This window comes from Tasmannia lanceolata, unplaced genomic scaffold, assembly GCF_043159265.1.
Source record: "Tasmannia lanceolata isolate RefF3 unplaced genomic scaffold, GAP_Taslan_0.1 ptg000003l, whole genome shotgun sequence".
Lineage (NCBI taxonomy): Eukaryota > Viridiplantae > Streptophyta > Magnoliopsida > Canellales > Winteraceae > Tasmannia > Tasmannia lanceolata.
In genome coordinates this window covers 58,656,157-58,800,335 of record NW_027518680.1, presented here as the reverse complement: position 1 = coordinate 58,800,335, position 144,179 = coordinate 58,656,157, and the positions used below count along the sequence as shown (strand labels likewise).

General features: G+C 37.6%; 7 protein-coding genes and 1 non-coding gene across 12 annotated transcripts in view; 5 read left to right on the top strand and 3 right to left on the bottom strand.

The window, feature by feature from the left end:
• The window catches only part of LOC143856974 (uncharacterized), a 12,461-nt gene extending 11,355 nt beyond the window's left edge, over positions 1–1,106 (top strand). For both annotated transcript variants that reach the window (XM_077367259.1, XM_077367263.1), the window contains exons 5-7: positions 324–391; positions 471–507; positions 596–1,106. In XM_077367259.1, the coding sequence (XP_077223374.1) occupies positions 324–391; positions 471–507; positions 596–706 (216 nt within the window). In that variant the 3' untranslated portion in view covers positions 707–1,106. The remainder of the gene's footprint in view (positions 1–323; positions 392–470; positions 508–595) is intronic.
• Positions 1,107–17,070: 15,964 nt separating this feature from the next.
• On the top strand, positions 17,071–26,165 carry LOC143856967 (ruBisCO large subunit-binding protein subunit beta, chloroplastic). Its single transcript, XM_077367249.1, has 15 exons — positions 17,071–17,094; positions 19,845–20,080; positions 20,168–20,293; positions 20,728–20,865; positions 20,988–21,083; positions 22,416–22,658; positions 23,138–23,372; positions 23,524–23,693; positions 24,163–24,240; positions 24,334–24,405; positions 24,598–24,702; positions 24,796–24,888; positions 25,000–25,092; positions 25,699–25,822; positions 25,923–26,165. Exons 2-15 carry the CDS (start codon positions 19,856–19,858, stop codon positions 25,934–25,936), a joined length of 1,812 nt encoding a protein of 603 aa, XP_077223364.1. The 5' UTR covers positions 17,071–17,094; positions 19,845–19,855; the 3' UTR covers positions 25,937–26,165.
• Positions 26,166–34,390: 8,225 nt separating this feature from the next.
• Positions 34,391–36,413, bottom strand: LOC143856960 (calmodulin-binding protein-like protein). Its single transcript, XM_077367244.1, has 2 exons — positions 35,658–36,413; positions 34,391–35,133 (listed from the first exon to the last, which is right to left on the bottom strand). The coding sequence occupies exons 1-2, from the start codon at positions 36,243–36,245 to the stop codon at positions 34,657–34,659; spliced, it is 1,065 nt and encodes a 354-aa protein (XP_077223359.1). The 5' UTR covers positions 36,246–36,413; the 3' UTR covers positions 34,391–34,656.
• A 2,581-nt stretch (positions 36,414–38,994) lies between these two features.
• Positions 38,995–44,893, bottom strand: LOC143863681 (putative SNAP25 homologous protein SNAP30). The gene is made up of 6 exons (XM_077374433.1): positions 44,690–44,893; positions 43,467–44,036; positions 41,282–41,375; positions 41,067–41,200; positions 40,840–40,937; positions 38,995–39,263 (listed from the first exon to the last, which is right to left on the bottom strand). The coding sequence occupies exons 2-6, from the start codon at positions 43,950–43,952 to the stop codon at positions 39,164–39,166; spliced, it is 912 nt and encodes a 303-aa protein (XP_077230548.1). The 5' UTR covers positions 43,953–44,036; positions 44,690–44,893; the 3' UTR covers positions 38,995–39,163.
• Positions 44,894–47,487: 2,594 nt separating this feature from the next.
• LOC143856970 (Glycosyl transferase, family 35) lies at positions 47,488–66,909 on the top strand. The gene is made up of 15 exons (XM_077367252.1): positions 47,488–47,820; positions 56,514–56,752; positions 56,872–56,973; positions 57,456–57,632; positions 57,837–58,112; positions 58,588–58,859; positions 59,560–59,677; positions 59,793–60,305; positions 60,482–60,634; positions 61,764–61,892; positions 61,979–62,215; positions 64,510–64,586; positions 65,125–65,311; positions 65,814–66,014; positions 66,598–66,909. The coding sequence occupies exons 1-15, from the start codon at positions 47,610–47,612 to the stop codon at positions 66,712–66,714; spliced, it is 3,009 nt and encodes a 1,002-aa protein (XP_077223367.1). The 5' UTR covers positions 47,488–47,609; the 3' UTR covers positions 66,715–66,909.
• Positions 66,910–69,750: 2,841 nt separating this feature from the next.
• On the bottom strand, positions 69,751–85,129 carry LOC143856940 (uncharacterized). 4 transcript variants are annotated; one of them, XM_077367227.1, is made up of 9 exons: positions 84,932–85,129; positions 84,596–84,770; positions 83,418–83,498; positions 78,794–78,896; positions 78,004–78,598; positions 73,381–73,516; positions 72,481–72,648; positions 72,252–72,365; positions 69,751–70,283 (listed from the first exon to the last, which is right to left on the bottom strand). In XM_077367227.1, the coding sequence occupies exons 3-9, from the start codon at positions 83,496–83,498 to the stop codon at positions 70,065–70,067; spliced, it is 1,416 nt and encodes a 471-aa protein (XP_077223342.1). In that variant the 5' UTR covers positions 84,596–84,770; positions 84,932–85,129; the 3' UTR covers positions 69,751–70,064. The 4 variants fall into 4 exon arrangements, with proteins under 4 accessions (XP_077223342.1, XP_077223351.1, XP_077223337.1 ...); XM_077367236.1 differs by having other exon boundaries at positions 84,689–84,770; XM_077367222.1 differs by having other exon boundaries at positions 84,596–84,738.
• Positions 80,601–80,719, top strand: LOC143873962 (5S ribosomal RNA). The gene has a single exon (XR_013248655.1). It is a non-coding gene; the product is annotated as a 5S ribosomal RNA (ribosomal RNA).
• Positions 85,130–101,187: 16,058 nt separating the features above from the next.
• On the top strand, positions 101,188–109,584 carry LOC143856933 (putative WRKY transcription factor 57). Its single transcript, XM_077367218.1, has 4 exons — positions 101,188–101,946; positions 103,459–103,602; positions 105,467–105,844; positions 109,211–109,584. The coding sequence occupies exons 1-3, from the start codon at positions 101,573–101,575 to the stop codon at positions 105,828–105,830; spliced, it is 882 nt and encodes a 293-aa protein (XP_077223333.1). The 5' UTR covers positions 101,188–101,572; the 3' UTR covers positions 105,831–105,844; positions 109,211–109,584.
• Positions 109,585–144,179: the final 34,595 nt, after the last annotated feature.

Below are 144,179 nucleotides of genomic sequence, written 5' to 3'. Positions count from 1 at the left end.
GGCTAATGATCCTGACCCCTCCTTACTTGAACATAAACCAAAGAACTTTTATTTATTTAGATCAAGGTCACCGAAAACTCCCTCGGTAGGTGGGAAGCATACTTTCGGGGAATCTTGTTTTGGAAGCGGTAAATGCAGCGCTTCCCAAAGACGGGTGAAGAGCGTTTCCCATTTTTGGCAAGCGCTTTTCCAATTCATGGGAAATGGGTTTCTCAGTTTTGGGAAGCGCGTCTAAATATGCTTTTATTGAGAATATACATGGATGAAATCTCCCATCTGCCAAATCTTGGTTTCCAATGAAGTTATGTGTGTTCTTGATGCAGGAGCTTCATTTTAAGTTGTTGCAACTCGAGTTGCAACCTCAGATTGAGAAATTCGAAAGTGAAGTGAGGTAAGAAATTAGAAGCCATAACTCCTATGTGTTGATTACAAAAATTCTAATTTGATAAAACCTTTGTTTTCTTACACAGGAATGAGTTAGAAAAACATACTGCTGGACATATAAAGGTGAGGGTTATGGTAGATGAAAATTGCTTGTAATTGTGTAAATTGGATATCTTCATCTAATTTGGGTGTTAATGAATCTAATCCACAGGAAATCGAGTCGTTGAAAGCCGAGCGTGCTGTAACACATAACATGATAAAATTCTGCGCAGGGACTATCTCATTTTTTGTTAGTTTTACAACAATCCTCATCCTTACGTAGAAACATTCTTCAACTCAGAGATTAGAGTTGACACAACCAAAAGAAATTGCAAACATGGTTTTACTGCAATCCTCATCCTTCGAAACATTCTTCAACTCAGGGATTAGAGGTGACACAACCAAAAGAAATTACACACATGTTTTTTTTTTTTTTTTGCCTCATGCACTGGAAGCTGAGGTTGGTGATAGATGAATTTTCTGGCACAGTTTCTGTACATATGATCATAAAAATATATATATTATGCAATGAGAACTCCATTTCCATTTTATTAGACTGCCCATCAAAACAAAAATTGTTCGCTTAGATGATTCTAACATGAGACTTGATGGAATTTCAGGACATCAATCATTCAGCTGAGTATAATTTGAATTGTGAGCATCATATTGTGATGTGAATCATCTGCACTCTTTTATTTTAAATTAAGAGATCTTTTTTTTGGTGGTATAATGTAATGACTTGAGCATAGCCTGCTGGAGTCTGCAGTAGAAAGCACATAAATGAGTGCAGATACTACTAGATGCCAATACAAAGATAAGGATTATGCTTCAAACTTCCATTGGGGATGGTATGGTCTGCAATCTATTTGGAACTATCCATTTATATTGCAGAGCAAACCAGTTTTCCAATACATAGCTCTGTTTGTCTTACTAATTTATGGATAAAAATATAAAACTTATCCAATAAGACTTCTTTCCTTGTGTTTCCCCCATGCTCAGTTTAAAAGGTGGAGAATGACAAGAGTTGAAGAACACACCCTTAAATTGTGTTAATTTATGGAGCTTTCAATCCATTTCACCACCATTTCTCAATTCTATCCCTCACAGACTACTGGATTTTATCCCAATTTGAACTTGTTCTTTGATTTCTTTCCTTACTCTATCAAACTAGTTGCAGAATTATTAGAGACAGAGACAAAGAAGGGTATAGAAAATTCCAGAATAATCTGACAATAACACGGAAAACCTAATTCCATCATAAATAAATCGTAACATAAAAAAAAACCATAACCCTAAATCCAATGGAGAGAACAATAACAAAAATATGACACTGTTAACAATATAATCTAAACCCTAAAATTATGAAAAATGAAGACATAAACAAATAACCCAAATTCTTACTGAAATGCAGAACACAAAGCAACAACAACAAAGATATAAATATAGAAGAAAATGAAAAAAAAATCAAAATACAAAAGAAAATGAAAGGCTATGTTCATCCCCTACCTCTAATTTTAGCGTAAGAACAGCTAAATGAGAAGAGAGCAGCTGTGTGAATTTAGGAAGGCAAAGAGACATTGAGATTTGGGATTTAGGGAGGAGTAGATGGTGCGAAGTCCCACGTGAAATAGGAATATGAAAATGTAGTAAGATATATGTATTGGGTTCAACCGCTCAGCATATCAACATGGAAGTCGCAGTAGTAACAGAAGTTCATTAAGCCAAATAAAGCGAGGAAGAAACAATTCACAAAATCTAAATGGAATCCACCCAATTAAAAATGAAAGAATTTTCACTTCTCTCTTCTCTCTTCTCAACAGATCCATTGATTTAACCAACCTCTCACTCCCTCTATATAACTTCATAATGGCATTGGAATTTTATCACCTGATCTGTACTCTTTACATGATCGTCTTTAATCCCTTTTACCCATTTAACACCCTTTCTCTTACTTACAAGGCACCAAGTTTCCTCCCTTGAAATGTTCTTTTGACTTTGTTAATCTCCCAACCAAGGTATTAGCCACAAATTACTGTTAAAAAGCCTGGCCTTTTCCTGTTTTGTGCTTGGATTTCAAATTTTGGCAATAAAAAAGGTCTACTTATCCTTGGATAGCTAGGAACATAACAAAGAACTTGACTTTGGATAGATTAGAATGGAAGAAAATGATCCACATAGAAGAACCCAACTAGAGCCGGGATTAGAGCCGGACAGATTCTTTTCACCTTCTTCTTGAAATTTTTCTAAAGGATTCATTTAGCCGACCCCAACTAGTTTGGGACAAAGGCTTTGTTGAGCTGAGAAAGGTCAACTTATCCTATAAATTAGATGAAATGAAGAGATATGGAAGCATAACATCTCAGTTCAATTGCCACATATTTAATTTGTGGGTACAACCTATTTACGGGCCCATCAAATGGACGCCCCACACCATAGGATGATCCTAACCCTCCCATCTATAGAAGTTTCCATAATGGGCAGTCTCTCAATAGATACGAGGGTTAGGAATTAGGATCATCCTATGAAAATGATTTGTGGGGCACAAACTATTTTCATCTTTCCTTATAAATTCGCACTCCCTCTAGGATAATTCGCACCACTTTGAAGGTGAATTGTGGGTGTGGCAGACTTTAACGCCTTTTCGTTTAACAATGGTGCGAATTATCCAACAACAGGTGCGAATTTATCATCTCCGAAATGGAGAAATTTTTACGGCACGGGAATATATCTAGAACAGTTTAGAAACAAAATTATACACTCAGGAATGTTCTTACAATAATACCCTCAAATATGCATTGAGAATTTGAGATATAAGAGGGGTATTTCTGGAAATATAGAGCAAAAATTGATTTCTTCTTCCACAAGTCACAAGTTTTCTGGTTTAACCCCCTTTTCACTATACACATCTCATCTTCTTCCCGCTAACCCTAACCCTAAAGAGAAAAACACACAGTGCGTATTCTTTTCAGTTCATTAGGGTTGATTTGGGTTTTTTTCTGTGATTTCAGCATACGGGTTTTCTATTCTCTATTTTAGGGTCCCTGTGGTTTTCATATGAGTTTTGTATTGGGAAATGTTATCAGCACAAGCTTACTTTGATATTTGCACAAACCCATCTGTCTTTTCTTCTTTAATTGGCTTGTTTACTTTGATATTTGCACAAACCCATCTGTCTTTTCTTCTTTAATTGGCTTGTGAGAGCTTTTTGGGAAAAATGTAATAATAACCTTTTGACATCTCTTTAAACACTAAAAGTTAGCGAAAATATCAAAATATATGGTTGTGCTGATATCATTTCCCCCTCTTCTTCTTTTTTTTTCTATATTTTATGCTAATACTTCTGAAATAATGTGTTTTAAACACTAAAAGACAAGATGAGTTGGCTAGTATTAAAGCTACCAATAATAGAATAAACTTAACTCTTCAGCTTGAGTGACACAACCAATAATAGAAGGTTTTAAAATGTTAAACCAGAGAAGTAGCAGCCAAAATATCATTGTTTTTGGCATAGACCTTGGTGTTGCTAGCTAAATTTTGGTTATAAATATTTTTTTTTGTTCTATGTTGTGATTAACTAAGAGGGTGAGCCTTGGCCCAACAGTAAGGTTGCTCCATTGTGACCTGGTGGTCACAGGTTTGAGTCACGGAAACAGCCTCTCTGCAAAGCAGGAGTAAGGCTGCATACATCTAACCCTCCCTAGACCCCGCAATGGTGGGAGCCTCGTGCACTGGGCCGCCCTTTTTTTATGTTGTCATTAACTACACTGTATTCTTGTATGTAATTTATATTAGTTTTATTGCTTACAAGTGTTAGTTTACTTATTTAGAAGTTTAGATTATTTATAGATACATGATTAATTTATTTGAATAAAATGCATAGAGATATAGTATTAGTGGCCTGAACATTCTAACTTCTTTTTAAAATTTTAATTGTGTATGATGTTTAGTAGGACCTACTAGGACACTCCGATGGACGGTCCGATTTTGAAATGGATTGTGACTGTGACATTGGAAGTAGGATCCGAAGAACAATCCGAATCCGATCCAGACGATAAGGAATTTAAATGGATCGTGGCTGGGTCGTCATGTTTGTATTTGGCTTACCTTTTTTTTCTTTTTAAATTCTTGATTATTTGTAGTGGTTTCCTATGTAAAAAACTTGTGGACTTATTCACTTCTAGGTAACAAGATTAGAGGCAAATGATGTTCCCACAAAACAAGCGGAAGCAATAATTGGAGCCATCAGTGACAGCTTACAAAATGTTGCTCAATCTTTTGTTTCGAAAGAAGATATGAGGACGGTATTATTCTCTTTGGTTTTCCAAGTAAATATTTGTTTGTAATGCCTATTATTCTTAGATAGCTTAGAATGTAAATGCTTATAGAAACATTTCATACTATATGATTGTACTATATGGAGCTCAGGCCATTCTAAAGTGCAAAGAAAAGAAAAGAAATGGCTCCATAAATATGCGAGGCCTATCTTATTAAGGAGAGCGATCTATCTTCAATTTTCATTGTCTTTCCTAGATCACAAGGAATATGTAGAGAATAGAGTCCTCCACATACCTTTCATGTGTTTAGAGGCTCCTGAGTCAATAACCCGGGATCGAACAAAGGGAGAATAATGAAAAACATGATGGGTTAAAGCTGATGCACCTTCAATTTGAGAAAGTGACGAAGACCTTCCATTTATGTTGAGCTCTATTTTCACCTAACAATGTCACATCGTCTCTCTTATGTGATGACTTTTCCCCCACAGTTGTCACATTTCAACTCGTCTTTGTCATTCCGAGCTCCATTGTTTCGATTTCCTCTCTTATTTCTATTTGGAAACATAGTGCAGGAAGCGAGAATAGCATGCTCTGACAAAGGGATGAGTTTATGTGGCAACATGCTCTTCCCACTGACTTCACTCTAAGCAAATGAATAAGCCATATCTAGGTTTGGAACTTCTCTTACCAATGTTTGTAGATGAGTGGTCTCATATTTAACATTTAGCCCAGCTCAAAAATCAAATATCCTATTTTTCTCAACCTTTCAATTTTTTTCTCTGTCGGCTGGAGTATACCAATCCAACAACTGATAGTGGTTTAACTCTTTCTACAATCCTTAAAAAATAATAACTGGCAAATATCTTCTCTCCTTGTTGAGTAGTTGCAATCTCTTGCCTAAGCTGATACATGCAATATTTTCCTATGTAAATAGATTCAAGTTGCCTTATCCCAAACATTCTTGTTTGATATGAGGCTACATTGATTGCAAGTGCAACAACCAAGACATCAATATTAAATTTTCACATTCCCATTTATCATACGTTGGACCATCCTCCGTCACTGCATTTCTTCCTCGAATAACAACCTATCCCAATTTATCTCAGCCGTCGATCTACATATTAACGGACTGAGACCACTTGAAATAATTTGACATCCCATCCCTTTAAATACTACATGACAGACAAGTGGAGCGCATGTTTATCAAAACACTGGAGCGCAGAAATCATTTCCCATTTGAAAAACCAGATTTATCCAAATCTGATCATCATCATCAGGGCATGCCACCTGGTCATTTATTCTAGATCTGAACTACAAACCACCTGATTTGAGCAGAAAAAAATTTCAAGCTTAATAAACAACTCTAGATCTGATTGGAGAAGATGTAAATCTTAACAAATAATTCCATATCTGATATTCACACCCTTTTCACAGTCTTCAAAGGGCCATCAACCTGAGAAAAGAACCGCGGCGATCTTAAAAGGAATTTTTAACATACATTTGGAAGGAAGATAGAAACAAGGTTTTAAATTTTAGTTTCAGTTTTGGTCATCAACAAAAACAGAAACATTTTGGTTTCGGTATGAAATTTCGGATGAAATATTGTAACATTATGGAAACATTTCAGTACAAAATTTGTATTTAAATGTGCTTTTATTGAGAATATACATGGATGAAATCTCCCGTCCGCCGAATATTGGTTTCCAATGAACTTATGTCGCCTTGTGCACTGGACCCTGAGATTGCTCATGGATGAAAATTTTGGCACAGCTTTTGTACAGATGGTCACAAAAATAGCTCCATTTCCATTTTAGTCTGGATTAATTTTGTCTAAATCATTGTCTAAATCATTGGCAAGAAGAATAATGACACACCCTTAATTATGTTTATTTATGGAGCTCACTACCCATTTCACCACTATTTCTCAATTCTCACCCTCACATACTACTGGATTTTTTTCCCTTCTGTTTGGACTTTTTCTTTGATTTCTTTCATTGCTCTATCAAATTATAGACTACAAATTACTGTAATTATTACATGATCCTCTCTATCCCTTTTACCCGTTTAACACCCTTCTTCTTCCTTACAAGGCAGCAAGTTTCTTCCCTTGAAATGTTCTCTGAACTCTGTTTATCTCTCTGCCAAGTTATTAGCTACAAATTACTGTTAGATAGCTTGGTATTCCTTTTTCCTTCTCTAGAAAAGCTCTCCTTGATTTCTGCTTTTATTCAGCCTCTGATATTAAAAGATGTTGGAAAGAGATTTGTAACAGGAGAGAAAGCGATGTGGTGATTGCCCCTATATGGTCTCCCCAGACAATGTGATGCAGGTGCATCTATGCGGTTCGAAGGCCGAAAATTACAAATCCATGATCGAGCCATTTTGGACCATCGGATTACAAACTTGATAACATGCATCGACGATCGGGATCGAGATTAAGCGAGATGATATTCTTTGAAGGCCAATCAAGTTGAAATTGCCACGAGAACGGGATGGCATAAAGATCAACGGCTCACGTTTATCCCATAGGATTCAGAGTTTTACTTTTATAGAATTCTAGTTTAATTAAGATTTATTAGTTAGGACGATTTTACTAGAAAGTGGCCATCCAAAATCTCAGAAGTTTTAGGAATTTGAGTGTTTTTAGAACTTTTTAGAGATATTGTAGGAAAAGATATTTTAGGAGTTTATCATATCTTTTGTTTCCTAATTTGTCTTTTATCTATCTAATCTGTTTTATGCAGGTTTTAAACTTGTTTTTATGCAAGTTTCCATCCCCATTGATGCAGCCGTTCCTGCTTCAAATTGCAGCCATCGATCCACTATCCCTACCCTTGTTTATCTCAGCCCCAAACAAGGCCTGAGAAAGAGTTTCTTTCTCAGCCTATAGCCACCATCTTGCTGTTATCTTATTAACCCATTTGTTTCAAGTAAACCCACATATAGAACCGGACACCCCTTATTGTCTCTTCTAACCATTCAACACCTCATATCAAATCAGCCGAGAACATCTTTTTTTCCCTTACTTCCGTTTCTTGTTTCTTTACCAAAATCAGTTTCTTCTTTGAACTCTTACAGCCTAAGAACCATTATACCCTTAGCCTTTAAAGAACTACCAAAAAGGATTTCTATTAGTTTTCGTGCCTTTCCACTATCCGCCCCTGCGTCACAATGGGTGGTTAAAGTTAAACTTTGACGCATCTAGCGTGGGAAACCCGGGGCCTTTAGACATAGGTCTTTTAAGAGATGAGAACAATATCACCAAGTGGGCTTTCTCAGGGCCTATAGGGATCAAAGACTTCGATGAGTCGGAAGTGAGGTCCATCATTCCCCACACCCGTGGAGATTTTCTGAACTCTTTGATGAGATTTATGATAGGGTTGATGGTCATACGGTGCGTTTTAATCATGTAAGGAGGTCGGCGAATGTAGAGGTGGATAGCCTTGCTCACTATGGTGTGGATAGATCCGAGTTGGAATTTTTTTACTTTCATCCTCTTCTGAGGAATTCATGTTTCTATAATCATACAACCTGTTGTATCTCTGGTTCTGTTTTTTATTTTGGGGGTCATGACTGCCTTGGTCATGATTGCCTTTTAGTAATAAAGATTCACCACTGAAAAAAAAAAAAAAAAAGTAGCCTGGTTTTTCCTATTTTGAGTGTGAATTTCTAATTTTGGCAATCAGAAAAGTCTACTTATCATATAAATTATATGAAATGAAGAGATATAGAAGCAGAACAACGCAGTTCAATTGCCACAGATTCAAACCTTGAATATTTTTTCCCACTAAAAAGGATTAAATTTCTTGGATTGCAGGAATTTTATGAAAAAAGATCACTTGAACCAATCCTAATGAATTTTTACTTAGGAGCAAGGTTTAAAATTTCGGTTTCAGTACCGGTTTCGGTACTTGAAATTTCGGTTGAAATTTGGTACAAAACACGAAATGAATATTTTATTTAATATTAAATTTTGGTAAAATATTAAATTAATATTAAAAAAACAGTTTTTTAGGGTAAAATTTTGGAAAAACCAAAATTTCGACCGAAATTTTGGCCGAAATAAATGACCGTTTCGGTTTTGGTCAACTTCGGTGTCCTTCGCCGAAATTTCGGATTTCCGTCGAAATTTTAAACCATGCTTAGGAGCACCTTTAATTTATGATAACATCTCTCTAAATTAACCATAATCACATCATTTCCCTATAAATTGTGAAGATAAAAAATTTTCCATCGAAAATGTTTTTCTTGCAATCCAAACAGACATGGAGCAGTTTGTTTTGAACTTTTTATAGCAGAACACTACTTACAAAGCTTCCAGAAATTAGTTGGCGTTCTTTTCTTTAGCATGGCCACGTCAGCCAGCACTCTTCTCTAGAATGGCCATGTCATTTCCAAGATTCCAAGATCCCCAGTTCATGGATTTGCATGGTTCAGTCAAAGATTAAAAATTTTGAAAAAAGAAAACCCATTTCAAGAACAAAAGGAGAGAGAGAGAGAGAGAGAGAGAGAGAGAGAGAGAGAGAGAGAGAGAGAGAGAGAGAGAGCATGTCATTTCCAAATTTCTGATACCCCACAATCAATCAATCTATGTTATACTAGTCAAAGATCAAGAAATTTGAGATACCCAATTCATGAATAACAAGAAGTAAGAAAGAACAATAATCAATCAGGCAGAAAAATGAAGAAAAGAGGAAGATAGAGAAAAAAAATTGGTTTAAGCATTTACAAATAATAAATCCCAAGTTCAAATATAGAACAGTCCATCAATGAAAAGGGTATAAAAAGACAAGAAAAGAGAAAAGAAGCCCAGAATCATTAAACAAGACAAGTATATTTATCCGTATTCATAAATACATACACAAGAATATCCACATGAATATAATGAAAGCAGATTATCATGGCATCAGCAAAAAAGACTGGGTTGCCCCACCAAAAAGCTGACGCATTGAGTGCCCTTAACATCTAGCTTCCAATTAATTAACTCATGGGCTTCCCTTGAACTCCAAAAAAAAACAAAAAAGGAGAAATTAAAGTGAGAAAAGAACACATAAAAATTCACTATTTGAGTGAATTGAAATCCACCATTCAAGTACTTCCCTTCCACAAGTAGCAAGAGAGCCTTCTAAATAAGATCTTCCAATTAATAAACTAACGGGCTTCCCTTAAACTCCAAACCCAAAAAGAAAAACCCAAATAAACAAAAAGGAGAGATTAAAATTAACAAAAAAAAGAGAGAAAATTCACTTGAGATCCTTCATTTCACGTTCTTCCCTTCCACAAGCATATGCAAAGCCCTCTAAATAAGATCTTCCAACCCTTCTTGGACAAACAAGAATGAACCCATATAGTCCCAAGAAACATAGCAAGAAAGATAGAAAAGTACTAGCCAAGTTTAGAGGAGGAGGACAAGATTTAGAGGTGCAAAGCTCATGGGAAGATGATACATAAAATGATACATCTGGATGGTTCTTTTTCAATTGTGGAGAGGATTGGGTCCAGTTGGGACTAGCCGCTTTTCGACGCCATATCTTGGGTCTATTTCATCCATAGATGGTGGTGGTGGTGGTGGGTGAAGGTGAGGGTGGTTTCTTTGGAATTGAAGGCATAGAGAATTAGTACAAGAGTGGTGGTGGTGGTGGTGATGGTGGGTTAGAGAGGTATGGTGCAAAGATGCATGAGAGAGTTGGATTTGTGAGGCTATGGTGAGGAGGAGAAGGGTCGATATGGAAAGAATCCATGGGGTAGTGAAGAGAGATCTCTTCATGGTTTTGGGTTTCGCGAGAGAACAGAGGGGAGATGAGGAATTGAAGTGAGAGAATAGGGGGTTAGATTGAGAAAGAGAGATGGAGGGGGAGAAGATACAGGTGGTTTTAATCGTTAGGCAAGAGACCCATGAACAAGTACTTATTGTCGACACATAAACTCTCTCTCTCTCTCTCAATTTATGTGCGTGTATGCACATAATTGACATATGGTGTAGGCAAAATACTTGTAGTAAAAGTACATGTGTATTATGCCAAAGGTTTAGTTACCAACCCTACTTTTACTGCTCTTATTTGTCTGTGGAAAAATAGGGCTAGATAGCATTAAGGTTGCAACTTGGGTAGGGTTTTCTAGAACCCTGCCCTACCAGACTGGTCCGGTCAAGTTTTTTATGGGAAAACTTGTGATTCATAAATCCGACCCTATCCGAGATAGTTTCTTGGACCACGGTAGGATTTTTAATGTTTCGCTAAGGATACTGACTAATTTTAAAGATTGTAGAAAATAACAAATCTTCATACTAAAAATCTCTAAACTAAAGTCAACAGATATACTAATTGAAGAAGGAAATTATTTTCACATCAGAAACTTGATAACCTCAATGAAAATAATTATACTTATATACTAATTTAACAAGTTAAGAGACATTTGAGAAAGTTATAGTACATCCTATAAGAGTCCGGCCAGTTGGTTTCCAGTTTTTTTTCTCCCTCTAGACCCAACCCGACCCAAAAAGGGTAGGGTTTTTCAACTTAAAACCCGACCCAACTACATGTTTGCACAATTTTGAGAGTCTGAGTTGGTTTCAAGTTTTATGATCCAACAGCAGCTCACTTTTTGAGAAGCTGCTGTTGGATCAAATATCAAAGGCAAGTAATTTTTTAAAAGGTATAGTAGGGCCTATATTATTTGAGGATCCAAACTATTATTGGGCCTGTCTTAAATAGTCCATGACCCAAAAATGCAAGCAAGAGGGGGTGGAAATGCTCTAAAATGAGGTAGAAATATCATTTCAAATAAGTTTTTACAAGGTGTCCACACATACTTGCATCTATTTTTCAAAAAATGCAGTGAGGCCCACATGGTTGGATGATCCAAACCATTCATTTATTCGGCCCCAACAGAACGATCCTAGCCCTTCAATCCGTTAAGGGATGACACATTACTAAAATCTCTTTAGATCGGTGGCTAAGATCATCCTATATAGACGATTTTATAGGATGATCCAACTATGTGGGTCCCACAGCACTTTTAAAAATTATATGGCTAAGGATACTACTAACTCTTTTACATCATTCCACCCCCTATTTTGTCTTTTTTTTACTTAAATTTACTGCATCCCCATGGCTTTTGTTTTTTCTTTCCATAAATGAACTCACTTTCAGGAAAAGACAAACAGAAGGGGTGCAAATATAAATTTCCCTATACCATAGAGGGTCTTGTGCAATTTGAGAGAGTGAAACAATGAAATTCATTGGACATTTTAGCAAAATGGAAACCCCGTGATTTCCAAAAGAGGATGTCAGATTCAAATAGAAGAGGGACCGGAGACAGTGAATGCCAGAAAGACTAAGAAACAAAGTCATAACGGTGCTTCAAATTATTTTGGAGGAATGCTAGGCCCACTCTAGGGACCAAGATGTTCATCTGCTCAAGAACCCTTCCAGATGCTTAGCATATGCATTCTGATTGACCATTGGCATTGTTATAAACTGTGACCATACCTTATATGTAAGATGGGTCCGGGGTCCCTTGCCAGACGAAGATCGTGCGGGCCATAGCATTGCTTACAATATCAACGGCCAAAATTCGTTGGAAGAAAAGGGTGTCCTTTACCCGGATGTACATTTATCTATGTATATTCATGAGGAGTATTTTCATACCACTCCCCCCCCGCATTACGCATGCGCCCCCCTTATGACGTGATTTGACGTCAAATCACGTCATAAGGGGGCTCATGCGTAATGCAAGGGGTGAAAATATCAAATCACGTCATAAGGGGGGTGCATGCGTAATGCAAGGGGGTGAAAATATCATTGCCCAAATTTAAAATATACTAGCAAACAACATCTCATCTTTTAGCTTTTCATTCCTATGATGATTCTACTCTCTCTGTAGTTTCTTTTCTCTTCTTCCCTCCCTTAACAAGAAGCTTTAATTGTGTACAACGTAAGTCGTAGGGCACTTTGATGGACCATTAGATTGGAAAAGGGTCTTGACTCATATTCATAAAGTAGGCTTCTAAAAAGTACTTTGAAAAGCTCATAAAGTAGGCTTCTAAAATGTACTTTGAAAAGGATTTGATTGATAAGTGTAACACTAGATGCTCCTGATTTGGCTATGGGATCAACCAACTCATGAGCTCTTCTACGCATGAGAGAAAATTAGAATATATGAGGCAGACATAGATCTTTAATCTCATCCATGAGATTGTCATGCCTCCATGACACATTGCTTTCCACTTCTAAGCTGCCCTCTGTGTCATGAATCTCATGACAATGATCAGTCTTCGGTGAAGAGCACGGGCCTGGGCTTCTGTGGAATCAGTGATGCCGATTGGGCCACAAAAGAGTAGACAACTACCTACTATCACTTCCGAATAAAACACAAGTTCTTGCTACCATTCAAAACCAGACAGAAGAATAGAGGGGAGCTCCCTGTCAACCCAAAACCTAGCTTCCCCATGAAAATGAATGAAGAAGAATTGGTTTAAAAGGTGCATGTAATCCGTAATTCCTCGAAACATGAGCCCTCATTCCGTACTTTTCTCAAAGAAAAGAATCCTACCCTCTGTGCAGCCTTAGGTTGTAGGCAATATATTATGACTAGAGAAAGCATAGGATGGATATGGCTTCAGATATTTCTAAATTTCACTGTCTCTCGGTCACTATGATGTAGGCCTAGGCTAGAAACATCTTATCACTGCATGGTCCATTTGGCTTGCAATAGACTTAGGCTTCTTCCATGAGTTTCTCTTCAACTCTAGTCAGCACTTTTGTTTTTTGGGGTCATTTTCACTTTATTTCCATTTCCAGCAAACACAGGTTCTCTAATTCAAGCATTTTTATTTTTTGCATGCACAAATATGTGTTTTTTGTATAAGATAAGGGCCATTTTGCCAGGAATTTTTTTCCTTGATAAAGTCATGAAACAAGAGGGTGAGCCTTGGCACAACGGTAAGGTTGCTCATTGTGACACGGTGGTCATGGGTTCGAATAATGGAAACAGCCTCTCTGCAAAGCAAGGATAAGGCTGTGTACATCTAGCCCTCCCCAGACCCCGCAATAGCGGGAGCCTTGTGCACTGGACTGCCCTTTTTTTTTATTAAAGTCACGAAACAAAAAATTCTACTCAAAATATGTTGAGGCTGAGAAGTGGCCAAAGGGAAACCGCCTCCAAGGAGAAAACCTTGAGTGAAGCAGCAACTTCCCCTACAAAACCGGTCTCCATTAAAAGAAACTTACATGTTCAGGGAAATAAGATATCTATCAAAATAGATATAAAGTTATCTCCTGGGGAAGTCGACCTACGAGGCAAGACTCCTAAAACAGTATGCTTCCTCCTAAGTTGTGGACTCCTTTCTCTATAAAAAGAGGCCCTCACACTCATAGCAGGGGAGACACACTGGTTGGTAATACTTCTAAGTCTCATCTTTTTCCTTTAGTTTTCCTGTTATACCGATTTTTGACTTGAGTGTCGAAGTGGCCGTCCGGAGCCACAACTCTGGGCCCACTAACACACTTTCTGTGAGTGCATATCGCTTGCAGGTTCCCCTCTATCACCGCTAGATCGGACCGAGCAAATTTCGGCATCATCAAACCCCACACCATCAAAACCTTGCATAGAAGAAGCCCCCCCCCCGCGACTTGCTTTTAGATCCCATCTCTCCCATAAATCCTAAGGGATTTACTAGAGTCCACCGTAGAAGACATTTCACGAACGAGCTGTTGCATGTGAGAGCAGCCACATAGGCTCATTTTTCAGCAGATTTTGTCTTCATTCACGAGGGCTTCTCTCACATGCAACAGCCCATCCACGAAATGCCTTATGTGATGGACGCTAGCAAATACCAAATCCTAATCATCCCCTTTATCTCGTCCCCTAGGAAAATTTTACACTCATATCAAGAGTTTCTCATATGTTGATTATGACTACAAATACCCAAACAAAGAGCATCACTTTCCATGCTTTACTAAAACATGGATTCCCTCTAGTGAGTCCTTGTGTGGTATACTCTTTATGAATATGTTAAGTAATGCCATTCTAGTTCACTTTATTTTGTTCTCATGGACACCTTGGTTCGCATCATATCCTAAAGAAGGGTTTTTTTTTTTTTTTTTTTTTTTTTTCCGCATGTTAGCGCCTCTCTCTAGTGTCCATTGAAAAAGGTCTTAAGCTTCATTTAATGAATATTAGAGGGTTCCTAGGAAAACAGGATCTCGTCCTAAAAAAAAAAAAAGCACGGGCTCTTCTATCACGACACATGTGCATAAAACAGAAAAAAGTGGGGCGTTTATCTCTAAGGATTGCTAAATCGACGGCCACACTTACCAATCTTTATTTTCTAGAAGTGTTTTCCATAATATTATGAGGGTTACTTAGAAAACAGGAATCCGTGTTGAGAAAAAGGTACAATCGAAACTATATATTTATCTAAGCTTGTCATGGATAGTTTCTGTATCAACATTTACTCCCATATACAGACAAGAGAGTTCAACACTTATGTGGATAAAATTTCTGCTCAAAGAAATATTATGAAAAATTTATATTCTATTTTACGCCTAATTTTAGGATGCTCAAAAGAAACACCTACAAATAATTTTAGGGCATATTTGGCAACCATGAAAATTATTTCGTGAAATATTTGTTAGCCAAATTGTAAAGGGGGTGCTGAGGAGGAGAGAGGAGAGACTTGAGACACGAGTAGAGAGAGCATGAGATATAGTGCTACGTTTGGTTGCTTGGAGTGGCTCGGAGAGTAGTGGAATAGGAAGTCAAAGAGAGGAGACAAGCATTTTTTATTTTCCTAGAATTACCTCGGAAAATTGTGTAGTAGTGTTTGGTTGCGCAGCAAATACTCGGAGAGTAGGAGAAAAAGTAGGGGGTGTCATTGCGAATATAGGGAGAGAGGAGAGAGAGAGGGAAGAGACAGCATCATTCCCTAGAAAATTCAACCATAATTCTTTACTTTTGGAAGAAGGGGACAAGAAAGAGATAAGCAATTATTACATGAGAGAAATCCGAGGGAATCAATGGGACGCCAATGCATTTGAGCAACCAAACGTGGAATGGCATGCAAATCCAAACCAAATTCCGACGGCTCCCAAGCTTTTGTGCAACCAAACGAAGCAAAATAAAAAGTATAGAAAATGCTACTTCTAAATTGGCTTTTTTCTTCTTTTTTCAAGGGCTTTTCATGCTCCCCTCATTCCCACCCTCAAGTCTCCTTTGCCACCCATCTTTCACAACAGTCCTACTAATATTCCAGGCAATATTTTTTCATGGTTGCCAAATAGGCCATAAAATTTATAAAATTTACAACGAAGGTATGATTTTCCGGAGTAATTTTTTATATCCACTATGTATAAGAAGAAACCAAGCCTTATGAACTAAGGCCCTGGAATTTTCTGGAAAAGGTTTGTAAAGGGAAATTATTTTAAAATTTCCTACTTTTTTACACACAAAAAGATAACTTAAATCAACCCAATTCAATTTTTTACTTGCTGAGGACCTTCAATCGATATGCTAATATCATTCTAACCATAATCATACTATTTCCCTCTACATTACAGAAAGATTGAGTCAAACTTTTCTAAACATAGATGATGATAGCTTTCTAAGAATTTGCCCCAAGATGGAGATTTTTTACACCTCTGCGTAGCCTTTCACTCTGGGGTACAACTTGCTTTGGTTGGATTCAACCCGATCCAACCTAAGATAGGATTCCCTCAACCCTAACCCAACCCAACCTAAGCGACAGGTTGAGGATGGTCAACTCTAACATCACCTGCCTCTAAAATTCTCAACCCTACCATAACTTAACCCATCTAACCTTTTTTTTCCAATATCAGGTCGGGTTGAGTCGGGTTGGGTTTGGGTTCACCTAAGGCCAAAACAGAAAAATACAAGAAAAAAACTTAACCCCTCAAAAATAAAGATAAAATTAGAGAATGGAAGCCAGGCTCGGGTTCAAGTGTGGTTGCCAAGGCATCAACCCTAACCCAATCCGAAATTAAATCAGGGTGGCTTTTCCCAACCCTAACCCAATCCAACACGAGGAAATCCCAACCCAACCCAACCCTTTGGGTTCAGGTTGAGCCCGACCCAAGTTGCACCCTGCTTTCACTGAAGGGTTGAGATAAAAAAAAAAAAAAACGTGTTTTCTCAGTGACACTGATCTCAGCCCTTCAAAAGGATCTGAAAGGCTGATTTTTATGCAAAGCACTTAATTGAGACTCCCAACGTAGGTGAAACAGCCCCCACAAGATCAGTCCTAAATAAATTACGATGCAACTCGGGTCGGGTCGGGTCGGGTCCGAATTCCAAAAAATGGGCCCGAGTTTCACCACTGAAAACATATAAATTCTCCCCTCACGAACCCTAGCACTAGAATACCATCTTTTATCATCAGGTACGCAATTTTTCAATCATCTTATCTAGGGTTAGGGTTTGCTCCTTTTTCTATTTGGTTCCATCCATACGGATTGATTTTATTTCCCTAATTTCATTGTTTTTTCATACCCAAATTCCTGAAAGCTTACTGGTTCTGTTTTGCTTTTCCATTTTCTTCTACTAAGTTAGGGTTTAAGATCTTTGAAAGTTCTATAATTTCTAGTTACCAATTTGCATTTTTCTTTATCTTATTGCTGATTAAGAGTATAATTTTGGAATTAGTGTAAATCTGAGAGGAATAGATTTCTATTTTGAAAGTCATTAAAGAATAATTTTAGCTTTGATTTGCTTGGAAGTTACTAAAATAGATGATACATGTTGCAGCTCTGTTTGGATGGCAAGAAAATTTTGGAAAAGTTTGGAAAGGAAAAATATTTCTTAAATTCGTAATTTTTCTTACACATGAAGATAAATGGAACCAATTATATTGAAATTTTATTTATAGGGACTCATAATTTATGATAATATCCATCTAAATCGTCGAAAGAAAAAAAAATTCCCAAGAATTTTTTTTCCCATAAGAAATGTTTTTCTTGCCATCCAAACAGGGCCTAATTTACTCATCCAACCTATTTTCAATTTATAGTAATTCCTCCTTTTCGGGTGATAGAAGTTCAGGCAAAATAGATGAAAAAGATGCAAAAGATAAGTTCCTTTTTTTCTTTTTATGGGTGGCGTGGGGTGGGGGGTCGGGACAGAGTGTTTTTGTTTCACTTGTGTTTATGTTTATTTTCTTCAATACATATATACACCTGTATTGTGATAGTATCCCTATTCAGGGAGTTTATATAATATTCTTTAAAGATTTGAAAGTAAGGTTTGAATAATTGTAGGAGTTGTTGATTATTCGTTACAGTGCATCAGTGAATTCTGTGCTGTCTGTCATGAGACAGCCACATGAATCGAGGGGCTTTTTGCCTGCTCATTTTCCCCTTTTGTTGAGAGGAAAAATGAGCAGAGTTAAGTTCATGTCACGTTCAGTGGGAATGCTGGAAAAGTCTATTTCCCTTTAGTTGAGAGGAAAAATGAGCAGAGTTAAGTTCATGTCACATTCAGTGGGAATGTTGGAAAAGTCTATTTAAATTGTAAGGAGATAGAATGTACAACGAATGCAACGAATTAATTTAGTGTGTGTGTGAAATATTGGCATGATTTTGACAATCTCACAAAAAAAATCTCAATTTTTTTGATTTATCAATAAAAATTCATTTAAAACCCAATTAAAACAACAAATAGCTAAGATAAAGAAACTGCAAATTCATCACGACTTTATCTCATCTCGCTTTATAAACTAAAACCTAAACCAGAAACCCCTTCCAAAGTGTGATCAGAGAAGGGGAACAGAGAAAATCCGAGTACCCCTTCATTCGTGAGTGCAATTAATTGTAGCAGCTTCCATGACCCAAGACAAAGGGTCCGCATAAACCCCCAAAACTTCAAGAACTTGCTTTTCTAAAACATTCAAAAACAGAAAAAACGAAACCCAGCATATAAAAGCAAAGAACAATAGCAAAATAAATCACATTAAAAGAGAAACATAACAAAAGGCCCAAAAAAGAAGGGGAAAAAAAGAAAAGAAAACCTAAGATTGAAAAATGGAAAGCATTGTGACTAGTATCCTAAGACTGAAGAAATTTTTCTAAACAAGTGGGAGAAAATGAATATCTCATGCATGGTTTTGAGTTTGCACTTGCACAACGATTTTATGATCCTCGGTACCTTGCTATACTAATACCAAAGGCATAGTTAGGTGAGCCGAATCAAGATAATGAAGTGATTTTGGGTGTTATGTAAGCTTTTGCCAAGATAACAGAAAGTGTGGAAGATGCAAAATTGTAACGTGAACTATTTGTTGTCTCTCATATGCGAAAGGATCTTTATGTCGGTTGCTCAAACTGATGTTGTAACCATGAATGCAATTGATTGACGGGCAACATGCGGAACAGAATCTCCGGAGTTAGTTGAGTTAGCTAATAAGGTATTGTCCCAATTAATTACTAGCTCATCAGTTGAACGAAGTTGGAGTAGTTATTCTTTTGTTTATAGTGTAAATATAAATAAGTTGAACACCTCGCATGCTGATAAATTGGTTTTCATCCATTCAAATTGTCATCTCTAATCATTCTTCACAGAAACTTATAAGGATGGACCTTTTAAGAAGTGGGACCCTGATCCAGGACATACTAATGTAGGTGATTCCATTGTTTGACCTGAGGAATTGTGATAGAGATCACTTGATGATGACTACATCGATGGTTTATACGATTTTACAAAAAGATGATGAAATACCTTCCTCGCGCTTCGATGTCGGCTTCTACCACGAGACCCATTCGATGTCGGCTTCTACCACGAGACCCATTCTCCAAGTTCAAGCAAGCCATTCGTCGTCTTGGACTGCAAGAGACTTGCATATCCAGTTTTGCAAGAGAGAACACTTCGGTGGACTAGGAATAGAGAGCTACACACTAGCTTATAGTTTGAACTTTCATCATTTATCATGTTTTGATGTTTTTATTTCAGAACTGGGTAGTTTTTCCTGTTTGCTTCTTTAAGATTGAGTATGCAACATATGCTGTACTTTGTTTAAGGATATTTTGATATCTTCAAATTGAAGAATGCTAGATTCACAGGCACCCTTGTAAAAATGGGGGCAAACTAATTTGTGTCATATGTGTGCATAACTAATTTTTTTTCTTGTAAAACTTTCAGGTCTTTAGGGCATGGCTTCTACAGTTGGCTCTTTGGCGGCTCCTAGTAGCCTTGCTATGGACAAGAAATTTTCACTTTCTTCGGACAAATTCTCTTCTCTTGCTTCTATATCTTCAAGTTCTCTTGGTCGCAGGAGGCAGCAATTGCGTCTGCAGAAAAGATGTTCTTCCAGAATAAATGCAATGGCCAAGGAGTTATATTTCAACAAGGATGGGTCGGCTATTAAGAAGCTTCAAGTGAGTGTGTGATCCGTTAATGTTGAATCTGATCCCATCTTTGAAGTGAGAAGTTTTTTCTAAGCCTTCTCATTTCCACCATTTCAGACTGGTGTTAACAAGCTTGCGGACCTTGTTGGGGTAACTCTCGGGCCAAAGGGCAGGAATGTTGTTCTGGAGAGCAAGTATGGCTCCCCAAGAATTGTTAACGACGGTGTCACTGTGGCCAAGGAGGTATGTTTTATTTGTTTTGTTCAAATGTTAAAAAATTGAAGCTGTATTCTGTAGCAAGGTTTTAAATGTCGGTTTCGCTATCAGTTTTGGCCACAACCGAAACCAAAATTTCAGAAAATAATTTTGGTATTTTTCAGGGGAAATTTCGGCCGATATTTCTGTAATTTCTGCAATTTTGGTGGAAATTTTTAAAATTTCTGTCGAAATCTTGGAAATTTCAGAAATGTCTAATTTCGGATTCAGGTACTTTCGGTGTCGGTTTCGGATTTCGGCCGAAATTTCAAACCATGATCTGTAGCTGCTCTCTGTCTAACATAAATTCTTGTATAGTAATGAATGCCTGAATGCTACAATCTACTATTTCATTTCTCCAATTGACATAGGGGTGCGGGAGAAGTAGGGAATGTACTTAAAATTTTGATTTGCTTTCGTAGGTCGAGTTGGAGGACCCTGTTGAGAATATTGGTGCTAAATTGGTGCGACAAGCTGCGGCAAAGACCAATGACTTGGCTGGGGATGGCACTACAACCTCTGTTGTTCTTGCACAAGGTCTGATTGCTGAAGGTGTTAAGGTTTGTGACATATTTCTCTTGCTTGATTTTTGTGTGGATCATGGGTCTTCATTGGCAATTTTCTTTGAGAACTAAGAATTATATCACTGTTTATATCACTAATTAGGAGGTGATTTATTCAGGTGGTTGCAGCTGGTGCCAATCCTGTTCAAATCACTCGAGGTATTGAGAAGACCACCAAAGCTCTAGTTGCTGAGCTTAAGTTAATTTCAAAAGAGGTAGGTTAGATGCACATTGGAGATTGTTCACAGATGTTGGTATTATCGGCGTTGATTATTTATAACTTGTATTGCTACATAGTTGTTCTAAAGATGAATTGTAACCAACTGCTTTTGTTTTTTGATGCATTGTATATGTTCTTCTGTTGAGAAAATCCACCAAGAAAATCCTATCTCATCGTGCACAAATTAACATAAAAGTAAAATAAACACAAGCCACAAGATGAACACCAAGATTTACGTGTTTCGGCCACGCCTACATTCACGGGCGAGAAACACGATCTTCCACTATAACAAAACAAATATACAAGGATTACAATGGATTTAACCAAAAACCCACAAACCCGCAACCCTTTCCTTTTTTCTCTCACCCAAGACTATACACCAAGAGTAACCCGAGAGGATTACCAAGAGACAACCTGAGAAGAAACCCAAAGAGGAACCCAAGAGGAAACCCAATGAAGAAATTTTGCTTCTCTCTCTCTCTCTTTCTCTCTCCCACTTTTTCTTTCTCCATTCTCTCTCTCTCTCTCTCTCTCTCTCTCTCTCTCTCTCTCTCTCCTTGAAGTAGTCGACACACCCAGGACTCCCTCTTGCCGCGTCCCTTTCACACAATTGAAAAATACACTTTTATACTTCGGTTTTCTAAAACCTAAAACAAGATATTTCTATTTTTGAAACCTAAAACAAGATATTTCTATTTTTAAAACCTAAAACAAGATATGTCTCTCTCTCTCTCTCTCTCTCTCTCTCTCTCTCTCTCTCTCTCTCTCTCTCTCCTTAAAGTAGTCGACACACCCAAGACTCCCTCTTGCCGCATCCCTCTCACACAATAGAAAATACCAAGGAAGCAGGATTCTTCCCTGGGAGCCTTCGATTCCCGCTTCGATTCCCGTTTTGATTCCTGCTCTGGCAACCTTGAGTAGGATTCTTCCCTGGGAGCCTTCGATCCCGCTTTCGATTCCCGTTTCGATTCCCGCTTTCGATTCCCGCTCTGGCAACCCTGGAAAATACACTTTTATACTTCGATTTTCTAAAACCTAAAACAAGATATTTCTATTTTTGCCTTCTTGCTTTCCCACGCAAGCAACCCATGGTGGGTGGGAAATAAGGCAACTTTCCCAACATTTTCTTTTTTCTTAATATCCAAGTGGATGCTTGGGGGACTAGGAGGCTCTAAGGTTGTATAGGGTCACAAACCATTTCATTATATTTACTGACGTCCTTGATGGCATCTCTGCAATTCTCTTCATTTTTGTCTAGGATCTCCAATTTTAATTTTAAAGTTAAAAAAACATGTTTATTCACTCTACATATAATTTAATGTTCCAGGTTGAAGATAGTGAACTGGCAGATGTTGCTGCAGTTAGTGCTGGAAATAACTATGAAATCGGGAACATGATAGCTGAAGCCATGAGTAAAGTTGGTAGGAAGGGTGTAGTGACATTGGAAGAAGGGAAAAGCGCCGAGAACAGCCTCTATGTTGTTGAGGGGATGCAATTTGATCGTGGTTATATCTCTCCTTACTTTGTAACAGATAGTGAGAAAATGACAGTGGAATTTGAGAATTGCAAGGTTTGTGATTGTCCTAGGAGTTCCTCTTAGCTTTTTTCTTAAGACTAGTGAGTGTCCTGCTCCTTTGCAAGACAGGTCAACCTGCTTATCATATATTGAGATTCTTGTTCCTTATGATCATAGTTTTAAATTTCGGCCGGAATATTTCGGTTTTGGTCTGGATCGAAACTCAAAGTACTTTGAATCAGATTTTTATAGGATTTCCCTGAAATTTCAGAAATTCCGAAATTTCGCCAATTGAAATTTCGTTTTTCACCCTTATTTACAAAATTTCTACTGAAATATTAAAGATTTCCGCCGAAATTTTAAAAAAATTCACTGAAATTAAAAGATTTCCACCGAAATTGCTGAAATTTTGTACATTTTGGTCGAAAAACTAAAAAAAAAAAACCTGAGATTTTTGTCAAAGTTTTACATGATTTAGGCCGGCCGAAACCGACATTAACCTTGCTTATGATGGTTGTGTGTTGTCTGTGCAGTTACTTCTTGTTGACAAGAAGATTACAAATGCGAGAGATCTGATCAACGTTTTGGAGGAGGCGATAAGGGGAGGATATCCTATCGTGATTGTTGCTGAAGACATTGAACAGGAAGCTCTTGCAACCCTTGTTGTGAATAAGCTCAGAGGGGCTTTGAAAATTGCTGCTTTGAAAGCTCCTGGATTTGGAGATCGAAAAAGTCAATACCTTGATGACATTGCCATTCTTACTGGAGGTTGGGTTCTTATCTGTTGAATGTTCCCGTTGTGGTCTCATTGAAATTTTAGAATTTGGTTGCACTATCTTGTAGGCTGGGCCTTGTCCATTAATTATGGTACGGGCTTCCTTTTTTTTTTTCGGTTTCTGAATGGTGATTTTATGGGCAGCAACTGTAATTAGAGAGGAGGTTGGACTATCCCTAGATAAGGCTGGGAATGAGGTCCTCGGCCATGCTGCCAAGGTTGTACTCACCAAGGATGCTACAACCATTGTTGGTGATGGTAGCACGCAAGAAGCTGTCAACAAGCGAGTTGCACAAATACGAAATCTGATTGAGGTGTGATTTTAACTCCAAGTAATGTTATCTATGTTGCATGAGCACGGAAAGAAGTCTCTAAATCAGACACGGGTATCAAATGTCAGATTCGACTAACCTCGGGAAAAAAGATTCGTGGATTCGGCTAATTTTAATCCTTTAACATGATAATATGGGTATATATTTAGAATTTTGGTTGGTTGAGTAAATATAATTTTTATTATATAAAAACATACTATTAGGATAGATGAAATTCAAAACTTGTGATTATTTCAAATCTCTTTTTGTATTTATATATAAAAAAAGATTAAAGAGATCTATAAGCGTCTCAGTAAATCCTCAAGTATTGCAATCTGACACATGTCCGACATGGCTATTTTACTGATTCAGAAGAATCCATGTAGCAAGCATGTTATCCTCTTCATGATGATGGTTTTCTATCATCCTTGAGTTTTCATGAGATATTGATTGTTTATGTATGGCTTCACAGGCTGCGGAGCAGGATTATGAAAGGGAGAAGCTTAATGAAAGAATAGCAAAACTCTCTGGTGGTGTTGCTGTCCTTCAGGTACTCCTTGAGAGGGCATCTTATGAAGGGTTATGGTGTATATGATGGATAAATTTGTTCCATTTTCCAACATTCTTTATAATTCGTGGACAGGTCGGAGCGCAAACAGAAACAGAGCTGAAAGAAAAGAAACTGAGAGTAGAAGATGCTCTTAATGCTACAAAGGTATTTATTATTATTATTATTATTCACCCCTTTTTCCTTGGGACATCCCCCTCCAGTGTATTTAAGACTACTCTTTCACATTAGAAAGGGCTGTCCCAAGTAAAAAAGGGGTGAATATATCATTTCCCTGTTATTATATTTTGAACCTGTTCATCTAAATTGCAACTAAACCTTGAATTTCATGGTTTTCAGGCAGCTGTTGAGGAGGGTATTGTTGTTGGGGGTGGTTGTACTCTATTAAGACTTGCATCAAAGGTTGATGCGATAAAGGATACCCTTGAGAATGATGAGCAAAAGGTCGGTTCAGAATGTTTCGATGCTTATGTTGGTGGACTCTAATGCTTATCAGTTTATTGCCTTCTAAAATTTGTTTCCGTGAATGATTTGCAGGTTGGTGCAGATATTGTTAAAAGGGCTCTGAGTTATCCACTAAAATTGATTGCTAAAAATGCTGGTGTCAATGGAAGTGTCGTCACTGAGAAGGTATTTTTTAAGGCTAGCAAAGTTTTTGGATGTTCAATTTGTTTTTGTTAATACCATTCAAAACAAAAATAAAATAGTTTTGTTAATCAACTGAGAGATACCGTATTTCAGGTCCTCTCCAGCGACAACCCGAAATATGGTTACAATGCTGCTACTGGGAAATATGAGGATTTGATGGCTGCTGGAATAATTGATCCTACTAAGGTGAGTTGTGGTTAGGGGTGCGACTCTGGTCGATTTTGGGAATTTGGGTTGGGCTTTTACCATAAAATTGGGTTGGGTTCGGGTTCACTCCAATTCATTTTTTAGCAAAAGCTCAACCCGGCCCAACCCAAATTATACAGCCCTAGTTATTGTTGCATTGGGCGGGAATATATTTCTAGAACACCAACATCTACAATAAAAATTCCTTTGGTCAAATCTAATCCTTTAAGCTTATTTGTTTGTAAGCTGTTCTTTTCCTTTTCTTATCATTATCCCCCATTGATATAAACGGACGGATTCATCAGCCTGAATCATTACATATCCATATCAAGGTTTGATTGATCCAATTGCAGACAAATTTTGCCAGCTGTGGAATTGGTAGAACATAGTTTTTTTTGTTCACAATAGAACACCCACTTTCAATTTTAAAGTGAGTTTGAAAACATATTTATTCCGACTCAGAGGGAGAAATGAGTATGAAATATGTATGAGCGAAGGAATAAAGAGAATTTTCTACTCGAATTTGAATTTGCGACAGATTCAAATGGAAACGGATTAATAAAATATTCCTGGAAACTTGTTTTCATGTTTGGTCTTTCAAACCAGGTTGTGCGGTGTTGCTTGGAGCATGCCGCCTCTGTGGCAAGAACTTTCCTTACATGCGATGTTGTGGTTGTCGACATCAAAGAGCCCGAATCCGCTCCTGCCGGAAACCCCATGGACGGATCAGGTTGGCCATTGAAGCTATAGATTCATCTGCTACTTTTTTCCCTTTGCTATTCTCAGGTGCACGCGGTAACTAACCATTTGCTGTTTGTTGTTATGATTAGGGTACGGTTACTAAGCCGACACAGAATATGGAGAAAGGTGGGAATAACTTCCTCCTCCAAGCTGATAACAATGTTGGGGTCTTTCTTTTTGTAAATTGATTTTGTTTGACACTGTTAGTAGGAATATATATAGTTCCAGTGAGGTTGGCTAAGTTGAATTCGGCATGAATTTAATGCAGGAAAGTGCTATTTATTAACATGTTTGAAATTTCTGCTGAGTAAGAAGAAACTTATTCTGCTAAATCTTCACGTCTTTTATTCAGTATTGAAGTTCAAAAGATTTTTACACTGTTGCTGCTTGTTTTATTCTGTTTATAAAGTCTCTGGGTCACTTAAATCAGCCATTCAACTTTTGGGATAGCTCAGATTATTGATAAAAGACGGATGTAACTTCAGTCAGTTAAGTTACCACATTAATTGATTGGAAAATGGGCTGACAAATGAAAAGAATCTTGTATTTCCTGAAAAAATCCCGAAGATTATTAGGTAGAGAGAAATAATTTGAACAAAGTGTGGGAATAATTAAAACAGGCTAATTGATAATTAAATGCAAATGTGCGTTTTTAGTACTCTGAATCTTATTATTAATTGAAATAGTAAATTGCGCATTGATTGGAAATAGGCGGTTCACACGCATTAATTGGAAAAATAGCACCACGATTAGCATTTATTGAGATTTTATTACTTAATTTATGGAGAAAAATCCGGAAAAGATAAGATGGAGAAAAATATAGAAAATCAGAATGCAGAGGAGGCGCCATGTGGCAACACCCCCCAACTTAGAGGATTCTGCTTTATATATAATCTTACAATTAAAACGGGCTAATTGATAATTAAACACAAATGTGCATTTTTAGTAATCTTAATCTTATTATTAATTGAAATAGTCAATTGCGCATTGATTGGAAATTGGCGATACACACGCATTAATTGGAAAAACAGCACCACAATAAGTATTTATTAAGATTTTATTACTTAATTTATGGAGAAAAATCGAAAAAAGATAAGATGGAAAAAAATGTAGAAAATCGGAATGCAGAGGGAGCACCACGTGGCAGCACCCGAGCTTAGAGGATTCTGCTTTATATATAATCTTACAATTAAAACGGGCTAATTGATAATTAAATGCAAATGAGCGTTTTTAGTAATCTTAATCTTCTTATTAATTGAAATAGTAAATTGCGCATTGATCAGAAGTAGGCAATACACACGCATTAATTGGAAAAATAGCACCACAATTAGCATTTATTGAGATTATATTACTTAATATATGGAGAAAATCGGAAAAAGATAAGATGGAGAAAAATGTAGAAAATCGGAATGCAGAGGGGGCGCCACATGGCAGCACCCCAGCTTAGAGGATTCTGCTTTATATATAATCTTACAATTAAAACGGGCTAATTGATAATTAAATGCAAATGAGCGTTTTTAGTAATCTTAATCTTCTTATTAATTGAAATAGTAAATTGCGCATTGATTGGAAATATGCGATACACACGCATTAATTGGAAAAACAGCACCCCAATTAGCATTTATTGAGATTTTTATTACTTAATTTATGGAGAAAAATTGGAAAAACATAAGATGGAGAAAAATGTAGAAAATCGGAATGCAGAGGGGGCGCCACGTGGCAGCACCCCAGCTTAGAGGATTCTGCTTTATATATAATCTTACAATTAAAACGGGCTAATTGATAATTAAATGCAAATGGGCGTTTTTAGTAATCTTAATCTTATTATTAATTGAAATAGTAAATTGTGCATTGATTGGAAATATGCGATACACACGCATTAATTGGAAAAACAACACCACAATTAGCATTTATTGAGATTTTATTACTTAATTTATGGAGAAAATGGGAAAAGATAAGTTGGAGAAAAATGTAGAAAATCGAAATGCAGAGGGGGCGCCACGTGGTAGCACCCCAACTTAGAGGATTCTGCTTTATATATAATCTTACAATTAAAACGGGCTAATTAATAATTAAATGCAAATTGGCATTTTTAGTAATCTTAATCTTATTATTAATTGAAATAGTAAATTGCGTATTGATTGGAAATAGGCGATACACACACATTAATTGGAAAAACAGTACCACAATTAGCATTTATTGAGATTTTATTACTTAATTTATGGAGAAAATCGGAGAAAGATAAGATGGAGAAAAATATATAAAATCGGAATGCAGAGGGGACGCCACGTGGCAGCACCCCAGCTTAGAGGATTCTGCTTTATATGTAATCTAACAATTAAAACGGCTAATTGATAATTAAATGCAATGGGTGTTTTTAGTAATCTTAATCTTATTATTAATTGAAATAGTAAATTGCGCATTGATTGGAAATAGGCGATACACATGCATTAATTGGAAAAACAGCACCACAATTAGCATTTATTGAGATGTTATTACTTAATTTATGGAGAAAATCGGGAAAATATAAGATGGAGAAAAATGTAGAAAATCGAAATGCAGAGGTGGCGCCACGTGGCAGCACCCCCCAGCTTAGAGGATTCTGCTATATATATATATATATATATATATATATATATATATATATATATATATATATATATATATATATATATATAGAAGAAAGTGAAGCTACACCGCTGGTGTAGCTAACTTAGCTACACCGCCCGCTTAAAATACAATGGGCCCACATTGTTTTGGTGATCCAAACCATTCATTTGATTGGCCCTCACATAGATAGGGTGTCTACCGCCCTCACATAGATAGGGTGTCTACCAAAAATCAGCTCCATAGGATCATCCCAACCCTTCAAACTGTGGAGGCAAAAATGGACAAATTTGTGAAGGTTTTTACACGTTCATTTTTTCCTCCACAAATCGTAGGGTTGGGATGATCCTATGGAGCTGATTTTTGGTGGACACCCTATCTATGTGAGGGCCAATCAAATGAATGGTTTGGATCACCAAAACAATGTGGGCCCATTGTATTTTAAGCCGGCGGTGTAGGTTACTTTCCTCATATATATATATATATATATATATATATATATATATATATAGAGAGAGAGAGAGAGAGAGAGAGAGAGAGAGAGAAGTGCAGCTACACATACTTGTAGCTAACTTAGATACACCGACGGCTTAAAATACAGTGGGCCCCACATTGTTTGGGTGATGCAAACCATTCATTTGATGGGCCCTCACATAGATAGGGTGTGGCCAAAAAATCAGCTCCATAGGATCATCCCAACCCTACGATTTTAGAGGCAAAAATGGACATGTAAAAACCTTCACAAATCTGTTCATTTTTGCCTCCACAGTTTGAAGGGTTGAGATCATCCAATGGAGCTGATTTTTTGGGCCCACTGTATTTTAAGCCGTCGGTGTAGCTAAGTTAGCTACACGTATGTGTAGCTTCACTTGACTCATATATATATATATATATATATATATATATATATATATATATATATATATAGAGAGAGAGAGAGAGAGAGAGAGAGAGAGAGAGAGAGAGAACGGTTCCTACACACATGTGTAGATAAGTTATCTACACACTAGCTTAAAATACAGTGGGGGCCACATTATTTGGGTGATCCAAACTATTCATTTTTAAGGCCCTCTCATAGATAGGGTGTCCACAAAAAATCAGATCCATAGGATCATCCTAACCATTCGAGTTTTGGAGGCAAAAAATGAACTAATTTGTGAAGGTTTAAAGACATCCATTTTACCTCCACAAATCGTAGGGTTGGGATGATCTTATGGATCTGATTTTTTGTAGACACCCATCTATGTGAGGGCCTTTAAAATGGATGGCTTGGATCACCCAAACAATGTGGGCCCCCACTGTATTTTAAGCTAGTGTGTAGAGAACTCTCTACACATATGTGTAGGAACCGTTCTCTCTCTCTCTCTCTATATATATATATATATATATATATATATATATATATATATATATATATATATAAGATGTAATCAAACTTCGGGCTACACAGATGAGATACATTGACTACCCTTCTACGCCTTGTTGATCACATTGGTCAATGAGTGAATCTATTCATCAATCTAGACCGTTGATCTAAGATCAATGATTGCCCACATAAGAGATCTTACACCCCAGAGGTTACTTGATGGATAAAGGGGTAGGATAAAGAGGCAGGATCACTCGATATACATGACCGACCCCAAAAGTGGATGTTAGGAACGAATTTAACAACCCCTTTTTCTTTTTAGCACATTTCGTACAATTTCAGCTTCTGCATCTAAGTGTAATAGGATGGATTCTTTCGTTACATAATGAGATTAAGTACATCTATTTGGGAGATGGGTCTGCCCATCCAGAATTTGTTTGCCTAGAAAAGAAAAAGGAAAAAAACAAGACACAGAAAGAGGAGAAAAATGGAGGAAAGTACGAACTGTGGGCTCATGTTTTGAGAAATTATGAATTTTGAGTACCTTTTAAATTGGTGCGCTTCACGAGGCTCCTTTTGGTTCGTTTAAATGTGTATTTGAACCGATAAAACCTTGGGTTCGTTTCTATCTTGGCCGTCGGAGATAACTAGAGACGGATGGATGCTTGACACGTGTTGGAAAACTTTTTGGAACGCTGACGTTATTGAATACTCTTTCAAACGTTGACATTATCTTTTCTCACTTCTCTTTTGGCTTAGAACGGTAACGTTATTGAACACGTCTCTTTTGGATTTGAATCTTTTCCCTTCTTTTTTGGTCATTATTATTTACGCTGGTGTACGCAATTTTATTTCTGCCAACGTAACCTATTATTTACGCCAGCGTACCCATGAATTCCGCCGGCATACACCCCATTTCCGCCGGCGTACCCCTTTATTTCGGCTGGCGTACCCATTATTTCCATCGGCGTATACCTTATTTCCGCTTACACCCTATTTCCGCCGGTGTACCCCATAATATTCCGACGGCGTACTCTAGAATCTGTCGGCGTTCTCACCAAAAGAGACTTGAGAAATAATAAAATATTCAATAACGTCGTCGTTCTAAGCCAAAAGTGTCTGTATTCAATAACGTTACCGTTATAAGCCAAAAGAGAACTGATGATCAAAAGATAAGTGAAAAGATTCGAAGTCAAAAGAGACGTATTCAATAACGTTACTGTTCTGAGCTAAAAGAGAAGTGAGAAAAGATAATGATCGAGTTTGAGTTGTCAGCGTTCCAAAAAGTTTTCCAACATGTGTCAACTATCCATCCATCTCTAGTTATTTCCGACGGCTAAGATAGAAACAAACACAAGGTTCTGTCGATTCAAATACACATTCAAACGAACCAAAAGAAGCCTCGTGAAGCATGCCAATTTAAGAGGCAATAATGAAAAAGGAGGACTTATCTGGGTCTTTTAACCACCCGAGTTTGAAGATTACTCGTGTTTCATTCTTGTTTTAAAAGGTGCCCGTAATCCGTAATTCCTCAAAACATGGGCCCTCATTCTGTACTTTTCTCAAAGAAAAGAATCCTACCCTCTATGCAGCCTTAGGTTGTAGGCAATATATTATGACCAGAGAAAGCATAGGATGGATATGGCTTCAGATATTTCTAAATTTCACGTCTCTCAGTCACTATGATGTAGGCCTAGAAACATCTTATCACTGCATGATCCATTTGGCTTGCAATAGACTTAGGCTTCTTCCATGAGTTTCTCTTCAACTCTAGTCAGCACCTTTTTTTTTGGGGTCATTTTCACTTTATTTCCATTTCAAGCAAACACAAGTTCTCCAATTCAAGCATTTTTATTTTTTGGATGCACAAATATGTGTTTTTTTGTACAAGATAAGGGCCTGTTTGCGAGGAATTTTTTTTCCTTGATAAAGTCATGAACCAAGAGGGCGAGCCTTGGCACAACGGTAAGGTTGCTCATTGTGACATGGTGGTCATGGGTTCGAGTAACGAAAACAGCCTCTCTGCAAAGCAGGGATAAAGCTGTGTACATCTAGTCCTCTCCAGACCTCGCAATAGCAGGAGCCTTGTGCACTAGACCGCCCTTTTTTTTAATGAAGTCACGAAACAAAAAATTCTACTCAAAATATGTTGAGGCTGAGAAGTGGCTAAAAGTCGTGAAAAAAAAAAACTATACTCAAAATATGATGGGACTTTTCCTGATTTTTAACCAGTTCTCATCCTCATCTCAATCATGTCCTCTCAAATCTCTCCTCTCCCACCCGCCCTACCCCTCCTTAGCACTTGGAGGCACTAATTTATGATGAAAAAACATCCCGGCTGCCTGGCATGGCCTAAGAGTATTTTCTTTTTTTGGAATAGAAAATAAAAAGTATGATTAGGTTTTGTTTCTCTATTTTTGCAGTAAATTTTAACCTAGGAAAAAAATCTCTTGTAAATGAGTGAGCAAAGGGCAAAACTTGTTTTCCAGTGGAAGTTCTTTTTTGTTCAAGAAAATAGAACCTATACATCCAAACATGTCTTTAGGGACTGCTTGAAAACATGGGATTTTTTTCATGGAAAATAAAATTTCCAGCGTTTGGTAAACTCATTTTCCCTGTGTTTTTTTTTAAATTTTTTTTAGAAAAACTGCAAGCCTAATGGACATTGGAATTTTATTTTTCATGGAACCTCTCCCTCCATGTTCGCCCCTTCTTTGTCAAGCTTGTCGGCTTCCTCATTGGCTGATCTTCTCATATGACTGAGACATGACTTGATGACAACAACTAAGTATCTTATTTTTGTTATTATATCTGGTAGCTTCCAGGGCCATGCAATTTACTAGCAGCCCAAGTGATGGCATATGAGTCCCCTTCAATAATAATTGGATCCGATATGGATTTTGAATACCCATTTCAGCCCCCATAGCAATGATCGTCAATGCGGAATCAAGACAACTAGGCTTGTCAATGAATCCACTTCTCGGTTAGGATATACCTATGCCTGGTTCAGGATCCATATAGAATCACTGTCCCATTGTAGTATCTTGGGTCCTCCTTAGGTTGGACACAGTCAGTCATTGAGGTTAGGGAAGAGGGAAGAACATGAGGGAGACTTGAATCAAGATAGGAACTAAAGGCAGGTAAATTAAATGTTGTTTGTGGCTTTGAGTAGGATTTTAAATTTTTTTGTAAATACCATCATGAATAGACAAAAATGAATGAGAATATGATGGATATTTTAGCATATCGGCACCCTCTATTCGGATCTAGGACGCTCCATGGGATTTTCTGGCTATGTCTGGATCACAATCGGAAATAATATTGGACCTTAGGATATGGATCCAATAGACACGGTCGGATCTAACTATTGTGCCCAAATCCTGTTCATTAACATTCAGAAGCAAAGGATCCATGGGACCTTCTGGGTCCATTGACACCCCTCCATTGACACCCCCAAAGACAACCACCTTCTTGTAGGTTAGAGAGAAAACTAAAATTAGTAACACAGCCCAATTTGTGGGTCAATGTAAAACCAAAAATAATGAAATTTGCACAACTTCAACAGGGAAGATTAGAAGTACAACAGTCTCTCCAAACTCAAAACTTAAGCAGAGAGAAGTGGCTAAGGCAATCCTTTCTTCCTTGTTGGGTCTAATTCAGAACAAACACAGCTATCATCTTGTGGGCTAGAGAGAATAAAAATTAGTAACAAGCCCAAAGCTAGCAATTTGTGGGTCAATGTACAACCAAAAATAATGAAATTTGCACACCTTCGACACGGAAGATTAGAAGTACAACAGTCTCTACAAACTCAAAACGTAAGCAGGCAGAAGTGGCTAAGTAAATCTTTTCCCTCTTGTTGGGTCTAATTCAGAACCAAGAAAGCTACCTTCTTGTGGGTTAGAGAGAAAACAAACACCCCAAAGCTAGCAATTTGTGGGTCAATGTAAAACCAAAAATAATGAAACTTGCACCCATTCAATAAGGTTTGAAGTACAGCCCCAAATTAAAACTTAAGCGGGCAGGAGTGGATAAGGCAATCTTTTCTTCCTTGTTGGGTCTAATTCAGAACCAAGACAACCACCTTCTTGTGGGTTAGAGAGGAAATAAAAATTAGTAACACGCCCAAAGCTAGCAATTTGTGGGGCAATGTACAACCAAGAATAATGAAATTTGCACACCTTCAATACGGAAGATTAGAAGTACAACAGTCTCTACAAACTGAAAACTAAAGCAGGCAGAACAGGCTAAGGAAATCTTTTCCCTCTTCTTGGGTCTAATTCAGAACCAAGAAAGCTACGTTCATGTGGGTTAGAGAGAAAACTAAAATTAGTAACACACCCCAAAGCTTGCAGTTTGTGGGTCAATGTAAAACCAAAAATAATGAAACTTGCACACATTCAATAAGATTTGAAGTACAGCTCCATATTAAAACTTAAGCAGGCAGGAGTGGATAAGGCAATCTTTTCTTCCTTGTTGGGTCAAATTCAGAACCAAGACAACAACTTCTTGTGGGCTAGAGAGGAAACAAAAATTAGCAACACACCAAAGCTAGCCAATTGTGGGTCAATGTACAACCAAAAATAATGAAATTTGCACACCTTCAATAAGGAAGATTAGAAGTACAACAGTCCCTCCAAATCAAACTTAAAGCATACAGCAGTGGTTAAAGCATTCACCTTCTTGTTGGTTAGAGAGAGAGAGAGAGCTAAAACTAGTAACACAGACAACCTACAAACACACCCAAAGCTAGCAATTTCATGGGCAGATCAAACAGTGGATAAAAACATCAAACTACAATCAGAGGACAACAATCTACCCACAACCAGAGAAAAAAATTACAAAAAAACCTAAGACCTCACAACTCTAACAATCTTCTTCTTATCAGTTCTAGGCTCCATTTGCACAGGCATAGGAGCAAACAGGCCCAAATTCCCATTTTCACTGTGGAAAAGCTCAGCCTTAATATTCTTTCCAATGTTTCTTTCATCATCACTACTGATCTGATGAAATCCTTCTAATTCCACATGTGTTTCCTCATCAGTCTCAAACCCCCCAGACAAACTCTCAATTCTCTCAATCTCACTGCTCAATTTCTCCACAAAAGCGCTCTGATCATCATCATAAACCTCACAATAATCTGGAAATTGTTCTTGGGAACCTACATAAACCCTAGATTCCTTCCCATTTTCTGCAAATCTCACCTTTTTCAACGATTTTGAAGAAAGTTCAATCCTTTTCACCAAAACCCCATTGAGAAATTCTAAGAACTTGACCAGCTCAGTACTAATAGACTTTTTCCCTTCACGAATCATAGAATCCCGGCTCTGAAAAACAAAACCCAAATCAGATCTTCAGTCCCCACATCGAATTAGGGCAAACGCTAAAAACATACTAAGACCCTGTTTGGATTGCAAGAATTTTCTGGAAAAGAATGGAAAGGAAAATATTTGATTTTTTTAGCATGCGAAATAAGATAACTTGAACCAAACCTATTCAATTGTTTTGCAGATAGACCTTGGATAAATGGATTTTCTAATCCAGGTTTGTAAAATCATGGAGTTTACAAGCTAAAACTTGGATTTTATAAGCTAAAATCTTTATTTTACAAGCCTGGATTATAAAATCCAGGTTTTAGCTAATAAAATCCAGGTTTTAACTTCTAAAATCCATGATTGATTTTAAAATTCATGTATCCAAACAGCCACTCAATGTATGATGGCGTCCCTCTAAATTAACCATAATCATTTCATTTCCTTCTAAATTGTGTTAAGAAAAAAAAATCCAATGAAAAATTTTCTGTCAGAAATGTTTTTCTTGCAGCATAAACAAGGGTTTGATCGGATTTTACCTGAATGGAGTCAAGTCTGTGCACCAGATCCGCGGCTTTCTGCGAGAGAGATCCAGATTTGAGGTGGGTTTGATCTGAAAGAGATGATTTGAGGGTACTAAGACCGGATTTGATGGAAGCTAGGGTTCTAAGATCACGTAGGGTTTGGGATCGGCGGGCAAGGAAAGATCTGAAGTGGGTTTGGATGGTTTTAGCGGCGAGATCTCGAAGAGATAGAGAAGGGGTAGAAGAAGGAGAAGAAGAAGAGAGATGGAGAAGAGAGGATTCGAGAGCGGTGACACGGCGTAGGAGGGAGTGGGTTAGGGTTAGGGTTTGTTGAGTTTGTTGTTTTGGGGGATTAGGGTTAGGGTTTTGTTGGGGTTTGAGGGGGTGGGGGTGGGAATAATGTTGAGGGGGTTTGGGAGATTGGAGGTAGATATGGGAGGGGGGAGTTTGGATTTGGAGGAGATGGGTTGCTAGGGCTTGGAGGAGTGGGTCCGTTGTGGGAGGAGGAGGGGAGGGATGGGAAGAACAACAACAGCAACAACAGTAACAAGGAGGGGAGGGATGGTGGTTATGGTTATGTTGATGGTGGTGATGAGATGCCATGGGAAAATAACTAGGGTTGGGAATTGATGGAGAGGTATTTAGGGTAAGGGTTTAGTGCTCTCTCTCTCTCTCTCTCTCTTGTGATGGTTTTATGTGTAGATTTGATTTCTGCCCTGGAGCTCCTCACTCTTTCTCTGATTTGATTCCTGACACATAAGGGCAAGGGTTTTGGGTGGGCAAATCTCTAATGTTTTGTTTTCAGGACCAATTACCAATGGGCGACAAACATTAGGCAGAATTATCAACTGGACCAGGCTTTTCAGAAATTACCAATGGAGGACAAAATCTGTCTCAGTACAAGCTGAACGAAAATACCCTTTGGCATATAAAACACGTTTTGACTTTGGAAGGGGGTTTTCAAGTCTCTACGATTGGGGTTATTAGGTATCAAAATGGGGTTACCAATTTCAGAATGGGCTTATCAAGTCCCTTGAAAACCCCTTTCCAAAACTCTAGTGCCCTCTGCCAATTTTTAGGGACTTGATATGCCCATTCGGAAATTGGTAACCCCATTTTCATACTTGATAACCCCAATCCTAGAGATTTGAAGACCCCATTCCAAAACTCCAGTACCCTTGGCCAATTTTCAAGGACTTGATAAGCCCATTCAGAAATTGGTAACCCCATTTTTATACTAGATAATCCCAATCCCAGAGACTTGAAAACCCCCTTCCAAAACTCTAGTATCCTTGGCCAATTTTCAAGGACTTGATCACCCCATTCGGAAATTAGTAACCCCATTTTTTATACTAGATAACTCCATTCCTAAAGACTTGAAAACCCTCTTCCAAAACTCCAGAACTCTCGGCCAATTTTCAGGGACTTGATAAGCCCATTCTGATTTATTTGTTCATTTGGTGTAAGGTTTCCTGAGCAAATGTTACTCTTCTTTGGAACAGTACGCTGATTTGTTGGTTGCTGTTAGTTAACGAACTTCAAATTTGTTTTCTCATGATCTAATTATGCTGCCTTCAAAAAGGATAGCCTGATGAAGCACACCTTATATGACTTAGAGACTATAAACGTTCCACGCGTGTTGCTTCTGTCAATTTTGTAAATGTAAGTATTTCTTATTTTTCTTTATTCATGCAGAAGTTCTACTACCTCTTTATGTTATTTTGTCACGGAAATTGCGATTTGTACACAAAATGAAGTCCAAATGGACGTTGAAGAGATCTCAATAGATGTTTATGAGATTGAAAAAATCTTGATATTTCCCGGGCTTTTTTTTCAGATGGAACAATTATTTTTCATTTTTTTTATTATTAAAAATCATATTTAAAAATTTCCAATCTTCTGAAGAAAAAAAATCTGGGACAACATGGTACCTACTGTACAAAATATATTGATGCTTATATGTTTCTCTTGGAATGACAGATATGAGTTAATAATTGTATGCTCTCTTTATTAATGTTCTCTAATATGGACTATGGCTTTTCAAGGTGAAAGATTTATGTATGACACAATGAAATAAAAGTTATGCTGAAGATGTGAAAACATTTGGAGCAGATGCCGCAATCTTTCCCATCCCCCCTTGGTGTTTCTGAAAGCCATGAAGCTTGAGCCAAGTCTTTCTAAATGGAAAGAAGAGGCAATAATGGACCTTGTAGTTGGTACTGAGAACACGATTGCTTATCACGTTGACAAGTTTTTTTCCTTTTTACTTTTCTTATTTTTGTGAGTACAAATACTGTGTTTTGGCGTAGTTGCAGCCACATCTGTTGAATGCGGTTATCTCCTTCAATGTTTATTTTTGCACTTATGTGTCGTCAAAAAAATAGGGTCAGGTTTAGGAATCTTGGGTATTTAAAAAAAAAAAAAAAAACCAACCCGACCCGAGATAGCTTGTTGGGTAGGATAGGGTTATGGAAGACCCGAGTTGCAACCCTAATTTTGATATTGCCCATCCAGTGGCATTTGCATGGAAAAAATGGAAGTCTAGTTATATTGGAGGAGGGAAAATTGAGTATGTTTCCTTGGACGTTCGTTTGGATGTACCTTGTATAGAAGGAAAGGAAAATAGTAGAAAGTAAGGGGCCGTTTGGATATGCGGATTTTAGAATCCGGGTTTTTAGTTTGAAAACAGTGTAAAAGAGCATTCATGATCAAGCAGCTGTATGCTGTCCTAACAGCGTTTCTTGGATTTAAGTGAGAAATTCAGGTTTTAAAAATCTCTCTTGCATCCTGAGATTCTAAAACCTTAAAATATGGGAGGATCTGCTACTCTCTTACTTACGGAAAGAAGGGCGAGAGGTCAAAAATGAGTAAAAAACGACAGCTGGTCTGCTGCTTCTCTTGTCTCTTAGCTACAATTTTAAAGAAATCCCAGATTCTAAAATCTGCGTATCACCAACACCAGCGCGACATCCGCCCAGTATTTGATCCAAAAGCGGCCTCTTAAAAAGTTGAAAAAGCGGGCTGATGTTGGATCATTTGACATTTCCCTTCTTTAATTTCCTTTTTCTCTTGATTTGAGGAAAGTCAACCAGTAAAAAAACGCTTGCATTTTGAATTTTTGTAGACCACAAGGACTGTCCCATGAATGGTAAATAGCAACCAAATAACACTGGGAAAAGGAAAATATGCCCTGTTACTTTGATAAAAAAAAAAACCCGATTTCTGGTGTATCCAACTGATCCCGGATGAAAAGCTCCTGTTCTCCTTCCGGAGGGAGTTCCAGTCATGGCTGGCTTGGGTTGCAGAAAAATCCTTAGAGAGAGAGAGAGAGAGAGAGATTTGGTTTACTGTATGCCACAAAAAGGGAAGAACCTTGTAAATATCATGAGACCCATCTAAAATGGCAACGTATCAATATTCTATACAATGCAATACAACAATGTAAAGGCAGCATAAAAAAGAAACAAATAATGATCAGTAAAAAGTAACTGAAAACCAACTGCTGCTCTTCAATCAATGGTCTATTTCCCAAGCAGACCACGCACACGTCGGTTGGCGCCTTCCACTCTAGAGGCCAGTTCATCCTCATCATCATATAAATGATCCAGAGCTTTATTATGCCTGCAATTATCAAAACAAGACTACTTAGAAAAAGGATCAGAATGCCTCAAATGAATAAAGCAGTGGCTGAATATAAATTAGAAGACAAAGATATAACATAAACCAGAGCTCATCCAAAACAAGCTCTTATTGCTCCCTAGAGTGTACTACATATTATGCTAAGTTAAGGTTTGTGCCATTTTTCTGAAAAAAGAAAATAATGATCTAAAATGGGACTCAGAAAACACGCTCTTTCTTGTTTTTTGGGTTTTGAGGCAATGCGGCATGGCCTTCTCTTGTATCTTTTGCTTAATATCGATAAAATTTAAGGTGCCGGCCTGGGTTCCTAGATAAATTCCAGGTAAAAAAAAAGGACACAGAAATCTGAAACTGGAGAAACTGGAGAAAAACAAAGATTTTAATTGAACTTTTATGAAATCCTCTCACTTGATGGTATTACTTCTGACTTTGTTTTCTGTAGATTAACATAAAAAAATCAATAGAAAATGTAACCCCAGGTACATAATAAAGGTTTAATGAGAACATCCAATGTCTTTTCAAATTCATGATCACAAAGAAAAAGGAAAAACAAAAAACTAAATTAGAATGGCTGATATAAACACACTATTTATGATAGCCAGATCAAGGATAATCTGAGGATTTTAGGGTGATATTTGAGGGCAATAGCTTCTCACAACAAATGATTCAATATTTTGAGTTATGAAAATAGTAGCAGTAAGGCAAGAGCTTCTCACAAATGATGATTCTGTATTTTGGATTATGATAATTAGCAGTGCTGGTCACAAAATCTCAACTACAACAGTATTTATTGTGTTGTTTTTGTTACTTTTCAAAGGGTTATTTTTTGTTTCTTTCTTCCCTTCCAATCCAAGTAGTATTGGTACCTTTGGGGATTGATTGCATGAAAAAAGTTCATTTGATTTGGAATTGGATCAGAAAGGAATATTGGTTATTAAATGGATTAATGGAAAGGGATATTGTGATTTCTGAAACACATAATTTTTTTAAAATTTTCTTTGATTTAGATAATTTAGATCTATTGATCTAATCTCAAATCTTAAAGCTCATGGTTTCTATGGATTTTTAGATACTAAAATTATAAAGAAACTGTTTTAGTGTTACTATAAAGAAACAGTTTCCTATAGAATTATCAATCTATCCTTTCAACAGAAACTAATTAAATGTGGGCCTATTGGACCTTATCCCTTGGCCCATGAAATTGCATACATGGTTCCATTAGTTAATTGGACTCCTAAAATTCCTTTGAAAATTTTTACTTTTAAAATAAGATATTTATTATATAAATATTATTTTGATAAAATAATAGATAAAATATTTTTTACCATTAAAAAAAAATTGAAAAAATATTTTTTTTCAAATCTCACAGTCCCCAGATTTATTGAGTGAAACACATGGAAAAATTCATCAGAATTATTCTCTCCTATTGGAGTTGTGGATTATTGAGCACCGAGTATATAGCCACAATAATAAAATTTCATATATCCCATATCAAAACTGAAATTGGATTATGAAGGCATATAACACTAACAATTTCAAGTCATACAAAGGGACTGACCTTCTTATCTCAAGTCCCATGTCAACAGCCATATCCTTCAGCTGACCCACCACATCACTTAAATCTGAAAGAGCATCATCTTGCTTTGCCTTCTCCATCTGTTATTAGGAAAATAATAATAATTAAGAAACAAACAAGAGAAACAGTGCTGTCATGTATGGTCCTCCAATGTATAATTAGATAGTGATATAAATTTGATAATTTAGTCAATAAATATCAAAACAGACCTCAACTTTCTCTAGAGCATTTGATGGTTCAGAAGTATATTGTCGAGGATTTGATCGTCCCTTGGGAGGACTCCGTCCAATTCCCAACCTTTCCTTCTGCTCCAAGTGATTGCCTTTTCTTTTGATTGGATCATCTGCAAATCAAACGACAAAATCAAATACAAACATTGATAGAATAAAGAAAATTCAACAACCACTTGTTCTAATAAACTTACCTCGTGTGATCACAGGCCCAGAAATTTTACGACTTTTCTTGGGCTTCCATTTCCTAGAGAAAATGCCCCCAAGACTTCCCAAAAGCTTCTCTCCCTGAAACAACATACAAAATAGTCAGGAATGTGTTCCATGCTATGAATGAGAGCATACTAGGTTTACATAGGTAGATGTTGGGTATTGAAATTGGAAAGGTAGATTTGAAACCTTAACCAATTGTTCAAGAATTCAACCCATCTCAAAAAACATATCGAGTTGACCCAATTAATAAAAGATAGCAGAGCAGCAATAATTTGGTGTTTTCTAACACTGACTCAAGCCAATTGTTTGCAAACTCAGTCTGGGGACTCTGGACTCCGTATTTGAACTCGACCGGTTTCCAAGTCAATCAGCAACATTCTGGACATATTTCTTCAGCCTCCACATTCACAAAAAAGGAAGTGTAGAAAAATAAATTACTAGTGTCTGGATTTGAGAGTTCCGAGAGTAAAGTGAGGGATGGGATAACAAGTTCTTGATGCAAAAGTTTTATCTGCAAACGCATGCATACTAGCAGGGGCATGCATGGAATTTCTTGAAATACGTTTTCTGAGGTAGGCTGCTATACCATACTAAACAAGCACATTCATGAATGTGCAACGGCCTATCCAATAAAACTTCGTAAATGTCACATAATATTTAAATATGGATTCAACCTAGGAATCTAATTCACACATCTTTCATCTGAGATATTGAACTACAGAGGTTCTCCTTCTCAGTTTTTTGGATGGTAAAGAAAGGAAGATCATGGAAGTTCAGGAAACATATTGAGTTTCAACAAGCCGTTTGTTCATAAGTAAACATTCAAATAACAAGTTTGTGACCGTGTGAGCATAAAAAATTCATCACTTGCCAGAATCAACTAATACCCTGAAAACAACATCATGTTATATAATGTTGTTAAAAAGAAAGTACAACATGTTTGAGTTTCAGAAAGATGGTTTCCATATCTTTTCTAATAGTGAGGTGGTTCCCTTTTTTAACTTTTTCTTTTTTTTTTGATATATTGTGGTGTTCCCAAGTGAAAAGAAAGAAGGAAATTTCAACTTTCAAGGAAGAAATTGTTCAATGATTTTGCAGGATAGGGAGTTAGAGAATTGATTGGGTTAGAAGCTGTGGTTTCTGGCTCTAAAAAACAATAGAAAGGAGAGAGATACACCTAAATTGGGGCTACACAGATCAATTGACATTGTGGATAAAAAAGGCACAAGCATAGATTGCAACTACAAATAAGGTAGGACGTAATCGTGACAGCCTGATGTATAAACATGATTTTTTTGGGTTAAAAAACTTGTACTCAAAGTCACAAATCACAATGAACCCCAACATTTAGCAACAGGAACCTATCCAGTGGAATTCCTTAAGCTATTGACGAGCGGTGCACAATTAGTAGTCCACTCAGGTGAGGGTGATTGTAATTTGAAACAACTCCCAAATCCCATATCAAACTGGAAGAAAACTGTTCTCAGTTTAAATGAAAAGCAAGTGAAAGAATAACAAAATACATCATGGTGACAACAATAACAAAATGACAACAAAGGAAAAGAACAAATAAACAGAAAAACATAGTAACCAAAAGTACTCCCATTATTGGTCCACACCCACACATGGACAACAGATGTCAGACACAGCAACCACACAAACCAGACTCAGCCATATGAGGTGTATATGGGAAGAGATAATTATATCAAATATTATATAAATAAGAAGTGTGGATAAGTGCATCCGGATCAATAGAGATACAATACAACTACATAAACAATACCAATCTTTCAAAGTATGGAATTCCCATGTTGTTGAAGTATAAATGATTAAATAACACCATCTCTATTAGCTTAAGCTTTTGGAGTAATTGGTTGTTTCACATGGTATCAGAGCCATTGCCTCATGGCAGGTCCTGGGTTCAAAACCCAACAACTCCTTGATATTAAAAATGCATGTGCACGGCTAATCCAAATAAAGAGGTGCCACACGTGAGGGGGAGTGTTGAAGTGTAAATGATTAAATAACACCATCTCTAACAGCTTAAGCTTTTGGAGTAATCGGTCGTTTCACACATGTCACACACATTCAAATTGTTGCATAGTTTATTGTTCAATATGCGATAGATATATAACACGAGACTGAATGAAGGAAAGAGGGAATTACCCTACTGAGGTCATGATCCATGTCGGCAGCAACCATATGAGTTCGAGTAATTTGCTCGCCTTGTTGATGCAAGGTGATCAGAGTATTTGTAGCATCTTCTCTAATATTTTCAGCAATCTTTAGGCAATTGTTGACTTCCTTTGTAGTCTCTTCGGCCTTATAAACTGCATAACCCTCTAGTTGTTGCACATTTTGATTCTCTAACCCACCCGAGTCTTGAAAACCATTCTTGTATTGGTTTTTTGCAGCCAAAGAATCTGAATAAGAAGAAGCAATTCTTTCTTCTTCATCATTGTAACTGAAAAGAGTGGTTCTGAGATCTTTAATGGGAACAGGATCAGACGATGCCCTTACTGGTTTAGATGTTTGGTTCAGATTAGACTCAGATTCATAATCAAAAGGGTTAGAACCAGGTGATGCTTGATCCTTGGACCGTTGTTTTGTGGTTTTATTCATAGGTGTTCTCAATATTCCAGTTTTAAACATGGTTTATGAAGAAGAGGTTGTACAAATCAAATGGGAGACCCGCAATTAAGAAACTGGAAACAATGCAGTGATCTTCAAGGGTACCTAAGAACACCAATGAGATGAATTAAACAACAGACAAATAAGAAGATAAAAGAGTGCAGAATCAACCAGAAAGAAAATAAAGAGACAATAAAAAGAAAAAAGAAACAGGGAGTATATAAACTATAAAAGTAGAAAACCCAATCTGAAATCTCAAAAGGCCCTGTTTGGATTGCAAGAAAAACATTCTAACTGAATTTTTTTTTCTTAGGAAAATTTATTCCTTCCACAATTTAGAGGAACATAATATACTTATGGTTAATTAAGAGGGGTGTTATCCTAAATTAAAAAATAAAATTGCAGAAATCAAAATAAGAGAAGATCATAATCAAATTCAAAACAAGGCCTAAGACCAATGGGAATGGAAACAATTAAAAAATAAAATTGCAGAAATCAAAATAAGAGAAGATCATAATCAAATTCAAAACCCAGAAAGAGGAAAATTTGAAATTAATTTAGAGATTAGAAAAGGATTAAAAACAAAGGAAATTGAGAGAAAAATAGGAAGCAGGGATTAAAAACTCTGAGAGTTCTCAAATCAAAGGGATGGAAACACAAACCAATAACAAGACAAAAAACCAACATAAAAGGCAATAAGAATGAAAACCCAGAAGAAGAAAAAACTGGAATGAGAGGATTGGTTTAGAAAAGGGTACCTGAAATTGCCTACAGGATAGGATTGTAAGTACAGAAAACAATGGGAGAGATGAGAAAGGATAAAAGGGTAAGGGGGTTTCTCCTATTTGAAGGTAGAATTCAAAGATAAAGACGCGGAAATCTGGTCAAATGGGTGTGTTTGGAAGGCGTTGAGAAAGAGAGGAAGATGAAATTTTTTCTTCGTTTCGTCACTTTTAGAACAAGTCTCTGTTAGAACAAATCAAACAGAAGGGGGGAAGAAAGTGATCAATAGTTTTTTAGAAGTTGTCACGTGCGATGCACACGAGGGTCAGGATTAGAAGTTTAGAACAAAGGATGTTTGAAATTAGGGAAATGATTTCAACACAAACATTTTTGATAGAACACGCTCATGTTTCTTGTCTTTTAGTATTTAAAGAGCTGTAAAAGTATAAAAGGGTTTTAAGGTTCCCAAAAAGTACTTAAGGTTTTAAATTTCGGTTTCGGCACCTATTTCGGAGATTTCGGTCCGAAATTTGGTATTAAGCTTTGAAATTTTGGCCAAAATTTTGCAACATTTTTTTTTTTTAAATGCCATTTTCTCGAAATTACCGAAATTCCGAGGTATTTCACGAAATATCAAATTTCGGGAAATTTCGGTTTCGGTCCCCACCAAAATCCAAAATTTCGGATTTTGGTCGAAATTTAAAACATGCTTACATGACAATTAAATACTAAAGGACAAGAAACAAGAGCATCGTGTATCAAAACATAGTTGTGCTTATATCATTTCCTTTGAAATTAATGGGGTGAATGATATCAACACTTTTTTTTTATAATGGCACTCTGCACTTCATTAACCATTTTTCTCAGTAAAAATGTTATCAGCACTTTCAGATTTTGATGATCGCACTCCTTACTTTATTAAAGTACGGTATGGCCCGCCACGATAGGTTGTGCCCCAAAAATCATTTCCATAGGTTGATCATAACCCTCCGATCTATCTATGGAAATGATTTTTAGGGCACAACCTATTTAGGCTATGGCCCATCTAATGGACGGTTTGGATCGCAGGCCATACAATACTTTTAAATAAAGCGAGGAGTGTGATCATCAAAATACGGTAGTGATGATATCATTTCCCCTTTTTAATTGGTTATTGAGATTAGGGATTTCCTTGGCAATTTTACCGAAAGCCATTTCGCGGCTGGCTTTTGCATGAGAGAACAGCCAACTCGAATCAATTAAGTGAATAACACAAAATCTGCTGAAAGGAAGCCTGTGTGGATGTTCTCTCATGCAAAGGTCGGTCGCAAAATCGCTTTCCGCGAAATTGCCTACCAAATCCTTTTTTTTAATTTAGTACACGTGGCAAATATACCTCTTGTGTTTTTAAGGAATCGAAGATCAAAGGTTAACACTTTCCAAGGATAAAAGGGCCGAAGCTTTTCCACTTTGCACACTTTGATCACTTTACATGCAGTAATAAAGAGAACCTGAAAGGTCGAGTAAAAGTGAAAACACACACCAAGCTAACAAAATTACCCGTATTCCATCCAAAATTACGTAAATGCCATGAGCTCTATAAGAAAGAAAAAACCAATTACAACACATCATTCTTTGGGATACGAAGGATAATTTTGGAAATAATTGCCATGAAAATAATAGGTTTGTAATTTTATTTTTTTTGAAAATAGGGAGTTTTTTGAATTTTTAAAATAGAGGGATTCTAAACTCACCGGCGCACTTGCAAATTTGAGCTGAAAGGGCACTTCTATTGGGTGAAAATCATGAATCCCACATATATTACCTCACAATCTTTCTCTGCGGGTCGTACCGTCATAGCCGACACCGATAGCGGTGCAATTCGGGTCGGGTTCAACATGAAAAAAAGTGTCAGGCCAGCTTCGGGTTGAGTTCAGATCAGGTTCGAGTTGAGGGTTTGGGCAACCCGACATTTTTTTTATGAAATTTGTTTTTTTTTTTGTAAGCTTAAAAACTCGGGTTGGTCCGGGTTCAAATTGGAGAAAAAGGCTCCTTGGGTCGGGTTGGCCTCAACCCGACCCAACCGGGCCCAAGTTGCACCCGTAACACCGACAAGGTTAGATAGGGTTAGCCTTAAGCAAATGTTATTAGGCCATTTTGCTTTGGATTTTATTTCTAGAACGAAGCTCCGTTTTGGCAGGGATTTCAAGAAACTGCGGATAGCTCCTCCCCTCTGCAAGAAAAAGAAGGTCACAGATATTCACATTTATCATCTTTTGATAATTGCAGTAAGTCACCTTGTCTTTTATTATTTAAGAAGGATTCAAAGGTAATTACACTTCCCAAAAAGCTCTCATAAGCCAATTAAAAGAAAAGACAAGGTGAGTTCGCGCAATTATAAAAAATGGCAGTGCCAGAAATGATCAGCATTATTTTTAATAATTGCACAAACTCATCTTGTCTTTTTCTTTTTAAATGGGCTTGCCAGAGCGTTTTGTGAACCGTACAAATCTTTGACAAGACAGATGAAAGACATGATGAGTCAGTGCTTGCAATAATTAAAGGGAGATGATAAATTCGCTCCCTCTGTAGGATAATTCGCACCACCGTGGCGGACTTTAACGATTTCTGACGTAAATGCACGTCAGAGGGGTGCGAATTAGCTTAAAGAGGGTGCGAATTAACCATCAAAGATAGTTGTACTGATATCATTTCCCAAAAGAAAATATCAAAGGGTAAGTTGGGAATTTAACATATCATATGGAAAGTCCTTCCAAAAGAAATGACGTGTATGATTTTCCAAATCTCTCTCACTTTCCAAATCTCAAATATAAAACACGCTAAATTCCCGCTGCCTTCGATTTTCGAGCACAGTTGTAAAATACACTTCACAACACTCCCGTGTGTCAAGATAAGAAAACAAAACAAAAAACTCTCACTCACTCTCTCTCTCTCTCTCATTTTTTTTCTAGGGCAATGGCTTCTACTCCTTTCTCTACAACTTCTACTCGATCGAGTGTCTTTTCTCACTACAATTCGATCTCCAGATTCATCGATTTCACCTCAAGAACTACCAAATCCAAGCTCTTTCTCATCAAAACCTTAGATTCACGTCGTCGTTCGAGATCTCTTTCCGTAAAAAACGTTTCCAGTGATCAGAAGCTCAAGGAATCAGTCTCCGAAGAAGGTAATCCATTTTAGAGTGTTTATTCCAAATTGAGATTTGAATTTCGTTTTTTATTCTGCTCTGATCTGGATTTTCGATGGTCAACGGAGGATTCAGTCTCATTTTCTTAATGGAATGAAGAAATTCAGAATTTTGTTTGAGTTTCTTTTGATTATTATCGTTTTTTATTTGCAAATTATGTAAATTGATATGTTCTTTTTCAGTTTATGTATTTGATGCTTTCGATCTTTGCTCTGATCAACATTTAGTCATTTCGTCAAAATTTTGTTGTCAAAATATAATTTTTTTGCAATTCGTGTTGGATTCTGCTCTGATCTGAATTTTTTCGATGGTCGATGGAGGATTCGGTCTCATTTTCTTAGCGAAATGAAGAAATTCAGACATTTGTTTGAGTTTCTTTAGATTATTATCGTTTTTTATTTGGAAATTAGTTTGTGTCTATCCTTAGATGGAAATTTATGTGCAAATTGATATTTTTTTTTCACTTTATGTATTTGATGCTCTCAATCTTTGCTCTGATCAACATTTAGTCATTTCGTCAATTTTTTTTGGTCAAAATATAAAATTTTCAGAATTCGTGTTGCATTTTGCTCTAATCTGGCTTCTCTATGGTCAATGGAGGATCGAATCTCATTTTCTTAGCGAAATGAAGAAATTCAGACATTTCTTTGAGTTTCTTTAGATTATTATCGTTTTTTATTTGCAAATTAGTTTGTGTCTATCCGTAGATTGAAATTTATGTGTAATTTGATTTATTATTATTTCACTTTATGTAGTTGATGCTTTCGATCTTTTTTCTGATCACGCCTTTTGTTTGACATTTAGTCGTTTTGTCAGAATTTTGTTGTCAAAATATAAAATTTTTGGATTTCGTGGTGTTTTTATGCTCTGATTGGCTTCTCGATGGTCAATGGAGGATTTGATCTAATTTTCTCAGAGAAATGAAGAAATTCATGCATTTCTTTGAGTTTCGTTAGATTATTATCGTTTTATTTTTTGCAAATTAGTTTTGTATCTATCCGTAGATGGAAATTTAGGTGTCATTTGGTATATTATTTTTTCACTGTATGTATTTCATGCTTTCGATCTTTGCTCTGATTACATATTTTATTCGACATTTAGCCATTTCGTCTAAAATTTTGTTGTCAAAATATAAATTTTCGAATTTCGTGTTGTATTCTTCTCTGATGTGGCTTCTCAATGCTCAATGGAGGATTCGCTCTCATTTTATTACCGAAATGAAGAAATTCATGCATTTCTTTCTGTTTGTTTAGATTATTAGGCATTTCTTTATGTTTGTTTAGATTATTATACTTCATAGGAAAATTAGTTTGTTTCTGTCTCCATAGATGGAAATTTAAGTGTCATTTTTTTTTTTCTTCACTTTATATATTTGATGCTTTCGATCTTTGTTCTGATCACATCTTTTGTTCGGCTTTTTGCCATTTCGTCAAAATATTGTTGTCAAAATCTAAAATTCATCCTTATTTTTTTATTTCAGGTTGATGTATCTTTCTTAAGAATGGTGTTTTTATCGTTCCTTTATAGTTTGATTTTTGATGTATTAGCCTCTCGATGGAAAGTTCTTGTTATATTTGTAGTCTTTGGGGCCTCCATTCAAATCTGATGTTCATTGTGTGATGCAAATTTTAGGATTTGTTTCACTCTTTTTTTTATGTTTGTCCTGTAAGTAAAAACATTAGGCACCTTTTTGCATCTTCTTCCACATTTATCCTCTCAAGGTAAATTTAGGCTTGGAATTGATTTTCATCATAGGAATTATCTTTTAGCTGCTGTAATTAAGTGGAAAGTATAAGCTTTATTTTGAACATGCTTTCAGTATCTGTCCCTTGAATGTCAATTTAGACTGCATTTTGAATATCACCTGACGGCTGACGTTCATGCTTGATGCAACTTGTTGCAAAACCGGAGGCTCGTAGATAACTATTGGGAATTCATGAGCTCAATGGGAACAAACTCTCACAGTCGCGTAGACATCTCCAATCCACAACAAATTAACAAACAGTGAATAATTAATCTCAGCATAAAGATTCATTTAAATTAGCTTTAAAAGAGAACTCACTAATGGAAATTATTCTAATCCAAGCAATAATGCAAATAACAACCCAAACAACTCAAAAAGAAGGAATTATGAGGCTCAAATAATTGCATTTATTCACTGTTTTATTGCTGTCCATGGCATAAAATAGAAATCTAGGGCCCGCAAAATACTAAAAGGGTGGTAAAATCTCTAAACTAGGATAGGGTTATTGAGTAACAAGGTTCCTACGGGGATTTAAAGGGTTTAAAGGTTAAGGTAAGGGCGGAAGTAAAGAAAGATCTCACCAATTGGCACAGCAGTCCTTTCACCATGATATCTTGCTAGCGAAGAGGCCAAGGGAATGGGGGAGAAGCTCCTGTGTGCAATCTATATGTCTGGACAGCAACGTCATCCCCAAAATAAGAATTTGAAGGAGAAAAGAGAGAACTGAGCGAGAGAGGGGCTGAGAGAAGGAGAGAAAGAGAGAGAAGTAAATGGGAATATAAGAAGAAGTAAATGGGATAGAAGAAGAAAATGTGATAGACGAAGAAGTAAAATGGTATAGAAGAAGAAGTAAAGGGGTATAGAAGAAGTAAATGGGTATAGAAGAAGAAGCGGCGAGAGAGAGAGAGAGATGAGAGATGAGAGAAGAGAGATTAGGTAGAACTGAGAGAGAGAGAGAGGCTGAGAGAAGGAAAGAAATCAGAGAGAGAGAGAGAGAGAGAGAGAGAGAGGCAAGGATTAGGCGAAGAAATAGGAGAGATGAACAAGGAAAGATAGGAGAAGCAACCCACCTTGAAACATGGAGGAGGGAGAGAAGGGAAGACGCCCTAGGGCGTGTTGGGGAGGAGTAGCCGACAGCTCCTTTTTTTTCTTCTTTAACAATTGTTTTCCAAAGTTAGGTTTTCTCCCCCTTGTGTTCTCTTAAATATGATCTTCTAGTGGCCTCTCCTTGCTAGTCTTTTAAGTGGTGGTGAATGGACCGTCATACCCTTCACTACAAAAGAGAAACAATTAGTAATATAAGGGCAAAAAGGGAAAAACAAACTAAACAAAAGGGAAGAGGAAAAATGGTGTAGAAAGGTGTGCCCTAGATGATGTGGACATCCCCTCACATCTAGGAAATCCAAATAACAACAAATAAGTCTAATAACCAACAAAAAAATAACTAAAATAACGGTCCAAAGTGCAAGTAAATGACAATCTGATGGTCGGATCACATCACAACTGCATGGTTTGTTTTGATCTTTACCTTCTAATGGAAATTTTTGGCTTTGTTCTGCATCTTGTTCGAAAGTCGATCGTCTAATTTAGAAGTTTAGGACTCACCTCCTGGTTTCGGTCATTTTCTTTTAATTGAAAGTTGGGTCTGATTTTTAGATATTTTTTAAATGCTTTTATTTATTTTTTTAAAACGATTATTAGATTTTTATGTTTATAATGCAACATGTACCTCTTGTATGTGGTCTTACACTTATTCTCTCTCTCTCTCTCTCTCTTATATAAGACGTTCCAGGCAGACCGAAATAGGACAACAACAGTACTAGAGCTGGTGAAATCCCAGGGGGGAGGGGGGTGAATTGGGTTTTAAAAACTTTTGCCAAAAAACAATGCGGAAGCTAAAAACAAAGGCAAATTAAAACCTTTAAGCACACAAATGAAAATAAACCACAAATGCACAAAGAGATAGAGAGAGGTAAAAAGTGTGCACCCGAGATTTATAGTGGTTCGGTCACTCAAGAACCTACTCCACTCCACCAAGACCTCTTGGTGATTTCACTACGGATTCCCTTAATGGAGGGGAATCAACCCAATTACAACTTGGTTCAGCTACGCCTCGCAAGATTCGCCACGAACCGGAGAAAGCTCCGCATCTCCAACACTTGCTCTTGAGATGGCTTCGCGTCTCTTCGCACTCGCCAAATATACAAAGATCTTGAAGAAAGAAAACTAAAATCCCTTCAAAAGGGTTACACAAGATGGATAAAGATATACAAATATAAACCTAATCCACTTCCTTGGTTAGAGATGAGAGAGGCACTCAAACAAGTTGATTTTGATCTTTTGGATATTCAAGATAATGTGAAAAGATGGTTTAGAAAGGTTTAGATATTGTATATATAGCATATTTAAAAATATGACCGTTTGGGGGTAAAACTGTAATAATCTGGGTTGAAAAAGTCAAGTCCCACAAGCCCCAACGACTCTTTTGCCAGACCGGTGCGGTCAACCGAGCCATAGCGGTCGCTCGCCCCTATCGGGCGCACTTTTTTATTTTCAAATTTCAAACCGTGGCGGTCGATCGAGCCAGTGGCGGTCGCCCGCCGAGGGCTACCTGTTCGCTAAAAAATTCGGCTCAAAACCTTTCTGCGGTCGTCGCCCCAACCATGCTGGATTGTTTCTGTCGAAACAGAAACATATCCGCGGTCGCCCGGTTAACCCCGGTCGACTGGCCCGCCAATATCCGGCAAGTGCTGGATTTCCAGCTACCTTGCCGAGGTCGCCCCGGACACCCCGGTCGACGGGCCCTGGATAAAATTCCATTTTTACTTTAAAAGATCAGGGGCTTTTGGGCCATGGCCTTTGGGCTTTAATCCTAAGTTTTCAAACACATTTTTCTAAGCTTTTAATTAGATTTTAAAGTTCATTTTAAAACATGGTTAAGTGCCTTTGACATCTCTAAAAACAAAGGAGAGGAATACAAACTAAATTGACTTGACAAGCACTTCAACCTTCTCTTGAACTACAAGGCTTCAAGTCAATCATGGATCATCTCTTCCATTCTTTTGGCTTCACAAGGTCTTCATGAAATGCTCAAAGCCTTCATCTTCCTTTAGCTTCAAATGATCTTCTCCATTTGATTCATGTCACGATCCATGCAATGTCCTTGACTTTTGTGTGATTACTTGAATCTCCAACACATGCATTTCAACATCAAACACATAAAAATACAACACAAATCAACTTGTGTTTGGAATCATCAAAACATAGAAGATTGCCAAGGTGGGAACCATTGGGCTTACAGCTGGATACCTCCCTCTACCACTCGAGCACCCGATATACCCTTACTTTTAGAATACTGATGTGAAGAAAGGAAAATACTTACAACAAAGTTAATTTTACGCTCCTTAAAGTCGTTAATTGATCCCCACTCCTGCCTTATTTACATGATCAGATCCATTGATTCGAACGAAAGCTATAAGGCTGACCAAATGCCTTTGAGATCACCCTGATCGGATGATCTTTTGCTCTTGATCCATAATTTAGGGTTCTGCCAAGAAAAGCTAAACCATTGATTTTTGTAGTCCTTTAACTTAAGCATGTGATGTCCATTTGGGATGGGACCATGATCATGTGGGTCACCTGATGATGTTAATATCACTGGTCCTGATCTTACAGACATGCTCCCCAATGCCCCTTTGCACTATTGATCATAAAAGTGACTTTTGCATTGTTGGGACCCGGGTAGAACTCACCCTTAAAAGCTAGCCGTTAAGGGGAGGGTGCCCAAGTCCTTATAAGCCCATCCACATTCATTCACTTATCCGACATGGGATCTTAACTTCCGCATTGAACCCCCAACAATCTCCCCCTCCATGCCGAAGCAACGTGGAAAATCTCACACCTCCATGCGGGGGCAATGTCGGAACTACGAGATCTTCCCCGAGTGATTTTTTTCATCCTCAAAGGCAGACTGGGGTTGCCGAGATATTCCCTGAGGAATTTTTCTATCCTCGGAGGCACACCGGGGTTACCACGCCCCGGATCTGATACCACTTGTTGCGACCTGGGTAGAACTCACCCTTAAAAGCTAGCCGTTAAGGGGAGGGTGCCCAAGTCATTATAAGCCCATTCACATCCATTCACTATTCTGATGTAGGATCTTAGCTTTCGCGTGGACCCCCAACATGCATAGTTGTTTCTCATGAAGAAAAGGCCACGTTATCATTTCCAGTAACATATATTGCCTACCGTACATGTGATACACTTAAAAGGTGACCGACACTGCTGATCTAGTGGGCCACCACTAGTTCGCCCATTGCCTACTATCACACCTCGATTGCATGATTGAGACTTCGTAGTGGCAGAAAAACATCTGTTCTATTGGCGGCCCATGAGATCAGTCTGGTTGCTGTACACGTGTATTAAGTGTGTAGTAACGGGTAACATTCCCATGTTGCGAAAAATATTGAATCTGTCTTCCTAATTCCTAGTATTACTTTTACTTAAACAATTATCCATCAGGGCCCGTTTGGATACCTCATATATTGTATTTGGATTTGGAATTGAGTTTTGAATACAAAAATGAATAGATCCGGCAGCTTATGTTGAGGGAGAGAGAGAGGGAAGGTGGTACTTCCTAGTGGAGGGGAGAGGTTGAGGGGCAAAGAGGGTGAAGGAAACTGCCAGATCTGTGGATTTCCAATTACTTATTTCTACAGCATATTTGGAAATCTGATTTTTTTTCACTGTCAGTCGCTGATTTGGAAATCCAAGGATTTGATCCGGATACAAATCACAACGCAAAATGGGTTGCAAATGTGAGAAATCCAAATCAAAATCTTCTCGGCAACCAAACGGGCCCTTACTGTTATGTTTATACTTCATTTGAAATCTTTTCCAATTCTTTTGCATAGCCACATATAATAATTTCTTATGAGGTTATTTATTAGGAGATTAAATAAAAGATTAGTGAAAATATAAGAAATTAAGAAAAATAAGAAATATTAATTCCTTAATATATTTATATAATGGACTTTTATAGGCTTTGGAATCTGTTCTACCGTGTCTACATCTATCGTACTCACTTTTAACAATCGCCCTGTGGCAGTAGCTGTTGAGATGAATCATCAAATATAATTGTAATTATTGTCTTTATTTGGAAAAAACCAGTAAAATAAAAATATGACGATTAGTGAAAATATAAGAAATTTATAAAAATAGAAATAATAATTCCATAATATATTTATATTTCTATTATCATATATATTATTTATATTTGCATATATTTATAATTTTTTTCATTTCATGTTAGAATAATTTAAAAACAAAAAGAAAAAATGGTTTCAAAATTGCACAGGTTCTTGGCTATTCATTTTTTTGAACAAGTTCTTGAAATATTCTTTTGTAAAAGAATCGATATTTTTTTGGAATATTTTGAGGTTTTTATTTTTTTTCTGTTAAAAAATCTCACTGTAATTCAAATTTTTTTTCGAGAGTTCTGAAATATCTCTCTTTTTCTCCGATGGATGATTCTGGCCTCCATCTTCCTGTGTTAATGGAGAATTTAGAAGTTCTTTTTTGATTTAGCTTCCACCTATATCCTTTAAAATAACCTCTCTACGTACATCTGCTCGTACAAAGTTATATCCCACAGGTATGTGCGTACTGTGTACACACGTGCATACCTGCTTAAATATGAGTGTACAAATACATAGTACAAAAGCACACCTACTTGCACACACGTGACACCTTTCTTCTTTCTTTGTTACTTTAATGCTTATCTTATTCTAAGGCACTTGTAAGCTGGTATTATAGTTGGAGTTAAAAAAACTTAGATCAGGTCCAGGCTGTCCAAAGCATTTACGCCTGATTACTTTTCCTACACTGCAAATAGCGAATTTTAAGAGGAAGGCTTATCTAATGTATATAAAGTTATAAACTGCCTTTGATCCTATGATTCAAAGTAGGTTTTCCTAATAATGTTACCTGGAACGCGGTTCGTTCCGGTACGTGGTACAGGAACATGTATGGGGTACGATGGTAGCCCGGTACGATGAGGGTATGCTATGTTGGTTCGCTATCCAAGGTCAAGATCAGTTTGGAGCGCTAATTCGGACTCACACTCTCTCTCTACACACACATATATAATTTCATATATTTTTACAAGAATATTATTCCATAGTACACACTTCATACATTTAATACACAAAATATAAAAACCTCATTTATGTCATACATATTTTTTCAAAAAGAAAGTTCCGTTGGAATATATGAATGTCCTTCCATAGTGTCCATACTACATCCATTTAATAAACAAAATAAAAAAACCTCATGTATGCCCTACATATCTTTTTTTCAACATATCTTTTTTTTCAAAAAGAAAGCTCTAGTTCCAATCCAACCCACAATATATAAAATTTGTAGCTCTGTCTCCATCTCTCCCTTAGTCTATATGCATCTCTCTCTTTCTCTCCCGTCGGTCATCATTTTTGGCGATCCGGGTTGCTAGCGAACTGCGTTTGGGATCGTGCGACCCGGGATCGTGGGTCGGAGGGCGGATGGCGAATCCGGTTACTGTATTTCATATAATGTGTACCCCAAGAGTTTAGCTCTAGATGTCTAGTCCAAGATTTCAAGTATCGGGGGCAGTTTCGGATCAGAGCTACATTTTCCTATTTCAGTGGTCAAAAACTGATTGCTTGCATAAAAAACCCTCCAAGACCATATCAAGAAAATCATTATCTCATTTCTCTTCTGTTTGTCGATCTGTAGTTCAGCCAAATTTATTATACATGCATGGTTTTTGGCTTAAGTTATCATAACCACCTTTTCCTTTCAGATTTCACGTGCAACTTCTCATCACATGTGTTCTATTACCTCATATTATTAGTTGCATTTTTTAACTACGGCTGTTAGTTTTTTGATTTAGGTATTCAGCCTGCTCTAAGCTCGTTCACGTCAGATTCTGCCTCTGTTGCGTCGAGTATCAAGTATCATGCAGAATTTACCCCATCATTCTCTCCAGAGAATTTTGAACTCCCCAAAGCTTATTTTGCAACTGCAGAAAGTGTTCGTGATTCTCTCATCATAAATTGGAATGCGACATATGATTACTATGAAAAGATGGATGTGAAACAGGCATACTATTTGTCCATGGAATTTCTACAGGTTATTAAGTGTTTCTTTTAATGTTTACTCACGATTGATGAATTTGCATAGGTTAAAATGTGAAACATGTGTCTTCTTCATTGATGATGTATCCTTTAATTGTATCCCTGACATTGCAGGGTAGAGCATTGTTAAATGCAATTGGTAATTTAGGGCTCACAGGTGCTTATGCTGAGGCTTTGACCAAGCTTGGACATAATCTAGAGAATGTGGCGAGGCAGGTCAGATTATGCTACGTTATTTCCCTTCATTAATGTTTCAATCGATGAGTCAGTTGTAGGTTCTTATGCAAACCTCAATGAGCAGAGGTCATTTGTTAACTCACACGAGGCTACTAACGGTGTAAAAAGCACCCTGCTGTGTAATGTAGCCTTGTTTTCTATACACGCACTATTGCATACATAGAAACCATGGATTGAAATTTCGGTCCGAAACCGAAATTTTGTCCGAAATACTGAAATTTTGGCTGACATTTGGTAAAAAATCAAAGCAAATTTCATTTTTGTATCGAAATTTAGGCCGCAATTTTGTAAACAAACTTAAAAAAAACACATTTTTCTGAAATTGCAGCCGAAATTTTGTACTCTGGCAGAAATTTCGGGTTTGAGTGATTTTGGTTTCGGCCGAAATTTAAAACCATGATAGAAACATGAAAGGCTTATTATTCAAAACATCTCAACTTTGTTGATTTATCTATCAATAGGAACCAGATGCTGCCCTTGGAAATGGAGGTCTAGGGCGCTTGGCTTCCTGCTTTTTGGATTCTCTGGCAACATTAAATTACCCTGCATGGGGTTATGGACTTAGATACAAGTACGGGTTGTTCCATCAGAATATAACAAAAGATGGCCAGGAGGAGGTTGCAGAAAGTTGGCTTGAGGTATGGTTTTTATCTTCAAATTTATTTAATTTGACATGTTGATTTTTCATTAAAGTATTTTGGCAGCTTCATACTTTTTGAGCCTCCAATCAGGGTCTTGTATGCTTTTTTTTTCTGGTGCTATTGAGAGAAGTGGATTATCCAGTTGAAAGTGTAGATAATGTTACAATTTTCTTCTACTGATAATACAGCATCTTCTTACAGATGGGAAATCCCTGGGAAATTGTAAGAAATGATGTCTCATATCCTGTGAAATTCTACGGAAAGGTTGTCACTGGATCAGATGGAAAGAAACATTGGGTTGGTGGAGAAAGTATAAAGGCAGTTGCATATGATGTTCCCATTCCAGGATATAAAACTAAAACAACAATTAACCTGCGACTTTGGTCAACAAAAGCTCCATCACAAGATTTTGATTTAGGAGCTTTCAATTCTGGAGAGCATGCGAAAGGATATGAGGCCCTAACAAATGCTGAAAAGGTTTGAATGCTTGCATGCTCGTTTACTTTTCAATGCAACATGTTCTTGCCTACGTGGCTACTTGACATGAATTCTTTTTTCCCTATCGTTACTTATGTTGCTACTAATGTTTCTTTGCACTTCTCTTTTTACCAAACGTGCTCATGGTCAGTTGCATCCCTGTCCCTATTGAGTGTTATTTTAGAATTTTTATTATTAATCTGCTATGCGGTGAACATTCTCTTATAAGCATTTATTGTAGCAATTCATAAAAAATTCTTGAGCACATTACTGAAACCGTAATTCTGAATGAATTGGGCTATAGTGGCTGGGAAAATTTGAATTGACCAAAATCTTCCTATAAATGACTCAGTGCCCCTTATTAGTGGTGTCATACTTTTACCAAAGCTAACTCAACTTTAAGAAAAATAAGGTTTTGGTAATTGTCCTTGAACGACATGAATTTTTCATTTGGAATATTTGGATCTTGTGTCAGATTTGCTACATACTATACCCAGGAGATGATTCTTTGGAGGGGAAGATTCTTCGTCTGAAGCAACAATATACACTATGTTCTGCTTCCCTTCAAGATATTATTGCACGTTTTGAGAGGAGATCCGGAAAATCTGTGAATTGGGATGAATTTCCTAGAAAGGTTGCACTGCAGATGAATGATACTCATCCAACACTTTGCATTCCCGAGCTTATGAGAATTTTGATTGATGTTAAGGGTATGAGCTGGGATGAAGCTTGGAGTATTACTCAAAGGTATCCCTTCGTGGTCGATGGATTCATATTTAAATGCGGGCATATGTTTACATTTATACCTTTTCCAGATGCATACATTCTTTTGCTTATGTTATTTCTTGCTAGAGATGGCTAACTTTACCTTCAGAAATGCTTTTATCCTAATTGGTATGTATGTATGTATGATGTATGTATGTATGTATGTATATTAGTCATGCCAGGACAGGTGGTTACATATGATAACAGGGACTATTTATGTGACATGTTAGTAAATTGTGTACACAAAAGTAAAAGCATTTGTGTACACAATTTGCTATTTCTTACATGATTATTTCTTTCATTATCCGTACCTTAATCACTCCCGCTGAAACATATATGTACTCTGAATAGCACCCTTCAATGTTTTTACTTTTAACTTACCTGCCACCAGTCTGTGGTTTCACTTCAACACATTCATCTTTTGGGGCTCCTTTCATATATATTGGATTATGACGTGAGAAGGATTTATTTACTTTTCAGCTCTTACTTTCATAATTTTTTATGCATCAAGCTGATCCAAATCCAAACTTGCTTCCTATTTCTTTATTAGAAATGTATTGAGTTATGATCTAGACTATAATACAAATATGTGAGTATCTTTGATCTGATAGATTCATCGTGAAATTTTAGATTTAGGTTATAGTGATGTTTATTGCTCGTCCTTCTGTAACTTGGCTGCCAGAACTGTGGCATACACAAACCACACTGTTCTTCCTGAGGCGCTGGAGAAATGGAGTTTTGAGCTTATGCAAAAGCTGCTTCCTCGACATGTTGAGATCATAGAAATGATTGACGATGAGGTGATTTTACCATAAGCATGGCAATAACTGCAGTCATTTTGTATAAATACTACAGTGTTTTCTTGTGGAAATTGAAATTTGAGGCCTCATTTTGAATGTTGCGTATTTGTATCAGCTGATTCACAGCTTAGTTTCGGAGTATGGCACAGAGGATCTTGAATTGTTGGATAAGAAACTGAAAGAAATGAGAATTTTAGAAAATTTCGAGTTACCTGCATCTATTGCACCATTACTTATCAAACCAAAAGAAACCCCTACTGCTGATATGGATGAAGAAGTTGAACTTGTGGAGAAGGATCCTGTCAAAGAAGAGGATCCTGCCAAAGATGAGGCTCCTGTTAAAGATGAGGATCCTGTTAAAGATGAGTATCCTGTCAATGAAGAGCCAGCATTATTCCAGCCGGATCTCAAGCAGCCAAAAAGAGATCGCATGGCGAATCTCTGTGTTGATTCTGTTAAAGATGAGGATCCTGTCAATGAAGAGCCAGCATTATTCCTGCCGGATCCCAAACAGCCAAAAAGAGTTCGCATGGCGAATCTGTGTGTTGTTGGTGGCCATGCAGTAAATGGAGTTGCTGAGATCCATAGTGATATTGTGAAAGAGGAAGTCTTCAACGACTTCTACAAGGTAAAACATATCAGGACAATGTGTTACTGGATGAATTACTTTCCCGCTTTGGTAGACCAATTGCAGGCCCTTGTTTTCAGGAAAACTGATCTACTTGGTACTCCTGCTTTTCATGCATGGGAAATTGCTTATGGGACATGCCGATGGTTTTATATGCAATATGTTTTTGTTTGCAGCTGTGGCCTGAGAAATTTCAAAACAAAACAAATGGAGTGACTCCAAGACGATGGATCCAATTTTGCAATCCTGATCTGAGTGAAATAATAACTAAATGGATTGGTACGGAAGACTGGGTTCTAGACACTGAGAAGCTGGGAGAACTTAGAAAGGTAACCTGTCAGTGGCCCATTATGCCTTTTGTGAATTTGTTTCAATTTGTTGATCGTATTTGTTAATTCCTGAGAAATATGAACTAGTATTTTTATATTGAAACAATATGTCCCTTCTCACGCAAGAGATATGAATATTTTGGCCATCACTTGCTCAAGTAGATATGTTGATAGTTGTTCTAGGAAGGAACTGATAGGAAGTCCCTTATGGTTTAGGTGATTCCAATCTGTTAAAGTATGAAAGATTAAATACTGCCTTCTCTAATAGTTTAAGCTTTTGGAGTAACTGGTAGTTTCACATGGTATCAGAGCAAATGCCTGGGTTCAAATCTCCTTGATAGCAAAAATCCACATGCAATGGCCAAACCCAAAAAAGAGACGCCACATGTGCCATGTGTAGGCCAATCCTAGAAAGAGGGGCCACACGTGAGGGGGAGTGTTAAAGTGTAAAAGATTAAATACTGCCTTCTCCAATAGCTTAAGCTTTTGGAGTAACTGGTAGTTTCACACTCCCAAAGTTCCGGTGATTGCTACATGTGCCGTAACAACTGGAATGATCAATTTAAGCGTCTAGTTTCCCATAAACCAGGAGTTTATAGGTGTAAACTGAAAATCTATTTTTGAGTGTCTGTTTGATGCAATGCTGTTTTTTTTGGTGTGTCTCTCTCTCTGTTTCTGTGTCTGTCTGTCTGCATGTCTCTCTGTTTCTGAGTTCCGTTCTTATTTCTTAACTCTCCTTCAAAATTACCATTATCTATCCAAAATACCCAAAAGGATCATTTTATCCTCTCCCCTCATTTTTTTTTGTTCTCCTTAAACCTGACCGTAAGTCCATAACCATCTCTACTAATCTGATCTGCAGTTCTTGGTTTGATCATCCTTTTCTTATCTTTCTTTAACCTAACTCTAAATCAACCATTTAAGAATTATGTACAATTAGTAGAGAACAGGTCACTGGGCCTTTCTTTTCTTTTCTTTTTTCATTTTCTACTTTTCCTCTCTCAGAAATCAGAAGACTGAATTCTTGTTTGGTTCAATTTAAATATTGGAAGTTATATCATTGGAAACAGATCTTGCTCAAGCGGTTATTCATTTGATGCTCTAACAATGTAGTCTGCATCATCTTCAGTTTGCCGATAACAAAGATCTCCATACTGAATGGAAGGCAGCAAAAAGAAACAACAAGATGAAGGTCATATCATTCATTAGAGAAAAAACAGGATATGTTGTCAGCCCTGATGCAATGTTTGATGTACAGGTTATTCCACAACCTATAAAAGCTCAAGTTTCTTTGGATTTTCAAAATGTTCCATAGAAAGATGATAAAGTCGGTATGATTTTCAGGTGAAGCGCATTCATGAGTACAAGCGCCAATTGTTGAATATCCTTGGAATTGTTTATCGATATAAAAAGATGAAAGAAATGAGTGCAGAAGAAAGGAAGGTGATGTTTGCTCCTCGAGTATGTATATTTGGAGGAAAAGCATTTTCTACATATGTGCAGGCAAAGAGGATAGTAAAGTTCATTACTGATGTTGGAGCTACAGTAAATCGCGATCCCGACATTGGAGACCTATTGAAGGTATGCTTTCACTGCTAGATCCAACAAGCTTTTTCTGCATAGTTTTAGAACAGGTAATTGTTTTGATGATTCCCTGGCTAAAGTGGAAGTTTCTGAGCTGGCTTTGGCTATTTGGCGACCCCTGGTCCTCTTCTAAATTCTTTTTGTGTTTTTAATATAAAGTCCTCATTGTCGATCTGGAAATTGAAAATTCTTATGAGTTGGGAGAAATTCACATGATATTTATTTCCTGTAGATGTTGAACTATTTGCACCCAAAACAAGAACATCCTGTTTTTTTCTAAAAATTGTCCATGTCGGGCACTTGTGTCAGACAGTCATCATGTCAACTGTTGGGACAAAACACTAATTTATTTTTACTCATCTTCTGGTATTAGTCATAAATAACTTCTATGTCTATTCAACCGCAATCTGAATGCGTTTGCTCGAAATATTTTATACCCTATATGAACTAATATTAAAAAGTATCTTTTGTTGTTATCATACAATAACATTTGTTTAAAAACTTGCGGAGTCAATTATTGTCTCATCCGAGTCGACTCCCTTTTACCCAAAAGGGTCACTTTTGTAAACCTATTGAGATTCTCAAACGGAAAAAGGAAAAATATACACCCATTTGCTACAATTCACGTTTGTCATAAACGGGAGCTACCGATATTAACTTCAACTCGCTTCTGACTCCAATTAGAAATCACCAAAAAAATCTGTAAAATTGAAACAATATAAAGTGAAAGGTTTTATCCTAGAGGTCCTAGACAATGCAAAAGTCTCCTAAAACTCAATTAGAAAGCAAAAGACACTATTAATGTTTCCCAAATTAAACCATCTCAAAATTGTACTAAACTGTCTCTTAAAAATCACTATAGCTCCCTATATATACTACATATAATGGGAAAACATGGGGTGTCATGCACAGTCTCCGTGCTATTTAAAACATTCCAAAACCATTTAAAGACCTATGACATTAATTGCTATTTTATTCATCAGTCTATCTATAATCTAGAACGTAGAAGATATGGAAGAAAATGATCCACGTAGAAGAACCCAACTAAAACTAGGATTAGAGCCGGGTAGATTCCTTTTACCTGTTTCATGAATTTTTTCTAAAGGATTCATTTAGCCGACCCCAACTAGTTTGGGACAAAGGCTTTGTTGAGTTGAGTTGAGTTGAGTTGAGTTGAGTCTATCTATAATCTAATTATACTAACTATAGATAAGGAAGACTTGTGGACACCTAAGTTTATTTAAAACCTTAAAATTGTTAACTTACCTTTAGCTATTAAATATCTTCTAAACATAAATTTCATTATAACTATTAACAATGTAGATTTCTTTATAACTATTAGGTACCCTATCTATTCTTCTCTACCATATATAGTATTTATGTTTATATATCTTTGTATACTGTATATAATGGGGATAGGGTGGTCCAGAGGTTATTTAAAAGCTTATAAATGTAAAGTTTCTTTCAAATGGTAAATACCCTGTAAATGCAAATTTCTTAATAGCTATTTGTTTTTGAATGGCATGCGTTGGTAAAGTTCTTGAGATCCATGCTGATCAAAATCTCAAGTATGAAGTATATAGCAATCTCAATTATGAATTTGTATATAGCAATCTCAATCATGAACTCCATACTGGGTACTATCTCCATCTTGATCTTGAAATCCATCTTGATTGTGATCATGAGCCAGAGATACCTTGGACGATAGAAGGGGTTGATGCTATATCTTCATTCATCAATTATTTCTCTATTGTCTTCTTTCTTCCCAGGATTTCCTCTAAAGAATGTGATTCATGAGTTGATCTGGCTTCTTGCTAATCTATTTTATCACTTGCTTTACTTGCTTATTTTATTCAAATCAATGTCTCTAGCTTAGCTACCGGAAACTTCCTAGTTGGATGGAAAGCTCGCTTGCTTGGAAACTTACTTCGGAAGCTAAATTCTTCTCACTTCCTAAATGTCTTCAATCATACATCCATCTGATGATATTGAGGGAGTCTCCTTCCATGATCAGTCTATCAATGTCTTTTCTCCTAGTGATCCTAATGCCCTGCAAGACTGCCCTCACTTCTGATGGATCATGGATGGAAGGGAGCCGTCTCAGATGAGAGAGAGAGAGAGAGAGAGAGAGAGAGAGAGAGAGAGAGAGAGAGAGAGAGAGAGAGAGAGAGAGAGGGGTTTTTAAGTCTCGAAAGCTCAAATTTGACTTCAAGTATGATATTTATGCCATATCAATTGCCTCACAGTGATAATTCATGAGAGTTTATAATAAACATTGTCTCTTTCTTCAGGTTGTTTTTGTTCCAGATTACAATGTCAGTGTTGCAGAATTACTAATTCCCGCCACTGAATTATCTCAGCATATCAGGTACTTTAGAATAACTGTTGATTTTATTGTTTTGGCGTTACCTTTTTAGTTATAGGTTGTTTATCTTCTGTCTATGCATTAGGCATGTGGTGTCATCTCTTTTGACTTCTTTTTCCAATATTTTCTCTGCAAAAAGTTTGAAAATGCAATCAAGTACCCAAAAAAAATAAAAATTGCCCATCACTGTCTTCCTTATTATGGGATTGTTCAACTACTTTTAGAAATAAAAATGTAATCCAGCATAAGTACTTTAAAATACTCAAAAGATCAATCAAGCGCTCAACTGAATTTCGAATCGACATGAACATGGGCACTCATCGATGGCAAGTTGAATTTTGACTTTTAAACCTTACTTTCCAACAAGACAATTCTTATTGTTCTACTTATTCTCGAGCCTTCAATGATAAATCAGAACTGAAGCATAGTGAAAATGTTCCAGAAACTCGTGGGTGTTTTCAAACACTTCCTAACCTTGGCCTATAATATTGACTCCTGCTCTCACCTCTTCTTATCTTTTAATATTTTTTTTTCTGGTCAGTACGGCTGGGATGGAAGCGAGTGGAACCAGCAACATGAAATTTGCAATGAACGGTTGTATTTTGATTGGGACCTTGGATGGGGCCAACGTCGAAATAAGGCAAGAGGTTGGACACGACAACTTCTTCCTATTTGGTGCTCGAGCTCATGAGATTGCAGGGCTAAGGAAAGAAAGAGCAGAGGGCAAGGTATGCATACACAGAGAAAGTCACCTATGAAGATAGTTGGGAGAGAGGTTGGGTGAGTGGTAGAGGGAAAGAATTGAGAGGGCAGGAGTGAGGAGATGGTCCCGAGTGGCTGAAAAATAAGGAAAACAATATCTTCTCTGATTAAAGTTTTTCTTTTTCCCTGTTTTCTCAGCCACTTCTCATCCTCTCCTAACTCATGCCCTCTAATTTCTTTCCCTCTCCCACGGTCCCACCCTCCTTCGCCCGCTCCCACCACCTTAATTTTCAGTCTTTTTGAGTCCAATAATCAGTTTTGGACTCGCAATCGGTTCTCGAAATCCAAAACAAACATTGTTTTGGATTTTGAGAACCGATTGTGAGTCGAAAACTGATTATTGGACTCAAAATTAAATGTAAATTTGCTCCCAATAATCGCTTTGGGACTTACAATCGGTTCTCAAAATCCAAAACAAACAGGGCCCCTTAATCAGTATGCATGATTCTGTATGTCTATTATATGCAGTTTGTGCCGGACCCACGATTTGAAGAGGTCAAGGCATTTGTCCATAGTGGGGCCTTTGGAAGCTATAACTACGACGAATTGATGGGATCCTTGGAAGGCGACGAAGGCTATGGTCGTGCAGATTATTTCCTTGTTGGCAAGGACTTCCCCAGTTACATTGAATGCCAAGAGAAGGTTGACGAGGCATACCGAGACCAGAAAGTAAGTGTTATTTGTCTCTTTAGATGTATAAAAAGTTTACGGGGGATGATAAATCCGCCTCTTTGTTTACTAGGGACACCACTTTCTAGTGTTTTTATTACTGAAGAAAACTACTAAATTGGGGTGTTCGTGGTTAAAAAGGAGGCCCATTTATCATCTCCCAAAAGAATGTGCTGGTAATATGTATCCTTATATGTGTTTTATACCTGTATGTTTTTGTTGTGTGTAATACGCATGTACTCGTATACATGGTTTAAAATATCGGTTTCGGTAACTGTTTCGGACCCCACCAAAAACCGAAATTTCAGTCCGAAATTTGGTAATTTGGTTCCAAATTTTGGACCCAAATTTCGAAATTTCGGCCGAAAATTTGTGAACACTTTTTTTTTTTAATAAATAATGTCCGAAATTTGGTAAATGGCGAAAAATTGAATTTCGGAAAATTTCGGTTTCGGTCCCCTTCGGATTTCGGTAGAAATTTAAAACCATGCTCGTATATATGTATCTACATGTACATGTGTATGATTCAGCATCATTTTCAGACCAGTGTTTAAAAACTCCATGTGTGTTTGTGTTTGGGCAGAGATGGACGAGAATGTCAATCTTGAATACGGCTGGCTCCTACAAATTCAGCAGTGACCGGACAATTCACGAATACGCGAGAGATATATGGAATATCACACCTCTCCAATTACCATAAGACAAAATGGCGAAGCAGAGTTCAGATTTATTATCAAGGTACTTTCGTTGTACTATATAATACGTATTAAGTGTGAAATCCAGTCACCGAATGCTTAAAATTAGTTTCGAACTAATTATGGGGACATGAATGTGTGAGATAGAGATGGAGAGGTGTTTTAGTTTAAAATAAATAAAAGAAATGATTTTCCAAAAATACCTTCGTTTTGGTCTACTTTCTATTTCACTGTTACTTGAAGCTTGGTTTTTTCACTTTTGATGTTCAGTCTCACTGCGAAAAAAAATGAGAAAAAAGTCTCCTAGAAGCAAGGTTTTAAATTTCAGTTTCGGGGGTAATTTTGAACCCCACCAAAACCTAAATTTCAGCCGAAATCCCGAAATTTAGTAATGGGTCACGAAATTTCGAATTTTTGGGCCAAAATTTTGGTAATTTTGGCCGAAATTGACAAAATTCCCAAAATTTTGGCTGAAATTTGGTACATTTCGACAATTTCGGTTTCGGTCTTGACCGAAATCCTAAATTTCGGATTTTGGACGAAATTTAAAACCTTGCCTAGAAGTCTGGAAGGTTTAGTCTGGAAAGGATTGAACTTAGAGAGATATTGTGTGTGTGGTTAAATAAAAGGAATCACTGCTTACAGTGTTTGTCTTTGTTGTATATGTTCGAATACATTAAGCATCACTAGTTGGGATGATTGTCAGTATCTTTAGCATTGATTATCAACAACCCAAGTGTGGGTTTCTTATAAATCTCTTTAGCATCTCTTTTAAAGAAATTGCCAATATCTAATTATAAGGGTTTAAGTGTTCTTATAGTGTAAAATCAAGGACCATTGATCATGTATGTGAAATCAAGACCGTTGATCTTGTAGAACGTAATGATGCGACTCTCATTATCCTATTGCCATCACGAATGATCGTCTCATGCAAAGATCAAGAACAACAAAAATCAATGGTTTAACTTTTCTTGGGGAACCCTAAACCAGGTCCGATGGGTCAAGGGCCTAGGATTTATCTTATCAATTTTTTCCCAACGCCTTATCTGACCATGTAAACGTAGCACTGTAGTAGAAGTGTGGGGCTAGGGGTGCAACTCGGGTTGGGTTCGGTCAGGTTAAGGCCAACCCGTCCTAACCCGAAAACCTCAACCTCCAACCCTAACCCAACCCAACCCAACCCGACTCCTAACCCGGTTTGGTTAACCCGACCCAACCCGGATTTGTTTTTCCCGAACCCGACCCAACCCGACCCGATTTCCTATGTCGGGTTGGGTCTGGTTGACCCGCTGAGGCAGGCTCCACTATTTTAGTGTTTTACAATACACGTGATGAGAGGCAGGAATGGTGGAGCATTTGGCATATAAAATGGTGTTCAAGAACTCCAAAAAAATCATTTTCATGTAAATCTCCCTGGGGAAAAATTTGGCATTTAATTCTAATCTAATAATCAGTTTCCACTCAAAATTTGGCCTTAATTCTGAGTTCAACAATCTATTTTAAACTCAAAATTAATTCTCAAACATGGGGAATGACCATGAAAGAACCACATTAAGTCGGGTTACGGGTTGGGGTTGGGTCGGGTTGCCCAGTACCCAACCCGATTTTCGGTCGGGTTGACAATTCCCAACCTGAGCCCAAACCGGAAAAGTTCAACCCAACCCGCCCAAAAAATCGGGGTTGACCCGACCCAAGTTGCACCCCTATGTGGGGCCCAATAAATATCCTTTAGCAAGGAGTGCAAAAGCAACTCTCTTGTTAGAATTTCTGTAAGGGCGATGATATCTCCCCCCCCCCCCCCTTCTGCAGTACCCAACTACCCATTCTAGGGGTGCAACTCGGGTCGGGTTGAGGCCAACCCGACCCAACCAGATTTGCAATCGGGTCAACCTGACCCGACCCAATTTCCAATTCATGCACATGTTTTTTGTGGGCCCCACTGTTTGTTTTTTGCTCACATTCCTACACAGGCATCCACCATATAAAAACTCTTTGTAACTGAACTGAAGGATAAATTTATGTTGAAATTTAAGCACATTTCTAGCTTCAATGGGAAATGTGTTCAGTTGAAATCGGGTTTTAAGCACATATCGGAATTGGAAATTGAGTTTCGGGTTGGGTCGGGTTGCCCAACACCCCAACCCGACTCAACCCAACCCGATTTAAAAAAAAAAAAACCCAACCCAACCCAACGCTTCGCCCTTTGTTAATGTGATTTGACATCAAAAAGCGATAAAGTTGCCCACTGTTCACGTTATAAAGGGGGCGGATGCGTACTTCATGGGGGTGAAAATGTCATCTCCCTTCTGTAATCTTTCATGAGATTACGCAGAAAGGCACTTCTACCATCAGGCAATTTGTGGGGTTGCACTGGGGATCGTGTACCTGAAATCCAGACCGTTGATCTCGTGAAACATCAACTGTTTACCTTTTCTTGGTGGGTCCGGAAGATCATCTAATCATTGATTTCCCCAACGGCATTTGGCTTTGTTGCTGTGTGGATCAATGGATCCGATCGTATACACAGGCGGAAGTGGGGTCAATAAGTGTCTTTTGCGAAGGAGCGTGACAGACAACCAAAATGCCTCTCTCTCTCTCTCTCTCTCTCTCTCTCTCATTAGCATTGTGGTCAATGCTAATGATCCTTTTCCCGGTCCCACAGGGGGTACGTTTGTGAAATCAAGACCGTTGATCATGTACAACATCACGAGGGACCCACATTATCTTTCATCTATCAGTTTCTTAACAGCCTGCTTATGCTTGTGGTTATGCTCTCCTGATGAGGAATAATAGATTACTCTATGTAAGGAGTGGTATCCTGTGGAGTTGGAATAGATCTTCATGTGAAGCTATTTCTTTGTGGATGTGGGTCCCACTCTTGACTGATCTGAAAATTTCACTTGAATTTTGATCTCCTATGCCTGAAAAATCATACCAATAATCTAACTTTAACAGGCCAATAATATGTATTTTGGGCGGGTGGGCCCCCTTTGTTGTCATTTCAAATCCCCTTCATTTTGCTGAGTTGAAAAAAAATCCTAGCTATCTGACACAGCTTGGTACTCTGGTATACTCGGTTGAAAAAAAATCCAGCTTCTTAATTCTTATAGGGTTGGAATTTTCTTAGACAACAGGAAAAGAATTTCAACTTTGAAAAAAAAAAAAAATTCAATGGAAAAATGAGCTAGCCAAACACTGGAAAACTGATTTTCCATGGAAAAAAAATTCTCCCAGCATCCAAACAGCTCCTTGAGCAGGCAAGATTTGAAAGCAGCATCGTTGGCTTGAAGAAACAGCTGAATGGTGAATGGATTTGATTACAATTACAAGCCTAATTGGACTCCATGACCGAGTTCTAGAGCTTTTCCAATGTAATATCAGTTTCCTCTGAATACCTCCCTATAGCCGCAGCTCGATCCTGTACACGACCGGCATAATTCTCTTCTTCGGCTTCGGCTTTTAGCAGTTCTTCGTCAAATGAATCTAATAAATTGCCCGACATTACGCGCTCTCCACAGCTGCAGGTATCGATTCTTCGAGAAATCGTTGGCGGGTACTCGCTTGGGTGTGATCCCTGTAGTTGAATTTATTGAAATAGCAATCAGTTAGCATGTCCAAAAGCAGTTTATAGAAAGAAATAGTGCAGTTAATTTAGCTAGAATGCATATCTTGTCCCATGTACATCTGAAATTTCAGAGAATGAAATGTAAGTTAGTTTTGACTTGGGACTAACATACTGAGAAAGTAACATGAACGCGACAGATTCATGCCTGTCTTTAGGCAAAATCAGTCATCAGATGAGAATAGATCGAAATAACCATGCCCTTTGCTACATGGATTCTTGGTCCCACCTTGGGCCGACCATTGCATTTGGATTTTTTTTTTGACATCTGGGAGGTTTGAACTCGAGACCTTTGGCTTTGATACCATGTGAAACCACCGGTTACTCCAAATGCTTAAGTTGTTGGAGAAAGGCAGTATTTAATCTTTTATACTTTAAAAAAATAAACCACGTAGAAGAACCCAACTAGAGCCAGGATTAGAGCCGGGTAGATTCCTTTCACCTTCTTCATGAAAATTTTCTACAGGCATTTAGCCAACCCCTACTAGTTTGGGACAAAGGCTTTGTTGAGTTGAGTATATATATGGTCAAAAGTCAAAACATATATGGGTTTTCTTGGCCTTGCCTCTTGTTATTAGAAACTGTCTCGGGCCTGCCTCTTATTATTAGAAACTTCGTAAAATTACAAATTTATTTTTTTTATATTTGTTTGTTTGATAACCATACAAGTATATATTTAATCAAAAGCACATGTTCATAGCATGCATAAGACATAATATTGATCCAATATAAACATACATCAGAGAATTTTGGTAGCATGGAATGAGAATATGTGAAATTATATGATGTACCCACGTAGCTGCACGTAATGGGGGTACGACACGGGTGCCGCCCATGATGTTTGATCCAAGGAAAGCCTCTAATAAAGTGGTATGTAGTTGGATCAAATATCAAACCTCTCATAAAGTCGGATGTTGTTGGATCAAATATCAAGAGCAGTGCCGTGATTATGCGCAGCTACAAGTGGACACCATATAAAAACTCTAGAGATAATGGCTACAATAAAAAAAAGTTCATGAATTTTAGTTCTTTAAAATCTTTAAAAGTTCTAGTTTACAGAACCGACGGTCGTGAAACTGATTCCGCATGAAAGACTTCATCAAACACTTTACAATGACACACAATTTCGACTATTTCGGCAACTCATCGGATTAGTATTTCAGGATTAATGAAATTATCAAAAATAACTTTCTAAATTTAAAATACCCATTTTTTCTTAAGGCTAGCAAAATAAATTTCAAGGGTATTTTAGTTGATAATTGATATCTTTTGAAATCCTGCATTGATAGATTCTGTAATTGAACAAATTGTACCCCACTTAAGATCACAATGCAAATAAGGGGTCTGTGTTGTAAATTAGCCACATGGTGCACATACCCTTGAGATACACCCGGTGGGGATTGCAATATTACAGGCTAAATGACCTAGTATTATACGGTTATATATTCGTTAGGGACAAGTCAAGGTGATAGGATTTAGATGTAGACATAAAAATTTGATGCATTTTTCTATGATAAGAGTTAAAATAAGATCTTGTGTCGCGAGAGAATCATAGAGGAATTCACATCAAAGATATAATCGTAGGGATCTATGTTATATGGGTTGCATGTCTGACACTGACAGCCTAAAGTGTGTCCAAGTTACATAGGTTAGGCTCTAGACATGGATTCTCGGGGCTGTATCGGACTTAAGACGAAATTCACCAGGAAGAATCAAATTAGAGTTCTGTAGAACACTTATTAAGAAAAAATTTCATAAAAAATCCAATATTTACGAATTAAGACCAATTAGTCTTTTGCGTGAAGAAGCGCATGTTGTTTAGCAAGAATGTAGGTATTAGAGTACAGGTAAAGTGGCAGATGAGATCAGAATCAGATAATAAAATACACGGATTACCAAGAAACCAGAGGAGAAACATACCACTACCGCAGTCTTAAAATTATGGGCGTTTATAGACCTTCTTCCTTCAGCTAATTTCTGGGCTTCGCGAAAGAATCTAATGGCAATGGAAGATTTTCTCTGCTCCTTTCGTAACTTTTGCACAAGAACATAAAAAAATGGAAGATGCCAACTTTAGGACTCAGTTAAAAATAAAAAAAAAGCCTTCAAGAATGCCAAATGTAATATATGGAAGGAAAATTGTCAATACCTGTGCCTCTAACTCGGAAATTCTCTGTAGAGATGCCTGTTCAATGCAAGCACGGCGCTTGCATTCCTGTTCAAGCATGTCCGTGATATGGTATCTCAATTCAGCCATTTCTTGTGTAAGGTCCTCCGCTTCTTCCTTGGCCTTCGACTTTTCTTTTCTCAGCTCTTCCTAATAAGCATTCACTTATTTCTTTAGCACATGCATGATAGGCATCTAAAAGTTCGAATAGAGGCTCAGAAACTAAAACATCAGGGGTGTGTTTGATTGCACAAAAGCCAGGGAGGCTTAGGGATTTTGCTTAGCATTTAAGTGCCATGTGAGTAAAATTCCTTGTTTGGTTGCCAATATAGCATTGAAATCCCTGGAGACTCCCATGGATGTCTCCTGGTTAATCATTCCATATCTGGTGATGTGTCACCCTTGTCCACTCCCTACGAAATTCAAGCCAAAACCCACAAAAAAGGTGGAACTTTTCTTGAATTTCTTGGGAATGGTACTCTCTATATCCCCCTCTCTCTTCTCTCTAGATTGGTAATGACAACCCCTACCACTATTCTCCAAGGCTGACAACCAAACACTACATACCACTATTCTCCCAGGTAAATCCAATGCTTGTCTCCTTTTGACCACTTACACTACTACACTCTGAGGTAAATTCCCGGAACCAAACATATCCCAGGTGACTCAATCAGGGCTCGAGTCTGAGTCAACTCAAAACTTGGGCAAGTACTAGATTGATTTTTGGAGTTAAGATGCTCATGCTGCAGTTTGAATTCCTCATTTTCCAGTAATTGGTAAAGTTTTTCAGTTTGTAGAAAAATCGGGGGAGTTTTGTAATACATGATTGATCGATTATTCTATAAAGGATCTGTAGAGAAACATTTTCATCAATGGAAATACCTTGAGCTGTTTCACAAGAAGGTCAGATTCATGGATCTGATGTGACATCTTTTCCATCTCGTCCCTCAAATTTTCATCCCAGGTTGCTACCACTGCCAGCTTTGAAAGGAATGGTCCCAAAACTTCCTCCCAAGCGCTTCAGAAATAGCATCAATTATTACTAGGGATGTAAAGACATGGAATTCCTGATGGGGAATTTCAATAGGTGATTCTTGAGAGATACCTGTATCCTCTCCATGTAAAATCAAATCAAATCAAAATAGCAAGTGCAATTCAACTTGTACAAGATGGTATGATGGCATGTAAGTATTAGAAAAATTATAATTTCTTTCAAGGGCATTTACATAAATGCATGCATATATTGGTTTTATTCACGTTTTTTTCATGCAGGTCGCAGAAGATCCATAAAATGTATGCATGCATATCCAGTGTATTGACTCTTGATATGCATTGTCATAAAATTAATGTCAATTCTTTCACACCATGATAAACTACTGATTTAGTAAGATGGATGTGAAACATACCCTAATTCATGCTTGCAGCATAATATATATATATATATATATATATATATATATATATATATATTTTTTTTTTTTTTTTAATATATGATAAGTTCTAAAATGCATATACTACAATAGATACATAGATAATGATAGCATAACATATTATGTACCACCATTATTTACATAATATTTTTCGGCATTTTTTATTCATGTTGATAGCATCTTGAGCATTGTAAGTTGTAACAGACGTGAAAAGCTAATTGAAAGAGTGTAAAACAAGGTGAATAGTGCCATTATCAAAATATGGTAGTGCGGATATCAGTTCCCTGTTTTTTTAATGCTGATTATATTAATCAGAACAATATGAGTGAAATCAACATTATTTCTGTAATATTACCTTACAAAACCTAGTAACTTTTCTCATAGAATAGTGTCATATAAGTCTGTGTATCACAAGTACAGATATGGGTAGACTTTATTAGCACAAATTGATCCTTAAAACTCTCATAACTTTCCCAACAATGGATTGGCCAAAAATTGATTGTTATGGACAACTAAGCCAAAATTATAACACCAAGTAATTGTTGTAATTCCATATACGGATCAACCGAACTAAGTTCAAGCAGATATGCAGTGTAAACAGTATCACTGATGCAGATTGTAGGCCCAATAAGAGGCATATTTGCCCATTAGGACTTTTAGGAATTTATTTCCATGTTATTTATTTTCTAGGATTTTTATTTCATGGTATTTAGTTTTAGGGGACCTGGCTAATTAGGGGGTTATCTTTATGGATATGTACAAGAGTTTTTAGGTCTTTGGAGTTAGTTCAGCCTGTGAGTCTTTTTAACCCGGTTTCACGGATCAGTACCTTTCTTTAGAATTTGAGCTTTCGGAGTGTTTGGGGTAAAATTCTGGTGTTTGGGGAGACTACCTTAGGTGTTGTTGCACATGTAGATAGTGGTCTTGGTTGTGACCTGAGCTTTATTGGACTAATCAAGAGTAATACTTGGTGGTGGTACTCGTATGGGAGATAGGTCAGATTTCGAAAAATGACAAAATCCATTACAAGGAAAGAATTATAGACAGAAAGGGGATGGATAGGAGAGAAAGGAGTCCTTTTGGAATTTTTTTTCGCTTTCTAACAAGTGAAGTATGGGTTCGGTGAGTAGACTTTAGTTGCATATTGAAACAATAGTAGTAGTATTTGTCCCATGAATTGTATGCATCCAGCTTGGCTACGTATGATTATGACCAAATTACGGCTTGAGAGACCATGATCTCTCGCTTAGTTTTGGTTATCTTGTCTGGATCCTCCTATTATGCTATTAGTAAAAGAATGTGGAAGTATTGCTGCTAAGGAAGTTTTGGTTTTTTGGAGGAAAACAATGGATGTAGGTTGGAATGAACGTAGTGTAGGGCAGTCGGCTGGGCATGATCGGGGAAAGTACTCTTGTCAAATTGATCGTAGATACGGAAAAAAGAATACATAATTTTCTTTTTTGGTTCAGTCCTTCTGACCCAGGGTATGCCCTGGCCAGTTTATTAGGTACTATGTAATGCCAGTTGGGACTCCTGATCCCCAATGTATTCTTCATAGTATCAATGAAAATTTGTCATTTTTTCAAAATAAAAATAAAAATTCCATGTTTTTTAAAGTTAGGGAATTTATTTATTTTTTCATGTAATTTTATCTCAATTGCCTATATAAGGCCCTCATGTATTAGAGATTATTAGTTTTGATGATTAATTGAAGTGAACACAGATTCTCCCCTCTGCAGATTTCTCCTCTTCTCCCCTAATTTCTATTCTTCTGCTTCTATCCTTATTCTTCTATTCTTCTCCTTCTCTTCTGCTTCTCTTTTCTCCTCTTTCTCCTCCCTGGCATACATCAATCTCATTTTTTCCCTTTTGAAAGAGTAAACTTTACAAAAAGAAACAGGAACATATAATACAAATTGATCCCCAAGTTAAAAAAGGCCTGGGGGAGATGTGGCAGCTCCATACCCAGACTAGCTTCTAAATGCCATTAAAAAATGCCATGGAGTTAGCTTCCTTGGAGCAATGACAAAATGAAACTCCCTTTTAAAGCATGAAGTTGAGTCCAAAATCCTCAAACAAGATGTCAGATCATTAGTTAGAAAGTGCGCAATGTTGAGAGACACCAACAACGAACCACTTAACCACCTCACACGCTAAGTGAGCATTTTAAGCTCACCCTAGGAGCCTTGGTTTCTTCCACAATATACGCTTTGCATATGAAAGCATAGTATATATATGTAAGCTAACATAAGTAAGTTACATTGACAATGACAATTGTAATGCAAAATGTTATTTTATATAAAGGGTGATGATATTTTCACCCCCCTGCATTACGAATTCGCCCCCTTTTTAACGTGATCTGACGTAAAAAAGCGTTAAAGTTGCCCACTGTTCACGTTATAAGGGGGGCAAATGAGGGCAAATGAGTACTGCAGAGGAGGTGAAAATATCATCGCCCTTTATATAATACAAATGTAACATTTAATAGGGAAAATGAACCATAGAAGATTTGGAATTTGCTCTATAGAAAATGATACAATTATGCGAATCAATTATCAGAACTACTTTTAAGTTGATGAAATCGAGATATTTGCAAGAAAGCCATGTGACCAGCTAGTATTGTACTTGTTAACTCACCAATGTTGGAGAAAGGCGTTATTTATCTTTTATACTTTAACACTCCCCCGAACGTGTGGCCTACCTGGCAAACATGTGGCACATGTGGTCCCACTTTGGGCCGACCATCGCATGTGGATTTTTGCTATCCGGGAGGTTTGAACTTGAGACCTTTGGCTCTGATACCATGTTAACTTACCAACTTCTCCAAAAGCTTAAGCTGTTGGAGAAAGGCGTTATTTATCTTTTATACTTTAACAGTACTCTTGCCACATGTGCCGACCTTGTTGGGTCCCCAAGTCACGAGAAGTCCCAAGATGGGTTTGGACTTCTAAACCACATGTTTCACACACACACACACACACACACACACACACACACACACACACACACACATATATATATATATATATATATATATATATATATATATATATATATATAACAAAAATGCTATGCATTGACTATAGTCTTTGTAACTTTGAGATACACAAACTTGGACTTCAACGGGCGAGGTATGTCGACACACATGTTGTATAAGCATGTTAAAATATTAAAGCAACACAAAATCAAAATATATAATACCCAAAATATGGAAAATATAGAAAATGCCTGGAAGCTTGGAAATTTTTAAGTAAAATCCAGGCCCCTGCTGACAAATCAACAAACCTAAAAGTGCCGAAGTCCAACTGTCCATGTAGGTTAGTCATTCAAGTCATTGTGGCAATCTTATGGTGGTAAGAAATAAGAACAGACCTCTATGCAAGTCACAAGCAGGACACATATCTTTCCTAAAACACCATCATAGTCTTGGCAGAAATTAAAAAGGACATTTGAGTGTTGACTTTGTACCAATGAACAAAAAATAGCCATTCAAAAAAATAAAAAACAATGAACAAAAGGTCTCAGTTTGGAATAATGCTCTTTCTCCTACTTCCATCCCTCATTTCCCTTACACCATCAGAACCACTAGCATGACTGCATCAATCCCACTATTAATTTCACCAATTTTGCATCAGTCATTGTTTTTCTTTGTAGTGGGATTCTAGACATTGCTAAAAATCCCGGTTTTATTAATACACTCGTGAATAGGTCAGATTTCAATATTTTATTAAGTTATATGCATCTGTTCTAATATTATATTATTTTGTATAGATTCTTCCTATTTGTGAAGTGAGGCTTTTAAACTCCAGCTCCCAAATTATCTCCCAACCGTCTACTTAACGCAATTGAGGATTGGAATCTTAAATATAGCAAAGTTACAACTAACCATATTTCCTCTAGAGTTTGATCATTCCTAACCTAATTGTAGCTTTGTGGGTATGAATGAATGAAGTGATATGGGAAGCACTTCCCATGAAAATATTCTCAAAATAAAACATGTGCAAAAATGAGGAATGAAAGCCAATTAAATCTGTGATCTAATAACAACAAAACAGATGAAGCCGTTGAAACCTACCTCATTTGTTCCGATATAGGAAGCTCAGGTAGACAAGGCTTATTGAATCCCGATATGTTGTTCTTTTTCAACCACTTGTCAAGGTGCTCTTCAATCTTATGACAAAACTGTTTGGCATTTTTCTCAGAAGTTGCTATCTTCTCTTGCAATTCTTTGTTTTCCTTTTCCAAACAGCTAATCATTTGCTGCGACTCCTGAAACCGGGCTTCAAGTTCTTCAATCCATGAACCCATCTTTGCTTTCTCGTGACCATCTTGTTCATTGATTTTCTTAGCGTCAAAGTAACTTTGCTCCATAGCCATTAGATCAAGCCTTAAGCTCTCTATTTCACACTGGGATTCCAATGCAATAGACGAGACAACTGTCTCTAATTTCTCTATGTGCATAGCAGAATGTTGCAACTCCACTTCCTTTTGCTTTAATTTCCGCATAAAAAACAAGCGTTCAGAATCAAATTGCACCATTTCTTTCCTCAAGCAATTGACTTTCTCATGTAACTTGTGAACTTCTGCAAGCTTTAGCTCAAGGCTGTGTACATGCTCAGCCACACAATTTGCCTCCACATTCCTCAAGTTTAGTTGATCCTGCAAGTATCCTGCACAAAAAGTTGCTAAGTGAATATGATCTAAAAGTCTAAAAGACTCATCTTTGGTTATGGGGCATTGTCAAAAGAAAGTTGGGCTATTAGAGAAACGATAACCCCTAAGAGAAGACTAGCTTTCATAATTTCAGAAGAGTAAATGACATATTCGTATGCATGCTGAATAGTGAATACTACTAAGATAATTACCTATTTCTTGAGAGCAATTCCGCAGTTCTTTTTCCAACTCCTCAGTGTATTTATTGTCTTTTGAATGTGCTTCTGATAGTGCCATCACATCAGATTCATAGTTCTGCATAGGAAGAAGCTTAAAAGTCAGATTCATCAGCTATTTGGAACAGAAAAGCCAAGCTCTCTTCAGTACACTATTTAAAAGACGGAGAGAATTTGACAATCTAATCATGTTGTTTGCACTTATTGATAAGGTATACATGCCTCATCAAGAGGCCGGCACAATAATTTAGATCCCTGGCCCAAACGGTATGTTTTCGGTCAAATCCCTTTTCTCCTATTTGTTGGATGCCCCTTCTAGTTCCATGGGTTGGCACAAAACTTGGTCGTCTTAGGTCCCACCAAAGGTCCAGGCTTTCATATGTGCGGTGATGAAAAAAGCTAATACTTGAGACCTACTCAAGAGGCAGAACTTTCATATTGTATGTCGATGAAAAAAGCTAATACTTGAGACCTACTCAAGAGGCAGAACTTTCATATTGTATGTGGAAGTATATTGTATTTGAAGGCGGAAGAGTATATTAAGCATCACTTCATCGATTGTTCATTCTTATTTCAAATATGTTGGGGTGTGTGTGTGTGTTGGGAGGGGGGTTGCAATCCTCTCTCTGTTTGGTAGGGCTTGGTCTATGGTTTAGCCGACACTCTTTCACTTTTAAATGTATTGCTCGGAGTTAATGTGGGCGTGTAGGAAGGTATTTGTGAAATAATCAAGAATTTTATGTGTATGTACGTGAAACCATTTCTAGGTTTTTAGATGCTGCCATGTCAGACAACTCATATCCGTGTCGAAACTCGACACACGAATCCGCATCGACAAATTATGATTACATATGCTTTCTATTTTAGCCGTGTCCCCGTTTCTAAATTTTGGGGGTTTGCCGTGTCTGACACTCGTGTCTGTGTCCACAAATCATAGCTCTGGATGGGATAGTGAATCATATGGACCTAATGGGAAAATCTTGTGGCAGCTAGTACCATTGGTGGTACAAGTTTGAATGTAATTCAATATAAACTTTTTAGGAACTTTAAATTTAAAATTTTGCGGACCAACTCAGAACTCAACTAAACGGACTGGATCTATGTACCGAGTCCAAACTCTGATTTAAAAAATACAGCAACTGACCAAGTTTTGAGTATTGCAGGTTATCAGCAGTTGTGAGGCCAACCATGCTGTACGGCTCAAAATGTTGGGCCACCAAGAAGCAGCATGTGCATAAGATGAGTGTAGCGGAGATGCGAATGCTTAGATGGATGTGCGGCCACACAAGGTTAGATCGAATTAAAAATAAAGACATCCGTAAAAAGGTGGGGGTGGCACCAATTGAGGAGAAGATGAGAGAGCACTGCTCCATTTAAAAAGAAAAGAAAAAGATGAGAGAGCACCGCTTAAGATGGTTTGGGCATATCCAACGTAGGCCTCAGTGACACACCGGCTATAGCGGATGAGTGTACTAGTGGATGCGAGTCAGGAATCTGGTCGGAAGGTGTTTACTGGCCGTGAGCTACCCTTGGGTGCACAAATATCGTTCCGAGGATAACTTTTGATCCGCCCGTCAGATCGAGGCGATTCGTATATTGATTCGGGGGTACTCGAGAAGATTCATCGTCCAATGACAGCCCTGGCGGTCATCCGGCTTCCCGACATGCTCGGATCGTCCATCCGATGTCATCTAGCAGGATTTTTTCGCACTTTCATTTAACGGACTTCGTACGACAATGCGAATGGAAACTCTTTATTACTTTGAGAATGGAGAGGCATGCTGGGTGCGATCATACCAGCACAAATGCACTGGATCCCATCAGAACTCCGAAGTTAAGAGTGCTTGGGCGAGAGTAGTACTAGGATGGGTGACCTCCTGGGAAGTCCTCGTGATGCACCCCTGTCACTTTTTTCGGCTATCTACCACTTTTTTCGAACAATCTTTCGGTTCTGGAACGTCGATGAGGAAGAAGTGAGAAGAAGTGACTTGTGCCAAGTTGATGGAGTAAAAAGGGGTAGGGGTAGACCGAAAACAACTTCGGTAGAAACTGTGAGAAAAGACTTGAGGGCTAGGAACATAACATAGAACATGACCTTGGATAGGATAGAAAGGAAGAAAATGATCCATGTAGAAGATCCCAACTAGTGTCAGGATTAGACTTAGTCAATTGGAACAGGGTAGATTCGTTCACTTTCTTCATGAAAATTTTCTAAAGGATTCATTAGCTGACCCCAACAAGTTTGGGACAAAGGCTTAGTTGAGTTGAGTTGAGTTGAGTTGAGTTGAGCAGGTTATCAACAGTCTCGGCTAAGTGAAAATTGAACATCGAAGGTCTGACTTAGGAGTTGCATCTGAGTACTTGAGCATTGTCAAAACAATACATCAGATGTTGAAAAAGGTGGGAATACAAGGCAAGAATCTCTTTGGCACCAGCTCTCCTTCCATGGCCCTTCTCTAGTCCTATGCAATTTTATAGTTTTATGCCCGGGTGTGCCTGCAAGTAGTTGTAATTTTATTTTATTTCCATACAATTGGTGTAGCTGTAGTTTTCCTTTGTTTTATTAAATTCTTTTATTTGTTTAAAAAAATTAAATCCATAATTCAGCATAACTGAAGATATCTACTGTTCCAAATCTGGTAGACCTAGAAGGTTGAAAATCATCCCACACTATGTAACAAATAGACTCCTTCCTTGAGTAACCTTCTAGGTCTCAACACATGTTGGAAATGTGATGCAAATCAATTGCCTGTTAACTAAATTAGAGAACTGACTTACTGGTTTAAAATAACTAGGACTGGAATTTGCTATAGAAACCCAAATTCCGAGCTCTTTTATCTCTTTGAAGAAATTTTTGGGTTTGAAGAAATTTGCTAAAATAACTAGGACTGGAATTTGTTATAGAAACCCAGTTGCTCGGCAAACCAGTCCTGGAACCTACTTATGCAAAACAAAGTCCTCCAGGGTCATACCCATCAGATGCTTCCTATACTAATCAACAATAATTTCAGCTACATTGCCAGATCTTTGATATACTTTATCTTTTTGAGTTGTTACAACCTAGAAGCAATGTTCGTACTTCGTACACTCACTCTTAAAACTCATGCAAGTTGATGGTTTGGCCAGCCTTTGGGTACTGAGTCCAAACTCCAATTTTATGAAATCTGCTTGGTTGGTTATCAAAATGAGATGATTTTTTGTCCTTAAATATAAATAAGTTTCTCATTGATATGGCTGAGTTGAATTAGGAAATTAAGACCAATGTCCGACTTGAGTCCAAGTATTTGACATTAGTTGTATGTCATTAAGTCAAGTGTGGACAGAATTTGTTTGGACATTAGGACAACTGTAATTCTTAAACAAGAGTTTTCGTTTTCATCATTTTTTAATTATTTTTGAACAAGTTTTCAGAAGAAAAGGTGATGTTTCTAGCATAATATGCATTTTTTATCTTAAGAATGACGTTTCAGTCCATAAAAAAATTCAGTATATAATGCTTTTTTAGAATTAACTCAACCTCCTTCATGAAATTCAAATGTCTCTTGCCATATGTGCCAGTGATGTTCGTGGGCAGAAAGAAGTTTACTAGAAACCACCAATAATAGATTTTTCTTCCTTAAACAACTTTCTTTTCCCTGATAAGGAGTTTATGATCCTCTTGGGGACATTGGTTCCTGGATTTTCAACAAGACATAATAGATGACACCCTTGCACCTTGTTTCATTTCATTTCCCTCTGAAAGTATATACTTCAAGCTAGCTAAAGACCCATATGCATGTACAAGCATTGGACCTTGAGATGATAATGTTTCATTACAATCTTGCTATATGTAAATTGGCTAGCATTAGAGTACATTTTGTCATCAAAAACCAAATTCAACTACCTTTTTTAATGGCCCAAAATTCAACTGCCTTATATGAGAAGAAAAATATATATGTTTGATAACTTAAACGAAGCTTGGCAAATACACTATAAATTTTCAAGAATCACAAGAATGAAAATATCATTAAAAAAAAGAATCACAGGCATGAAAAAATGACAAAGGTGATGTTCATAGCTGCAATCTGGAGACAAAATTAATTCAGCATTTTTGGACTGTACATGCAAGAGTGATTCTCTTAGCACGTCCTTCTCTTTTCTCAGCTAGAATAGGAAATTGTTTGGTAGAAAGTATTGACAATCCAGACCTAATTGACTACATAAATCCAAGCAATATCACTAAGGATACAAAGGAACAAAATGGAAGCAATTTAAACTCCTGTTGACTTATATTCAACGGAGGATTTATTTTCTCAACACTTGAAAGGAGTTCGTTTAAACAAAAAAATATATTTTAAAATTCAATGCTCTGTGCCAATTAGGGAGTAGGTATACAATGCCATGTCATTAGAAAATAGCAATTCACCCTGGATTTTGTGACTTTTTCTCCTCAAGCCTTGGAAATTTGGCCTACTAACGAATGTGTGAAATCCACACCACAAATATGGAGAGAAACAAGCATCACAAAGAACAAAGCATCCAAAAGAAACTTCAGCATGAAGGTGGTCATTATGGCCTTCGTACTATAGGCAGAGTATCTACATGAAGTATTGAATTGTACCTCTCTACACATTGTTCCTATCTGCAAGAGCTCCTCAACGTCGACTGAAAAGTCATCAGCTCCCCTAAAACTGCTAGACATCTGGAGAGAAATAAACACTATAAAGATTCAGGCAAAAGGTGCCATGTTAGCAGATTCAAGGATTTTCAGTTTCAAATTCCAATGAGTATAACTCGAATGTGTGATTGGTTAATTGAAAACCTAATGGCTGAGCAATGTAATGCATACAATCATGAATATTGCCTCAGAAACTCTGTAATTTAGACACAGAAGTCTGCCAGTGTCAGACATGGATGCAAAATGCATGACATGGACATGAGTGTCAGATAAGCATAATACTAGAAACCAGTTCAAATTAATCATAACATATAGAAAAATGTGTCTATATAAAAAGAAATAAACTAAAACTATGCAAATATGATACAAGTAATACAAGAAAATAAGAGAAAGGATGAATTCGGATTTTTCCTTGATGGCCATAACGACTAGCATTCAACATGTCATATTTTTTTCTTTCAGAAAGGCTACAGATTTACTGATGGAGTAGAATAATATTACAGTGCCAAATCAGCACCCAGTAACTATCCAAAACTTAGAACCACAACTTAGAACAGTAACTAGATTTCATGCATTACACAAACAGGAGAATAGAAACCCCAAATAAGTGTCAACCAGTCCAATTGATTTGTTGGTCACTATTTTGTAGTTGTACCTGAAAATCGAAAAATTCGTTCTGCCACTCTGTTGGTAAGAGAAACTAATTAAAATCATCAAGAAAATTCTCTTACATAGAATGGCTCTTCTGTATCAAAACTACCCAAATAAACAATGGATAAAAATTATGGAATAACCACTGTTTAAGAAAAAAAAAAGATCAAATTATACAGTACAGAAAATATAGTGATGTAATTCCCATTAAATCTCATTAAGCAGGAAGAAAGATGACATGTCTATGAAATACTCATCAATCCAAATACATAATAATATGATAATAAAATGGAGAGGCAGTGACTCCTTTCATAACCAGGAGGTTTATAGGAAAAACAAATACTATATTTCACAATTTATTGAAGAATTATCTAATCAATGAAAAACAAAAAACACTGATTTTTTTTCATGAGATACCCATAAACCCTATCCACAAAAAATAGGGACAGATCAAAACCCTAATCTCTAACCTGATATCAGCTTCTTTGATTCCCAATATTCAAAGCCTGCCCAAACCAAATCCAAGACTTCGAAAAGGGGTAAAATTAAGAAGACCCACTTGCCTGAAATGACAGAATTTTTTTTCAATCTCCCCAAAATACCATAGCATAGCCTGCAACATCCAGACACTTCTCAGAAAGAAACCTACAGTGAATAATTAAGGGTTTTGGAGAAGACCCAAAACCTAATACATGAATTTCAAGCAGAAAACAGAAAAAGATTAGGGAAAATGGTTTTAGATAGAGATTCCCCAAAACCCAAAAAATAAACACTTTAAAAATCAAGAAAGTTATTTTGAAGCATACCTTTTTGAGGGCTTTCGTTAGCTTTGAATAGATAAATTGAGACCCATTTGTCAGATTATTGGAGGATTAAATTTCAGAAATGAAAATTTTGAATTTGAAATAGTGTTGGAAAAAGGTTCTGGAATTTGTAGAACAGCCTTTTGCTGATGGTGAGGATTAAGAACTATTCCTCACCCCTGGTGAAGTTAAGATCTCTTTGTTATAACTTTTAAGCAATGCATAAACAATGAATTGGGCTGGGCCTTCTTAAATATTAATGGGCTAAATTGGGCCCAAATGGATAGACTTATAAGAGGTTCTTAAATATAAGGAAATGTTATCAGCACTACTGCCTTTTTATGAGGGCACTCCTCACATTATTAAAAGTAGGGTATGGCCCTCACTATAGGATGATCCAAACCGTCCATTAGATGGGCCAGTGGGCCACAGCCTAAATAGGTTGTGCCCCAAAAATCATTTCCATAGGTTGATCCTAACCTTCCAATCTGAATGTTAGATGGTTGATCCTAACCCACTATAGATCGGAGGGTTAGGATCAACCTATGGAAATGATTTTTGGGGCACAACCTATTTAGGCCGTGGCCCATCTAATGGACGGTTTGGATCATCTTATGGTGCGGACCATACAGTACTTTAAATAAAGTGAGGAGTGCCCTCATCAGCATACAGTAGTGCTGATAACATTTCCCATGAATATATTAATTAAGCAGCCGTCCGATACCATTCATCGATCTGAAGAGATCATTAAAAAGGCACAGATCGAGATCATTGAGAAGGCAGCAGTGTTTGAGTTCGAGAAAAGTTCACTAAATTCCTCTTCAAAACCCCCCAATCTACTGAAAACCTAAATTCTCTTCAACCAACCAGCCTTCTTAAGAATGGTAAGAAACCCAGAACCCAAACCAAGAAATCTAAAAACCCAGATCACAATTCTCAAGAACTCAATGAAGAACGACCCAATTGAAGAGAAAACCAGAATACCAAATCCCAAAACCCTCAATAAAATATCATTCCTCTAAGAATTACGATTTAGAGACAAAAGCTTAGCCCACTCCATTGGCCCCAAAAATTATCTACTAGTTAGGCCCCGTTCGTTTTAGATAATGAGAACCTAGTCCAAAACCTATTATTGGACTCAAATTTACGTTTAAGCCTTGTTCATTAAGGCCCTATTTCAGATTGTGACAACCGATGGTGAGGGCCTGGCCATCGGTTGTCACAATTTGAAACAAACAGGGCCTTAAGATTATGCCAAGTGATTGTGAATCCAATATCAATTATTGGATTAAAAAATCCGTTTAATTTTGAGTTAAATAATTGGTTTTGGTCTCACAATCAGTTGGCATAATATTAAACGAATAGGGCCTTAATTTTGAGTTCAATAATAGGTTTTGGACTCACAATCGCTTGCCATAATCTAAAATGAACAGGGCTTTAATGTGAGTGAAACCCTTGAGCTACTAGCCACAATGAGCCATACACAAGATTTTACTCTTTGTAGTTTGCTTGGGATTGAACCTTTCAGGGGAAAACTATTTGATGTGGTGGGTCCACTCATTGGGCCTTTAATCCACACCATCACATACCCTTAATTTTTTTGTTAAAATGCATGCTTTTGTGCTAGTATGATTGCACCCTAATTTCATCTTAATTGTTATCCCTAAGAACCTTTAAATTGGTGTTTTATGGGTGTAACATGGGTCGAGTAATGCAGAGAATCCGACGTGGGCCCATGCTCCTTCAGCAAGTTAGTGATGATAAAAATCATTGATTCTAATGTTGTGAGTCGAGACTCGAATTTTTATTAAAATACTCTTGAAATAGTACTTAAAGTTATAAAATATTGGAGGTTATTTTTGTAAAATAGTATAATAATTCAGATCTCGGACTGTCCTACGGGCTTTTGTTAGTTGTATGGATCCAATCAAAAATAATTCCGGAGCCTATGATACGGATCCTAAATGTGTCCATGGATCTTAGTTATGTGTCTAGATCGTGTCTGTTTAAGTTTGGATTCGGATGGTCCATCGGACTGATTGGGTCCATTGACAAACCTACTCCTAAGCTGCTACAAATGAGCCATACATGAGAATTTCTTCCCTGTGGGTTGCATGGGATTGAGTCTTTCAGGGAGCATGCTTTCGTGGTGGGCCTGCTCAACAAATGGCCCAAATCAACATAAAAAAATGTTTCATGTATGAGATTTACATGACTCTGCCAATGCTAATCATATGGTGTAAATCATACCAACATAGGCTGGAACCATGATGAACTCATATTAAGGAGTCAAAGTCGAGCCAAGGCTAATGACACCCTTAATTATTATTTTTTCTTCTTGAAAGGCATGTTTTTTGTGCTGGTATGATCGCACCCTAATTTTTACCTTATTTTATATACCTAAGACCATTCGAATTGTTGTGTTATACGTGCAAAAAATGGTCAGAATATGATAGAAAATCAGATGTGGGCCCACATGCTTATTTAGCAAGATAGTGCTAATTGATGCTAATGTTGCGATCGTTACATCTTAACCACCACCAGTCACATGTGGGGACTCCTTTTGAGTCATAAATTGTAATCTAGTCTTTTCGAGCATCGACAAATAGACAAGTCTACATTATACAAAGGTAAGTTGGAGTGAACCCATGACCTAACCGTTGAGGTGTTTGGGTCATAACATATGTTACCTCGTCTGCTCAATATTATGTCCTATTACTATATATATTAAGTGAAGCTACACATACGTGTACCTAACTTAGCTACACCGATGGCTTAAAATGCAGTGGGCCTGCATTGTTTGGGTGATCCAAACCATTCATTTGATAGGCCCTCACATTGATAGGGTGTGCTAAAAAAATCAGCTCCATTGGATGATCCCAACCCTTCAAACTATGGAGGCAAAAATGGACAGATTTGTAAAGGTTTTTACACATCCATTTTTGCCTCCACAAATCGTAGGGTTGGATTGATCCTATGGAGCTGATTTTTTGGGCACACCCTATCTATGTGAGGGCCCATCAAATGAATGGTTTGATTCATCGAAACAATGTGGGGCTCACTATATTTTAAGTCGTCCGTGTAGCTAAGTTAGCTACAAGCATATGTAGCTACACTTTTCTCATATATATATATAGGTAATTTCGCAAAAACCCATTTGGCTACTCACTTTTTCAGGTGAGAACAACAACCTTAGATGGTATAAATGAATAAGACAAAAATTTGCTGCTAGGTTTTTGTTCTCTCCTGAAAAAGTAAGCTGTGAAATGGCTTTTTGAGAAATTGCCCAGCAAATCCTCTGTAATAAAGTTAACGATAATATGCTAAACGTAGTGAATTAAGAAAAAGATGTGTTTCCATGCTCAATTTGACTTCCAACTTTCATATTTCTTGCTCATAATTATGTTTCTACATCCACTTTGAGGATATACTTTTTATCTTCTATTTATGGATTTGACTGATCTTACTAAAGTTTATGAAACAACCAATTACTCCAAAAGCTTAAGATGATGGGGTGTGTGTGGCCCCTCTTTTTAGGGTTTGCTTACACATGGCACATGTGGCCCCTCTTTTGGGTTTAGCCATTGCATGTTGATTTTTACTATCAAGGAGGTTTGAACCAAGGACCTTTGCTCTGATACCATGTGAAACTACCAATTACTCCAAAAGCTTAAGCCGATGGAGCTCAACCAAATAGGCTCATCTGTAATAAACCGAGTTCGTATAAAAGTTGAGAATCTAAAACTCGAACCCCGAACCAAGCAAACTAAAAAACCAGGTAACATAGGTCATAATTGTTGGGTTTTTCACCGAAGAAAACCCACTCAAATTACGAAGCAAATAAATATGTGGATAAAAGAAACCAAACCAACAAGAGAGCAATCACACAAAAGAACACAAAGATCTACGTGGAAAACCCTCCAACGAAGAGGGAAAGACCACAGGACGAATCTGACGAAATATCCACTAATCAAATAAGTAATACAACGTCTTTTTCTCAAGTTTTTTACCCAAAACTTGAGACCATACAAGAAATAAGAGAGATAAAAAGTTATCTCGTTGCGAACAACAAAATCCACTTTCTCACTAAAAATTACCCACTTCGATTTTCAAGTCGAAGAAACTCAATTCCTCGTGAAGTCTCCGTGCAACGAGAGGATCAAACGGCACAGTGAAACGCTCCAAACGTTAGGTTTTGATTCCCCACAAAACTCCCAAAAAAAGAGCACTCAAGAAAAACCTTTGTTTTCTTTTTCTTCTCTTCTTTTTTCTCTCTTTTTTTCTCTTTCTATTTTTCTTCTAACCCTCCTCCTTCTTTGTTTCCACACTTTTTGCGTTTTTATTCACGCACACACCCCCACCGACTCACGCCCTTTCCTTTTGTTAATTGGAAAGCCCTTGTTTCCTTTTTTTTACCTGGAAACGTGGATATGTGTGGGGCCTACATGGGGTTGGACCCAACAACAATAACCCTAGCGCTCAATATGGTATCAATGGACACTGACAGTTTGATAGATCCAAAATATCCGAATGTTTATGGACATGATTTGTGTACATCACTACATCAGCTGGATCCAAACATGTCCATTGGATTCATATTTAAGGTTCCTTTGTTTTTTTTTTTTGGGTTCAAGACCCTGATGTAGCCGATGGAGCATCCTAGATTCGAATGGAAGGTGCTAATGTACAAAAATGCCCTTCATATTTTCATTCATTTTCGTCCATTTTATGGGGGTAATTTTGTAACATTGAAAAAACTATTCAAAATGACATAATATTTTATTTTTTCACTTTTTGTTCCAATGATGATTCTCCTCTTTCTTCCTCCAGTTTCTTCTCTGCCTTAACCCTATGCTCTAACTATGTACAATGTAAGTAGGACCCATGACAGTCCGATGGACGGTCTGATTTGAAATGAATTGTGATCCAGACTCGGAAAGTAGGGTCCGAAAATGGTCAGACCGATGAGCAATCTAGTTGGATCGCGACCAAGGCATAGGTGAATTTGATCTTAAGCTGATCTGTTGATACACTCAGGCCTTTTCGTTTTAGATTTTGACAACCGATTGTGAGTCCAAAACCTATTATTGGACTTAAAATCACGTTTAATTTTGAATCCAATATAAGAATGTACAAATTTAGAAGAATGGGAGGGGATATAAAGACAAGAATATTCAATCCTTTAAAACGGCATTCTACATTCGAAAGAAAATCTAAGGCTGCATTAGTTTCTCTCCATTAGTGTAAAAATTTTCAGCTCTCGTAGTGTTGTAGGGAGTTTCAATCTTTGCAAGCTTCAAATTGATAGTATATGTTAGAGTCATCATTGATTCGTACTTGGCATCAGAGGGGCTGAGCAGACAAGGTTAAGTCCTAGTAAAACTAGGAATTGTGGTTGTTTTAAGTTTTAGTTACATGAAGTTGAGTTTTCCTAAAGTCAATTTTTTTTGGGTTGAAGTAATAGTTAGTTTATTTGAGTTGCTTTAGTAGGGTGGTTTTGGATTCTTAAAGTTTTACTGGATATAGAATTAGAAAAGGATACGTGAGGAGTGGTAGTGAACGTTCTGTGATAAGTTATAAAGTCCTAGTTAGAGTAGGATTTTAGTTTGATTTATAATAGGACTTTATGTCATCTTAGTCTGTATAATGAGAAGTGCAAAATGTGTAGTGGTGTAATATTTTGAATTCATGTTAAAAAGAGAAAAAGTTTCTCTCCTTTATTTATGTTTTTTTGCTTCTTGTACCTCCTTGCTTTGTTTTCTTTTCAACAATATATTGTGATAAAATAATATTTGAGGAAAGGGTTCCTGCACACAAGTGCAAAAACATGGTGGGGGCTCACATTTTTTTGGGGGTCCAACGCATTCACTTGGAAGGCCCTTACATGGATAGGGTGTGGCCCAAAAATCAGCCCCATTGGATCATCATAACCCTGCCATTTGTGGAGGGGAAAATGAACAGAAATATGGACACACAGTGTCTGTCCATCCCCATCCCCCCCAACCTTTGTTCAGGTTAGGACACTCCAATGGGGCTGATTTTTTAGCCACATTTTATCCGTGGAAGGGCCTTCCAAATGAATGATTTTGATCCCTACAAAAATGTAGCCCCCACCTTGTTACTACACTTGTGTGCAAGTAACTTACCTGCACACGTTTGCAGGAACCCTTTTCTCATCATATAAAGGTGCCTATGTACAGTGATATATAGGATAAATACGCCTATAAGAAATCTTTTTATCGGATTAGAATCATATCGATATCTATATTTTATGGGGTTTTTATATAATGGATGCGCGAACAATATGAATGGGCAACTATACAAGTGTGACCACTTACTCAATGAGCCTAGCCATTTATTTTTTAACCCTTGAAAATTCAATCCCAAGACGATTGCACCCTCCAGTTTCTGCCCATTAAATCAACAGTGAGAATATTAAAAAAAAAAGGACCAGTCAGTATTCATCAAGAGGTTTGGATCATTGAACCCAACTTATACTTCTACCCCTCCCCCCCCCCCCCCCCCCCCCCCATATTTATTTACATGCATAGAAGAATCCAAATTCTATATAGATACTATGAAAAAATTAAGGGTTTCATAGACACCAACAATTTATTTAAAACCTTATAAATATAAATTTATGTTGATATTAAATATCTTATCAATCCATAAATAAAATTTTTCTTGGGAAGTGATATTTATGCCCCTTTTGATCACTAGGGAGACCAGAGCCAGTGCACGGAGGAGTCAAATCCACTGGATTTTTCTGACATCAAGTACATTAGCCCCCTTTTTAGTTATTGATACACTGGCGTCGGGTGTCCCTAGTGATCAAAAGGGGCGTAAATATCACTTCCCTTTTTATTTCATATCAATATCTTGATTTTTTTTTGGTCACATCAGGAATCTATCAAGATTTTATCTCTTTGTTAATAATAGAAATGCTTACTATAAATAACCCCTTAACTTCTTAGAAAGCTCTGAATCTTTTCATACTGTGATAATCTAAGGCTCTAACTCAAAGACACTTGCTTTGAGAATCATTCTACTAATTAAATAGGGGAGTGATAAATCGACTCCCCAAATTGATGAATCGACTCCCCATGTGTCTTTCTCTCTCCTCTGGGTTAGATAGAGGAGAGAGAAAGACACATGGAGAGTCGATTTATCCATTAGGGGAGTCGATTTATCACTGCCCATTAAATAAGGTCCTTTATATCTTCAAAATTACCAAAACTTAGGTATTTTTTCATAGGAAGTGAAAATGCTCTCTCCTTTTTCATAGGCAGGCAAAATAAATAAATAAAAGAAACTAAAAATGTTTAAATATATAAGAGGATCTATATAATATCTTTACCATATACTAATATTCAGGGCCCATGCTATGCATGGGTGTAAAAATGGTGGGCCCCACATAATCAAAACGTGAGGTGTAAAATGGTGGGAGTTCGGGTAGAGATGGTTGACCCTACCTCATCAATCGCATTAGGAATAACATGGTAGGCCCCGCCCTCTGCATAGGTTTGGGTAGAGAAGATGGGCCCCACCCCAACATAGCATGAGGTGTAAAATAGTGGCCCTTCTCCTGAGTGCTTCTGCGCTTTCTCTTTGGAGAATAGAAAACGAAAAAAATATTTACATATGATGATTTCAACCCTCCCATCTATAGAGGTTTCCATGGCTATGATCATCCTTTGGAAATAGTTTTTTGGGCATAACCTATTTACATTGTGGCCCATCAAATGGACGGTTTGGATCATCCTATGGTGCAGGCCGTACCGTACTTATAGAAAAATATGGGAGGCTCTTTTATTATCCCATAAATTTTTTTATACAAGCGCAGCTATCGTGTGAATATTCTGTTATATATGGTAATGTATTGGCAACCTTGTGACTACGCTCACACACACATGTCCACCTCAAGGTAATTTTTGCTTATTTAATTTGACGGATCTATATACTTCATGATCCAACCAAGGCTTAAAAAATCGAGAAACCAATTTCAAGATTCACAGACATGTGAGTAGAAACGGGCCGGAGAATGAGAATCGCCCAAAACGACTCCAAAAAACTGGGTGGAAATCTCATTCTTCCCGCCGCGCCCTTCTATAGTGTTGGGGTTCCACGCAAAAGCAAATAGTCCCACATCAGTAAAGTGATCGAGGATGGGGCTGGGTTATAAGGGAATGGGCACCCTCCCTCTAACGGCTAGCTTTTAGGGATGAGTTCTACCCGGTTAAATTTCCTAACAAATGGTATCAGAACTGGGGCGTGGTAACTCTCGGGAAGATTTCGGTAACCCCGATGGTGGATTTCCCTGGGAGAAGATCTCGTAGTTCCCACGTTGCCGCCGCGTGGAGGGGCGAGATGGTTCACGTTGCTTCCGCGTGGAAGGGGAGATTGTTGGGGTTCCATGCAAGAGCAAATAGTCCCACATCCGTAAAGTAATGAGGATGGGGCTGGGTTATAAGGGAATGGACACCCTCCCTCTAACGGCTAGCTTTTAGGGATGAGTTCTACCCGGTTAAATTCCCTACAAGTGGTATCAAAGCTCATGTGGAGCGATCGTCGAGGCCGGGTGGAGTGGTTGTGGGTTTTGTTTAAATCCATTGTAATTAGGGCTGCAACAGGGTTGGGTTGGGTCGGGTTTTTCAAAACCCTAGCCCAACCTTGGATCCCATTTTCTCGGCCCTGACCCGCCCTGACCCTGAGTCAAGGCCAGAAAACCTCAACCCATTACCCGCTCTACAGGGTATTGTGCTGGCCCTGGCTCGCCTTGATTGGCCCTGATTGGGCAGGGCCGGCCTCAATTGACCCTAGTGCAGTGCCAAAAATAAAGCAACCACTTATTATATGGAACAAAATGATCAATAAACAGAGAAAGGGAACAAAATAAGACAATATGAATTCAACAACATGACGGGCAACAGAGACAATTAATAATAATAATCTAAAGAAACATCAATCCAAGATAATAGAAAACATTAGCAAAAGAAACATGCACAGATGGTTCAATTCTATAATAGAAAACTCAGGGTCGGGCCGGGTCACGGTACCCGAGGCATTAACCCAAAACAAGCCCGACCTGAGTCAGGGTCTAAAAAAATGAACCCTGACCCGCCCTCAGGGTTAGAAAATCCAGCCCTGATCCTGTTTGGGCTCAGGGCGGGTCAGGGCTGACAGGGCCAAACTTGCACCCCTAATTGTAATCCTTGTATATTATTTTTTCTCATAGTGGAAGATCGTGTTTCTCGCCCGTGGAGCAGGCTTGGCCGAGCCACGTAAATCTTGGTGTTCATTGTGGCTTGGTTTATTTTACTTTTCGTTTAATTTGTGCACGATCCGATCGAGTTGCCAGGCGGATTTTCTCAACATATAGGTTTGCGGAACTGCATCCATCCAATTCTTTCTCTCTTCTCATTCTCCGCTTAGAATAAAGTGATAAGAGATATGTGGAGAATGATTTTCGAACATGCCCTTAGGTTTCAAAAATTAAAAAATATCCATGTATGGATCAATATAAATTAACACGACATGTAGCCTACTATAGCCTACGTTCCTCATCTAGCAACTAATCCAATGGTGAGATCTACACCCAATGCAACGGTTGGATCTCACATATTCTAACACTCGCAACACAAAATAACACGACAAATGTTTCGACGCTGAGATTTTCCAACACTTTTTACTTTGAAAATCTCTAAAAGTTCCATCCTTTCATCAATTGATTGGCGCAAAAGGTTTCGACATCCCTTTTAAATAAGTGGGCGCGCCTGAAAATTTGAAAATTTTCTTTTGCAAAAAATGCCAAGAGTTGGTGCGCGGTCCATTCCGGCTTTAAAACCAACTTGGATAATCAGTGCCCATATATTAATATTCAAATTTGATTCCAAAACAAAGGTTAAACAGGATTAATACATAATGAGGTTCATGCATGAGTGTACACTTATGTCATATTACTTAGATTCTATATATTTTTTTTCGGTGCAAAAAGTTCCAAAGGTTGTTTTCAAGACTCTAAAAGGAAATAGAAATTTTTGTGTGTGTTTTTTTTTTCGGTGCAAAAGGTTCCACGGTTGCTTTCAAAGAAATAGAAGATTTGGGGAGGAAAAGGGGTGGGAATACATTGTTTTTGAAAAAAGAAAGAAGAAGAGGGAAGGAAGAATCCTTGTACGACATGCATGGCTGGTAGTAAGAATGCTTCTCTTTGGTGCTAACAACTAAACATCAATATATAGTAACTGTGGGCCCATTTAAACTAGAGAAAAAAAGGGTGGTGATATATTCTCCCAGTTTTTTCCCCGGGCCACCCCATTTGTAGTGTAAAAAGAGTGGCTATAAATAACTAGAGGGGGTGGCCATGGGAAGAAAAAATGAGAGAATGTAACATTAATTTCCCAAATTATACGAGTGTCAGTGTGTACATTTTATTAAGGCCCAGTTTGTTTAAGATTATGCCAACCGATTCTGAGTCCAAAACCAACTAATGGACTCAAAATTAAAAGTAATTTTTGAGTCCAATGATAGGTTCTGGACTCACAATCGATGGTCATAATCTTAAACAAACCGGTAGGCAGGGGCGGAACCAGGAATTTACACCCGGGGGGCCGGACTAGTTGTAAAAAATTTTTTTTGCAGGTAGGGTTTCGTCCAACCAAAAAGGAAGCTTTCTACAGGATTTTTTTTTTAACACAGGGAGATGGGGAATTGATATTTTCACCCCTTGGGATTTTTTTTAACATAGGGAGATGGGGAAAGTGGGAAACAATTGATTTTTTTAATGATTTTGCAAATCTTTGGGGGGGCCAGGGCCCCCCCAAAGCTATACGTAGTTCCGCCACTGCCGGTAGGGGTCCACGCCAAACCCTAGCTTACCCACCAAAAAACCAAATATATCGAACAATCCTGACCTTACAATTATGGAGAAATTTGTGTTATTGTTTAGGTCGGGTTTGTTTAAGATTATGCCAACCGATTGTGAGTCCAAAACCAATTATCAGACTCAAATTTACGTTTAACTTTAGGTCTAATAATTGGTTTTGGACTCACAATTGGTTGGCATAATCTCAAACGAACAGGGCCTTAATGTTTACTCTCTTTTTAGTAATAGATTGATAGTCGAGGAGATTCTCTCAATGTGATTAGATGGACAGAGGGAAGAAGATCGTATCCGTTGAGATTCACGGATTTGATTGAGGGAATTAATGAACGTGCCGATGGTCATCATAAACAGTTTAAGCATGTACGTCGCTCGGCAAATAGCTAGTATTTTGGTTTTTGATGATGTTGCAGCCAAAGACCACACAAAACTCAGGATATTATGCAACATAATAGACCCTACGTGACCTCAAAAGAAAAACATGCATGACAAAACATACATCCCAACACCAGACCTAATACTCATTGGTGGATGGGATGAAACCATGAACCCCTAAATGGGTTGTGAGCCAAAGTGGGAGGATTACAATAACGGCTTGTTACAATAAATCAGAAATTATATAATTAAGGAAAATGATATCCGCACTCTTTTATTCTGATAATGGGGGCTTGTAAATTTGTAATAGCCAATCTCTCTCATGCCTGGTAACCATGAAAAAAAAAAAAAAAAAAATCTATGAGAGGGATTTGCTAGGGACCATCATAAAAGGAAGGGGATTGAATTAAATGAATAAGACAAAATTTGAGCCTGTGTGGTTGCTCTAACATGCAATAGCCCATGGGCGAAATGCCTTCTGCGATGGTCCCTAGCAAATCCCTTCTATGGAATATTTGTGGGGCTAGTTATGAGAGATGGGTGGTTGAAGGAGAGACTTGATAGGGTGGGTGTGGGGGCCGGGAGCATGAAAAGCCCATAAAAAAAAAACACAAATTTAGGTAGGGTATTTATTTTCACTGTTTTTAGGGATTTTCCATGCTTCCTCCAATCCTGACCTCTCAACTTTCTCCCCCTTCCCACCTTCTCCCCTCACCTCTAACAAGCTCATGAATATTCCATGGAATATTTTTTCTTGGTTCCCAAACATGCCCTAAATCAAAGAAAAAATGACATCTTTGAAAATAGGGAGTGCCCATATCATTCCCTATTTTAGTAAAGTTACCTGATGGATGTGCATAATTTTCCCTGGAAAATATTATTAGGTAGAACTGTAGAAGTCCAAGTGGGTATCACTTCATCTATAATCTGTACGGTGATCTATAATCTTAACGGTTCATCTGTCAATCCAGGATTATAATCATCCAATGAGAGTAATTTTGATTCATAGCTCATCATAACAATTCTTAACGGATGAACGGTTTGGATCATAGAACAAGGAAAAATATGCTCATCCATCGTATAACCTTCATAATTTAAAGGGAAATGATATTTCCACTCCCTTTCCTATCATTTACACACTTTCTGGTTTGTCTTTTACTCTTTTCGCAAATGTAATTTTAATTGGCTAGTGATATTTGCACCGCTATGTTTTGATAACAACACTAATTCAACTGGTCTTTTATTATTTAGGGCATGTTCGTCTCAGGGCTTGTTCGATTCAGATTGCGACAACCGATTGTGAGCCCAAAGCCTATTATTGGACTCAAGTAGGTTTGGGGATAACAATCGGTTGTCACAATCTCAAACGAACAGGGCCTTAGATTACGACAACTGAATGTAGAGTACCCAACTATTATTGTACTCAAGTTTAGTACAATTTTTGGTCCAATAATCTGTTGGGGATTACACGGTTGTCATAATCTAAAAATAAACAGAGGCTTAAATAGCTGTCAAAGGTTATTAACTTGGGTCCATCGCAGAAGGTATTTCGCGGCTGGTTTGTCTCATGTCAGACCAGCCACCTCTCACGAATGAAGACAACGGCTTTTGTCTCTATTCACGAGGTGGCTGGTCTGAAGTGCGACAGACCAGCCGCAAAATGCCTTTTGCGATGGACGCTAGCAATTCCCTATTAACTTATTATAGTCCCAAAAGCCCACAAAAAAAACCAACTTAAAAAATAAAAGACAAGCTGAGTTTAGTGCAATTATTGAAACATGGTAGTGCCAATATAAGTAACCTTTTAATTCTGGGAAAAGCAAACAAAGGACTATGCTGTCTTTATCTAAAAGTTAACGAAGAAGAGGTGGAAAGATCAGTCCTCCAATTTAAAAATTGAGTTTGGAAAATGACGTGTTTGCGTGAGAGCCAAGTCAAGAGATTCGGGGATGACTCTGCAACAGGTCAAAAACTCGGCGATTCGGTAAAGAAGGAGAGAGGGGAGGACCGAGGAATTCGTAAGACATTAATCGTTGCTATCGTACGCTTGGTGCGTATCACGCACCACCTCAGAATTATTTTTTGGACCATATCTTTGGTTTTTGCCTCACATCCATTTCGAATGTGACCGTCCATTGAATTGGGATAGTTCCATAAAAAAAATTTGGGAAGTGAGATTTTCACCCCCTTTTCTTCCATGGGCCACACCCCTTCTGAATATTAGAAGAATACATATTCTGAATAGACAGAAATGAATGACAATATGAAGGGCCGGAAACAATTTCCGACCGTAGAATATGGATCCAATGGACATGATTCTTTGGATCCAATGCATTACGGTGTCTTGGTCCGAAATAATTTTTGGGTCATGCCCCTAAATAATATCTGTTTTTTTTATGGGTAAGCTAGGGTTTGGCTAGGACCCCTACCGGACCCTAAATAATATCTCGGCTACGATCTGAAATAGGCATGTCTTGGTCGAATGATGATACCATTAGCTATATTAGACTAAACACGAATATTTGAGTTAGTAACCTAGTTTAAATGCTGATGTCGTAATTACATAATTAAATAAGTGCGATGATAAATTCGCACCCACTGTAGGATAATTCACTCCCCTTTAAAAGGAGGGTATGTAGCAGACTTTAACACTTTTTAACGTCAATTCACATTAAGCGGGTGCAAATTATCTTAGAGGGGGTGCGAATTTATCATTGCCCTTTTCTCGAGAATTCTGACCAATCTCCGTGCTGATGCATGTCGGTCATTGGGCTCGGCCTTGAGATGAGTAATGAGTCATATAGACCATCCGAACCATGCTGGACGAAATGGCCCCATGACACATGTAGTCATGTAGAATGAATGTTTAGCAAGCAGAAAAAAATAAAAATGTTGCTAGTGAGAGTGGGCTTTGTATTTCTATAATTCTCTATCGATGATTAAATTTCACTCTTAACACTAATTAAGAATATTTTTGTTTCATTTGCTCCCTTGGTAGAAAGTAAGCCACTCTTATGTTCCTTCCCGAAAGAAAAATTGTTGGGCCCCACTCCTACCTCGTTTACACGTTTAGATCCATTGATCTGAACAGTAAGTCCGGCCAAATATTCTGTGCATGGTTTAAAATTTTGGTTTCGGTAACCGTTTCGGACCCCACCGAAAACCGAAATTTGGTAATTTGGTTCGAAATTCCGAACCGAATTTTCGAAATTTTGGACTGAAATTCAGAAATTTCGGCCAAAATTTTGTAACACTTTTTAAAAATAAATAAATAATAGCATTTAAACGAAATTTCGGACCGAAATTACCGAAATTTGGTAAATGGCGAAAAATGAAATTTCGGTATATTTCGGTTTCGGTCCCCACCGAAATCCGAAGATTTCGGTCGAAATTTAAAACCAACCTATACATGGATTTTATAATACAGGATTATAAAATCCTGGATTTTATAACCTAAAACTCGGAATTTACAATCCTGAAAATGCACATATTCACGTGCCCCATGATAAAAGTGACTTTCCGTGTAGTCGCTGTCTTTCCTCCCCCTAAAATACGGTTGAATAAGGTGAGGAGTGCCAGTATCAAAAGAAGCCCTCTTTTTATTTTATTTTTCCTTTAAAACCCCACTAACAGTAACAGGAAACTAAAAGGGCATTTCTTGAAGGAGAAGCAAAGGAAAATAAATAGAAAAATCTGCTTACCTCACATTTTTGGACGGTTCAGATCATATCAATCAAACAACTTTGTTCATCCATGGTGGGGCCGACGTATAATGGACAATAGGGTCCGGATCCGGGTCCAATAACACATATTGGCCCCCACTTTTGCTGTAATCAGATAATCCTAGCCATTGATCAATCAAGCCCCATTTAGGTTTCTATGAAGAAAATCTAAACCGTTGATTTTTGTAACCGTTTATCTTTAGCATGGGATGTCCGTTCAGGATGGAACCAAGACCATGTGGGTTGCCTCATGATGTTCTACAAAATCAACGGTCTTGATTTCACATACATAAAACAAATCAGAGGGACGGTGGAGATCATTAAAGACATGTTTATGTGGGAGGGATGAAGAGAAATTAATTTATTCTTGGGGCATAATTCTTTCCTTTCCACACATTTTGTTTGTCTCTTTCCAAAAATAACTTCATTTGTAAGAAAAAACAGATAAAAGGAGGTGCAGATATAAACATTTTCCGGATAAGATAAACAAAGATGGTGTGTGGCCTTATAGTCTCGTATTTATGAAAAAAAGTACTGTATGGACCACACCATAGGACGATCCAAACCGTCCATTTGATGGGCCACAACGTAAATAGGTTGTGACCCGAAAAACATTTCGATAGGATGATCCCAACCCTCCGATCTATAAAGGTTTCCATAATATACAGTTCCTTTATAGATCGCAAGGGCTAGTATCATCTTATGGAAATGATTTTTGGGGCACAACCTATTTACGTTGTGGCCGATCAGATGGACAGTTTGGATCATTCTATTAAATAATGTTTTTTCTTTAATACCAAATTTCGGACCCCCCGGAAAACGAAATTTCAAAATTTAGGCCCAAATCCGGCGAAACAAAGAAAACAGTATTTTATTTGATATAAAATTTCGGTCGAAATTACCGAAATTTCGGTAAAATCTTAAAATAATTAAAAAATAAGGTTTTTTTTGAAAATTTAGGAAAAAACAAAATTTTGCCTGAAATAAAATACGTTTCGGGGAAGTGTGATTTCGGTGTCGGCCGAAATTTCAGATTTCGGTCGAAAATTAAAACCATGTCCGAAATCGGTACCGAAACCGAAATTTAAAATCAGATATAAAATATCCTCAAAAAGATATTTCCACTCGGAACAAAAAAGGTTGAAATGATGACATTATTAGGAAAAGACAAACAAGATGGGGTGGAAATATCATTTTTAAAAAAAGAAATCAGAAAAAAATGAAATATCTGCTTTCCCCGTATAATTGGTTGACGCCATCAGTTTTCTAACTTATCTTTTTTCTTTCCTCTTTTGCATTTTTTTCCGTGGCTTTACGAGAGGAGAGAGAAAAAACCAACTTCAAATCTCTCTCTCTCTCTCTCTAAAAAACTTTCTTCAAATCTCTCTCTCTCTCTCCTGAAAATCTCACCGGAATTTTGAATAACTGACCGGAATTGTGACAGAGAAAAGCTGTCTGAAACCCTAACCCTAACGTTTCTAACACAACAGCGTCATCTCCAAAACAGAACATGCGAAACCCTAACCCTAACCCTAAACCTAAACCTAAACCTAACGTTTCTTCGTTTTCCTCTCTCTCTTCTTGCCGTGAATCTAACGAAAATTTTGCCGGAATTATGTCTTCGGAAACCTAAAAATCCGATCTAATTGATACGGATTTGAACCTGCGATGGATGATGAGAAGAGAGCTAGATCTATGAGCGAGATTTCTCAAACTTCGAGGTGGCCATTCTCCAGCGAGATCACCGGCGGGAGTTCCACCGAATATTTCTCCGGCGATCGTGATAACACTATCTTGAAAGAATTCGGTTGGAATCTACCGGAGAAAGGCGGGGGATTCTCAGATTTCGATCTGATCGGATCCGGTGAGGTTTTCAAGGGGAGGTTTTTTCAGCCGGAGAACTCGCCGTCGGTGAGTTTTCCGGCTGAAGTTCCGGCGAATTATGTGAAATCTGGAGAAGCGAACCCTTCGGTGTCTTCGAGCTCTAGCGAGGAAATTCTCGGGAAATCATCAGAATCAGACGGGAAATTGATCGGGATACAGTGAGTGGCAAAATCGTAATAAATTATCTATCCATGGTCATTTTATAAAGTATACGGAAATAGAAAAAAAAATACTTTAAATTTTGAAAAAGTATTTTCTCGTTTTATACTAGAAAAAAATCACTGATGAAGAACGTGTCTCTAAATGAAAATTGCAGGGGTAGTTTTGTAAAATATCAACTTCAGGCGGGAATCCCGTTCTGTTTGATCTCATTGGATTGCGTTGGTGATCATAGCTTTCTTATTATTATCACTCCCCAGTGATAAATCGACTCCCCAAATGGATAAATCGACTCCCCAAATGTCTATCTCTCTCCTCTTTCTCTCTCTAACCTAGAGGAGAGTGAGAGACACATGGGGAGTCGATTTATCAATTTGCTGGGTTTTTGTTTCTTATACTTTTGATAGTGTCTGTTCTTTGAAGATTGTTTTTCTTATTATATGTTTTTTGGGTGTCTCAACTCTCAGTTCTTCATATTTTATATGTGGGTATTTTACTATATTTGTTCTTTGCCTCACTAGTTTGTAGTTGAAGAATATTATTTGAAGATCTGTGTTATTTCTCCATCTTTTTTCCCTTGGAATATTGGCTTTGAAATGTGTCTTCCTCCTGCATTTGTTCTTCACTGAGCAAGTAAATTGCTTAGCGTCTTTTTTTTTATTTTTTTTAAATGGTGAATAATATTGAATAAAGGGTTGCCCCAAGAAGGGAAAACCCCAGAATACAAAAAAGAAAAAAGAAACAGAAAAAAGAGGAAGATGATCAAACCATCTCAAAAAATCGCTCCCCACCCCTCTCTTAGCGTCTTATTTCCTTCTCTATCTATCTATCTATCTGTCTGTCTGTCTATCTGTTGCTTTTTAATGGTCTTATCTTTAGAGTTTTACTTGATTATTATTATCATATATTTTATGTCCATTAATTTTTTTTCATGATAAGAATTTGTAATTAAACTTATCGCATTCTTCTATTTTATTGTATTTTCTCCTGGCAATAATAATTCGTATTTTAAGATAATTAGTTCATGATTTTGTTATTCATTTTTTCTTAATTATTTATTGTCTGCAATCTTTTGCCCTCTGATTCTTGTCTTCGTCATCCATTTGTTTTTTTTCTTGAATTTTTCTTTTTTTACTTGTGAGTGTCTCGTCGATTTGGTGAATTTGCTTGACTGTTTACTTCCAATGCGACCAGTTTGTAGAACAAGGAAAATATTGATTATTTTTGTTTTTTAATTTTTGACAATCGTATTCATTATCCTATCAGTGTTGATGTTCAAATTAAGGTAAATTAGTTTGAGGGTTGTGTTACATTTTTTAATCTTTTAATTTGTTAAAATCAAAAAATACTACAACCCACAAAGAATTTGTCTTTTTTTTTTCTTACTATATCTCAAATTTTATTTTGTATATTTACTTTACTACCTTGCATTTTCTATATTCAATTTGATTTTCATATTGTGGATGTTATGTTCTTATTCTTTGATATCTGTAAATAAATGTGTTGTGTAGGAGTAAGGGTAGAAAGAAAGGCCAAAAGCGAATCCGTCAGCCGCGGTTCGCGTTCATGACTAAAAGCGAAATCGATCATCTTGAAGATGGCTACAGATGGAGGAAGTATGGACAGAAGGCTGTCAAGAACAGCCCATATCCGAGGTTAGGTTGCAATTTCTCTTTGCATAAATTCAAAGCTATTTATAGCTTTATTCTCCATAGAATTTTCATGTAAGTTGTTGCAGTGTACTGTTTTCCTTTTATTCTTTTTGGGAACTTCTATATTCTTAAGCTGCTTCTTTGCAAATTACTATATATTTATAGCTTTATTTCATGGAATTTCCTTATATATATATATATATATATATATATATATGAGAGAACATTTCCTACACACTTGTGTAGGTAAGTTACCTACACACTACCTTAAAATACAGTGGGGGCCCACATTGTTTGGGTGATCCAAACAATTCATTTGAATGGTCCTCACATAGATAGGGTGTCCACAAAAAATCAGATCCATAGGATCATCCCAACCCTACGATTTGTGGAGGTAAAATGGACGTGTATAAACCTTCACAAATTAGTCCATTTTTTGCCTCCATAGTTTGAATGGTTAGGATGATCCTATGGATCTGATTTTTTGTGGACACCCTATCTATGTGAGGACCATTCAAATGAATGGTTTGGATCACCCAAACAATGTGGGCCCCCACTGTATTTTAAGGTAGTGTGTAGGTAACTTATCTACACAAGTGTGTAGGAAATGTTCCCTCTCTCTCTCTCTCTCTCTCTCTCTCTCTCTATATATATATATATATATATATATATATATATATGAGATCATAAGAAGGGTTTATTATATATATGAGAGAACATTTCCTACACAGTTGTGTAGGTAAGTTACCTACACACTACCTTAAAATACAGTGGGGGCCCACATTGTTTGGGTGATCCAAACCATTCATTTGAATGGTCCTCACATAGATAGGGTGTCCACAAAAAATCAGATCCATAGGATCATCCTAACCATTCAAACTATGGAGGCAAAAAATGGACTAATTTGTGAAGGTTTATACACGTCCATTTTACCTCCACAAATCGTAGGGTTGGGATGATCCTATGGATCTGATTTTTTGTGGACACCCTATCTATGTGAGGACCATTCAAATGAATTGTTTGGATCACCCAAACAATGTGGGCCCCCACTGTATTTTAAGGTAGTGTGTAGGTAACTTACCTACACAAGTGTGTAGGAAATGTTCTCTATATATATATATGAAATATATATGAGATCCTAATATTACTTTCAATTTCTTAGTTTCATTTGTTGCTGTGCCCATATTATTTTATTACTATTACTATTATTATTATAAGCTGAAGGGCGCCCCCTCTTATTGTTGTTCATGTTGTTGTTGTTCAAAATTCAATTTTCGCATATTTTACTGCTTCCTTTATAGATCATTCTGGCGCCCCCTCTTATTGTTGTTCATGTTGTTGTTGTTCAAAATTCAATTTTTGCATATTTTACTGCTTCCTTTTTAGATCATTCTTGATCTACATTTTACACACAGTTTTGTACCTCTTTTGGTACAATCAGATGGTAAATGATCTTATTCTTATTCATTTTTATAATTTTATTTATTTTTCATCTTGCTCAATTATTTTGTACCAGAGAAAAAGAAACCTATGAAGGATAGTAAGCTAATGGGAGTTAATAGTACTTTCCATGATAAAGTGTTGGCTTTCAATCTCTAATTTTTAGAACCTTTTGCTTCTATTGCAGATTATTAAGGTTCTCCTTTTCTATTTAATATTTTTAATCTGAACATATCAGAGCAATCTCTCACATTTTCCCTTTCGGCTCAACTTAATCCTTCACAGAAATGCAAAAAAACTAATGCTAAAGAAATAGATAATCTGTTAATTGACTTTAATTTTGCAAAATAACAAAATTTTCTACCTTCTAATTCTTGGAAAATTAATCGATTAAGGTGGAAATTGAACTCATGCCTCTACTTCACAGGAGCTATTATCGTTGCACAAACTCCAAATGCTCGGTGAAGAAAAGGGTCGAACGATCTTCTGAAGATCCCACCACTGTCATCACCACATATGAAGGCCAACATTGTCACCACACCGTTGGATTAACACGCGGGGGTGCGAGTGCTCATGAACCGGCCTTCGCTGAGAGGCTACCTACATCAAATCCACACTTATATTTTCCTACAATTCAGTACCATATGGGTGGTTCACCCAACACAGGGCAACCAAATCGGCCCCCACGTGAATTGGGACATGCACGGCAGTTGCCCGCACAAGCCTTGGAGCTTCCGACGGACGAAGGACTGCTCGATGATATCGTGCCGGCCGGAATGCGCAGTGGATGATGAACAAAAAGATGGTATGGACTAGACCCACTTCCTTTTAAAATTTGCTTCTCTTTATGCTAAGCCTTTGATGGTTATTGTTGCTTTTATCTTTCATATTACCGTGGTAGTATCAACCTTGTCACAAATATCATTCTGGGGAATTTCTTAGCAAGGGAAAAAACGATAAAAATAAACTTATGTAAAAATATATAAAAGAATATAAATTTTGAAAAAATAAAAAATATTGTAAAAATAGGGAAATAATTACAGCACTCCATTGTTTTGATAAGACGCGCGCAGCATCTTGTCATTTAGTATTTAAAGGACTTATAAGAGCTTGTTGATAACTGTAAAATCCTTATTACAACCCTTTAAATGCTAGACCATAAGATGCTTCGCGCATCTTATCAGCATCTTATCAAAACATTGGAGTTTTGATATCATTTACCCTAAAAATATCATGATGTTATAGTGATATTATCGTGGTAAACGAAAATATCACTATGTCTTATAAATTATCAAGATTATTTCAGAATTTTGTCGTTTTCTCAAAATGTTGTAATAAAATTACTATGAACCAATAAAAAAAAAGGGAAATGTTATCAGCACTACTGTATTTCGATGATCGCACTCCTCACTTTTTTAAAAGTACGGTATGGCCCGCATCATAGGATGATCCAAACCGTCCATTAGATGGGCCACAGCCTAAATAGGTTTTGCTCCAAAAATCATTTCCATAGGTTGATCCTAACCCTCCGATAGGATCAACCTATGGAAATGATTTTTGGGACACAACCTATTTAGGCTGTGGCCCATCTAATGGACAGTTTGGATCATCCTATGGTGTGGGCCATACCTTACTTAATAAAGTGAGGAGTGCGATCATCAAAATATAGTAGTGCTGATAACATTTCCCTAAAAAAATTACTATATTTTGAAAATCTCAGAAATAGTTGGGGCATAAGTATCAACAGCAACATATATAAGCAATAACAACCACATACTAAACAAAAGAACAACAGTAATCATGATCAGTTGGTGATGACCATGGTTTAAAATTTCGGTTTCGGTACGCCTGAAATTTCGGCCAAAATTTGGTAAAGGCCAAAATTCGAAATTTCGCCAAATTTCAGTTTCGGTCCCCAGGTCCGAAATTTTGGATTTCGGTCAAAATTTAAAACCATGGTGATGACCAGGCGAGGAAAGCACCAAGTTCCAGGGAGATGTACCTTTAAGAAATGGTGTGGGCCCCACACCCAATCAGATCTTCCTTTATAAAATAGTGGTAAAGACCTAATAATCAGTATATACAATAAATTAGTGGCATGCGTTTGTTCTGTTTACAACACATATAAAAGTGTACTGATTTTTGAAGTAAGTCTCATAAAATGCATTAAAGGATGAATAAATGCACGTCTTTAGATTAGGTTGCAAGGTCTGTTTCATTACAATGTACTTTTTCATTAATTAGATATTTCTCATTAGATTTACAGCTTATATGAGGAATTGATGAATTATTAATCAAACTTGCATTTATTCACAAAAAATTTAATTCCAAAAGTCAAGATATTTTTAATTGCTTGGGATTATTAAAAATTAGAACTAAAATTAAAACGTGGCGCAAATTCAGAATATTTTCAATTATTTCTGATTTTTTTTTTGGAAAAGGTATTATTTCTGAAATTTTTGTAACTATGTTTGGGAATTATAGTATATCCTTTAATACCTGATTAGAAAATTGTAAATTAAAAATATCAAGACAAGGGTGTGCAGACAGCTGGTATCTTCGCCGGATGATAATTATTTTGATCAATAGTATTAACAATAATGGTTGTAATCATAATGATAGTATTGTGATGCTTCTTATAACAATAGTGAATAATCTTCATGATAATGTTTTACTGTCTTAAGTGGGGGGGGCGCTTGCCTAGGTATGGGACTTGGTGGCACCCAGCCTGGTATGTGATAGGTTTAAAGGGCCTAGCCTAACACGTTCTATCAGTCGTGAAGCTTTTGGCGTATTAGATAGGTATCTAACATTTGGCATCAAATCCAGGTTTCACTTTACGTATTCGAGTCATGGAAGGGCTGGGCGAGTAGAGAGGAGTAACCTGTTAGAAAAGCCTTAGTGAAAGTTGTCAAGTGTGAAGATTCCACAGAGTGGGCCACCGTGGAAGGGGCAACATGTAGGAAGGGCTATGTGAAAAAAGGCTAAAGTGAAAGCCGCCACATAGTTGGCTACCAAGGACAGAGGAAGTGAAAGCGTGGTGGAATGTTACGGACCTACGTGAGGTGTGTGTTTAGGTATGGGACTAGATGGGGCACTACCCAGCAAGGGACAAGTTTAAAGGACCTAGGCTAACATGTTCCATCAATCCCGGGGCTTTTGGCATATTGGTTAGGTACCTAACATAATGATAATGTGAGGTTGATGCATCAATGCAATGATTATCCTTACATGGTGTATTAGTGATTGCTTATTACTATTTCCGTATCCATCATTACCAACATGCATGCATCTAGTACTTCCCATCCACTGTGATCCATAACCCCTTTTGTTCTTGCTTAGGATTGATGCTCATGACTCATATACCTTAACTTTGATTAGTGCCCAGTTGTTACTGTTATTATTTTGTTATTCGGTTAAGGTTAATGTAGAAGTAAAATTCATTCTCATATAAACTTATTGGTTGTAGTTAATGAATCTTACATGCTTGTAAGAAATTTAACTACAGTAGCTTTTCATTTTCTTACATGAAATTTAGACAAACTGGCACCACCCAAGTTCATCTTACTACATTCTCATGGCTTCAATTACAGTAATTTATTGATTAGTTTATCCATAGCTCCAATTAGCTGAATTTGTATGTTAGTTTTAGAGGCAGGAAAAACATTTATTGTGAATTTTTTTTCTAGAATTTTTTTTTTCCATTTCCATGCTTTAGAGGAAAATGTTTTGGTTATGGCTTATCTAGAAGGATATCATTATAAATTGGGAACTGTAATAAGCTTTCACAGTTCTTTAAATATTAAAAGACAAGATGGTATAGCGCAACTATTAAAACATGGTCGTGCTGGTATCATTTCCCAAAATTATATGTATGCAAATGAGGATTCTCTAAGGCAATTTCTTGGCAAGCCATTTAGCGGCTCACTTTTGTGGGAGATTTTGTCTTAATCATTTAATTCATCTTAGGTGGCTGTTCTCTCCTGCAAAACTCAACCGCAAAATGGCTTTCCACGAGAAATTGCGTACCTAACTCTAACAAATTAAAGACAAGATCAAACTAGGCCCATCAAGAGCTCCTAACCTTTTTAATTATAGAAATTAGGATGTGATCTTTCAATAATCAGATTGCGGATTTATGTTGAATTTCTACATTTTATGAATTGTGCAGGTTGCGAATGGTGTTCCGATCTCATACCACATGATCTATCAATGGTTGATTGAGGCACAAACGCTATTTAATTTACTGTTATCGGATCTCATTTTCTTGATCCGAAACCCGGGGAATATCTGGCCGCATTCCGGTGTGATTTATCCTAATTTAGAGTTTATTGAGGATTTTTTGTAAAGATGGATTTAGAAGGGGTTTTAAAGACATCCAAACATGTAACAGAGTAGAGAATTTTAAAGGTGGAGGGAAATTGGTTTAAAGACGCACTTGTTTTAGGGTTATCTCAAACAGCCATCCTAATATTGCCACATATATTATGTTAAGGGTATGTTTGTAATTTTTTGAGAAAATTAAGGATAATCTTTTCATGCAAAGGTGATTATTATTGATGCCTTCCTAAACATCTCTCGCTTGGAATGTGGACCTTATACTTCGTACAAAGGAAGGGGTGTTTCTATCAAAATCAAGGTTTTAAATTTCGACGGACTGAAATTTCGGATTTCGGTCGACACCGAAACTGAAATTGTCTAGACCAAAACGGTAACCGGAATTTTAGGGGTGCAACTTGGGTTGGGTCGGGTTGAGCTTTTGCTAAAAAATGAATTGGAATCAACCCGAACCCGACCTGATTTTAAGGTATAAGCTCAACACGTATTCCCAAAAATCGACCCGAGTTGGCGAGTTGCAACCCTACTGATTTTGGCTGAAATTTTAGTTTTTCGTAATTTCCCAGAAATTCAACCGAAAAATCTCAACATTTTTACTTATATAGCATTTTTTTTCCTAAATTTGGTATGAAATAATATATTATTTTTTAATTGTGTACCCGATTTTGGTCGAAATTTCGGTTCCGGTGAGAGCCGAAACGGCTACAGTAAGCACAATTGAAATCCTTGATCAAAACCAGGTATGAGTAAACCTCAATTTAATTTCAAGCTCTATATAGTCTGTTTATGGAAAACCCTAAATTTATTTATGTAGCTTGTTGGGATATGGGAAGTACAACAGCTAACGAGAAAAGTGGAACGTGAACTAAAAAGGGCTGTCAATATTAAAAAAAAAAAAAAGGGCGTGTGAATATCAGAAGTTCTATTTAGGTTATCATGCGTGGCTTCTGTTTGGTAGTCGATCAATTCAAAGTCACCTTCATAGAACCGTACAAGCATGGTACTCTTGCAAGCCCAATAACTCTGTTTGTCACGCTTTAAATTGTATAAAATCTGAACCGTACACGTGTCATACCCTTTTAAAATTTCCCTCAATGCCCCATGCCATAATTAAATAAAAGAAGGGAGTGTAGATATCAATTCCAATCATACTTTTTTTTTTTTTTTGTTTCAATTTTCAAAAACGTGTTTCTTGGGTTCATTTTAAATTAAAAATTTTGTTCTGGTTTCGAGGTTGCTTCGCGGGAATTGTCCTCGATCTTTAGAAACTTCCAACTAATTTCCACCGTACACGTGGCAGTCTTTAAGATATGTTACGTCATCACATCCTAACGCTTTTAAAGGTCGAGGGATTTCCGGCGCTTTTATCGTGAGGCAAAGTCCACGCTCTATTTCCTCGGCGACTCAGTTAGTCGTTGGCGATTTCCTCGGGAAATAAAATTTGGATAGTAAATATCAAAATTTGGGTCCCACTTGGGGACATGAAAGTGTAATCCTCACCGTTGATATCGTGATGTAACCCGCATGGGATTAAAAGAAACGATGGTTTAACCTTTGATGGATTGAAGGGTTGGGATCATCCGATCAAGATGGGGTCATGGTCGCTGATCGGATCAATGGATCTGATCATGCCGGTACACACATGGAGTCCAAAATATTGCTGTTAGGAAAGAGCCTAACGGGCACCATTTTTTTAGTACTTTTTCAAGGAATGGTGAGAACAGTTTATGTGCTGTTTGGTTTATAGATAGGAGGGTCGAGATTAAGAGAGATTCTAGATTTGCATTCATGTGCTGTTTGGTTTCCGAGGGTAGCAAAAATTAGGATATTATGCACAAGGTTTAAAATTTTGGTTTTGGCACCGGTTTCGGACCCCGAAATTTCAAATTTTTGGTCATTTCGGTCGAGATCTGGTACAAAACCCGAAACTAATATTTTATTCAATATTAAATTTCGGTGGAAATTTCGGTGAAATATTAAATTAATATAAAAAACAGATTTTTTGGGTCAAATTTCGGAAAAATTCCAAAATTTCGGCCGAAATAAATTACCATTTCGGTTTTAATCAATTTTCGGTCTCCACCGAAATCCGAATTTCGGTCGAAATTTAAAACCATGATTATGCATCCCCATTCCGATTTTCTAAGGCAATTAAATCACTAACCATTTAAAGTCACGAGTTTGTGCCCCATGGCATATAGAGGTAGGATTCCTTGGAGCTTATTCTTTGTCACCACTCTTGTTTGGAAGGTCAGGAACATGAAATTTTTTTTGGTGTTTCAAAAGGAGAGCATAATATTTACCATCCAAAATACTAATGAAACCTTCTTACTTTCAGTTGAATCTCCGCGGTGACCTCTTTCCACATGAAGAGATTAGGTTGAGAAGATACTAAAAGGAGGATCACACACCTAAGTAGGACCCACCTTCTCTTAAGAATTTGAAGCTCAACTTTGATGACTCGAGTCTTGGAAACCCAGCACCAGATGGCATCATAGGTCTTTTAAGAAATGTCGATAGAGATATGTTATGGGCCTTTTGGGACCTATTGGTAAGAAGGATTCTAATGATGCAGAGGCGATCAGGTTCTCCTTTGTGGAATTAAACATGCAAAGAAGACTCAGTTTGATCATATTATCATTGAGGAAGACTCAATGTGGTTAGGTGGGTGAGAGACAAGGTCAGTTATCTTTGGAGATTTGCGGATGCTACGGAGGAGATTCTGGACATGATGGAGAGTCACAAAGCAGAGATTGAGCATGTTTTGCGATATACAAATTCTGGTAGATTAGTTGACCATTACAAACTACAATTGGTGGTCAAGGATATCAATTAACTCGAGGGGCCTCATGGTTTGGCCCTTTGTCAACTTGATTTCCATGAGGCAACATCAAGGTTTCATTCAGACTTGCTTTTCACACTATACGTGTCTCACCTAAATATAGGCTTAAACAAGGTCGTTGAGCTTAGTATCAACTATCGAGCTCATTTCTTATTGTTCTTAGCTGCTTTTGCTTCTTGAACTGCAAGTTCACTATTTTTCTAAGTGTTGGTCTTTCTAGCTATGTTCATATTATCTTAATGTGTTAGGATGATGTTATCGTTACTGGCTATTGTAAATGGTCTATTAATGTTGCCTTGGGCGCTAGGACCATATCAGAAGTTGGCCGCTTGGTCCTAGGCATGTGTGCCCCCAACACCGCGATGGTGCTACTCAAAAAAGATAATGGTTGCACCTTTCCATCACCAATTAGTTTTGGGATAGTTAGCAGCACCATGATCCTACAGTTAAAAATTTGTATCTCTTAGCCTGGCAACGCGTTTTTCTTTACGGTTTGGGGTTTCTTCATTTTCTCAGTTGTTTTGAGCACATGGAACGATTGTTGGTTTATTCTTATCTCAAACCAACTACATCTATGATCACAAAAAGCAAGATGCGAGAGCCAAATCTTACTCTACACCCATTATTGCTAATTCCACCTTATCTTGGTTCGATGATACTCCCATCAAGGGACCCGACGCGTTATAGGAATATTATTGGAGCTCTCCAATACTTGACCCTAACAAGACTAGACATTGCCATTGTTGTTAACAAAGCATCTAAGTTTATGCTCTCACAAACAAAGAATCATTGGAGCGCAGTCCTCTTAGATGTCTCAAAGACACGATTTCATATGATATCTTCCTTCAGTCCTCTTCAGCCTCTAAACTTCAAATTTTCACTGATCAAGATTGCATTGCGTTGAGTGCTCCGATGATTGTAGGTCCATTAGAGGCTATTGTGTCTAATTATTATCTAATTTGACCCCAATGAGTTCCAAGAAATAGAAAATAGTTGCTCTATCTTCCACCGAATCAAAATAGAAAGAGATACCCATAGCTGCTGTTGAGATCATTTGGGTTCAATATTTTCTGTGTGATTTGGGCCTGCACCTTTCGCAACCTCTGATGGAGTCGGAATCCGGGTCTGCGATCGCGTGGTGGGTAAAGAGCCTCTGTGGGGGTCTGCAATCACAAACAGAGGGGTCAGGGAGGTCCGGGGTGGGTCCCGGACGACCACTTCGACACCCAAGTTAGATTCTGGACCAACAATATAAAGGACAACAAGAAAAGGCTGAGGTGTAATCAGGTTTACCAAGGCCAAATGCGGGTTCTTCTTTCGGTGCACGGGTGGATGGGTCGGAGGCGACGAGTGGGAAGTGGAAGAAGAGGAGGAAAGGAATTCGGGCGTCCAGCACCTTTTCCCTTCCTCCCCAAGATTAATCTCCCAACTTCCTTTGTTGTCGCCTCGCTTTTCGGGGAGTTGCCCCTTCCTTTGGGTGGCCTTGAGAGGGATTAGCTTTTTCTTTTCTCCTCCCTGGCCCTCGTCTTATTCTTGCTTGGGAATCCTTTTAAGGGGCGCCATGCAGACCCTTTCATCATTTCAGACAGAGACCATACTCGTCGGATTGGGCTGCCTCCCTCTGGCGTGACGGCGTGCGTGGCTTTGCCGTGTAATCTCGCCCATAATCGTGATGATGAGGTTTGGGCAGCAGGAGGGTGACACGTGGCGGGATTACGTGGTCTTGTCGCTCGTTAATGCCCTACTTAATCATGATTAGATTCCATCGGTGTATGGGTGACACGTGGTGAGATTCGAGGATCGCGCCATATTTATGTCCCATCAACCTCTAATTTTATTGTGTGAGTATTGGAACTACTTGGAAACCGACCCAATTTTTCATGCTTGCACGAAGGCTGTGTTTGGATTGTTTGGAATCGAGAATTGGAATAGACATCATATTCCGATTCCCCCCTCAACGGAATGAGAAAAAATTAAAATAAATTTTAATTAAAAAGTATAATAAAAATTCCATTTTGACCATAGTTTTAAATTTCGGATAGAAAATTTGGATCAACCCTCTATGGATCGGAGGGTTAGGATAAACCTATGGAAATAATTTTTGGGGGATATCCTATTTAGGCTGTGGCCCATCTAATGGACGGTTTGACTTTGGATCATCCTATGGTGCGGGCCATACTGTACTTTTAATAAAGTGAGGAGTGCCATCATCAAAATACAGTAGTGCTGATAACATTTCCCAATTATTTTTCTTTTTTAAATGGCTCCTGATATTGACAGTGCCATATTTTAATAATGGCAAAAACTCTGCTTGCTTTTAAGGGTCTAATTTGCATCTGAGCCTTAGCGGGAATCGTAATAGGCTAATAGCCTTTGACAGCAGTTTAAATAATAAAGGACAAGATAAATTAGTGGAATTATCAAAACATGGTAGTGCCAATATCGGTACCCATTTAAATTTATGTTTAACTGGTTTGGTTTCTTCTCTCTTATTTGGTTATTACTATTATTTTGCTCTCTTTCTTTGAAAAATTGTTCTTGTGTGTTTTCCGTTTTCCTTTTCTTTCTGAAGTCTGTTGAAGTGAGTGCTTTTCTACATTTTGGTTTTCATTCGTTAGTTTGATCTCTCTGCATTTTTATGTTATTTGCCTTGCTCTATCATCATCAAAGGCAACAAACTTTCAAGACCCATCTGTTTAAATTGGATTTTCTTCATTTATCTTCCAATTCCAAGACCCATTTGTTGAAATTAGATTTTCTGCATTTATCTTCCAATTCCAAGACCCATTTGTTGTAATTAGATTCTCTTCATTTGACTTCCAATTCCAAGACCCATTTGTTGAAATTAGATTTTCTGTATTTATCTTCCAATTCCAAGATCTTAATCTTGCTCAAGAAGCCATTGGAATTTGAGATAAGTTCAGCCAAGAAAAATCCGTTACTTGATTGGATTTTCATATCCGATTTGAGTTTTTATTTGGTTTTCTGGTCCCATTATCTGGATACCTCTGTTTCTTTGGAATTTGGATTTCTATTCATGGAAGAATATCAAGAATAGAACCATTCTTCTAGGTCTGAGATACGTTCAGCAAAAAAACTAATGACATGATTGGATTTTCAAAAATAATTTTAGCTTTTCTTTGGTTTTCTGTTCTTTTGGAAGGTGGATTTCTATTCATGGATCAATACCAAGAACAGAACCATTCTTCTTGGTCTTTTTGTCTGATATCAGATTTTTAATTGTTTTTTTTATCTGGGTTTCTCAGGGTTCCTTTGTTTCCTTAGCATTTGGATTTCCATCAAGAAGTCTAGTCTAGTGCGACAGAACCTTGGTTGGTAACATGGAGAGATCAAGAACAACTAGCTCTGAGGTGCCTTCTCCTTTATCTGTTGCAAATGTTTCTTCATCTTCTTCTCTTCCTGAGACTGAGAAAGATTTAGCTATGACTTTGATGATGTCGAAGTATGGAGATTCTTGGGGTGGGACAAATTCAGTTGCAACGTCTTCTCATAGTAATTCTGATGTTAGGTCATTGGGCATAGTTAAGGGAATTACTGAGAAAGGAGATGGGAATTTTGATTGTGGTGTGAAAATAACAAGAAAGAAGCAGCAAGAATTGGATGGTTCTAATAAACGTACTTCGAGCAAAAGAGTTAAGTACAATGTTCTTGATTTGGGATTAGGCTTGCATTCCCTTAATAGCAAAGACAACATTGGGACCAATGTTTCCCCTGGCCCAAAAGCTGATGAAAAACTCAAGCCTTGCAAAATTGAGAATCAGATTGGAAGTGTCAAGAAGAAGAAGAAGATCAAGGAGCACAAATGCACAGTTTGTTTGACGGTTTTCCCATCTGGCCCAGCTCTGGGAGGACACATGAGGATGCATAACAAATCTTCGAAGAAAAGAGTTAAGTTCGATGCTCACCGTACTGAATTAGGCTCTGATGGAAAAACCAGTTCTGAGCAGAAGAAGATCAACAACTGAACTCAGTTTGAAGTGTCTCATTCATTTCATTTGGACTACACAGATTTGCATTGCCAGAGAGGTAACAGTTCTATTCTTTTGTTAAGCCTCTTAAGTAGCATTGTTTTCATTCTGTAGTACCTTTCTATTCTATTGTTTCAAGTGTTAATAAAGCTCATGATAAGCATATCAGTATAAGTTGTCTTCATCTACTCAGAGATATACATGAACTCAGTTTACACTTTTTTGATCTTTTACGTGGGAGAGAGCATATGCTTAGGTGTATGTGATATGTCTTATTCATTTTGGATTCACAATGCTTTGTTAAGACAAAGGTCCTTGATGGCATTTCTATTCACAATGCTTTGAGTGACTTGTTCTAGTTGAACACATGGTCCAGAGTTCTAGGTGTCCCTAAAAGTTATTACTGCCTCAAGTGTTCAGTATAAGTGGGCCAAGATCTCTTGGGCCATGTTTGGCCACTAAGAAAAAATATTCCATGGAATATTTGTGGGGCCAGTTGTGAGAGATGGGTGGAAGATGGAGAGACTTAAGAGGGTGGTAGTGAGGGTTGCATGAAAAGCTTCTAAAAACCAGGAAAATAAGAACCAGTTCTAAATGGGTATTTTCTTTTCACTGTGTATCAGGGATTTTTTATGCTATCACTACTCTCGCCACTTTATTCTCAGCTTCTCCTTTCTCCGCCTCTCTCACACAGTTGGGCCCACAAATATTCCATGGTCTCTCTCCGCCCCACGCCCCGAAACTGACCCACGGCACAGCGCCCATTCGCTTCGCACGTGGGAAGGCAATGAAGTTCAGTTCAAGAGACCGCAGCGGAGTGGAATAATTTTTCATGGTTGCCAAACCTCTTTTTTTTTTTTTGGGTATTAAATCCATGTGAGTTTATTCTCATCTAGTGACAAGTAATCAAACTCCCTTCTAATATTTATTATTTTAGTTTCCTTTAGTTGATGCCTAATTTGTCATTTTTAGGAGCTGTTCTGTGTATGAATTGTTTTCATTCTTATTTCCATATGGCCTTGTTTGGATTGCAAGAATTTTTTTAGAGAAGTTTGGAAAGGAAAATATTTCTGAAATTTCCTAATTTTTTAACACACAAAAAAAAAGGATAACTTGAACAACCCTATTCAATTTTTACTTTGTGGGAGCTTAAATTTATGATAATATCTGTTAACCCCCAGTGGGGGACATCAAAATATGAGAATTGCCAACGGGGAACACATTTGAAAATTTGTTAACCCCCTTTTGAGAGTTTGATAACCCCATTTAGAGGGTTGATAACCCCCTTTTTAGATACTTGATAACCCCCACGTCGTCCCTCTAACAAATTTTCAAAAGTGTGTCCCCCGTTGACAATTCCCGTATTTTGACGTCCCCCATTGGCAATTTTTCGTATATCATTTCCCTCTAAATCGTGGAAAGAAAAAAAATACTCAAAAATAAAAATAAAAATCTGTCAGATAAGTTGTTCTTGCAATCCAAATAGAGCATGTTTATGTTTTCTTCCACACCTTGGCTCCAATAAATGGTGCTAGAGCATCAAATCAATGAGAACTTATTGCTGGGTATATAATATAATCCTATCATGTTCTAATATAAGCCCAATAAGATAATGGACCGGAGTAGTGGGCCTATTTGGGCTAGAGCCCATTAACCTATTAAAACCCTAGTGTATCTCTATATATATAGGGGCCGGAGGCAACAAACTTAGTATTCTAAATTAGATATCTTAGGTGTAATGCTTCAAGCAACCTCTTGCTTGACGTAATTACTCTAACAATCTTGAAGCATTAGCTTAAGCCCTAATTTTCTATAGTTTTTTGGCCGTGGGTTTCTTCTCCAATTTGGCTGTGGGTTTCTTCCCAAAAAGTAGCGGGTTTCTTCCCAAAAAGAAACGATGTGGCGGTGGGTTTCTTCCCACAGAAACACGATTTGAGTTATTTCCATTTTTTTTTTCTGTGACATGGCTCTCTCAAGAACCAGCAACTTGTGTGTTGTATATACCAGTGAAGCCCTCACTTGTGGGTTGGATTTGGCCTCTCTCTCGTACTCCCAGGTTCATCAAAGAGAAGGTCTGCTTTTCTCACGTTCTAATAAAAGCCCACAAGATGTCTGTTGGAGGCGACATCTGTTGGAACAGACATATAAAGAATCACTTCATTTGCGCCATCTCACTTGTTGACAAATCCATACAGTAACCCACTTTCTTTCGTTAACCCCATCTGGTGGGTAACTTACTGTAACCCATCTCGTTTTGAACCGATCTCATATACATGGAACTCATACCTCTTGCCAAAACGATCTCCCACCGTTAGGGATTCTGCTACTATTGCCGAAATTTCTATTGTGGGTATCTATTGGGAGTGATTCTTTCCTCTCTCTCTCCTAACTTGATTGGGCGTGGATTTCTTCAACCCACAGTTTTCAAATTGGGCGAGAGTTTTTTCCCTCAAGTTGCAGCCCTCTCACGAATTGGGCTATCTACCTTGGTTTCACTTCACTTGGAGTATCCACCTTGGTTTGCAGATATCATCTTGTAGCCGAACCCACTGTTGGGTTCAACACCCACAATTGAATTTCGTTAAAAGGAACTTCCATTGTCGAATTTCTTTGGAGCTCAACTTTGGATTCGGTTCTTGGAGCGTGGTGTGGATTTGGTTCTTGGAGCTCGAGTTGGATTCGGTTCTTGGATTCGACTTAGATTGGGTTCTCGCGATTCGCCAATCAGGTGTACTCTTTCCAATTTTTATTTTTCTCTAAAAATACAATGGATAAGAACACTATTCCGTTTGAGATTGTCAAACTTCAATCCTTTGGTGGGTCTGAGTTTAATTCATGGAAGCGAAAGACTCAATTCGATCTAAAATATATGAATTATTTTTACACCGTTTTGGGTACCTTTGCTGAAACGGAGGAAGAAGCTGATGAATCTCAATAACTTAGATATGAGAATTTCTACAAAGACTACTTGTTGAATTGTCTTTCAGATCGTCTTGCAGAAATCTATAGTAAATATAACACTACTAAAGCAATATGTGTCAACTTAGATGCTCAATTCAAGAAGAGGAATTGTCTAACACCCATCTGGTGGACAAATTCATGGATTTCAAGTTTCAAGAGGACAAGGAAATCACTCATCAAGTCACTGATCTAAAGAATTTGAGATCTAAGTTGCATAATGAGAAAATAGTTGTCTGTGATTCATTTCTTGTGGGTACAATCATATACAAGTTACCATCTGCATGGCACTGTTTCAAAACCGAGATGTATCGAAAAAATGTGCAAGTGAGATTGGATAATCTCAAACGATTCATTCGAATCGAATATGAGAATCGAACAAGGAATAACTTGGAGATGGTTAGACAGCAACAGTCTGCTGCTCATGCGGAACATATCCCAAGAAATTTTCTCGAAAATTCAAGTCACCTAAAAGTGAACATCCTAAGTTGAAGGCCAAAAAGACTATCTTTCAGAAAAAGAATGGCAAGTGCCACAACTGTGGGAAATGAGGTCACTTTGCTGCAGAGTGTAAACAACCTAAGAAGGCTAAATCTGACACACCACAAAATGAAGCTCATATGATGGTGGGCAGTGCTGAGCCTAAGAGTTTTGTTGCCATGTTAGGCAATGGTAAGACCAGTACTTCTTCAGACTGGTGGTTAGATACAGGAGCCACTGCCATGTTTGCAACTCGAAGAAACTACTTACGGATGTTGTTGGCGTGAAAGAGACCGTTACAGTGGCTAGTGAAGCCGAGGCAGAAGTGACTCACATTGGAACTGCGAACCTGGTCATTTCTTTAGGTAAGTACTAACTTTAAAAAATGTTAAAGTAGTTCCTGCTATTCAAAATAATTTAATTTCTATTAGTCTTTTAGACAATGCTGGCATATGTTCATCTTTTTTGTGTGGTAGAGTAACTTTAATCGTTAACTCTTATTATTTTGGCTGTGCTTTCTTAATCGATGGTATGTATAGATTGAGTTTAGCAAATGAAACTATTAGTCAGGTTAGTTCCACTTTGATTGATCCTAAGTTGTTACACACTAGATTGAGACATGTGAACTATAGGAAAATAGTTAAACTTGCTAAAACTTATAATATACCTTTAGATACATCGATTAGATTTGACAGATGTGAAGTGTGTGCACAAACCAAGATCACTAGAAAACATTTTCGTTAGGTTTCTAGGAGCACACAACTTCTTGAGTTAACACATTCTGACCTCTGTGACTTTAAAAGTTTCACTACTAGAGGTGGTCGGAAGTATTTAATCACTTTTATAAACGATTTTTTTAGATATCGTCATATTTATCTCCATTTATCTCCTAAAATCGAAAGATAAAGCTTTTGATAAATTTAAAATTTTCAAGAATCGTGTTGAAAATTAATTGAACTTGAAAATTAAGAGATTTATGAGTGATAGAGGAGGAGAATACACTTTGACAGAGTTTAAGGAATTCGGTTCCTCTCAGGGCATAATACTTGAAACTACTGCTCCTTACTCGCCTCAATCTAATGGCATAGCTGAACGTAAGAACCGGACATTAACTGAAATGTTAAACTCAATGTTATTGACAGCTGGCATGCCTACTAGCTATTGGGGAGAAGCAGCTTTAACTGCAAATCACATCCTGAATCGAGTACCACATTCTAAGTTGCCCTCTACTCCTTTTGAGTTATGGCATAAACATCCTTGTAGATATGACACTCTTAAGACTTGGGGCTGTATTGCTTATGTGAGGATACAAGACCCTGAGAAACCTAAGGTAGGACCTAGAACCAACACTTGTGTTTATCTAGAAGGTGCAGAAGATAGTGCTGCTGATCGGTTTTTGGATCTATCGACCAATATTGTTATAGCAGTGTTTAAAAACGCGGGTTCGACGAGGAATGCGGCCGAAGAAAATCCTTGTCGAGTCGACACGGACGCGATCAAGAACGTGGTTGACGCGGTTGACGTAGCCAAGTCAAATTAGCCGTAATTTTTTATAAAAATAAATAAATAATTCAAAAAATAGAAATAATGTAAAAAAAAGTATTAAAGTATCATTAGTAACTAAATCATTAGTGAAATAGATCATATTTTTCTACAAAAAATTAATACATTATATTTGACAAAAATGCAAAGAGTCGATATGGTGACAAAAATGAAAAGAGCCTAAAATTGCCCATGATCAATACATGCATTGTATTACATTAAATTCCAAATTTTACAAGGGCTTCCGCTCAGACAATTTCTTCTTGATGAATATAAGAGTAGGCACATCAGTAGTGTGGATCATAGCCACTCTCGTAGTGGCTATATGGAAATTGATGGATTCTTTGGTCGGTGTAATTATGGTTATCAATCGAGTTACTCTCAGAATATTCAGGAAATATGCCAAATGTGTTTATATTATGCTGCCATGTATAGCCAATATTCGGATCCATCTCTAGAGCACCATGCAAATCATTAGTGTCAACGTCCCCAGTGTAGTGTCGATACGGATCATGGTCATCAGAATCATGCTGACCATCAGATCCAACAAAAATATTCATGACCCGCATCGTCTCCATACGCATCAGTGTTGGGCTCATCAACACCTTCATTATAAACTGCAAAGTCACCTTCGTCGTCTCCATCACCATCATCATTATCACTAGGCTCATCATTTATGCGATGCTGATGTCTATCAGAACTGTCACTTGACCCACCTTCTTTTGTCGGTGATCCTCACATTCCATCTCTTTTCGTCTACTTGCCTGAACATCTAAAAGTGGTGGTTCCTTCTCAACTAACCATTCCTAGGCATTTTCTTCAGCAAAAATTATATCCAAATCGATTGGACCTTTGGGACCACTTCTGACATTTCGTTCCCGCAATCTCAAATTGTAATGGACATACACTAGTTTTTCCATCTTCTTCACTGCAAGCTTGTTTCTCTTCTTTGTATGAATGTGAGTAAATGTACTCCAATTGCACTCACATCCTGAAGATGAGCAAGTTTGGATTAACACAATTACAACAATCCTTTGCAATTCAGGATGCTTAGAACCATGTAAACTCCACCACTCCGCTGTATTTAATAAAAATGTAAAAAGTAATTATTCATATAAATTTGATATAATCATGTCAAATAGTAATCATATGTTATTTACAATTACATCGTAATAAAGTACCTGGGTCCATTGCTGATTTGGATCTCAATGCATCTTCACTCCCAAAATTACCAATAACATCGTGAAACTCCGCAATCTTATAAATAAAAAGAGAATGCATCAGTCATACTACATAAAATACTATTGAATCTAATGAAAGGAATTTATAATGAATAAATTATGTTTGATTGGTAAATATTTATACTTGAATTGATGCGTTCATTCGCTTTGAGGAACTTGGCTCCAAGCGGTTGATGCACTTTAATAACCCTTCCATAATTTTCGGGTGATTGGACATTCTACCACCATACTGAAATATTGGATTTAAATAGTAGCCTGCAAAAGTTAAGTTAATCAGAATTTTCAGATGTTTTTACCAACAAAATTCTCAACATTACATTAGAAAAAACTAGCTTTTATACTGTAGACACCCTCATTTTGCTACACTTTAACCAACAATATCCTAATGCATTGATCCGTGAAGTTTCACTGGTAAAATAAACATCCTCACATTCCCTAGAATCCAAGAGAAGAGCCCCTCTACCATAAAATTTATATATTAGGTCATTAATACCTCGATCTGACTTTACGGATCATCAATCGGAACAAAATAAGCTTGGGTCACTTCGCAACCCGGGCCTTGGTTCCATTCTGAGACCCGATTTTCGTAAATCTTCAGATCGAGGGCAGATCTTGACATGGGTGTCTTTATTTACTAAGGATTTGTAATCATTAGTCAAAATAATATCAATCAAGGTTAATCTCGAATCCGGATTAAACATTGGGTTACTTAACTGAGCAAAAACCCAGTGAAAAGTCACGGATCAAGATAGGATGAATGAGATCCATCGAAATTATCCCATTAAATTATCGATAACATAAATTTTTAATGTCTTAATTGGCTTTGATATCTTGATTTAATAGTTTTAATCGTTGATCCAAGATTGATCAAGTCGGTTGGTTCGTTTGGATCACCGATTTGCCCAATCTTTGGAAAAGCGATTTGCCGATGGAGATCGATGGCTCTTATTGGTCGAAAATTTTAAAATCAGTATTTCTATGGCAATATTGGGCTTAAATGAATGATGAAAAATCAACGATTCCAACGGCGAAAGAATTATCGAAATCGGATGCCAAAATCTCCCGGAAATGGCATTTTCGTGTTTCCGCAAGGTTGCTTTTCCCTCCCACTTTCTCTCTCCTCTTCCACATGGAAAAAAGTGTAAATGCATGGGGTAGACGATTTTTTTTATACTAAATATTTGGAAAAATATTTTATGAAGATTCCAGGATATTTGAAGACCTCATCTTGTCCATTCTTTCTATCTCCTGAAGATTACAGGCAATCTAAGCCATTCAAATCGTTGCCATTCTCTACAAAGGCAACCAAATTTGACATTTTCTTTGTCCCAAAATTTGCTTCCATATTCAAAAAGATTCCAAGGATAAATGGCATCATCCTGGACCTTGCCTTATTCTTAAATCTGTAGTGCATGATCCTGGCCGCACAAATGCTTGCCCTTTTGAACATGGCCATGGCTTAAATAGAAGATGCCAAAGAAGAGGGAGAACATTCTAGAAAAATTCGATCTTGGCCATTCTTTCCCCTTCCTTTTTCCATCACTCAATCTCCACCCTACACCTTTAGGCTCCTAAGAAGGCAACCTAGCTCACCCATTCCCCTATAAATACCCCTTCATTGCTCCATCCCCCCCAAAAAAAAAAAATGGAGAAAAGACTCAAAGAGAGTCCAGCACAAAAACAAAATCTCATCTCTCTCCCTCTCTAAAAATCCGTCCACTCTCTCTCTCTCTCTCTCTCTCTCTCTCTCTCTCTCTCTCTCAATTTGGCCAAAACATCTTGTTGACCTAATTCACGCATCAATTAGGAATCATTTTGGGAACCATCATCAAAAGGAATCATCGTCTCCAAGGGTATTCAACAAAGGAACGATCGTCATCAAACCCCGGAAGAGGTAGGCGAAAAATTCATTTTTTATGTTCATATTAAATTTGGGTCTGAAATTGGATTCTATATTTCTTTCATTTTTGCCCTCTCAATTGACATCTCTTAGTTCAATATTTCAAACCCATATCTATCCCATGATTCGGTTCGGCCCTCTTCTTAGGTGCAACTTGCAACCCCAAACCTGTAGTGTTGGAACCCAAAAGCCATTCATATCCAGAATCTAAAGACCCAATCTTTTGTGTGTATGACCATGCACTATATGCACATATCTCATCCGGTTGTGTATAATCCATAAGCTTTAAAAATATAAACTGTGTGCATTATCCCAAAGTGAGCCGAGAACCCTGTGTGTATCGAGTACACCTAAACCCATAAATGAATAATCTAACTCATGATCCATATACATGCATCCTTGTGTATATGCAACCCATGCAATGAGTTCATGGTTTAAGCCAATTACATTATGAGCTAGGCATGGGGGACCCATCAACCAATATAATGTACATGTGATATCCTACCGGATTAAGGCAATGTCGTGTGCCGGTGACAACACAGTTAAACCCATACGGATTTCGTCTTTACCTAAATCTAAAACCCATGTAGTTCAACCCAACCCGACCCCGCAACCCGAGCCCCACACCCGACTCCACAACCCGGACCCGCAGCCCCTGTCCAACCTGACTCAATCCCGATTCAACTCGCCTGGTCCAACCTGGACCAAACCCAACCCAACCCGGTTCAGCCCTAACCCAGTTCTGCCTCAACCTAGTCCAACCCGGACCCAACCCAACTCGGGCTGCACCCTGCTTAGCCTCTGGTTGCACCCTGGTTCCCTGCTGGTTCGCACCCTGATTACACCCTAGTTGCACCTTGCTTAGCCCCTGGTTGCACCCTGGTTCCCTGCTGGTTCGCACCCTGGTTGCACCCTGGTTACACTCTGCTTAGCCTCTGGTTGCACCCTGGTTCCCTGCTGGTTTTGCACCCTGGTTGCATCCTGGTTAGCCCCTGGTTGCACCCTGGTTCACACCCTGGTCGTAACCTGGTTCGCACCCCAGTTAGCCCCTGGTTAGACCTTGGCTAGTCTCGGGTTTGCCCCCAACTTAGACCCGACTCACTTGATCCTAACCATTAACCCCACCTAACCTGACCCTAAAACAACTCAACCAAGCCTAATTCAACCCAAACCGGTTCAGCCCCTAGTCAACCCGGAACAGAACCGCAACCCGATGCAACCCGACCCCGACCCCGCATCAGCCCCACAATTCAATACAATCTAGACGGACCGGCACCACCAACCGAACCCGACCACAACCCCTCCCCAACATAATCAGCCACATTCCCATAACCCTTCATATATGCCATGTCCTAACAGACCATCCCCATAATATGGTCAATCACAGCCATCCTCATAGTTGCATTCCGTCATCATCAGTTATATCACGACCATCTAACCTCACCTTTCTTCCGTCATGTTCCCATAACCCAACACTTGTCTGAACCCATTCGCACCCTTACCCCTTTGGCCGATCCAACCGAGTCACAACACCATGAGTCTAACCGAGTCACATCCCTCACCCAAATCGGGTTACAGTCTCTATCAATTCGGCTAAGTTAAACCTTGAATCCCAAACCCAATTCGAAGTCCTAAAATCCAAATCCAAGTGTTCAATTCCAAGATCCATACCCGAGTTTCTAATTCAAGTTCTCATCTCAAACCCTTTGGAACTACGTGTAGCTTGATCCCCACCATGGGGTACGTAGGCAACTTGGCACTCCCAAGTTCAGTCGCACCCTTCTCCATCCTTCTCGTTCCCTTACACCCTTCCTCATCTCTTTCATTCCCCTTTTCACCCTTTCCTTTTCCCTAAATATTTTTGCATGCTAGATGTTTCTTTTCATATTCTAGTCGCATGAGTAATTGCATGTTAAGATTTCTTTGTTTGATAATTGTTCTCATCTTATGCTAGAAATAATATGTTGCTTGCTTGTTATGCCTAGAATTCGCATGGTAGGCTATTTGTTTCTGTTAGAATAACTGTTTGTATGCTTAGTTATTTGTGATGTTGAAACTCTAAAAGAAATCGAAAATCTAAAAGAACCTAAGAACTCACATCATTGGAAAATCACTACTCCAAAATCTTAAATTCCAAGAACATAAATACCTTAGGTTCTAAAACTTAGAAATTTCACTCTAAGTTTCACAATAGAACTTTTAGAGCCCAAACTTCACAAGAATACTAAAGATGCAACTTAGGTTCATTGCATTAGATCTAGGTTCATATAGCGTAGGTCACTTCACCTCAAATCAATTGATCAAATTCAACTCAAATCAAATCTCATCAATTTCAAAACAATCACATAGGCACATAGGTATGTAGTTGCATATATGATGCACTCCTGGCCCGCATGAGTCTAAACTGTAGACGGCTAAACAATTATAATGCACTTAGGTTAATAAAATTCACATTCCCCCTTAGTTAAACCTAAATAATTAAAGCTTTTAAAAGTTAGGCAAGGTCGGTACTGTACACTTCGTGCGGTACACCTTCCGACCTCGTAACCAGGTAACTTACCCAGAACTCAAAACGTAGACCAAATTAACAGAGTTAATCATGGGTCCTAGATCCCTAATCTAGGTGGCGACTCTGGTCAGTTGCTTCTTTCGTGAAGTTAGGACTTTTATCCTAAATTTATGGAAAAAGCAACCATATTCAAATCCAATGGACAAAGGCACTATCATCATCATAAAAACACACACCCTCGTGGGCCACACCCTCTCGGGACGGGAACCACATATACCTGCTGCATGAAGAGGGTGATGGAGTTACGCTGCCCATCGCTTGTCAATGATATCCCACAACTTTTTGCATAAGTTTTTCGTTAGTTTCTGTATCTCCTCCTTTGAACGATCGATAGCTTCATATATAAACCCCATAAGTTTTTCGTTAGTTTCTGTAGACGGCTAAACAATTATAATGCACTTAGGTTAATAAAATTCACATTCCCCCTTAGTTAAACCTAAATAATTAAAGCTTTTAAAAGTTAGGCAAGGTCGGTGCTGTACACTTCGTGCGGTACACCTTCCGACCTCGTAACCAGGTAACTTACCCAGAACTCAAAACGTAGACCAAATTAACAGAGTTAATCATGGGTCCTAGATCCCTAATCTAGGTGGTGACTCTGGTCAGTTGCTTCTTTCGTGAAGTTAGGACTTTTATCCTAAATTTATGGAAAAAGCAACCATATTCAAATCCAATGGACAAAGGCACTATCATCATCATAAAAACACACACCCTCGTGGGCCACACCCTCTCGGGACGGGATCCACATATACCTGCTGCATGAAGAGGGTGATGGAGTTACGCTGCCCATCGCTTGTCAATGATATCCCACAGCTTTTTGCATAAGTTTTTCGTTAGTTTCTGTATCTCCTCCTTTGAACGATCGATAGCTTCATATATAAACCCCATAGCACGTCTTTCTTCCGAATCCACCATTCTTAGCACGATAACAAGTGGTTGTGTGACTTTGATGATTCGCTGAATATTTTTCTAAAACTTTCGATCTGTTATAATTTGTTCAACCTCTCTTCCATCTGCCAGTTTTGCATAGCGGGATCCATTCCATTCTCTCGAAGCCAACAAGCTTTTCAAACCTGCTTGACACTCATTTATGCTAGAAAATGATAGGTATGAAGTAGCAAATCGTGTGACAGCGGGCCTAACAATATCTTTCTGAGCAGTATGATGTTTCATCCAATTTAGGACTTGTGAATGATTATAAATAAATTTTGTTATCTTTCTTCCTTTCTCAATCCACTCTTTTAATTATGGCAAGTCTCCTATCTCCTCCAGCATTAAGTCAATGCAATGTGCCGCACAAGGGGCCCAAAAAAGATTTTTTCTTTTCTCCATCAATAGTTTTTCAACTACTTTATAGTTCGCTGCATTATCAATTACAAACTGAACAACATATTTTTCTCCAACTTCTTCAACCACTTTGTCAAATAGTTTGAATAAATATTTTGCGTTCTTCTGCTCACTTGAAGCATCAATGCAATAAAGGAACACTGCCCCTCGAGGACAATATGCCAAAAAGTTGATCAGTATCCTTCCATTGATGTCTTTCTAGCCATCGGCCATAATTGTACATCTCGTTCTGTCCCATATTCTTTTAAAGTCATTAACATATTGTCTGACATCTTCAACCTCTGCATCTAATATGGGACCTCCAAGTTCGTATGGAGTTGGTGGATTAACTCTAGGTCCTACTTGTTGTGTTGTTTCTATGGCCGCCCTATAGTATGGATTGGAAGCCGCATGAAATGGCAGTCCGGCAAAATAACACAGTCTTCCCACCACCATGCCCAACTTCTTCTTCAAGTCTTTCCCCCATGCTGCTCTTAAAGTAGGTTGTCGTGATAGGGGTACAAACGTAAGTGGGTCTAAAGTTTCAGTCCTTGTAGGAACCTCGTGATAAGAGGCTGAACGAAAACCTCTGCCCATACCTGTGGGCCCTATCGCTGATGGGCCAACATCATAACTTCGTGCTGCCACAAATGGACCAACATCAGACCTACGTCTAGGTGCAAATGACGGGTCTGCATCTGACCTACGTGAAGGTCCTGATGATGGGCCAGCTCCATCTCGTGTGATGCGTTGTGCTTCCATTTCCATAAAGAATGTGCGTTGACTAGCTTTCCTTGCCGCACGCATATCTCTTTCTAGCATGTCTTCTTCTTGTGTGCGTCGTTCTTCAGCAATCTGTTCGTTCACGTTCTTTACTGCTTGTTTCTCCTCTTTATAATTTTCGAGGGCTGCTCTCATTTTCTTCATCACTTGTTCAGGCACACTTGGACACCCGGCAACGTTGCCATGTAACTTAGCAAGATGATGTTTAAAGCGATTAATCCCACCGGTAGTGATTTTGTTACAATAAATACAACGCACCATTTTTCTCGATGGTGGATTAGACATCGTCCCATGCTCCCATGTAAGATCAAGCGGCATTGTGTGTCACTATATCTAAAAAAGTGTAAAAATAGGAGAGGACTGTCATTACTAAAATAAGGGATTAGATTATATGAGTTTCTATATGGTGTAAGCCCCTATAGTCCATTATTTTTCAAGAAGTACTAGATGGCTTAAAATAGAACATGATCCAAAATGTCCATTGGATGAGCCACAATGTAAATACATTGTGGCCCAAAAATTATTTACATAGGATGATCCCAACCCTCCGATCTATAGAACTTTCCATAATATGCAGTTATCAATGGATTTATGATCATCTTGTGGCAATCATTTTTTTGGGCACAACCTATTAATGTTTTGACCCAACAAATAGATGGTTTGGATCATCCTATGCGTGAGCCATACAAAAAATATACCAGATGTAGTATTTTTCAAGAAGTACTGTAAGGTTCACATCATAGGATGTAAGCCATCCATTTGATGAGCCACGTCTGGTCCATTATTTTTCAATTAGTATTGTACTGCTTATAGTATAACATGATCCAAAGCGTGCGTTGGATGAGTCACCATCTAAAATTCTAAATTCATTGTGCCTAAAAATCATTTTCATAGGATGACCCAACCCTCCAACCCATAGAACTTGCCATAATATGCAGTTGTCAATGTATCGGAGGATTAGGATCATCTTATGGTAATGAATTTTTCGGCACAACCTATTTATGTTGTGGCACACCAAATGGACGGTTTGGATCATCCTATGGCATAAGCCATACAAAAAATACACCATATAAAATTATAAACAGAGTTGCATCGAAAAGAGATCATCCAAAAGTTATACACCATATAAAGTAATAAATATTGAAATGAATTTTTGAGCACAGCCTACTTACGTTGTCGCCTATCAAATGGACGGATCGGATGATCAAACCAATTAAAATAGATATGACAAGGGATTATCCAACGGTTTGGATTATCCAACATTAAAAGTTTAATTGCAGCTAACTTTTTCATAGAAAAATGCCTAGCCGCCCAGTACACTTATGCCTGTGTTTAATAAATGCAATTAGTGTTTCTTGGAAGGCTGAATCGCACGTGGCATTACCTCAATGGATGGCTATCTGTAGCTCAATTTGTCTTTTCATATTTACTTTGACTGTGTTTTCAAAGTGTTTTCTTTTTAGCAAAAGATAAAACAAAAGATGTGAATTCTCAGTCCATTTTGAAATGTTTGATCAATATTTTACTCCATCAGGCCCATTAGTGTTGATCTGATTTTTTAGCATTTACTGGATACACCAAATCCTAAAAAAAAGAAAAGAATAAAGGAAATAAAGTGTCACAATCGGAGGTAGAAAAGCATTAAATGGGTCTTTGACTGTCAAAGCAAATTGATTTGTTTTCCTTTTTTTATCAACTGATAAGGTAGTGATAATATATCACCCATATTTTACTTGGAAAAGCCACTTCTAGTGTGTAAGTATTACAGAGATGTGGCTGTCCCAGTAAGAAAATGGTGGAAAATATCTTATCATCCCAAAAGAGTAATAATAGCTTCATTTCTTACCAAAAAAGTTAACACAGAACCTTTCTTCTCCTTTCAACTTAGGGTTTCGTACTTTCATCTCTTTCTTTCTTTGAATCGCCGAAGGCAAAGAAAATGGGATTTGCGCAAGAAGCTAAGGGAGATCAGACATTTCTAGGGATGAAAGGAAATGGGATACCCAGCACAAATTTATTAGTACAAATCACATTATTTGTTGTTGAACTTGAATAATCATATCTTTTCTATTGTCTTTCTGAAGCTAAGATTTGAGAATAAGAACTCATAAAAAAACAGATTTGGGAAGATCAACCGGTCAGATGAGTCACGGATCACCAAGATTCATCTGCTGGTTGATCACATCTAAGAAAAATTGAGAAAAAGGTTATTCGAGTTTGAAACTTTGAATCGGCTTGACTCGGCCCGGACTCGCCGTGTCCGCGACTTAGAAACGCGGTCGGCACGAATCCGCGTCGACTCGGCCGAGTTCCGAGCCGAGTCAACGCGTTTTTAAACACTGGGTTATAGAATCTAGAGATGCAGTATTCTTTGAGAATAAATTTCTCAGAGATCATGGTTTAACCATAACTGACGATACTGAGATGGTTACAGAATTGCATGTAGGATTTGAACAGAATATTTCTGACACCCGTCCTACACTGATTTCTGAATCAGAACCTTTAAGAGTTTCTGCAAGAGATAGAGTACCCAAGAACTTTGGTGAGAATTTTGCGACCTACCATTTAGAGAATGATCCATCATCATATAAGGAAGTGATGTGATCTAGGGACTCTTTGTTGTGGGCAGAAGCCATTGATAATGAAATGAGCTCTCTGTTACAAAATCAAACTTGGCAGCTAATCGATTTGCCAAAAGGGGCTAAGACTGTGGGCTGTAAGTGGATTTTGAAGAAGAAACTTAATCCTGACGGATCCATTGCTCGGTATAAAACACGTTTAGTAGCTAAGGGCTATACTCAAGTAAGTAGGATAGACTACTTTATGTCTACTCACCGGTCTGTCATTTGGCCATGATAATTTTATCTAGTCTTAAACAAGCACCTAAATTGTGGCATCAGAAATTTGACAGCGTAGTAAAGAGCTTTGGGTTTCTGACGAGTTGCTCGGATAAATGATGTTTTGTGTCGAATAAGGTTACAATTATTTGCTTGTATGTAGATGACATGTTGATTCTTGGTTCCAATCTCTCTGTAGGAGTGACGTGAAACTAACCTTGGGTAAAGAATTCGACATAAAAGACCTGGGTGTTGTTGACACCATTCTTGGTATGAAAGAAAGTTTTGACAGGCAAGGGATTTTCCTTAGCCAAGCCCATTATATGAAAAACTACTTTCTACATGGGGATACAGTGAGTGTAAACCGATTGAGACACCATTTGATTATACCAAAAAGCTGAGACCTAATGAAGGAGCCAGCTTGAATCAGTTGGATTATTCTAAACCGATTGGTAGTCTCATATATGCGATGAGTTGCACTAGACCAAACATAGCCTTTACAGTTGGCATGCTGAGTCGTTTCACTAGTAATCATGGCCATGAGCACTGGGATGCTCTTATGAGGCTGATGAGATACCTTAAGGGTACTCAAGGTTATGCTCTATGTTATAATGGCCATCCTCCTGTACTGGAAGGATATTCTGATGCATTATGGGGCTCAGAATTAAAAGACAGTAAGTTTACCAATGGTTATGTGTTTACCCTGGGTTGAGCTGCTGTTGCGTAGAAGTCAAAGAGACAGACTTGCATTGCTCTGTCATCTATGGAATTAGAACTTTATGCTCTAGCTTCTGCAAGGGATGAAGCAGAGTGGATAAAGAATCTGATTATGGACATTCCACTAACTCGGTTAAGGATTAATTCAATCAAGCTCCAATTACGATTGTGAAGAACTCACTCTTTAATGGTAAGAGGAGACATCTTAGGCTGAAACATGCCATGCTGAATTATCTCATTGAACACGGGATTATCACTTTGATTGATGTGAGATCGAAGGATAATGTGGTCGGTACTCTCGCAAAGGGACTGAACAAAGATCGAATATTCAAAACTGTGGGGGAGATTAGGTTAACGACTGTATAGACGTGTCTTAACCTACATCCATGTTATTTTGAATTTTTAGAATCTTCCTATCTTGGCCAAGATAAGCACTTGATATGTTTCAATGATGTTTACAGTTGTCTTTATGTCATTCCACATTTGATGATATGTCTTTCTTGAAAAATGTTGTTTCATTCCAAACGTGATGATACAACTTAACTCAATTTGGATATAATGCCTGTAACATTCCAAATGAAAACATGGAATGATTCTTTGTAAAAGAAACTGTATAGGTCTTGTTCTTGATTGAAACTTGACATTGATGCTTATTGATATTGATATTTGTTTTTTCAGCCATTATGAAATTGTACTAAGTTCTTCTGGTAGAACTAGATACTTTTAGTAAAATACACAAATGATTGGATTCATTTTTTAATGAAATTCATATTTTGTAATTTACAGGAATTGGCGAAAATGGAGGAGATTGCCTCAATTTGGATCTTGATGAGGATGACTTACTTGATGAATGAATCATTATAGAGCAGTGGAACTATTATTTTCTTTTCAGTTGATTAAATAGTTCACTTACATGTGAAACTGCTTATGTTTGAGTTTAGATTATTTCTAAAACTCTTGGTTATTCTTTAAAGTATTTTTGTTTTCAGTTGGATTACAGATCTTTATTGATATGGTGATATGGATGATTCAATAATTTTGTTTGGACATCACATTAACTATCTATTGGATTGTGCTATATGTAGAACATAGGAGGAGATTGTTGGATATATAATATAACCCTATTATGTTATAATATAAGCCCAATAAGATAATGGACCGGTGTAGTGGGCCTATTTGGGCTAGAGCCCATTAACCTATTAAAACCCTAGTGTATCTCTATATATAGGACCTGGAGGCAACAAACTTGGTATTCCAAATTAGATACCTTTGGTGTAATGCTTCAAGCAACCTCTTGCTTGACCTAATTACTCTAGCACTTATATGGTGCCCAACCGTCAAAACCTAAAGGGCGGAGAGAGAGAGAGAACCATCTCTCCCTTGATTTTTAATCCAAGAGAAACCCCCTTTTTCACTTTTCCTTGGTTCAGTTCTCAAGGCAACAGGTTTTGTCCATATGCGCCCTTTATGTTTTGATGGTCGGGCATCATATAAATTCTCTCAAATCAATAACTTTAGGCTGATGATAAATGCGCCCCTCTTATAACCATGGCCACCTAATTTCATTAGTTTTTCGTAACCTCTTTCCATCTAACAAAAAACTGACACTTCCAAGGTTTTTATAAAGGTCGAACCAATGAATATCTAAAAAATAGGGTTGTTAACAGACCTGGACGGTCTGATCGGCCCAATGGATCCAAATCTAAACGTATGGGACATAAACTCAAGTTGTGGGGTCCGTCAGGGTGTCTCGGAATTGAATAATGAAAAAAACATAAAAGTACAAAAAGTGACACGAGGTTTTAGAAATGAAACCAATGAGTATATCAAAATTAGGGTTGTCAACGGGCCTGGACAATCTAATGGGCCCAATGGATCCAAATGTAAATGTGTGGGACATAAATTGAAGTTGTGGGTCCATCATAGTGTCCCAGGTCCAATTGAATCATGTAAAAAAAACTACGGGCGTCAATGGATCCAGACGGTCCGATGGATAGTCCGAATCCGAACGTTAATGAACGGGATCTAAACATGTGAATATGATCCGTGGGCATATTTTGGATCATCAAATATGGGATCCGAAAAATTTTGGATTGGGTATGGGCACACCACAGATGCCCCATTGGATAGTCACGATCCGAAATGTTTTGCAAAAATACCCCCCAAATTTTGTTAATGCTAACCATTCTATGGAGGGTATTTTGGTCAAAACCTCTCTTATCACTTAATGAATCGGATGGGAATGCAATTTCACTCATTTCAGTAGTTTCAGTTCATTCTTTCATGAAGGAAAAGAGAGAGGGGTTTTAGGGTAATTTATTCTTTCATAATAGTTATACATTATATTCGTGTATGTAATTTTGATTAGTTTTATTGTTTACAAGCATTATTGTACACATAGATTAAACATAGATAAATTTTTAATTTAGTTGAAGAAAATGCATAGAGACACACTAATAGTGGATTGCCAATCTAGCTTATTGGGACATAACCATCCGAATTAAAATGGATCGTGATCATGACGTAGAAAGTAGGGTATGAAGACAATCCGACTCCGACCGACCGATAAGGAATTTGAATGAATCGTGACTGTGACATAGGTGGATCCGACCCGAAGTGGATCCGTTGACACCCCTAAAAAAACCATAAAAAATATTTTTCATATTTTTGTACGTAAAGCTTAACACGAGGGGTATTTTTGGTGTATTATAAATTAACACAACATAAGTGGACATTCCGACTATTTTCTAGGCTCTAATAGTCATGCATAACTGGACCTCATTTTTTATGGGATGGGACCCAACATTTTACCCTCACCTTTGATGAGTGGGCCCCACCAGCCACCCAAACCCATCAGACAGTGGGCCCAACATTTTTGCACCTAACATGGGTGGGGTCCATCGACTTACACTTATGCATAGCATTGTGGGGCCCGACATTTTATCCCCGGGTGCCACCATCTCCACGCAAACTATGCAGAGGGCCAGCACTGCAGACCTCATGTTTTGTCGTTTTGATGTGTGGGTCCCACTATCTCTTGTCAAACCCATGCATTGGTGGGGCTCACCATTTACACCCATGGAATGACCTAGACAGTCCGATGGACCATCCGAATCCAAAGTTTAACGGACAAGATCTTCTTGGGAACTGTAATAGCCTTTGACAGCAGTTTAAATAATAAAAGACAAGATAGTTTAGGGGGAGTGATAACCCCCTCCCCCGGGCCCAAAAATCGTTAACTTTTAATGCTTTTAGAGTTAACGGTTGCTCCTCCACCCCTTCATGGGGGAATATCCATCAGAGGGGGGGAAATATCACTGCCCTAGTTTAGTGCAATAATCCAAACATGGTAGTGTCAAATAATAGTAGCAATTTAAAAAACATGCTAGTGCCAATATCAGGAGCGGTGGAAATGATATCAACACTCACATGTTTTAATAAGAGGCGCTCAAGTCTCTTGTCGGTTAGTATTTAAAGGGCTTGAAAGAGCTTTTTGAAAACTGTAATGTACTTCTGACCATGGTTTTAAATTTCGACCGAAATCCGAAATTTCAGGTTTCGGTGGGGGCCGAAACTGAAATCTCCTGAAATTTCACGAAATTCCAAATTTCGGTCCAAAATTTCGAGAAATGCCATTTTTAATTTATTTTTTAAATGTTACAAAATTTCAGCCAAATTTACCAAATTTCGGCCCGAAATTTCTGATTTCGGTGGGGTCCGAAATCAATACCGAAACCAAAATTTAAAACCTTGCTTCTGACAACCCTTAAAATACTAAACCACAAGAGACTTGAGCGCCTCTTATTAAAACATATGAGTGCTGATATCATTTCCCTAATTTTATTTGATAATTACTACGTACTATTGCTCTCTTTGTTTGAAAATTGATAAATATTGGAATTTCACGCTGAGATCTCATACATTCTAACAAAAATTGTTCGTGTGCATTTTCTGTTATCCTTTTCTTTCAGAAGTCTGTTTAAGTGAGAGCTTTGCTACATTTTGGTTTTCATTTATTTTTTTGATCTCTATTCCTTCTTTTGTTATTTGCCTTTCTCTATCATTCAAAGTTCCAAGACCCAGCTGTTGACGTTATACTACTTCATTTATCTTCCAATTCCAATACACAACAGTTGAAATTAGATTTTTTTCATTTATCTTCAAATTCCAAGACCCATTCGTTGAAATTAGATTTTGTGTATTTATCTTCCAATTCCAAGATCTTGGTCTTGCTCAAGAAGCCATTGGAATGTCCGATAAGTTCATCCAAGAAAAACCCATTACTTGATTGGATTTTCACATCTGATTTGAGCTTTTATTTGGTCATTTGTTTCCATTATCTGGGTTATTTGGATTTCTATTCATTGAAGAATATCAAGAACAGAACCATTCTCCTAGGTCTGAGATAAGTTCAGCAAGAAAACCCAATATCTGATTTTATTTTCATATCCAATTTGAGCTTTTCATTGCTTCTGTGTTTCTTTTGAATTTGGATTTCTATTCATGGGAGAATATCAAGAACAGAACCGTTATTCTAGGTCTTTTTGTCTTATCTGAGATATTTAATTGTTTTTTTTATCCGGGTTTCTCTGTGTTCCTTTGTTTCCTGAGCATTTGAATTTCCATCGATGTGTCCTTGGTCGGTAACATGAAGAGATCAAGAACAAATGTTTCTTCTGTTTCTAAGACTGAGCAAGAAAAGATAGATTCAGATATAACTTTCATGATGCTGTCTAGGAATGTGCGCTCTTGGGATGAGTTAAATTCATCTGCAAAGTCTTCTGATAGTAATCCTGATGTTTTAGGGGTTAGGTCTTCTGCTATTGTTAAGGGAATTAGTGAGAAAGGAGATGGGAAATTTGATTGTGAGACAAAGGAGATGAAAATACCGAGAGAAGCAGCAAGATTTGGATGGTTCTGATAAGGGGAGTGCTCCTTTAAGAAGAAATAAGAGATCTGAAATTGGTGTTTCTGACATGGTCAAGAAGGTTGGATCAGATGTTTTTTATGATGGGTATGAGAATGATGATGAGGACTCTTGCAAAAAGACTCACTCCAATCAGATCGGTGCGGAATTGGGGAAGTATACTTTGAGCAAAATAGATAATTATGATGCTCATGATACTGAATCAAGTTTGGATCCCCTTGAGAAAAGGTATATGCGTAGCGAAAACTGCATTGGGACCAATGTTTCCCCTGGCGCAAAAGCAGATGAAAAACTCAAGTCGTGCGAAATTGAGAACCAGAGTGGCAGAGAAGGGGATGGAGAAACAAGTTCTAAGCAGAAGAAGATCAAGGGATACAAATGCCCACACTGTTCCCTGGTTTTCCCATCTGCCCGTGCTCGAGGAGGCCACATGAGGGTGCATAACAATTATTATGCTAGACGCAAGTCCTGGTTTCGATGAGATGCAAGATTGTACAGACTGTTGATAGATTTTCATTCCATTAGGACATTACAGATCAACACTGCCTAAGAGGTAACATTTATATCCTTTTGTAAGCCTCTTAAGTTGCATTTTTTCCCATTTGAGTCCAGTTGATGGATTTTCATTTCAATAGGACTGTACAGATTCACATTGCCTAAGAAGTAACAGTTCTATTCTTTTGTTAACCCTCCTAAGTAGCATTTTTTCCCATCTGAGTCCTGTTGATGGATTTTCATTTCATTTGGACTTTACAGATTTGTATTGCCCAGGAGGCAGCAGTTTCTATTCTTTGCTTAAGCTTAGTCCTTTTCTATTTTGTTGTTTGAAGTGTTAAAGAAGCTCATGGTCAGCATATCAGCATCAGTTGTCTTCTTCTAATCAGTGAAATACATGAACAAAGTTTACACTTTTTTGCTCTTTTACAAAGTTCATTGATGGCATTTCCATCCAAAATGCTTTGAGTGACTTGTTCTAGTTGAGCTCATGGTCCTGGGTTCCAGGGGTCCCCCACAAGTTATTACTGCCTCAAGTGATCAGGTAGGCATTACAAAATCTCTTGCCTACTGCTTGGAAATTGGAATGCAGAAAAAGCATTTGTAGAGGAATTTTTTTTATTTCCACAATTTAGAGGGTAAATGATAAATTTTAGGGATATCATTATGAGTTAAAGGTCACTGTAGATAAAACTTGAATTGTTTTGGTTCAAATCACTTGTATTTCATGTGTAATCAAACAATGGGAAAGCATGAAATTTTGGAAAATATTTTCTTTTCCAAACTTCACCAAAAAATTCTAGCAATCCAAGATGGGCCTTAGGTGTATTCTCATTTCAGCCTCATGAGACATTGAATTAAGTCACCTTTGTGACTGTAAATCAGCCCATTGATTGAAGGTTTTTGCCCGTTGCTGAAATCTTTATAATATTTCTAGTACTTCTTCACTACTTAGAACTAGAAGACATCCGCAGGGAGAGTGCATTGAAACCACCACATGTTCTGATCCATATAATGACAATCTCACTAAGAGTAGGCCAAGTAATCTAGTCAGTTTTAGGTGGTGTTCTTTGTATTTGTTTTCTTTCTTATTTCCTTTAGGATTGCACGATTTTTTCGAAAAAAGTTTGGAAAGGAAAAATATTTCTTAAATTTCCAAATTTTTAACACAAAAAAAAAAAAAAAAAAAAAAAAAAAAAAAAAAAAAAACCTTAGCCAACCCTATTCAATTTCTACTTCGAAGGCCTTCATTTTTATTATAGGGCGATGATATTTTCACCCCCCGTGCATTACGCATGCGTCCCCCTTATACAGTGATTTGATGTCAACAAGAGTTAAAGTTGCCCACTTTTCACGTCAAATCACGTTGTAAGGGGAGCACATGCTTAATGTAGGGGGACTGAAAATATCATCTCTCTTTATGATAATGTCCCTCTAAATTCACCATTCTTATATCATTTCTCCTAAATCGTGGAAATAATTTTTTTAAAGACATTCCTGTCAGAAATGTTTTTCTTGGCCCTACGGTGTGGGTGGCCCTAGTAAATAAGAGGGTGAATTTATCATTTCCCTACCAATTCCCATGGCTGGTTCGGGACAAGATTCATGATATAAAATTAATTAGGGTTGTTAACGGACCCTAGAAGGTCTATTGGGCCCCGATCTAATGGGCCCAATGGATTCAAAATATAAATGATTAGGACATAAATTCAAGTTCTGGGTCCGTCAGAGTGCCCTAGATCCGATTAAATAATGGAAAAATACAAAAATACCCTCCATAAACTGAAGGCCCATTTAAATAAAGCTTTAATTGCACTGGTTCAAGTTTTTTTTTTTTTTTTCAACTGTAATTAAACTATGGAAAAAAATTCCTTTCAAAACTTTTTCACAGAATTACTGCAATCTTAACAGGGTCTAAGTAGATTATTCCTTGGAAAAGAATTCCTAATACGAAACGAACTCAAGGCCTACTTTTCCTTAATAAGTGGAGATTTGATTAAGTAAAATGAGTTAAGAGTTCATTCAAATTGATGCAAAAGCTTATGAAAGATGTTAACTTAGATCCCTTGCTCTCACAAACTTATGCAAAATCTTATGCAAAAAACTTATGATCAATACAGGGTGGGTCACATTGCTTTCTTAAATGAGTGTGGATCAATACAAGAATTTGTGATGTGCCTTGAAAGGTTGGACAGATCTCTTGGACCATTTCTTAGCACTTCATAAACGCTCCAAATTGTCGAAGGAGAAGATAACTGAGGGACCAAGATGGCTGCAATCTTTGCTATGAAGAATAAAACGATCATATCAAGAGGGAATGTGGAATCGGATTATCTGGTCATGGTGCAGTTTGGTTGACTGGGCACACACAAGAACACAGATAGGGGTCTAAGCTGACTTGGCCTATCACTCACTTCACTATAGCCACTTGTAGAATATAAGTTGTCGGGCCGAGCTGACTCATGTCCGTCGATACTTTGGACTTTAGGTTGCAGGGCCAAGTTGTGTCGAGCCGAATTCAGGCCCAGAATTGAGTGTGGGCTGAGTTGAGTCGAGCCCAAATAGGGCCTATAATTGAGGTTGTGGAACCCAACTCGGCCCCACTATGGCCTATGTGTGTGTGTGTGTGTGTGTGTGAGAGAGAGAGAGAGAGAGAGCTCGGCCCAGAATTGAGGTTGTGGGGCCGAGTTGGGTAGATCAACTCAGGCCCATTTGTACGTACCAGTGTTTAAAAACCCGTTGACACGACAAGGAACTCGCCCGAGTCGACAAGGATTTTTCTAGGCCGCGTTCCACATTGTACCACATCCGCATTCCACGATTTGCCGTACAGATTCAATAAAAACTCCTTTGACTCTCTCGAATTATGACCGTGTCAACCACATCAACTGCATCCTTCGCCGCGTCCGAGCCGGTCGACAAGGATTTTTCTTGGCCGTGTTCTGCGTCACATCCCTGTTTTTAAATACTGGTATGTATTATGGCCAGAGAGAGAGAGAGAGAGAGCATAAGCTTCACACAATAAAAATACAGGAGCACTCCTAGTTCAGCAAGTTAAAGAAAGTGAAGAAAGAAAATGACATTAACATATACAAGAGAGATTGGTTGTCATGTTTTTGAGTGGGTGACTGAACCACCGATCACATGATATCTTGTAATATAAAATGCTTGAGAGCCATGACCTTGACCTTGTTTTGCTTATCATTTCATACCCCAATAATCTCCATCAATTGTTCAGATTTCAAACAATGAGAGTATAATCTGTTGCCCAAGTGGGTGCGCATACCTAATAGTAGACCAAGTACTCGCTAGGGCTCACTACTTCTAAGAAAATGACAGACCAGTCTTAGATAGCATTTTTTAAAGAAAAACAACCCCCTATTTTTTCTTCAGTTTTGATCACATTTATATGAAGAAGTACTGAAAGATTAAGTACAATAAGATTGTATAACTCTTAAGCAAATGGTCAAAATGCATCTTCTTAAGGGCGTGGAATGATTTAAAGAATGGGCTAAGAACTCACTGCTCTTGCAGAACAGAAAATTAGCTCCAATGGTTTTAATTAAACTGTCTGTTTAACTGTTTGTTTAAACTGTCTGTTTAACTAATATCTGGGGCCATTTTCAGATCATATCACTCTTTGCTATAGCAAAACCATTCAAAATAAATGAATTCTCAGCTTATTGTACAGAATAACCATGCATTTAGAGTCACAAAGGCAACTGAATTCAATGTTTCATAAGGCTGAAATGAGAATACAGTCACATGACTTTATTAGAAAAACAACCAAGTGATTTGGACCTACATACCTGATTTTAGTTGAGGCAGAAATAATTTGAAATCAGACCCACCAGGCATCGGAATTTCCAACCTGATGAGACCTCTTGTGGCCTCTTAGTGCTTGGCCTGATGCGAAAAACTCGAGACAGATCGGGCATTCGTGCCCATTGATCTTCTTCTGCCCATTACTAGTTTCTCCACCCCCATCCCTATCAATTGGGTTTTCAATTTTGTAAGACTTGGGTTTGTCAACTTTTGTTGAGATAAGGGAAAATTTGGTCTCTATGCTATTCTTGCTGCTCTCTATCTGTTTAACTGAGAGACCATCAGAGACATACATTGACATACAGGAGTGCAGGACATATTTTTAGATGGAAATAACCCAAATCTTTGGCTCCCATATTAATCGATGGAAAACACCCCTCTTCCCTTTCTATACTAAAACTTTAAGATTGCCAGGGCCCATAAGTATGATCATCTAAGATATGACCTAAAAACAAAGAAAAATGGAACACAATGTAGTTATAGAAAATGGCTGTTTAACTAAAAGATCTGGGGTCATTTTCAAAACATACGATTCATTCCTGAAGCAAAACTATTCAAAATAAATAAATTCTAACCTTATTGTACAGAAGAACTCTAACCATGCAGCACCATTGTGCTCAGTTGAAGTCAGTCTATTTAAAATTTGCAACAGATCCATCAAACTTTGGAGCTGTAATGAAGTCAGAAGGATTTAGTTACTTGGAGGATACATGTGTTGGAGCTTTATATATCACTTTGATTGAATGATCCTACCCCTTGATCCATCAATCCTTGTATAGGGTTCCGCCAAGAAATCTTAAAAAAGGTGTGCCCTACCTAATTTTTGGCTAGTCTCACTACTTAGTCTAATCTTTGGCTCCGGTTGAGCATTCATGGGGTATATGACAAAACAAAGGGGTGGCCCTATCATGTTTGCTGGTCCCATTAATTGATCCAAAACACCTCCACTCGATTAAAAAACCCATAGTTTTAGTTGGAAATTTTTTCTTCTTTACTGCAGTGCCCCTCTTCCCTGTCTATGTGCAACTCGGGTCAGGTTCAACACGAAAAAAAATGTCAGGTTGGGAAAACTCAACCCGAACCTCAACCCGAAAAAAGGTCGGGTTGAAGGTCTCTTTTTCCTGAGAATTTTTCTTTTCTTTTCATGATTTAGAGGGAAATTATTTTACTATGGTTAAAATTTTCCCAGTCAAAATTGAATAGGGCGGGCTCAAGCTATCTCTTTTCAAGTGTTTAAAAGGTAGGAAATTTTAGCAATATTTTCCTTTACAAACATTCCTAGAAAAGTCCTGAAATCCAAAGAGGGCCTTAAGTTAAAAATGCCTTTATTAAGGTTGCAACTTGGGTAGACTGTACCCAACCCGCATCTACCTGACCTAAGGGAGAGGTTTAAAAATCATGGGTTTTAGGTCGAGTTGCGTTTCAAGTTAAAAAAACCTCATTTAATAAATAAAAAACCCCGAAACCCGACCAGATTGTACTATGACTTTCTTAAATATCTCATGAATAACATGATAAATTATTTTTCAGTATCTTAATATAATTGTTTCGAGGGATTTTCTAGCCTCCTTTGCAAAAAGCACCTTCCCGCTAGTCCTTTGCATGTGATGACAGCCATCTATGTTGACTTTTGACAGATTTGGTCTTATTCACTGCCATGGCTATCATCACATGCAAAGGACGGGCGCGAAGGTGCTTTATGTGAAGGAGAATAGCAAATCCCTTGTTTTCATTAAGGTGATTAGGTTTCTGATGAAAAGATAGTTTCCTTCCTAAATTTATGTACTTGATGACTTAAATTTAGAGATTTTTTAATATGAAGATTTGTTGTTTTCTACAATCTTTGAATTCAGTCACTATCTCATGCCAAACATTAAAAACCTAACCCGACCTGAAAAACTATCTCGGGTAGAGCCGGGTTTAGGAACATCGGATTTCCCATGAAAAAAATACCTCAACCCGACACGAGATAATTTCTCGAGTAGGGTAGGATTCTTGAAAAGTCACCCCACCCGACCCTAGTTGCAACTCTAGTTAAAATACATGGGATCCTTTGATAATATTATGGCAGGTCCCATTCCACTCACGATGAGAATTATATTACAGGGTGGGTCCCATTCCTGTCATAAATGAATGTGGACCAAGACTAGAATTTGGGATGTGCCTTTCAAGGTTGGACAGATCTCTTGACCATTTCTTAGCACAGGATAAAAGCTCATAATTGTCGAAGAAGAAGATAACTGATTGGACTAAGATGGCTGAAAGCCTTCCTGTAAAGGATAAAAGGATCATATCAAGAAGGGATGTGGATTCAGATTATCGGGTCATGGGGATGTTTGCTTGACTTGGCACACACAGGAACACAAATAGT

Coding starts and splice junctions, on each gene's coding strand:
- LOC143856970 (XM_077367252.1), top strand. CDS start 47,610: ATGGCTTCTACTCCTTTCTCTACAACTTCTACTCGATCGAGTGTCTTT. Junction 62,216..64,509: donor ACATTGGAGACCTATTGAAG/GTATGCTTTCAC, acceptor CTCTTTCTTCAG/GTTGTTTTTGTTCCAGATTA. Junction 64,587..65,124: donor GAATTATCTCAGCATATCAG/GTACTTTAGAAT, acceptor TTTTCTGGTCAG/TACGGCTGGGATGGAAGCGA.
- LOC143856933 (XM_077367218.1), top strand. CDS start 101,573: ATGGATGATGAGAAGAGAGCTAGATCTATGAGCGAGATTTCTCAAACT. Junction 101,947..103,458: donor GGGAAATTGATCGGGATACA/GTGAGTGGCAAA, acceptor TGTGTTGTGTAG/GAGTAAGGGTAGAAAGAAAG. Junction 103,603..105,466: donor AAGAACAGCCCATATCCGAG/GTTAGGTTGCAA, acceptor TCTACTTCACAG/GAGCTATTATCGTTGCACAA.
- LOC143856960 (XM_077367244.1), bottom strand. CDS start 36,245: ATGGCATCTCATCACCACCATCAACATAACCATAACCACCATCCCTCC. Junction 35,134..35,657: donor ACAGACTTGACTCCATTCAG/GTAAAATCCGAT, acceptor TTTGTTTTTCAG/AGCCGGGATTCTATGATTCG.
- LOC143856940 (XM_077367227.1), bottom strand. CDS start 83,498: ATGTCTAGCAGTTTTAGGGGAGCTGATGACTTTTCAGTCGACGTTGAG. Junction 72,649..73,380: donor TTCTTGTGAAACAGCTCAAG/GTATTTCCATTG, acceptor AATGCTTATTAG/GAAGAGCTGAGAAAAGAAAA. Junction 70,284..72,251: donor ATTTTAAGACTGCGGTAGTG/GTATGTTTCTCC, acceptor ATTCAACTACAG/GGATCACACCCAAGCGAGTA.
- LOC143856967 (XM_077367249.1), top strand. CDS start 19,856: ATGGCTTCTACAGTTGGCTCTTTGGCGGCTCCTAGTAGCCTTGCTATG. Junction 21,084..22,415: donor TTAAGTTAATTTCAAAAGAG/GTAGGTTAGATG, acceptor TTAATGTTCCAG/GTTGAAGATAGTGAACTGGC. Junction 24,889..24,999: donor GAAGTGTCGTCACTGAGAAG/GTATTTTTTAAG, acceptor ACCGTATTTCAG/GTCCTCTCCAGCGACAACCC.
- LOC143863681 (XM_077374433.1), bottom strand. CDS start 43,952: ATGTTTAAAACTGGAATATTGAGAACACCTATGAATAAAACCACAAAA. Junction 41,376..43,466: donor TGGATCATGACCTCAGTAGG/GTAATTCCCTCT, acceptor ATGTTGTTTCAG/GGAGAGAAGCTTTTGGGAAG. Junction 39,264..40,839: donor ATGGGACTTGAGATAAGAAG/GTCAGTCCCTTT, acceptor TGATAATTGCAG/GCATAATAAAGCTCTGGATC.